General features: G+C 35.9%; 2 protein-coding genes and 1 non-coding gene across 5 annotated transcripts; 2 read left to right on the top strand and 1 right to left on the bottom strand.

Moving 5' to 3' along the window:
• Positions 1-32,877: 32,877 nt before the first annotated feature.
• On the top strand, positions 32,878-45,861 carry TTC14 (tetratricopeptide repeat domain 14). Of its 2 annotated transcripts, XM_053657797.1 has the most exons (12): positions 32,880-33,185; positions 33,636-33,760; positions 33,865-34,064; positions 34,981-35,065; positions 35,217-35,346; positions 35,672-35,827; positions 36,579-36,650; positions 36,988-37,107; positions 37,205-37,327; positions 39,210-39,327; positions 40,215-40,324; positions 41,093-45,861. In XM_053657797.1, the coding sequence occupies exons 1-12, from the start codon at positions 33,025-33,027 to the stop codon at positions 42,003-42,005; spliced, it is 2,313 nt and encodes a 770-aa protein (XP_053513772.1). In that variant the 5' UTR covers positions 32,880-33,024; the 3' UTR covers positions 42,006-45,861. The 2 variants fall into 2 exon arrangements, 1 of the variants encoding a protein (XP_053513772.1); XR_008390183.1 differs by lacking the exon at positions 41,093-45,861 and having other exon boundaries at positions 32,878-33,185; positions 39,210-39,801; positions 40,215-40,300.
• On the bottom strand, positions 45,852-93,835 carry CCDC39 (coiled-coil domain containing 39). 2 transcript variants are annotated; one of them, XM_037136906.2, is made up of 20 exons: positions 93,660-93,835; positions 85,161-85,280; positions 83,452-83,598; positions 82,120-82,278; positions 81,272-81,364; positions 81,047-81,175; positions 77,811-78,002; positions 75,128-75,231; positions 74,695-74,827; positions 72,084-72,278; positions 70,980-71,144; positions 66,454-66,591; positions 61,301-61,509; positions 55,476-55,599; positions 50,838-50,997; positions 50,358-50,464; positions 49,515-49,655; positions 49,197-49,373; positions 48,975-49,060; positions 45,852-46,887 (listed from the first exon to the last, which is right to left on the bottom strand). In XM_037136906.2, exons 1-20 carry the CDS (start codon positions 93,747-93,749, stop codon positions 46,731-46,733), a joined length of 2,826 nt encoding a protein of 941 aa, XP_036992801.2. In that variant the 5' UTR covers positions 93,750-93,835; the 3' UTR covers positions 45,852-46,730. The 2 variants fall into 2 exon arrangements, with proteins under 2 accessions (XP_036992801.2, XP_053513771.1); XM_053657796.1 differs by lacking the exons at positions 70,980-71,144; positions 72,084-72,278.
• On the top strand, positions 51,540-51,642 carry LOC119043048 (U6 spliceosomal RNA). Its single transcript, XR_005081343.2, has one exon. It is a non-coding gene; the product is annotated as a U6 spliceosomal RNA (small nuclear RNA).
• Positions 93,836-144,179: the final 50,344 nt, after the last annotated feature.

Raw genomic sequence — 144,179 nt, 5'->3', positions numbered from 1 at the left:
TTTACAAACATGCAGGTACAAGATGGAGCTCCAGGGTAATGGCCCTGTCTTAAAATCCAGGCCTAATTTGAGACATGAGAAAGACTTCCTTGGAAAATGTCAGGACCACTGATCTGTACTCAAGAGCTTCAAATACAGTTTTGGTTTAATTAACCTCAGTATTTCTAGCATTTAATCAAGAAAGATCCCGTTCTAGGGACTTTTATTTTAAACGATTTCACTAAGGTCAGCAGTAAGATAATTTAGGTAAAAAGAAAATTTAAAGAAAAAAGAATGTTAATTACTTTAGGAAAATGTGTAAATTTCCTCTTCATTGAATGCTCAATGGTTATTTGTTCTAATTGCTCTTTAGTGAGTATTTATTGTGCACATTTGCAAGCACCAGCCACTCTTTAGAACTGCTGATTCAAGATAAGAGGAAATCTGCAAGACTACCAATAAGTTCACTACATATAAAAAGTCATGAAGTCTCTTATGTTCTTAACCACTTTGGCAAACTTTTAACCTGTGAGTTTCACACAGACTGACCCAATTTGCAGAGTTGTAAGAGGTGACTAAATTGTTTCTGACACTGTAACAAGTCCTTGAAAATAGGTTATCTTGTCAAACTGTGATGTCTAGTTATCTTTAAAAAACTTAAGAAAAGGAAGCTTTTTTAAAGTGTGGAAGTGTGTATAAAGGGGTGCTTGTATTAAAACTGTCAGCTTTTTTTTTGTGAGAAAGTACATTCTATCTAGTATTAGCAAAAAAAATCTGCCCAAGTTTTGCATTCCATCTTTGGACTAATGCACGCAAGATAACCTGTCTCAGACAGCCCCTCCTTCCCTTCTCCACCCATCCAGATCCAACCTGTTCTTCAAATACCAGCTAAACTCTTTCCCTTCCAACTTCTGAGAAGCTTCCAAATGTTTCAGCCTTACAGATTCCCTTTTTCTCTAAAAGCATCCTTATCTCTGCTGTTCATTGTATCTTTTATTTCTTGGTTGCTTAGCTTTTATTGAACAGCCCTGTATAATCAGAGTATAAACTTCAGGAGGGTTAGGAAAGTGCTTTCTTTCCTTTTACACTCACTAGGAGACGGGTGTTAAAAGGAGATAGTCCTAGGGTGCTATGAGAGTACCAACACACACTGGGGGAGTCAGAGGTGATACCCCAAGGCAACATTCTGCCATTTCTCATCCTCCACTTCACCAAATGATCCATGAAAGGCTCTGGTTCTCTTTGTCTTCCTTCTTCCTATACTTACTTCTTTTTGAAAGCACATCTAACATACTGAACACTTTTGGTTCTGCATCACTGATAAGACTTCCTTCATTTCTCTCTTGTTAGGACAGAAAATGCTGAGCCAGAAACAAGTCAGCTAAAGGTTTAATGGGTACTCTGATGTATTTTTTTCTGATACTTCTTTATTACATCTGCTGTAGTGCTACTGCATATACATTGGTTCCAGGTCACTGGGTGGCAAACCTGTGCTACATTTCCGGAGCGGCATTTCAGTTGCAGATTTCACTGGCTGTTGAGCAAGTACGTTATTTGTGTCAGAACAGAACATAAATAAATAATAATGCAGTAGTCCTTCCACCAAGGGATTTTTTGTGTTCGGCAAGGAGGTACCACAGCAGCATTATACCCACTTTATGAGTTGGATGGCTCAGGATGGAAAAACTATATATATGCATCTAAAAAGCATGTTACATTAACTTCCAGCGATTTTTCTTCTCTAAATTAGAAAAGAGGTTTTCTAATTTTAACAGAGATTTACCCACGTTCATAGTAGAATTATTTACAAAAGTCAAAATTGGATACAACCCAGTGAATGGATAAACAAAATGTGACATATGCATACAATGGGATATTAACAATTCAATCTTAACAAAGAAAGGAAATTCTGACACATGCTGCAACACAGATGAACTTTGAAGATATTACACTAAGTGAGAAAAGCCTTTCACAAAAATAAAATATTGTATGAGTCCATTTATATGAGACACTTAGAGTAGTCAGATTCACAGACACAGAAAGAAGAATATTTGTTGCCGGGAGATGAAGGAAGAGAAGAACAGGGTTTTAGTGTCTAATAAGTACTGAGTTTCAGTTGGAGAAGATGAAAAGTTCTGAAGATGGATGGTGGTGATGATTATACAACATGTATATGTAACTAATACCACAGAACTGTATGCTTAAAATGGTTAAAAGAGTAAATTTTATGTTATGCATATTTTGCTACAATAAAAGGAGAAGCTTTCTTGACCAATCTCAATGATACTTCTTTTTCCCCCAAAAGTAACAAAAAGATGAGAGACTAAAAATAGGATCCTACCGATCTCTTCACTTGGCTAACTACAGCCTGGCTGTTCCACTGATGAGTTATGCAAATAAGATTGACCCCTGACTGTTTTCTACTTGGTGTTAAGGTGTTAAGAAAAAGAAAAAGAAAAGTAAGTTGCCTAGAGGAATTACATGTTTTAATACCATTTTAAAGCTTTTCTTTAAAGCACTATAACCTTCACATACCTGGAAGATTTTTATTTGCTCTGCCTCTAAATATTTCCCATACATTTTGATATCTGAAACATACAACTGTATTCCAAAATAGAAAATAGAAATTAATATGCACACATAACTTAGGAGACATGTTTTCTTAAATTCACTAAATTAGCATGGTTCACAATATGATCTTACGGCATACTGCATCTCAACAACCAGTGAACCTACTAAAATTCTTTCCTAGACCTGCTAAATCAGCATCTTTGGGACTGGTGACTTGCAACCTGCATTTTAAATTAGCTCCTGTATGTTACATTTAAGCACACTGATGTTTGAAAATCAGTAGACTAAAGCAGAAGTAAATGACACCAGTATCAGGAATATCTGTCCTAAGAGAAGCAGGAATATATGATCAGATGGGAATCTGATCAGAGGAAAGAATATGAGACTGGGTACACCAAAATCAAAATATCTTTGCTATGCCTGGCCCCTGTATTTGTTGATCCTTTACTAAGATAGACAACGTTGAAATAATGTCACAGATTTTAATAAAATGACAAAGAAGCAAAAGCTTTCAGGAGAAGATACACTGAAGGGAACAATCTGTCTTTATTAAGTGTTTTATAGAACTTGAAGGAAAAAACATAGTGTGTCATTCGTCAATAGGAAGAATGGGAACAAGGCACATTCTTTTGGTATTTTCATCTTTGCCCAGCCTGTCCAAACTCAGATATAACTTTGTATTACATAGAGCTTATGCTTTATTTGAATCACCTGAGTAACTTCTATACAGGGCCACCCAAACATCTCTGTGCTTTGCTTCCTTGTAGTTTTCTGTCTTTCATCTTTGAGAATCATGGAATGGCTTACTGTGGCCAAAAATGCCATATAGAAGATGTCAAAGCAATTAAAAGAGGCAAAAGGTGATTTTTGTCTCTCTATGAACTACCATATTTTTGCTTTGTATAATGCACAACCACATTTTTGGCCCAAACTTTCAGGAAAAAAATCTTTCATTTTAATTTTTTAATTCAATTTTTAATTTATTTATACTTACATATTTGTTTTTTGTATTATAAAGGAATTTTAGCATTTTTATTAAATACTTTTGATTTTTATTGTTCAATTAGCATTTATTTTTTAACATTCCGATATCATTATTGCTTTCTAGAATTACATGTTTAGTGCATAAGCATAGATGAAAGAATTAAAAACATTTATACAGACAAAAAATTAGTACTACCTGTGTATAATGCACATTCTTAATTTTCCCTCAAAAATTTGGGAAGAAAAAGTGTGCATTATACACAGCAAAATATGGTAATTTTCTATCCAAAAAGATGAAAGAGAAGGAAAGAGGTTTCTTAAAATCCAAAGCAACAAAATATTAACTAGTTTAAAATATTGCCAGTTATACAAAAGCCTTAGTGTTCACACAGCCTTTTTCAAAGCCCCAGTATGGGAACTTCCAGTCAAGATGGTGATGTAGGCAGACATGGTTTCCCTCTACACACAACCAGATCAAAATTACAAAATATAAAACAACCATCACTCAGAACTGTCAGAAATCAAGGTGAATGAAGGTCCAAGAACCACAGAATTAAAGAAACCGCATCCATCCAGACTGGTAGAAGGGGACCAGATGTGGAACAGGCTGGTCCCACACCCATGTGTGGTGGATGAAAATTCAAGAGGGATATCTCAGGAGCAAGAAGTCCCAGTCATACACCAGTCCTCCCAGCCCAGGGTTCTACAGCCAGGAAGATAAGTCCCTACAGCTATTGACTGCAAAAACCAGCAGGTAAATAAGTTGGTAGAAGAAATTTCTAGAGCCCCAAATAGTTCATCTTAACCCACACACGGACTCACCTACTCAGACTCACTCCCTCTGAGCTCCAGCACCAGGGTAGCAGCTGGAAAGGCACCAGTGGTACACAGGGAGAAACTAAGGTGTCTGGCATCAAGGTGAGCAGAGGCCACTGTCCCTTTTCTAAATCTACCCCACAGAGCCAGCAAGCAGGTGCCAAAAATGAGACTTCTTCAACCTGGCTAAAACTATTTGATCTGCTTAGAGATCTCCAGAGACTCTACCCCACTCAACTTATTGGTCCACCCAAACTGCTTTTCCATATGAATAACTGGTCTTGGCTCAAGTTTCACAACTTCCTAAATCCTATCAAAAAAGCAATTGCTGGCCTCAGTGAGTCCCACACCTAGTACTAGCTGCAGCCAGCCTAGATTCACAGCTTGGCTTCACCTGTGAAACTCCAAGCCCAACACCAGTAGCAGCCATCTCAGACTGCTTTATGGCTCAGGCAAGGTGGCCCCAGGCAAAATACAGGTGGGGGCTTGCCTACACCACCTGAGAACCCCAGGGCCAGTGACTCAGTGGACAGCTACATACCATATCTGAGCACCACCATGATGCCCCTGCACTGATCCTCCACGGAGGGCAATGGTTGGTGGTTAGTGGTCACAGCCAATCCTTGAAGCTGACTGGCCTCAGTAAATTTCTCCCATTGATCTGCCAAAAGCAACCAAGGCTCAAATACAAGAGGAGGGTATACTTAGACCACATGAAGGGCACACCTCCAGTACCCAGCTTGGGTGATAGGAGAGGCTTTGCCACTGAACTCTACAGGACACCTACATTAGCTCCCACTACTAAGACATGGAGTCAAAGTCGCTTCACCTAATACATAAAACAAACATAGGGAGGCTGCCAAAATAACAAAGAAACATGGCCCTAATGAAAGAACAGATCAAAACTCCAGAAAAAGAGCTAAATGAAATGGAGATAAAAAATCTATCAGATACATAGTTCAAAACACGGGTTATAAGGATACTCAAGGAACTTAGTGAGGATCTCAACCACATAAAAAAGATCCAGTCAGAAATATAAAATACATTAACCAAAACAAAGAACCATTTACAGGGAAACAACAGTAGAGTGAATGAAGCCAAGAACCAAATCAATGATTTGGAACATAAGGAAGTGAAAAACAACCAATCAGAACAACAAGAATAAAAAGAGAATCCAAAAAGTGAGGATAGTATAAGCAGCCTTGGGATAACTTTAAGAGGTTCAACATTCACATTATAGGGGTGCAAGATATAGAAGAGCAAGAAATTGGAAATTTATTTGAAAAAATAACTAAAGAAACCTAGTTTGTGGAAGAAAATAGACATGCAAGTCCAAGAAGCACAGAGAGTCACAAACAAGATGGGTACAAAGAGGCCCACTCTGAGACACATCATAATTAAAATGACAAAGGTTAAAAATAAAGGGAGAATATTAAAGGCGGCAAGAGAAAAGCAGTTAGTTCCCATAAAGGAGAGTTCTCATAAGTCTGTGAGTTGATTTCTCAAAAGAAACTGTGCAGGCTAGAAGGGACTGGCAAGAAATATTCAGTCATGAAAAGCAGAGACCTACAACTAAGATTGCTCTTCCCAGCAAAGCTATCATTTAGAATCCAAGGGCAGATAAAGAACTTCTCAAACATGAAAAAAACTAAAGGAATTCATCATCACCAAACCATTACTATGTGAAATGTTAAAGGGACTTATTTAAAAATAGGCAGATCAAAACTATGAACAATAAAATGGCAAAAAAGAGAGACAAATCTATCACCAATTTAATCTAAAAAACAAATTAAGCCAAGAAAAAGAACAGAGACAGAATCAGGGATACAGAGAGCATTTTGATCATTGACAGATGGCAGGAGGGTGTGGGAGCATGGGTGAAAAGGTGAGGGGATTATGAAGTACAAATTGGTATTTACAGAATAGACAGGGTGATGAAAACTACAGTATAGGAAATGGAGTAGCCAAAGACCTTGTACACATGCCCCATGGACATGAACAGTGGTGTGGGGATTGCCTGAGGGAGTGGGGTTGGGGAGTGCTGAGTGGAGGGGGAACCAAGGGAGAAAATCAAGACAACTGTAATAGCATAATCAATAAAATATAAATTAAAAAATGAAGTCTCAATATGTATCTTATAAAGAGAATTTCAGAACATTGTGACTACAATATATTTCACAGTCAATGTGGTTTGAGTAAGTCTCACTTCTCTTCAACTCTTCTAAATCCATACTGTGCTTTCATTATTTTTTCTGCCTGTATGTCTACATTTAACTCTTTATTTCCAAGGAAAGAGTGCTGCCTGTGAATTTATAAGAAAAATTCATCTTTTTTAATCATAGATTCATTCATGAGATAAATATGTTACCTGTTAGCCTTTTAAAATTTTTTTAAAGATTTTATTTATTTATTTTTAGACAGAGGGGAAGGGAGAGAAAAAGAGAGGGAAACGCCAATGTGTGGTTGCCTTTTGTGCACCCTCACCTGCAGACCTAGACTGAAACCCAGGCATGTGGCCTGACTGGGAACTGAACCAGCAACCCTTTAGTTCCCAGGCCTGAGTTCAATCCACTGAGCCACACCAGCCGAGGCTATTATCCTTTTTTTTAAGTAATGTGAATAAGTCACCTTGGAGCAATTATCTATGAAAAGACCATCATCAATCCCCACCCCATCCCTTGGTGTTTCATATCCAGGTCAGAGTCCCAAGTACTCTGGGTTCAGAAAGAAGCAGTTGCGTGAGCAGTATGTGAGGACATCCATCTCTGGCACCAGAGAGAAGAAATGGAAACAATGGACATTAAGGAGAAAGAATCTTAAGGTCTTCCTGAATGAAAGGATGAGAAAAAGTGTCCAGGTTAATTAAGAGATTTCAAGCTGGATGATAAAGGGAATCATGACCCCTCCAGCAGAAATAGAAAAGAGAACTGGTGTTGAAAGTAAAATAATGTGTTTCACTTTGATATGGAATTTTTAAACTAATGACAGGATGTTCAAATAGAAACCTCTGACAGATAACTGCAGATACAATAGTGCAGCTAGCAAGAGGGTGCAGGCCTGGAGATGGTGATCTAGTCATTTTCAGTTATTCAGTGGTTATGTTACTACAATGGATGAAATATCTGAAAGAGTGAAAAAAAAGATGTGAGAGGACTTTTAAAGTGTGACCAGGAAGAGAAGCCAGTGAAAGGGACAGGGCAATAGCACTAAGAGAAACTGGGTAAGAACCATAGTGGCTAAGAGTTACAGAGACCAGGAGAGAGAGACAACCAAGAAAGTGGGGATTTCAGATACATGAAGCATACAAAAAAACAGTGAAAATGGGGACCAAAAAGTTAGGTTTAGAAATTAGAAGGCAAATAATATATTTCAGGAAAGCCAGATTTTAGGATAATGAGGAAGTATAAAAGATGGGTGGAGCCAGCACTGGCCAAGAGGAATAGAATGTGCACCACATATGTAATTTCAAATGTTCTAGTAGCCACACAAAAGAAGACAAATGTGAAATTAATTTCAAAAACATACTGTTTAGCCCAAATTTTTCATTTGTAATTAATATAAAAATTGAGAATTTTACCTTCTTTTAATCTTTTGTCATCTTCAAAATTTAGTCTATATTTTACACTTATAGCACATCTCATTTTGGCTGGTACATTTCAAGTGCTCAATAGCCATACATGAATAGTGACTTCCTTATTGGACAACTCAGAGTCAGAGAATGTAAACATGAAACATGATGAAGACAGGAATGAGTCATGAAAGCCTGCAACCAATGCTGCAAGCAGAAACAAACTAGCCTAAAGGATTATCTGAACCTCGGATGAGAAGTGGGATGACAGTGGTGCAGAAAGGCTCTAAAAGTGACATTGGAGAAATGGAGCAGACGTCTGTGGCACTTCAATGTACTAGGAGAAGAATGAGAAATGAAGATGAGACCATGGTAACAGGGTTAAGGGAGAGGTTGTCCTATCTGTAAAGAGTCATGTTTTAGTTACATTGAAAAAAAATATTTGATTATGAGTAAGAACAGTGGGATAAATAAATGAAGACCAACCAAATTAAAACAAGCAAAGCCATATATTCAGAGCTTGCTGTAGCGAAGGAGTTAGCTATTATCACTTGCATTTTGGCAGAGACTCAAAGCAGGCAGACAGGATAGGAGAGCTTTGCAGTAGGAAAAAGAGAAGGCTTCAAGTATGCCTTGAATGAAGGTTATTGGCATGGGGAAGATGAAGGTTGGCTAACTAGAAGTGGTACGTGCTGTGTGACTGGTTAGGGGGTTCTTACTTGGCCTTCTCTGGCTAGTCCTAAGCTGGAAGCAGACAAAAATTAGGGACGTTGTTAGTTATTAGTAAGTCCTGGCCATTTGGGGCAGATTGTTCATTGTTTCATTTCATTGATTGTCACCAGAGATAGCAGTCTGACTTCCTATAAGTCTGATTTATAGCAAGCTGGCTTCCTCAGCTGTTTATTGTAAATAATTGGTTGGTTTCTTGGGCAAGCTGCTGCACATGATGGTAAGAGTTCTATTCATATATATGGTCTGGTCTTTGTCCATTTATATATTCAGTCACTCAGTAGCCTTGTTTCTATTATTCATTGGAAGACATTTCTTTTAAATTTAGGGTAGCTCGCAATGGTCCTGTGTTGGAAGTCAAAAGACCTGAGTCATATCTCCATTCTTTCATTAAATAGTAGTGTGAACTCAAATTCATAATTAAACTCCTCTGTAACTCAAATTTTCTCATCCAAAAATTTTAAAAAATCAAAAATTTTCAGCTGCATAGAAAGACAGAAAGCAGAGAAAACTAACATTTCAATATAAATTAAATATAATTTAAAGAGAAATTATACACATAGAAGATTTTAAAACTCAGTCTAGAAGTGAACAAGATGTGAATATGTAGTTAACCAAAGACTGGGAAAAATTGAAAAAAACAACCAAAATTATGTCAAAAAGTAAAACTAAATTATAAGCCATTTATGTATCTACCAAAACAGGCATTAGGTGAGAATCAAAGAATATCATCTGAAACTCATGACCTAAACAGACACCTAAGTAAGAAACAGAGGCACTAAGAGCATTATATTGTAAAAATTGATAGATTAGTATAACGGTAACCGTTAGAACAAAAAATACCTTCCTAAATGCAAAAAATATACACATGTTGAAAAAAGGTCAAAGGAAACATGATACATATGTACAGTTGACAGAGATCAAAACTATCAAGGATACTGATGAATTCAAATGGCCTTATTTTATATCAGTTCATTTACATTAAATGAAAAAGATATTTTCATATATATTTTATTAATATATTAAAAGAAAAAGATACTTTAGCTTACAGAGCAAAACCCAACTCTGTGCTGTACAAGAGAAACCCCTAAAACAAAATAATTCAGAAAGTTTAAATAGAAAGAGATGGGCAAAGGTATACCAAAAATAAATGCAAACAAAAAGAAGGTAGGAGTTGTGATTGTAATATTTAAGAAGTCAGAATTTAATACCTGAAGCATTAAATAAGGTAATAAATGACATGACATCAGGCAAAAGACCATGAATCACAATGGAAATAAAATAATGTTGAATATGTATACACAAAATTTCATAATGATCGCTTTGTAAAGCAGAAACTATAAGATATGCAAGAAGAAATAACTAGAATCATAAAATAATCATATGCAATTTTAATATGCCACTGGCAGTCCAAGACAGATCAAGTATATAACACAAGATATAGAGGCCCTAAATAACATAATCAAAAAAATAAGTTTATAAGTATATTTCAACTTTGCACCCCCAAAATAGAAAATATATCTTCTTTCTAATAGTACAGAAACATTCATGAAGATAGACCATATGTTATGGTCCCAAGAATATCAATGAGCTTTATAAAACAGAAATGATAAGAAACTTATTCTCTCATATTAAAACATAAATTAATAATGAAATCAAAACACAAACAGGCCGGTCTAAAGTTAAATAATTCTATTAAAGAACTCAAAACAAAGTGGAACTGAAATTTCATATTTCTAAAAGTAATGGTAATAAGAAATACATATATCAGAATCAATGAGATACAATAAAAACAAAGATAAAAGAAGCAGCCATAGCCTTACACAGTTACAAAGAATTAAAGAATGAAAATAAATATATATCCACTTGAATTAACAGAAATATATCCATGTTCTTGAATAGGATTTACTTAATATAACAAACATATCAACTCATCATGACTAATATAACATTTAAATTGAGAGCAGTTAAAAAAGAATATAATACAGAAAGAAGAAAATATTAAAGGCAAAAATAGTGAGTTACAAACAGAAAAAAAGTAGAATTAATAAATAAATAAAATTCTAATTCTTTGGAAAAAATTAACAAAATAGAGAATCCACTAGGTAATCAAGCAAAAAAAGAAAGCAGAGAAGTGCTCCACAAACTTCCTCCCAGGACCAATTTGGAACTACATATAAACTGTAGAGAAGTCCTACTGAATAACTAACTGAACACTAGCTGAGAGAAGCCTCAAAACCAATGACAAACAGAAGAAACCACTTCACCACAACAAGACTGGTAGGCAGTGCAGAGGAGGTGAGAAAAAGCTGGCTGGACTCCCATGGGCAGAAGCTGAAGTTCCAGAGGGATATTTCAGTGTTTAGGAGGGTCCCCCCTGAAATGGATGGAGTAAAAACCCCAAGCTGGGCTAACCAGCCTTCAGCACCAGGGCCCAAAAAGAATCCAGATAACATCCAGATGTGAAAAGCAGCAGGGTTTCTGTCTGCCAGGGAGTGATAGCTGGAGACTCAGAGAGCCTCTTAAAGGGCCAAATCACAAAATTTCATTTTCAGCCACTTACTCTGGGCTCCAGCAGAGGGAGGGCAATGTGGACTAGAGATGTCTGAGGATAGTCTGGGGTTGCTGGAGGAACAGCTGGCAAGATCCCTGTGCTGAATCAGTCCTAATATTGTAGAAGCCACATTTCTCAGGCAGAACACTCCTTACTGAATGGCATCAGCCTGAAGAGCAGCAATGCTCCGCCTGTAGGAATTACTCTGACTCATCCTGTCTAGCTTAAGCCAGGCTGCTGATTACTGCTGGAAGCTATATCATTCATTAGCTTAAAAACTAAGGTGGATCTCTGAGAGCTCTATGAGACTGCAGCTGACCCTCCTCAGGGCCTGGTGCTGATAAAGGCTGGCCTTGGTGCACAGCCTGGTTCTTTCTACACACAAACAGGCTTAGTGGAGGGAGTCACAAGCTTCGGATCACTGGTAGCTCCAAACAGGTTGACCAGGGCCAGTTATGAGCACCATAAGACAAAGGCCTACACCAGAATCTTTGCAGATCTATCTAATACGTAGAAACAAATACAAAGAAGCAGCCAAAATGGGAAGACAAAGAAACAGACTTGAAATGAAAGAACAAGAGAATTCTCCAGAAGAAGAGCTAGATGAAATGGAGGCAAGTAATTTATCAGATAAAGAGTTTAAAGTAATATTTATAAGGACACTCAACAGCATGAAAAAAGACATAGAAATCATAAAAAGGGGCCAGTCAGATAAAGGCAATATCTGAAATAAATACTACATGGGAGGGAATAAATAGTAGGTTAGGTGAAGGAGAGGACTGCACCAGTGAGTTTCAAAACAAGGTAGGAAAAAAAAACAGAAAAAAAGGCACAACAGAGAAAAGAGAAAAGAATGTTAAAAAATGAGGAGATCTTAAGAAGTCTTTGGATTCTATGCAGCAGAAAGAAAGAAGGAGTTCCTAACCTTTGCGCCAGCATGGATGGAACTGGAAAGGAGTATGCTAAGCAAAATAAGCCAGGCAGTGAAAGACAAATACCATATGATCTCACCTTTAACAGGAACCTAAACAACAAAACAAACAAGCAAGCAAAATATAACCAAAGACACTGAAATAGAGAACAAGCTGACAGTGACCAGAGGGGAGCAGGGAGGGAATTTCAGCAGAAAAGGGGAAGAGTTTGCAGGAATAAGTATAAAGGACACATGGACAAAAACAAGGTAGGGGTGGAAATGGGAGTGAGGTGAGGATTGCTGGGGGTGGGTGGGCTGGGCTCGGAGTAAAAGGCAGAAAACTGTACCTGAACAAAAACTAAAATAAAATGTAAAAAAAAGAAATCTTTGGGACAACATGAAGCATAACAACATTCACATCATGAGAACACCAGAAAGAGAAGAGAAAGAGCAAAGGATCGAGAAGCTATTTGAACAAATAATGACCCAAAACTCCCCTAATCTGGTGAAGGAAAAAGACATACAAGTTCAGGAAGCTCAGAGAGTCCAAAACAAATTGGACCCAAAGAGGCCTACACTGACACATAATTAAAATGATAAGGCTTAAAGACAAGGAGAGAATCCTAAAAGCCGCAAGAGAAAAGCAGGTAGTTACCTACAAGGGAGCACCAATTAGACTGTCATCTGATTGCATTTCAGGCCAGAAGGGAGTGGCACGAAATATTCAAGGTGATGAAAAGTAGTGACCTACAACCAAGGCTACTTTGCCCTGCAAGGTTATCATTTAAAAACAAAAAAGAAACAAGGAGCTTACCAGACAAGAAAGAGCTAAAGGAGTTTGTTAACACCAAACCAGTACTACTACAAATATTGAAGGGTTTGTTTTAAAGAAGAAGAAAAAGAAAAAGATAAAACAGGAAAATAGTCTAACAATAAAATAATACTACATACATATATATCAATAATCACCTAAATATAAATGGCTTAAATGCTCCAACCAAAAGATATAGGGTAGCTAAATAGATAGGAAAACAAGACCTATATATAGGCTACCTCCAAGAGACCCATCTCAGATTGAAAGATACAGACAGACCAAAAGTAAAGGTATGGAAAATATATTTAATGCAAATGGAAAAGAAAAAAAAGCTGGAGTAACAGTACTTACCACCCATAAAGTAGACATCAAAACCAAAGACATAGTAAGAGGCAAAGAAGGACGCTATTAAATGATAAAGGGAACAATCCAACAAGAAGATATAATCCTAGTAAAATGTATGCACCCAACATAGGAGTACCTGAGTAAATGAAACAAATACTGATGGACACAATGGGAGAGATCAACAGAAATACAACCATAGTCAGGGATTTTAACACACCACTTACTTCAATGGATAGATTTTCCAGACAGAAAATCAACAAGGAGTCAGAGGCTTTAATCGACTTACAATATCAAATGTATTTAATTGATATTTTTGAAACACTTCACCCCAAAGAAGCAGAACATACAATTTCTCAAGTACACATGGAACACTTGCTAGGATAGACCACATTTTAGGACACAAAACAAGTCTCAATAAATTTAAGAAGACTGAAATCATACCAAGTATCTTCTCTGACCACAATGCTGTGAAAACTTGGAATAAATCACAAGAATAACACTGAAAATATGCAAAGACATGGAAGCTAAATAACATTTTATTAAACAATGAATAAGTCCAAAACAAGATGAAGGAAGAAATCAAAAGATATCTTGAAATAAATGAAAATGAGGACACAACAATCCAAAATATGTTGGAGACTGGGAAAGCAATCCTACGAGAGAAATTCATAGCATTACAGGCCTATCACAAAAAACAAGAAAAAGCTCAAATAAACAATTGAACTCACACTTAAAGGAACCTTGAAAAACAACAAATAAAGGAGGAAATAATAAATATCAAAGCAGAAATAAAAAATAGGGTGTAAAAATGATACAGAAGATCAATGAATCCAAGAGCTGGTTCTTTGAAAAGATAAACAAGGTTAACAAACCTTTAACCAGACTCATCAAAAAAAACAAAAAGGACCCAAATAAATAAAATCAGAGATGAAAGAGGAGAAATAACAACTGACACCAAAGGACTGTAAGAAAATATTACCAACAACTATATGCCCACAAACTAGACAAACTAGACAATGTAAATGAAATGGATAAGTTCCTAGGAACATAAAATCTTTCAAAACTAAATCAGGAAGAATCAGAGAACCTGAATAGACAAATTACTCCAGTAAAACTGAAGCAGTAATCAAAAACTCCCAACAAACAAAAGCTCTGGCCTAGATGGCTTCACAGGGGAATTTTACCAAACATTCAGAAAAGAACTAACATCTCTCCTTCTCAAACTATTTCACAAAATTCAAGAGAAGGGAAGTCTCCCAAACTCATTTTATAAGGCCAACATTATCATAATTCCGAAACAAAATAAAGACACTACAAAGAAAATTATAGGCCAATATCCCTGATGAACATAGACACTATAATCCTCAACAAAATATTCCCAAACCAAATACAGCAATGCATCAAAAAGATCACACACCATGACCAACTGGGATTTATATTGGGAATGCAATGTTGGTACAACATTCACAAATCAATAAATGTGATTCACCACACAAACAAAATGAAGGATAAAAACTACATAACCCTGTCAATAGATGCAGAAAAAAACTTTTGATAAAATCCAGCATCCATTATGATCAAATCTCTCAGCAAAGTAGGATTATAGGGAACATACCTAAACATAATAAAGGCTCTACATGACAAACCCGCTGCCAGCATCATATTCAACAGATAAAAACTACAAGCATTCCCCTTAGATCAGAAACAAGACAGGAATGTCCACTCTCACCTCATATTCATCATGGTACAGTTGTCCTAGCCACATAAGTCATACAAGAAGAAATGAAAGGTGTTGCATCCGCCGTCACGAGAAACAGAGGTTCAGAGACTTTCAGAATTTTCAAGATGTTACTTTATTGGCCAAGTTTTACCTGCGCAGGGGCGAACTCTCTGAGTGTCCGAGGACACTATGCTCAGGAGAGCTGCAGATGAGAGCCGCGCCCCGGCGCTTACAGCTATGTCCTTATATAGGGGTATGCAAGCAAGCTTTGAACAGAAGCAGATGTGGCTGTTAGCTATTGGCTAGCTCTAAACAGCTGATTGCCATTGGCTTATTAGGGAAATTCAAAAGGCTCTTTGTGTAGTTGGCAGTTAGCCCTTTTAGGAAGTAAAATTTCCCTGTTCCTGGTCAGCCTAACTTTATCCGGGGCTCGTTCGGGATTGTCCCTTTTCAACATCTGTTTTGGACCTCAACAAAAGGCATCTAGATTGGAAAGGAAGAATTAAACTGTCATTATTTGCAGTGGCATGATACTGCACATAGAAAATTCCAAAGATTCCACCAAGAAACTACTAGAAATGATAAATGAATTCAGCGAAGTAGCATGATACAAAATTAATATCCAGAAATCAGTTGCATTTTTAAATAATGTTTTAAAGATTTTATGTATTTATTTTTAGAGAGAGGGGAAGGGAAGGAGAAAGAGGGAGAAAAACATTAATATGCAAGAGAAACATCCACCAGTTGCCTCTCGCATGCCCCCAAATGGGTACCTGGCTCTCAACCAAGGCATATACCCTGACTGGGAATTCAACTGGCGACCTTTCAGTTTACAAGCCAGCACTCAATCAAGTGAGCCATACCAGCCAGGGCTATCAGTCACATTTATATATGTCAATAATGAACTTACAGAAAGAGTAATTAAGAAAAGAATCCTATTCACAATTGCTCAAAAAGAATGAAATACCTAGGAACAAACCTAACCAAGGATGTGAAAGACCTATACTCAGAAAATTATAAGACACTGAAGAAAGATATAAAAGAAGATACAAATAAGTGGAAGCACATACCATGTCACGGATAGGAAGAATTAACATCATTAAAATGTTCATACTACCCAAAGCAATCTATAGATTAAACACAATTCTTAACAAGAGTCCAATGACATATTTCACAGAACTAAAATAAATATTTCAAAAATTCATACATAACCTCAAAGCCCCCACATAGCAATAGCAATCCTGAGAAAGAAGAACAAAGTTGGAAGAATCATCCTACCTAAGATCAAACTATACCATAAGAACATAGTAATCAAAACAGCATGGTTCTGGAATAAAAACGAACATAAATCAATGGAACAGCATAGAGAGCCCAGAAATAAACCCACAGCTTTATAGTGAATTTACATTTGACAGAGAAAGCAAGCACATACAATGGGCTAAAGATAGTTTATTCAATAAATGGTGTTGGGAAAATTGGACAGATACATGCAGAAAAGTGAAACTAGACCAGCTTCTTACACCATCCACAATAAATCCAAAACAGATCAAAGACTTAAAGGTTAGACCCAAAACCATAAAAACACTAGAAGAAATATAGGCAGCAAAATCTCAGACATTGCTCATAGCAATATTTTATTGGACATATCTCCTCAGGCAAGGGAAACAAAGGAAAAAATTAATAAATGGGACTACATCAAACTAAAATATTTTTGCAGAGCAAAGGACATCAACAAAATAAAAAGATAGCTCACAGATTTGGGGATCATATTTACTGATGCATTTGATAAGAGGTTAATATCCCAAATTTATAATATACTTACAAAATTCAACACCAAAAAATATCCCATAAACAAACAACCCAAATAAAAAATGGGCAAAGGACCTGAATAGACACTTCTCTAAAGAAGACATACAAATAGCAATAGACATAAAAAGATGCTCAACATCACTAATCATCAGAGGAATGCAAATTAAAACCACAATTAGATATCCTGTCACATTTGTCAGAATGGCTATCATCAATACATCAACAAACAAGTGTTGGAGAGGATATGAAGGAAGGAAAAACCCTTTTGCACTGCTGGTGGGAATGCAGACTGGTGGAGCTACCATGAAAAGCAGTTGGCATGGAAACTTCAAGAAATTAAAAATGGATCTGCCTTTTGACCCAGTGATCCTACTTCTGGGAATATAAGCAAAGAAATCCAAAACTCTAATTTGAAAGAACATAAGCATCCTTATGTTCATTGCTGTATTATTTACAATTGCCAATATATGGAAGCAACCCAAGTGTCCATCAGTAAATGATTGGATAAACAATTATGGGATATTTACACAATGGAATACTGCTCAGCCATAAATAAGAAGAAAAGAAAGTGGCCTTTTTTTACCCTTTGCAACAGTATGGTTGGACCTAGAGAACATTATGCTAAGTGAAATAAGCTGGTTGAAGAAAGGCAAATACTATATGATTTCACTCATACGTGGAATCTAATGAACAAACTAAACTAACACACAAAATGAACACAGACTTAGAGATTGAAGGCAAGATAATGGCTAGTGGGAAAGGGGAGGTGAGGGGTAGAGGGATTAAGTAAAAAAAAAAAAAAGGACCCATAGACATGGACAACAGTGTGATAATTGCTGGGGGGAGGAGCATATAAGGGGACTAAATGGTAATGGAAAAAATACAATAAAGATTAAATAAAAAAGAAGGAAGGAAAAGAGAGAAAAAGGACCACAAATATTTTTCTGTAAAAAAAAAACAGAAAAAAATTTTAAAATTTTAAAATAATGAGATTGTCAGGCACAACTCAGTGAGAATAAAATGTAAAGCCTAGATGAAGTATACTTATTCTGAAAACTGATCTCGTAAGTATAAAATGTTGAACTAAACAAATTTCCATAGACTAGAGATAGTTTTCCAAAACACAAGCTCACAAAAAGCACAAGGCAAATATCTTGTGCCATTATTATCATCAATACACATTATGTTTCAAAAAATATGACAACCATATCTTTAATATTATTTTGAACTGTTTTTCAATGTGTAAATTATGCCATAAGTGAAAATACAGGTGAGAAAATAACTTGATTGATTTAGTAATGTGTTCTCAACTTAAAGTAAAATAATATTTTGCTTCATCTTAAATATTAAATATATTCCATATTCTCAGGTTAATGTTGTATACACACCTATTATTAATCTATTACATATATTCATTATAGTTAATTTTCAAAATATTATATCATTTAAAAAACTAGTGCTCAACATACAGACTACTTGAAGGAAAGGTTAACATGGTAAAAAAATTTGAATGACAAACTATAGTAATCTTATAACAAAATATTCAGAGTAATGATATGATACTAGTTTAGTTCTTCAGAAATTGATTCAATGAATAAATTTGAAATTACAACATTTGCAGCTATGTCCCCAAGAAGTATATAAAAACCTACAGAAAGTGTATTCCCTTAAGTATTTTTAACATAATTCGACAATTATGTTAAAAACCTTTTAACGTAAATGGTACAAAAGAAAGTTTCGAGCGAGTCATCATGGAAGGTAAATTCACTGAATAAATGAGTGCTTTACTTGAATATAGGTTGCTCTCATTTAATTTATATACATTTCTAGATTATTTCTTTATGAATTTATTCACAGAAATCCAAGTAGCTCTCTTTCTAGTACCTGAAAAGTAAAAATATAAATTTGTGACAACATGGTGATGCGTACATAGAGCTACTATGGATAACAAGAAAGGATTCTACCATGGTTCCATTAAAGGGTAGTTTCTGGGAACAATACACTAAAAAGGAATCCAAATCTTGAAGTAAGTATCAGTTTATATAGATGTCAACAGCCCCAAGTTACCTTCACCAATGACCTATTAAAATTCCATGCATTTCAAATTTTTCAGGTAGCAGGGTTCCTGGGTCATATGGTAGCTCTATTCTTAATTTTTTGGAGGAATCTTTACAGTATGAAGGAAGACAGGAGGAATTTTGGAGGAATTCCATAGTGGCTGTACCAGTTTACATTCCCACCAGTCGTGAATGAGAGTTCCTTTTTTTCTCCACAACCTCTCCAACACGGTTATTACTTGTCTTATTGATAATGACCATTCTAACAGGTGTGAGGTGGTATCTCGTTGTAGTTTAGATTTGCATTTCCCTAATAACCAGTGAAGTTGAGCATCTTTTCATATATCTGTTGGCCATTTGTATGTTTTCTTTGGAGAAGTTATATTCAGGTCCTATGACCATTTTTAATTGGATTGTTTGTTTTCTTGTGTGTTGAGCTGTATGAGTTTTTTAGTTTATTTTGTATATTAACCCCTTGTGGGAGCTGTTGTTTGCAAATATCTTCTCCCATTTGGTTCATTGCCTTTTTGTTTTCTTGGCAATTTCTTTTACCGTGCAGAAACTTCAGTTTGACACAGTCCCATTCATTTATTTTTGCCTTTACTTCCTTTGCCCTGGGGCCAAATTCATAAAATCCTCTGTAATACCAAGATCCATAAATTTAGTAGCTATGTTTTCTTCTATGTAGTTTATTGTTTCAGGTCTTACTATTGAGGTCTTTGATTCATTTTTAGTTAATTGTTGTATATGGGGCCAAATATTATTCTAATTTCTTTCTTTGTCATGTGGCTTTCCTATTTTCCCAGCACCATTTATTGAAGTTTTCTTTTCTCCATTGTGTGTTTTTAGGTCCTTTGTCAAAAATTACTTGCCCATGTATGTGTGAGTTTGTTTCTGGGCTCTCAATTCTGCTCCACTGTTTTATGGGTCTCTTTTTCTGACACTACCATATTCTGTTTGATTATTGTCATTCTGTAGTCTGATTTGAAGTCAGGGAGTATAGTACTTCCAGCTTCATGCTCTTTTTCTCAGAATTGCTCTGGATATTTTGGGTCTTTTGTGGCGCTATACAAACCTTATGATTATTTTTGTTCTATTTCTTTTTTTTAAATGCCATTAGGACTTTGATGGGGATTGCATTATATCTATATTTATTTGGGTACTATGGCCATTTTAGCTATGTTGATTTTTCCAATCCATGAACATAGAATATTGTTCCATTTCTTTGTGGGGTTTTTTCAGTCTCTTTTAATAATACTTTATAGTTTTCAGGGTAAAGATCTTTCACATCCTTTGTTAAGTTTATCCCTAGATATTTTATTCTTTTTGTTGCAATTGCAAAAGAAATAGTTTTTCCATTGCTTTTTCTGAAATTTCATTGTTAATATATAAGAACGCGATGGATGTTTGCACATTGATTTTGTATTTGTTTATTGTTTCTAATAGTCTTTTTGTGGAGTCTTTAGGAGGTTCCTCAAAAAAATAAGAATATAGTAACTAAATAACCCAGCAACCCCTCTACTAGTATCTACAGGAAAATATTTAGAATATTTACTCACAAAAATATATGCACCCCTATGGACATTGCAGCAACACTCACAGTGGCTAAGACATGGAAACAACTGAAGTGTCCTTCAATAGATGACTGATAAAGGAGATGTGCTGCATATATACAGTGGAATACTACTCAGCCATAAGCGAAGATTAAATACTGCTATTTGCAACAATATGGATGGATGTTGAGAATATTATGCTAAGTGAAATAAGTCAGAAAGTAAAGAACCACATGATTTAACTCATATGTGGGATATCAAACCGAAAGCAACAAATGCACAAAGAAAAACAAACAATAACTCATAGGCACAGACAATAGTATGGTGGTTATCAGAAGGAAGGGGGATGGTAAAGGGTAAAGGAGGTCATATGAGGTCTGTCCAGAAAGTATCCAGCAATGTAATATGAAAAATGGAGACATTTGTTGAAGAAGATACAAGATACAAAAAACATTGTAATAAGACAATGACACCTTAGTCCCCCTTGAAGTAGACACCTTGGGACCTCACGCAGTTCTCCCAATCACCATCAGCTGCCCTACTGTATTTTCCTGAATCTCACCAATGGTCTGAAATCCATTCCTTTTCAAAGGTGGTTTCAGTTTTGGGAAAAAAACAGAAGTTAAAGGGTGCCAAATCTGGGCTGTAGGGGGACTGAGTCCCCTGGGTGATTTGATGTTTTGTCCAAAAAACTCTGCACAAGAAGTGATGCATGAGAAGTGAGGCATGTTGTCAGGATGAAGGTGAGGCATGTTGTCAAGAAGAAGCTGCCAATCACCAGTTGCCCATAGCTGTGGCCTTCTGAATCATTGAAATAGTTTCTGTGGACCCATGTTGAAGCTTAATGAAAAGTTTAATGCAGATTTATTTCTCTACTCACTCAATCATTTTGAATGTGAGGGCCACACAGGACACATGCTCACTCAATGGTGTCTACCACCCCCACTGGTGAATTCATCACTGTTCACACATGCACATTCCAGTCCACTCTCCAGGGCTGCCATGTTATATCAATGTCATGCAAACCATTCTTGCTATATTAATAATGGTTGGACTTTTTCCAGACAGACCTTATATATGGTTTGACTTAGGGTGGTGGGCACACTATGCAATATACAGATGATGTATCACAGATTTATACACTTGAAACCTATATAACTTTATTAACCAATGTTACCCCAATAAATGTAATTTAAATTTAATCTGTATAATGTAAAAAATCTGAAGTCCTGTGTTGATACTAATTGAACATTCAGTATCAAGCAATTAATTATTCAAATGGCAAATGTGATTATGTCTTTTAAAAGTACTGCATTTTCAGCCCTGGCTGGTGTAGCTCAGTGGATTGAGCGCAGGCCTGCAAACCAGAGGGTCGCAGTTCAATTCCCAGTCAAGGCACATGCTTGGGTTGCAAGCCAGTTCCCTGCAGGCCAGTTCCCAGCAGGGGACACATGAGAGGCAACCATACATTGATGTTTCTCTCCCTCTCTCCTTCCCTTCCCTTCTAAAGATAAATAAATAAATATTTTTTAAAAATAAAATAAAAGTACTGCATTTTCATTTTGGTCTTCAAAATGAATGAAGTATGTATTATTCAGGTCCTCCCAGGAAGGATAGCTCACTCAAACCAGATAATTGAGAATTTAATAGAAAGACTAAAAATGGGTGGAAAGGGTTACAGGAAATCAGTTAGGAATAATGCCATATCCCAGGGTTAGCACTGTGGAGAGGTATTACTCCCCAACATATGATGGCATACACCCACTGAGAGATGGCTACTCACACCTGGAGAGAGAAGGGCACTTAACAGGAACTAAAGCCTCTGCGCAGGGCTAGGAACAGCCGCCTCAATAGTACCTACCAGAAAGAATGCCTAGAAAATAAATGCCCTGACTTGACTCTGGTAACTGATTTCCAACTGCTGAACACAACCAAAAAAGCCAGAGGGAAAAAAATTTCTATGATGCAGTCCAGATAGGGTAGTCCCCTGGGATACAGCGTGGTTAGAGAACAGTAAAGAGTGACTCTGGAAAGCAAATGGAAAATACCCCATATAGTGTTCTTTTGCTGCAGGTAACAGAAAACCAAACTTAAACTTGTCTAATCAGTTAAGGGAATTTATTGACATATATATCTGGAAACTATAGGGGTACGTCTATCTTCAGGCCCAGCTTCAGCCCTACCCCCAGCATCATGTCAAAGGATGTCATTGGGATTAGGTATCTTTTCATCTGTCAGCTCTAGTCTCTTCCATTTATACTTCATTCAAAGTGGCAGGGTATCTGATAGCAGTTTCAGGTTGAAGTCCAGAAAAAAATAGTAAAAAGATAATAAAATAAACTGATAAGTAAAGTAAAAAATAGAAAGTCCTTTCCAATAGTTTATTCAGTTACTGGGTTTGACTCTCCCTGGACAAAAATAAGTCATCTGTTCATTCCTAAACCAATCAATTTAATCAGAGGAATGAAACGTGATAATTGGCCTGTACTAAATCATATGCCTATCCTTAGACTCAGTAGTTTAGGCCAGACAAAGCCAAATGACAGAGAAAGGGAAAAAGGTGGATACTGTTACCAAAATTAGGAAAAATAAATGCTAGGCAGCCAAAAGAAAACAAATGACTACTAGGGACTATTTGATCATTCAATTCACTTCTTAGCTTCAGTTATCAGGATGTTCAGGAATTTATGAAATCTACCAGTGTGGGCTGACCAAGTAATGCTAAAAAAGACATGTTAACTTCCACCTTTGTTTTAATTTCTAACTTTCATACAAAAAGGCCATGATACATTTATTTATGTGTACATATTGATATCTATGTAAGTATGTACATAAAACTTCCCAATATGAATAGTTTGATTTGTTGTGTTATTAAGCGTTTATATTAGTTTCATAGAAATATAAGCACTAAGCACAACATAAGTGCTCTTTTTTCAGGTTGCTAATTCCTAAAAAAAGAGAAGCCATTTCTGTTACTGTTGTTGGGTTAATTTTCTTTCCAAGCTATTGTCACAGGATGATATGTTCACATTAATGAGCCAATTTGATATTAATTAGAAAATTAGACTTTGGGGTATTTTTCTCTGAAAAGGAAGTATTCTTCCCAACATAAAGGGCTTTGAAACCCAAAATAACAATTGTCACAGAAGTTTAAAGCTGAAAGGCCCAGATTATTTTAGGAACTGAGAACGAACAAAGTCCAAGTGACCTAAAACTAGACAGCATTTTAAAACCAAATCTTGAAGAAATGAAAGTTTACATACCAGAGTAATTATAGTGTAATGAGTATGATAAAGTAATAGTAAATTTTATCATGTGACTAGCAAGGGACTATGAAGGCTGAGTATTTAAATCACCCTGTTTAGGGTAAATGTTGGATTCAGTTCTCTCAGCTCACATTGGAGGGTAAATGGAGTTTTGTTTTCTTTATTGCAGCTGTGTATTTGCTGATAAGGCAAAATAAAGAATACCAGTACTTAATCATCACATCTTTTCTAAGATGATACAGAAAAATACTTACTTTTAGTTGTCTACTGTGCTTCTTTACCTTTCCTCTCAATTAAGTACCTTCTCATTAGTTATTAAATTGCTTACCTACACAAAGCACATTAGCTTTTCATAGATTTGTAGTCTGGCTTCATGTTTATTCCTCCAGAGAAATGAACACATCTACAAAATTATCCAGTAATAAATATAAAGCTAGGTGCTTAGTACAGCAATTGGAGAGTAGTAAATTACTTTCTTTGAGCTTGTTGAACTAGAAGCAAACAGAGATGTACCAAAATAAAAACTCTGTACTATTTGATTGCTTTCCCTTTGTCCTCTTCCCTGGTTGTTGCTGAGCTGGGAGACTTAACCAGTAACATTAGGACATCCAAACAGAAGGATTGTCCTGTTTGAGTTTCAAATGGTCTCCCTTTTAGAAACTGGTATCCTTGGAGATCATGTTTCCCCACCGTGTTGATAATCTACTGAGATGCAGCAGCATCCTCTTCTGATCTCCCCTCATCTTACTCAGTGGTCTTCTGACCCTGCCAGAAGGCATAAACTTCCTGCAAGTCTGCTTAATCTTTCTTTCTCACCTATATTCTGGACCTTTTTGTTCTTGTTGATACAGGGAAATAAATGTTCACTGATTTTTTTATGTACCTGTTGGACCACAAAGGTCCCAGGAATGTTGGCAGGCGTTTGCTATGCTACACCAACCCTCCACATTCTCTGCCCCATGGCTCCCCAGTTGCTATGGTGGGGCACCTCAGAAAGCCTACCCAAGTCCCAGAGAGAAAGGGTGATTCACAGAGAGTAACCCGCCAGAAGAAGAGAAGGAAAAGGGACTTATCACCACTCTCTCCTCTCCCCATACTTGCAGAATTAATTCCAGGGGAGAAGTTTACATAGAAAATGCTGAAATTCTATTTACTTGCCTATATTTCCATTCTCACTCTAAATCTTTGTACATCATCTCTATCATTTTTAGGTCTGTTTCTCTGCATGTCTAGTAATTTTTGATGGATATTACATAATGAATTTATTGTTGAGTGATTGTCATATATTTCATTAGAAGGAATTAAGATTTGTTCTGGCAGGCAATTAATTTCCTTGGAGATTAACTTGATCATTTTGAAGCTTCTTTTTCAACTTTGTTAAGGTGAGTCTACAGTGGACTTCACTCAAGGGCTAGTTTTAGCCTTCCTTTTAAGGACTAAAACTGTAAGTATAGACTTTGGGGGAGCCTCTTTGAACTCCCTCAGTGTCAATAGGCCTTTACACCCTAGCTGGTCATGATTCAAACATTCCCCAACCCGGTAAAACTCTGATGGTTGTTCAGCAAACAGCTTCCCCATAGTTGGTCTTTATCTGGCCTTGTAGAGTCTCACCCTATACATGTATAGCTGAGTAGTCCATCAAATACCCAAAGGCTCATCTATTCAAATTATGGAGTTGTTTTTCTGCTTAGCTCCTTCTTCTTTGGTCTTCTGCTCCACAAATTCCAGTTGCTTAACCCTCCCTGAACTCTCATATCTGTCTTCTTGGCTCAGTGAGGCAGCCATGCTCTGTCTGGGTTCCACTTCCGTGCACCATTGCTCAGCCAAAAAACAAAGCAATTGTAGTACATACTTAGCTTAACACCCTTCTCTCAGGCACTCCAGCTTTCCATCACCTGGTGTAAAATGTCTGAAAATATTTGTTTCATATATTTTTTCCAGTTTTTGGTGGAGGTCAGGAGTGTTTATTATGGAAGGGTTAGTAAAGCACCAGTTTAATCAGTCATAGCTGCAAGAGTCAAGGCTTTTGATTTTCTCCATTTCTACCATTATTGACAACCACTAACATAATGAATATCCTTCTCATGTGCTCAACTGAGAAGTTCATCATTTAATCATTTGGGCCAGAAAAAATTAATAATTAATAAATCATACTGTCATCCATATCCCCAATTGCCATAGATATATAAGCTAGATTGTAGAGTCAAATTTCATTACTACTGTAATGACTATAATCTAGATATGCAATGTAGAGAGAGAGGGCTAGAAGACTGATTCACAAAATAAGACAAAAGAGAACTTATGGAAGAGAGAAAGAAGATGGGGTCTAAAAATTACTAGAGAACAAAAGAAAAGCAACTTTCTGGAGAACAAAGAAGAGGTTAACTTTTTTTTAATAATAAAATTGAAGAGCTTCAGAATTTAACAATATAGGAAACCACAGTCAAAGACAAAATAGGAGTTTGTACACAGAATGGCCTTGAAAAAAACCCAACATAATGCACTACAAGAGGGCAAAAAGAGGTCAAGTAAGGAAGAAAGACCTAATAGAATTTTCATGGTTTCCTCCAAGACTTGAGATGGGACGTGGTGATGCTAGACTTAGAAAAAAAGTATGTCACATGCCCCAGGTGAATACGGGTCTTTCATGGAACTAGCAGAAACTAAAATAAACATTTATGAGAGTTTCAGGAACATTTAAAGGGCATGAGACTTAGATGGGCAGGCATGCCAAAAAGCCTCATGTATGAATTCTAAAACAAGGTAGGGCATCAATGTTTGAAAAAATATATATAGGTAAATAGTAAATACTGTGATTGCCTAGAAAATTTCAGCAGCAATATGTTATCAATCCACTTAATATTTCTTATATAAAACATATTACTGTTTGATATTCTTATCTATTATATGAACACTTACAATTCAATTCTGTCCCTAAACACTGGAAAAGGGCACTATATCATTTCAAAATATTCCATAAAACAAATTTCCAAGGAAATGATGTAAACATTTCATTGATTCAGTTCTATGCTACTAATTCCAAGGGTCCTACAGGGAGGGACTCTTTTGTTCAGGAAAAAATGAGTTATCCTTAATTTGGCCAGAAAGAAGAGACAATGGGAGAGGCTTGGAAAATCTTAATTGTACAGAGATAATCAATGAGAAGTTATTTGATTGTGATATTATATTATACTACAGTGAATTTTATTATTCTCTAAATCTTTACATTTTAACAAGGGTGGTAGTTCTTTTATCTGTGGAACTGATAAAACCTATAAAAACAATCCAGTTTTCTTTCATATTTAAGTCCATAGATATAGATTTAAGGAAGATTCATCATGATGAAAACAAAACACCAGCAATAACCATTCATGCTACCTTTTTTCAATTAGGTTGTTCATATGCTTCTTTCATCACTGGACTCCCAGCATCTACAGGTGCTTGGCACAAATGGATTATTCAATAAACAAGCAAATGAATTCATTACAATTTTCATATTCATCTAGTCACCATCATGGCAATGAAAATGAACACAATAAATTATGATCATCAGCCAATGAAAGATCTAATTGTCACAGAAAAGGGGAGGGGAAGAATGGGGGGGAGGTACAGGGAATAAGAAGCATAATTGGTAGGCATAAAATTGATGGGGTGGGGAGGTTAAGAATACTATAGGAAACAGAGAAGCCAGAGAACTTACATGTATAATCCATGGACATGAACTAAGGTTGGGGGGGCGAGGGAATAGGGAAGGGAAGAGAGGGGTGCAAAAAAAAAAACAAGAGTAAAAGCCAATTTCCAATAGACTACAAACTCTGCACTTCTGTGCTTACTCTGTTTCTGCCAGTCTTTTTTGTTATTCCTCAATACATCAAGTACCTTTCTGCCTTAGGACCTCTGTACTGACTTTTCGCTCTGCCAAGAACCCTTTTCTCCAAAATAGGCTGAATGATTAATTCCTTCATCTCCTTCAAGTTTTTGCCCACATCTCAATAAGATGGTCCCTGAGCATTCTGTTTTAAAACTACTGTACCCAACTTCTGTACTTCCAATACCCCTTACCCAGATCTACCTCTTTTCCTATAGGATTTATCACCTTCTAATATACTATGTCATTTGCTTACTATGTTTATTGTTTAAGTCGGTCTCCACCCACCAGAATGTAAGGTTCCTGAAGGCAATAATCTTGGTGCATTTTTTTTTTACTATTTTATCCCTAACATCTGAACCAATGCCTAGCCCTCAACAAATAATTGCTGAATAAATTAATTAATTAAATCAATTGCATTTGGAAACTTGACAACTTTGTGTCTACCATTAATTGAATGTCATACCTAGAGTGAATAAGACCAAAGTTCAATCTTTACCCAGATTTTCTGAATTTTCCAGTGGAGAAGGGCTATATACTAAACAAATAATAAATTTCTAGTCTCTGAAATTCTCCTTCGGTTCTGTCATCAATAAAATTAAAAAGTTACTGTTTAATAATAAACAGATAATCAATCACTCTTTTTTCAAAGAAATGTCCAAACTGCATTAAAAATGAGTATTAGACCAATCCAGATTGTAGTGACAAGAAATACGATTTATTTAGCATCAATTAAAGTGTCGATTTTTCTTGGTTATAATGGTGACATGTTCCCTGACAATAGTATTCTGGGACATGGCCACAAAATGGGAATCTAAGAAGCATCTATATTTAAATCTTTCTAAGCAATCATGACAAAGCACTTGAAATAAGTACACTGACCTATTTCATGTCAGCATCACACATATCTTTAAACTGTATTTTTCAACAATCATAATGGATTTGTTCCAAAATATCCTCCTTCTATGTCCAAGTCCTTTATTGAAACAAAGAAAAACATGGGGAAAATGGCTGGCTGAGAACAGCACTGCAGGTGGCCAGAGCATACAGTCAAGCATTGCACATCTCTGGGAGTGCCAGGTACACTATATTGTACATGCGTTATGATGTAAATGCACCAACAACCCCACACATGCTCTGCCTTATGGTTTTGCAGCATTCACCTCTGGGTCTGTTCAGCATTAACTGGCCTCAGTTAGAACTGAAATCAGTGATCTTTCCTCTTGGAAAAAATAATTCAAAATTCCTGAGCTAATCAATCCTAAACAATGAAAATGAACTGATTTATATTAAAATAATATCCTCAAAACATTTTACATGTAACTAAAAATAATACAGGTGTAAGAGAGACACAATTATCTTAATATGACTCTATATGATAGGTTACTTGAACCCTTGAATCCTTGTTTAGTTGGCAGTAGGTTTAAAAAGTTGAAAATTTGATACCCACATGATCTTATAGCACCCTCAAGTGGATATATATTAAATTGACAATGCTTTTCTCTTGAGAATTTGGTCTTAGATATAAAAAATAAAATGAGAAGCTGATGGAATCCCTTAAACAAAGACTACTGAATGAATATACACCAATTCTTATCAGAAGAACTCACAGTTTAAATTATTTCTTTAATAATGAGGATGGATTTTTGGCTGATCTAGCCACATTTTCCATTCAGTATTCTTTATTTGCCTCGAGTCAACTCAGAGGACTCTGAATGAGCTTTGAACAGAACAAAACTACCTACCTTAGATGGTAGCAAATCTATAATCTAAACTTCTCGCACCATGTGCTTATGAATGAAATCAAGAGTACCCATTTTCGGAAAATGGTTCAAGGATATCTTTAGGTGTTAACATAATAATAGATATTTTAAAAATATGTCCCATATATATTTACAAACTACATCCTTAAAGAACATGGTTTCAGCCTGCCCTCCCTAAGCCATATGGCATAGAGAAAGAGTACTAGACACATAGTAAAATTATGTGGCTTCTAAACTTAGTTTTTGAACAAATTATAAGCCTCCCCATATCTGTTTGTTCATCTTTTAAATAGAAGGAGCAGAGACAATAGTTGGTGGCTTGTTAATGTACTAGTTAAGATGTTTTTGGTTCCAAACCACAAATTTAGTCAATCTGACTTAAGCAACAAGAGGATTTTTTTCAAGAAAAATAAAAGGGGGAGTATGAATATATCCCTAGGTTCTTAATCAGTTCTATTCACACTTTCCTGATATACACAACCATCCTTTATTCTAGATACAAAGGAGGTGAGGTTTTGTTGAAATTGCTTATATCATATATATAGTCATAGATTATCTGTGTAAATCCTTCCCAAATGATAATATGCAAGTTTCTGAGGTCCAGATAGACTTTATCTTTTGCATTATGATGTCATTGGCAGCTGTATGTGTTATTTTGGGAAACTTGGGGGATCCAAGAAAAGCTATTTTGAGCCATGTTCTGTCCCTGCTTTATGTGACTATATTGCTTCAGCTAAGTTTTTGTGTTCTTTGCTAAATAAATCAGGCATTTCATCTCTCTCTCTCTGTATATACTCTTACAGAGGAGACAGAGGGGTCTCTTCCAACCCATCTATAACCTACCTGAAATGACATGCTTACATAATTCATACATCCATAACTAAAATACTCCTGTCTACCTGCCTTTAACACTTGCGGTCTCTAGAATGCAGCTTGTTTTTCATATCTCTACTTCTTTAATTATATTGCTCCATTTTCCTAAAGTGCACATACTTGCCTCCTCTTCTCCTCTTATTCCCATCAACCTCCACTACACCTCATCTCTCATTTTTTCTTAAAAAAGGAATCTAGGCAGAGCTTAGTGTCTACAACAATTGTCTTACCACTGTGCCCTATGTGTTTCTTCTTATGTCTGCTTCTCTATTGGACTCATGTTGCTCAAGAGTCAGGTAGGGTTTTCTTCATCTTTATATGTCCAGGTCCTGAAAAGTATTTTAAAAGGATGTACATGTGTTTATTTAGAAGTGAAATTTGACATCATAATAAAAATAGTCCCAAGACCCAGACACCAAAGATCTGACTTCTTGAGTATCCTGCCCTTTCTTCCCTCACATATATTCACTTAATTACTAATGCTGCTTAATCTAGAAAAGTTATTTAGGAAAGATTTTTTAAAAGTCAAACTAGTAAACAAAAATTATGGCAAGAAGAAAAAAAAGTGTTTTCTTTCTATCTTCACTTTGAGAACTCCCATAGGTAGGACTGGTTTCTCTGAGAAGCAAAACTAGTCCCCTCACTTTCTCTCATCACTCCCTGTGGTCCTCCCTCAAAGATCCAATGCTCTGTCCCCTTCAAAGCCAACGGGTATCTTTCCCAGCAGAAAATAAACTCTAATCCACCTGTGGGTGTAAAAGGTGTAATCCTCTCATGTGGAATTTGTATTTGGGTAATGAAGAACAAAGTTGCCTCTGGTACTTAATTACTGTTACTACTTCCATTTAAGGAAAACAATAACCGCAGATTTAAAAAATAGCCTGTGTTTTTATTACACTTGTTTGAAGGGTTTTTTCTTTGTAATAACTATGTATTAAGCAAACATTCAACAAATGTCACTCTTGATGAGTGCTGCTTACCCTCTAGGAGCAGCTACTTTCTCCTACTTTCATGGCCGTATCACAGCAATTTTAGATGGTCAAGATATGGGCCATGGTTGAATGTTAATCTGGTGTTGGAATTAGAGAAAGACCAGACATATCCCATAGTAGTGAAGGCATGAACTCAAGAATGGCCTCACAAGGTAGCATTCTCAGGGCAGGTAAATGCTACCATCTGCCATCTGGTTCTGAGATACTGAGCTCAGTCCCTCGAGAGATAAAGATCAACTTAGTAAAAGATCATCTCTACTAAAATTACGTATCTTATTTACCAGTACTTACTGGTAAATAAGTTGGTAGCAATTAATCTGCCCCGACTCCAAAAGGGCAAAAAGTAAGGAGGGTCAATAACATTCGTTAAGCACTGGAATTGTGTTCTCCATCCATATCCCCGCTCTTAGTAACTGACCTTCCCTGTCAACGATAGCACCTTCCTTCCTAAGAACAGCCATCCTCCGTAGCTACAGTCTAACGCAAATCAGTCTGTACCACTGATTAAACTTTTCTGATGAGCCCATAACAGCTTATTATCTTCTAAACTTGCATTCTTCTTTGTTGTATCTTCTCAAGTCTTATTTATGTTTACCTATTAGCCAGGATGTTTCACAAAATGGTGTAGCAGCATGCACTACATTCTGGGCTGGTCCTCTATCCAAGTGCTGAAACAGTGAAAGGCTGATTGATCTCCCCAAACACATGGAGCTGGAGTTGGGGCAGATTAATTGTTACCATTTATTTTTGTTCAAGAGGACTATACTAAATTATACATAGTTCATGGTACAGATTTTAATATATTAAAATAAAACTTGTTCTCAAAATTGAAGTTAGTCCTTCTATATGATAAATATACTCTCTCCAGTCACTCTGGTGAGGAGTCTACTAAGGCCAAGTTGAAATGCTAACTCTACCTTTTACCAGCATAAGACTGATCAATGTACTGAGATTATCTGGGCCTGTTTCCTCAATCTCTTACATGAGAGTATATGAAATACAGTGGTTAGGTTCTCCAGTCAATACATAACAGAAAAAAAAAGCCTACGTGACAACTACCTTGGAAAAATGACTTGAATTACCCATATGTATGGAATATTGACTTCAATGTACACAACACCATTCAGTAAATCTCATGGCCACTGAATTTTGAGAACCCACCTAGATAAAGGAAAAAAGAAAGCATATATCCAGGTATTAAAGCCATTCTAGTTTTAAGTTAATGCCAAAATAACTAATAGTGAGTGGGGTTATGGGTGGAGAACACAATTCCAGTGCTTAACGAATGTTACTCACCCTCCTTACTTTTGCCGTCTAGCCTACCAAGCAGCCGTTCTGGTGTGGTTACGACTGAGACATAGCCAGTGATTTTCCAGTAAGTACTTTGAGGGAAGAGCCTTTGTAACTCGTATGGAGTTCTTGCCTGTTTGCGGCACTGATGCTTACATGCGTCTCCATAAAATAAAGGATGAGTTATTTTTCCTATATTAAAGCTCGGGCTACTGCAATGTAAGAATAACACCAGAGGATTTTTTTTTTAAGTAATCTTACACACACCACCACCTAGAAGCCGTAACCAGCCCTTAACTCAGGAAATGCTTGGCGCAATCCTTCAGGCTTCCGTAGTCTCACTCTCTTTCGCGAGACCGACACAAAAGCGCCGGAGCTCCGGCACCATCGGAATACTTCCGGGAGGCCACGCTACGCGTCCTTGACGTGTGCTTCCGGCGGCTTTCACGCTGGTTGCTCAGTCTCTGGGATCACGGGGCTACTGTAGTGGGCACTGAACCGGTGGGTCACGGACCCAGGGAGCTAGAAGTCCACCTATTTGAGCCTTGCAATCTCTAACCATGGACCGGGACCTTCTGCGGCAGTCACTGAATTACCACGGGCCGTCACTGCTGTCCCTGCTTCGTACCGAACAGCTGGACAATTCGCACTTCCGGAGCCTCCTGGGTTCGGCAGCCGAGTGTGCCAGGGGCCCGCCGCAGCCGCAGCCGTTACAGGGCAGGTAATGGGACGGCAGGATTGCTGCAAGACGGGGGAGGGGACCCATCTCGGGGCTCCACTACTGCAGCCGGGCGGATGCGTCCAGAAGAAGCGGAGCTGGGGGTTTGAGCACGTTACGACGCGCTCCTGCGGAGGGCTAGATAGAATAGGGTCCGCACTTCTTCAGGGCAGTGACGGGTTCGGGCTAAACTTTTTCTCTATTGGATAGCAAAGGCAATTCTTTAGCCAGAACTCTCTTGGGCTTTCGTATGTGGTGCTGCGAGGGTCACCTTTTAACAACTACAGGCTGGCGAGTGAGGGAATCCCTGGTTAAACTTTTTCTTGGAGAATGTATGGGCTGGCGCTTAGGATGGACCCGATTGGAAGATGAAAGCAGAAGCTTGGATAAACAAAAAGGTTTTGCAAGTAAAACAGTTTTCGTAAACTTTGGTTTTGTTTTGTTTTTTTAAAGAAAAGAGAAAAGAGTCGACAACGTTGAAATACAGAAATTCATTTCCAAAAAAGCGGATCTGCTCTTTGCACTTTCGTGGAAATCAGATGCACCTGCAACATCTGAAGTTAATGAAGACAATGAAGGTGAGTTAAGTCTTAAAATATTTTCATTGCGGTTAGTTGAACAGTACTTAAGATAAAGCAGAACCCAAAACTATGGTTAGTAATTTTGTTAACTGTTTTTTCAGATTCTTATGCAGTTATGCCACCTTTAGAGCAATTCATGGAAATACCTAGTATGGATCGGAGAGAGCTGTTTTTTCGAGATATAGAGCGTGGAGATATAGTGATTGGAAGAATAAGTTCCATTCGGGAATTTGGGTTTTTCATGGTGTTGATTTGTTTAGGCAGTGGCATCATGAGAGATATATCTCACTTAGAAATCACAGTAAGTTACTTTTCTGTTATTTAATTGCTTCTGTTTTGGATAGTCATCTCAGTGCAAGAGTTAGTCTTTGCATCCAGTTGGGCTTAAGTGTATCCTACTGACAGTTTGGAGAATTAAATATTTTAATTGAAGAAAAATAGGGTAATTTTTTCTTTTTTAAAAAAATCATTAGCGGTGATAGAGTTACTCCTCCATTTCTGGGTTGTTGTTGTTTTTTGTCCCCTTGGTTGGCAGGGGTGGGGTTCTTCGTCAAATGTTAAGGAGATCTCAGTTGGTATGGTGAGATTGATTGGTAATGGGGCTTATTTTTTCCTAGCTGAACGTGTTTTTAATTATTTAGCACTTGGCATTAGATAGTTCCATATGGATAATTTAGAAACAAATTTATTTACTTATGTATTTACAGTGATCAGATGTGATTTGTACATAAGATACTTTGCCTGAGATGACTAGTCCTGATTTTGAAATACGTTACTTTAAAAGGTTTGGTATTTGCTGTCTATCAAGGCAGATGAAAAGGAAGAAAAGCAGAAGGTTATCACAGACTGGGTAACATATAAAATTTGCAGAATTCACATTTTATTGTCATTGGAATTCTTATACTTGACAAATTTTTGTTTCATTTTTAATAAGTGCAAAATATCTTTTCCCCATCATCCATATTTACAGTATATTTGGTTTCTAAATTAATTGCAAGTTTCATGAGATTTTGGGTTTTGAACTAAATCAGAAAACTTGTTTGTGTTTGAGCACAGAAATTTTTTACAATTAAAATCCTTACTTAAATTTAGGGTGCTAGTTGATTTTTTAAGATTATGTCAGCTATTAGCTGTTTATGCTGAACAACTAGGATATAAGAAGACCCTTATCCCCCAAAAATGGAATGCCCGTTGTTTTAAAATGCTTCTCATTGCAGGCTCTTTGTCCGTTAAGAGATGTGCCTTCTCACAGTAACCATGGGGACCCTTTATCATATTACCAGACTGGTGATATCATTCGAGGTGATTAATTTCATTATTAATAAAAAAAGTAACGGTTGTTAACAATTTTTGTTTTTATTTTGAAAATGTAGTTAAATAAGAATAGTGTTTGAAATAAGAATTGGGGGCTACATTATCTTTTTAATCAGCTTAGTTTTCTTATTTTTTTAAGCTGGAATCAAGGATATTGACAGATACCATGAAAAGCTTGCAGTATCTCTCTATAACTCGTCTCTTCCACCACACCTATCTGGTATTAAATTAGGTGTAATTAGTTCTGAAGAGCTTCCTTTGTACTACAGGTAATTTATCCACATTATTTCAACAGCAATTAATTGCAAAACAGTTTCTTGACTTAAAAAATAGCAAATTTTGTCCAACTTCTAACAGCAAAGTAGAATTTTAATTTCTCTTATTTCCCAGTATGCTCACTGTATTTTTTAACCCTTAAATTTTTCAAACTTGATAAAAGGAACTAAGGCGTGATATTGCCACACCTTCATGTATAAAAATAATATGAATATTTAAACTTCATGTGATAATATTATTTAACAGAAATGGGACATGCTAATTATAATCATTTTTATATTTTTATTGTGTGTGTGTTTTTGTTCATTTGTTTTTAAGGAGGAGCATTGAACTAAATAGCAATTCTTTGGAATCCTATGATAATATCATGCAGAGTTCCTTGGGATTTGTTAATCCAGGAGTAGTTGAATTCCTTCTAGGAAAACTAGGAATAGATGAATCTAATCCACCATCTTTAATGAGAGGCCTACAAAGGTATAGTAAATCAGTGTTACTCTTAATAAAGTGGTAAGATGAGTGGGGTGAGCTCAAAAGTTACATAACTGAGGGACATATTTGACTATACTGTGCCTAGTGGCAGCAGTGTGACAAAGGTGGAATGAACTAGGTGATTTGTCTCCTGAAATTAAGTCTCTTGTCAGTGATAGAAGTGTACCATGTAAACAGGGAAATATTTAGAAAATTTACAGGAATTTCATGTGTATACTAAAAATAATAATGTTTAAGAATAATAATTATTCCTCCCCTGGCTGGTGTGGCTCAGTGGATTGAATGCTGGCCTGCAAACCAAAGGGTTGCCAGTTGGATTCCCAGCCATGGCACATGCCTGTGCCACACATTGATGTTTCTTTCTCTCCCTCTTTCTCCCTCCCTTCCCTCTCTAAAAATAAAGAAATAATATCTTTTTTAAAAAAGTGTAAGTTGAAGTATATAGGACAAAAATAGCAGTGCAGAGGATTTAAACAATATGATATATATGGAAAATGATTAGTGGTTGGGTACTAAAGTATAACTAAAAAATAAAAGGATAATAGTTATTCCTGAGAGTTCAAGAGGGTGTGTGTGTGTGTGTGTGTGTGTGTGTGTGTGTATATGTATATGTACACATGGTATACAGATTTCTTTCTGGGGATTCACTTTTTCAGTGTTGAGTTTTTATTATCTGTCAGATTGAACTCTAGTTACAAAAATGTATTTATACAGTTTGACTTATTTTCTTTAATAGCAAAAATTTCTCTGAAGATGACTTTGCTTCTGCATTAAGAAAGAAACAGTCTGCATCTTGGGCTTTAAAATGGTATGAAGGTTTTGTCTTCTAACAATTACATTATCTAACCTAAAAGGTTAGGGTAAGGCAAGAATTTTCATGTGATCAAGACCAAATTTGTTTATAAATGAATTAAAGTGAGTTTTTTACATTAGCTTTCTTATAGGTATAAATGCTGTTATGTTGTAAACTTAACATACTTAAGTTTTAGCCAACATTAAATTTTGTTTTCAAAAGAAATCAGTATATCGATATCTGGATTTCATAAAATTTGTTATAAAAAATTTGCTTTAAAATTTTATCCATGCTAACATTTTGTTTGGATATTCTCTGAAATGTTTGTGATGCTTTACAAATACCTTTTTAGTGTGAAGATTGGAGTTGATTATTTTAAGGTTGGGCGCCATGTAGATGCCATGAATGAATACAATAAGGCTCTGGAAATAGACAAACAAAATGTGGAAGCTTTGGTAGCCCGTGGAGCATTGTAAGTGGATCATGGATTTTAATAATTTACAGGGTAAATGTACAAGATTTATGAATGGCACACAAGATAAATGCCTCTAATTGTTCCATATCTTTAGATATGCAACAAAAGGAAGTCTGAACAAAGCAATAGAAGATTTTGAGCTTGCATTGGAAAACTGTCCAACTCACAGGAATGCAAGAAAATACCTCTGCCAGACGCTTGTAGAAAGAGGAGGGCAGTAAGTGTCAAATTTTGTTTGATCGCAGAGATCTAATGTCCAACCAGCTACTGTAAAATCTTGAACTTAAGGAAATAGCATCTTTAACTCACTTAATTCAGAATGGTGTTAGTTTTGATCTTGGTTGAAAATGTTTTTTAAATGCGGTCCTTTAAATTGTCTAGGTTTTTTTTTGTGCTTATTACTAGGGCTCTTTTTAATTGGAGATATTTTAGTGACTTGAGTTTATTGTTCTGAATATTGGTTCTCATTACATAGAACTATAAACATAAAAGTACAAAAAATTAGGTAAATATCGTTTTCCAGGACACATACTAGAAGTTTTAATAGAGAGGAATTTCTAATTCATTTCATCATTTTGGTAGAAGAATGCCAGAAATATGAATTGAGAGCTCCTGTTAATAATGAGTAAAATTTCACTGTTATATTCAGTTTATTGCTGTACTCTATCCAGAAGAATCCACAAACTCATTAAATGGAAGATCAAATCTTTGAGAACAAACCCTGTAACTTTTGTTACTCTCCTGAAATGCTGGCATAATACCTTGCCTAGTAGTTGTACCATAAATGTTTAATGAATAATTGACTAGTCTAATTTATAAACTATTTTTGAAGAAATATATTACTTATAAATAATTTGCTAACAGCCTGATTAATCATTAAAAACCAGATCTTTTTACGATTACTTTTTTAAAAATAGAATTATCTTTTTCATGAATTTGCCTGATCATTCCAGTTTGTATGATTATACTGTATTCATGTCTTTTACTAAGTGAATGACACCACCACCTCCCAGGCCATAAATGTTGATCATCTTTGACTGGTCCTTTATTCCCTGTCCCATCTGACACAAAAGTTGTCCTACTGAAGCCATTGGGGTTTTCGTAGTTTGTTTTACAGTAATTACTTTTTCTTACTTTTTAAAAACAAAATATTTTGCAAAATCCTTTCCCTGCTCTATATCCTAATATTCTAATTCTGACTTTTCATAGCATGGACTTTTCAGTATCAACTAATAATGATCTTATCTGCAGACTAGTTGTGATTCACAGGTTATATGTTGGTATTTTCAACTTAACAGTAAATAAGCTGGGAAAATATTTCTATTGAAAAGAAAATTCTTCATAAAATACTAGGAAAAGCCAGCCTATTCAATTTTGTGCTAAAGCTCAAGATGATACTGTAATTACAGAGGATATTAGTTGATGTGTGTTCAAATGCATTAGAGTAAAATGCCAGTGCTGGACCCGCAGCGTGGCTTTAGTTACAGGAATAGAGTCCTGTTCGGTTTTTTTATTTTGGAGTTGATTTTGTTCAAGTCAAGATGTAATTGACATATTACTTTCAAGTGTACAGTAGAATTGTTTAATATCCTATGTATGTTTTGCAAAGTGATGTCACCGCAAGTCTGGTTAACATCCATCACCACACACAGTTGCAAATTATTTTCTTTATTGTGGTAAGAACTGTTAAGATTACTTTTAGCAGCTTTTAAATATACAGTACAGTATTATCAACTAAGTCACCATGCTTTATATCCCTAAGACTTACTTATTTTTAAAACTGAAAGTTTGTACTTTTTGACCATTTTCATGACCCCTTTCATTCACCACCTACCCCTGCCTCTGGGAACCACCAATTTGTTCCCTATATCTGTGAGTTTGGTTTTATTTTATTATATTTTATGTGGTTTTACATGGTCTTTTTATCAAAGAAATAGCAATTAAAAGCTTATGACCAAGTATTGTTCAATTTGGAAAATAATTAGCTAAACACAGTTTTTTCCTATTAAGTTTTCTTATAAAGCCTTTGACTTATATACTTGTTGGAGTACTTCTCTTCTGCTTTTGCAAAAAAGGCTAAATCTTCCTCTCAAATGTAGGTTAGAAGAAGAAGAAAAATTTTTAAATGCTGAAAGTTACTATAAGAAAGCTTTGGATTTGGATGGCACTTTTAAAGATGCAGAGGATGCTTTACAGAAGCTTCATAAATATATGCAGGTGATTCTTTATTTCCTCTTAGAAATTTAGTAATACTTGAAATTAGTGCCAAAACTTAACTTTCTTCTGTGGAAAACTGTCTTAGATTACTTAAGGCATTATGAAGGGTTTCTTTTTAGATAAAGATTTTTCACATTGCCTCATAATGCCTCTTTTTATTTGTTAGTACTCAAAAGTAAAAATAACCCTATGGGAAAATTCTGATTACCTAAATTTGGTATGTGAGCTTTCCTGGTGATTACAAAATTCAGTGATGTTACTGTAATTGAGCTAATTCTAAAAATCTTTTTGAGAGATATTTTAAACTGTCTTTTCCTGTAATACTGATGATGATGTTTTCTCATGCATTTTCTTCTGAATTGGACCGTTGCTGCTGTGTCTGTGACATCTGGTGCTGCTCATCCCCATCCTCACACTGGAAAATGATATCTTATGTAATCATGCGTCCAACTGGGCTGTGCTATTTTTTAAATGGTTTGTATTTGAACATGGTGATTTCCCCTCAATTCACCTTAATGGAATTTATTTAAATTTTATTTATAAAAATCTGTCTACTGTTTAAATTTTTGAATTTTTTAAAACAATTTTTACTTATTTTTTTCTTGCACTCTGGGTTATGGGTACCAATGCAATGGCTTCTTCCCCTTTTTTATGGAATACCAACTGCAATATGGTCCTCAAAACTGTTCTGGCTATTCCAATGATTAATGCCAAACACCTGTATGATTAATTTTTCTATGTTAAAAATACTTGTTTAATGCTGGATAAATGGTTATTTGGGCATACCACATTTGGTTTCTGGTCGGGGGATGGTTTTTTGAAAACTGGGTTTTATATATTATGCTATTTTTAACGTGTGGTTTTTTCCGATATCTGGGTTCTAAAAGAAATCTTTGGAATTAAGAGAAAAACAAGCTGAAAAGGAAGAAAAGCAGAAAACAAAGAAAATAGAAACAAGTGCAGAAAAGTTGCGTAAGCTTTTAAAAGAGGAGAAAAGGTAAACCATAATATTTAGTATTTTTTTAATTTAAAGCAACTACTGAGTTGAAACACAGTGCCATATGGAGGTAAAGTAAGTAAAAATATACAAAAGTATTTCAAATTATAACCAGTTACTATGAAAATTGCAGGTACCATAAACTTGTCTATGAGAGATTAAGGAAAAGGGAATTCTAAAGCTGGAAATCTTGGGTTGGGGTGAGAATTAACCTTAAGTTTAAAATACATAATGTTACTTTGTCTGTATTTTAGGGAGAAAAGTTTTAGAAATAGAGCAGTGGGTCTCAAGTGGGGGCAGTTTTGTCCCCTGGGGACTTGCTGGTTGGAGTGCTGTCTAGTGGGCAGAGGTCAGGGGTGCTGCTAGAGGTCCTGCAGTGATTTTGTGGGGCCTCCTGCCACCCTGTAGGCCAACACAGTGTTAGTAGTGCTGAGGTGGGGAGACCATCTACGCTCTAGAGTAGCCAAGTGTAAAATTTTAATTCTCTTTTATGGGTGCAGGTGGTCTTGTTTTTAAGGTAATGTTGGAAATGTCACTGTGTCTCGTAGAAGTGGATTTACTTAGAGTGACAACTGTCCACGCAAGTATTTTTCTCCAAAAGCAGTGCTTCATGGTAAAAGTGGATCTTATAATAAGATTATTACAATTGCTCATCTAAGCCACAGCTTTTATGAAATCTTTATGAGGAACAAAACAGAACTAAAATATATATGGATAATTAGGAAACATTTGTGTGCTTAACATTTGATGAATTAACTACTTTTTTAGGCTAAAGAAGAAAAGAAGGAAATCATCATCTTCTTCAAGTGTTTCTTCTGATGATGAATCAGTTTCTTCTTCATCATCATCTTCCTCTTCTGGTCATAAACGGCATAAGAAACATAAAAGGAACCGTTCAGAGTCTTCTCGAAGTTCCAAAAGGCATTCAGCTAAGGCATCCTCACATCACATAGATGAGACTAGGAAAGATGAGTACTTCCCAGTTCCAGCCAATACATCAGCATCTTTTCTTAACCAAAGACAAGAAATGGAAAAACTACTGGAAAAGCAAGATAGGGTACCATCTGAAAAGAAACAGGCAAAAGAGAAAGATAGATGTCCTGTCTCTTCCTCATCAGTTGAAATTCCGGATGATTTTGGAGGTAGGTCCGAAGATCCAAGAGATTTTTATAATACCGATAAAACTCAGGCAAGTAGTAGCAAAACAGAAAAACCATATAAATATGAAAGACATTTTTCTAGTAGAAGAGATTCCTCAGATTCCTTCTCTAAGAATCCAGAAGACAAGTTAAAAATTTATGGTTATAGAAAATGTGAAAAAGATACAGAGGGAAGAAAAGAGCACTATAGAAAATGGGAGCCAGGCTCCGTGAGGTATTCCACTTCACCAGCAAGCTCAGACCACTCTTCAAAGTCCGTTGAAAAATATAAAAAATATTACGGATCACGTGATTTCAGTAGACATGAACAAAGATACCAGTTAAGTAAAAATCATAGAGAATATGAAAGAGAGGATAATTATGAGGAGGATATTAAAACTGAGGTTCCTGAAAAAGATGAGCTAAATAGCAAAGAGCATTCAGACAGTGGAGTTAGAAAAAATTTACCTCAGAATTTACTTAATATATTTAATCAGATAGCTGCATTTGAGAAAGAAAAAGGAAATAAGCAAAAAAGTTAATATGCCAAGGGAGTCAGCACTATTATTTAAAGGCTATTAATACAAGTTTTGGGTCTTTTAGTTATAACAGTCCAGTGCAGAAATCTTCTAAAGTTATTCGTAGATACTAAAGAAAGCAAATAATTTTTAGCTATTGTCATATAGTTGTTTTAGTTGTTGGTCCCCTTTCACAGCTTGATTTGTAGGCTTTAATATATATATTTATGTATAGTATTTCTTACTTTGGTGACTTAAACTTCAAGATAATTCTCTGAGTGTTTCTTAATTGTATTATGGTATATGAGAATTCCTTGAATCGACCTTATCCTGCTGTTTGAGAAAAAATTAAATTTGTGCACTGAACATTTGGGTTGTTGTCATCAAAAATGATTTCATTCTCTTCTCTGTTAAGAGCCCCCAACTTTGAAAGATACATTTAAATATTCTTTAAGTAATACTCTATATTAATTTTTTACTAACTTTTAAAATGGTACATAGATTATCTTGTCTAATTGGCTTCTAAAGCCAAATTCAATTTAAAAAAGACTATACCAGCTTAACAAATATCTTAGGAATAAAGCATGAAAATTGAATAGGAGTCCATTTCTATTTTTCTTTATTCCTTTCTTTTTGTTTCTTCCTCTCCCCCTCCCTCTTCTCTTCCTCCTCCTACTCTCCCCCTCTCTTTCTATTTATTTACTTACCTACTTTATTGCTTAGCAGTATAGCCCTAAGAAAAAATTTTAAATATTGGCAAGACTTTAGAGACTACATTCTGGGCAAGAATGGATCAGAATAGAAAAACAGTACTTTAGCAAAAGCAGTTAGCAGTAGCAAGAAAAGCACACTATAAATCTGGTTTTCTCTAGCAAGAAAGAAAACTAGGAACTCCTAGTATTGCACATGTCCGTCCAGTTTGGAGCCCACTGGTCATGTTTTTAAATAGCCTAGAGCTGGCCTGCACTTTGGCTTTTCTTCCTTGACACCTGCTTCCCCCGATGCCTCTTCTCTCAGAGTCTGAATAAATGACTAGGCCAACAAAGGCTGGATTTATTCAGAAGAAATTCCCAGCAACTGGTGCTGAAGAAAGGATGGGTTGTATGGATCGTCCCCAAATTATTGAAAGCAATATAGTTTATTATTTGGGAGATACAGATAGGAGTGATAGGTATTGTGTTTATGGTGGCTTTTAGAATCTTTCGAATTAATGGGCCTTTAAGATTATCATTCATGATACTGGATGGATAGGTTGGGGGATAGGTGAGTATCCATCTACAGAGGTCTAAGTATGATTGAGGAGGAAGACACTTTCAGTCATTGTTTTGTCTGACTATTCTTGCCAATAGTAAAATACCAAAACTTTCGAGTATAACTGGGTATGTACTATTTGTGACCTTTGGACTTCAGTGATGGGAGCTTAATGATTTAGCTAAAGTTTTTGCAATGCAACAGGAAGAAACTGGTCAAAGACAGTCAGTAGTAGCAAGAGGAATTAGTCACTCAGACATCAGTCTTTGTACCAAGAAACTCACATTAAAAAAATTTTTTTATTGTAGTTTTTCCATTACCATTTAGTGCCCTTATACCAACTTTCCCCTCCCCACCAAAATCAACACACTGTTGTCCATGTCCATGAGTCATTTTTCCTCAATCCTTCCACCCTCTCATCTCTCCCACCCCCTTTTAGCTGTCATCCCGCTGTCCATCTATATATGGGTCAATCTCTATTTTGCTTGTTAGTTCCATTTGTTCGCTAGAGTCCACATATGAGTGAAATCATACAGTATTGGTCTTTCTCTGGCTGGGTCATGTTCTGCAGGTCCCTCTACACTGTTGCGAAGGGTAAAATTTTTTTTACAGTCAAGAAGTATTCTGTTGTGTAAATGTCCCATAGTTTTATCTATTCGTATACAGAGGGACACTTGGGCTGCTTCCATATCTTGGTGATTGTAAATAATGCTGCAGTGAACATACAGGTGGTTACATTCTTTCAAATTGGTGTTTTCGGTGCCTTCGGATATATTCCCAGAAGTGGGATTGCCTGGTCAAAAGGAAGATCCATTTTTAATTTTTTGAGGTTATCTCTATATTGGTTTTCATACTGGCTACACCAGTCTGTATTCCCATAACAGTGCAAAAGGATTGCCCTTTCTCCACACCCTCGCCAGCACTTCTTTGTTGGAGTATTGACAATAGACATTCTGACAGGTGTGAGATGGTGTATCCTTGTGGTTTTAATTTACATTCTCTGATAATTAGTGATGTTGAGCATTTTTTCATATGTCTATTGTCCATCTGTATGTCCTCTTTGAAGAATTGTCTACTCAGGTCTTTTGCCCTTTTTTTTTAATTGGGTTGTTTTTTGGTATTGAGTTTTATAAGTCCTTTATAAATTTTGTATATTAACCCTTTTTCAGATGTATTGGAGAATATGTTCTCCCATTCTTTGTGTTGTCTTTTTATTTTGTTGATGTTTTCCTTTGTTTTGCAAAAACTTTTTTAGTTTGATGTAGTCCTATTTATTTTTTTTTTGTTTCTGTTGCCTGAGGAGATATATCAGAAAAAATATTGCTATGAGCAGTGTCCAAGATTTTGCTTGCCTATGTTTTCTATGATTTTTATGCTTTCGGGTCTAACATTTAAGTCTTTGATCCATTTTTAATTTATTCTTGTGTGTGGTATAAGAAGGTCATCTAGTTTCATTTTGCTGCACATATTTGTCCAACTTCCCCAACACCATTTATTGAATAAGCTATCTTTAACCCATTGTATGTGCTTGCTTCCTCTGTGGAATAATAATTGACTATAAACAGAAAGAAACTGGTCAAAAACAATAGGTAGTATCAGGAGGAGGTAGTCACTTGGATATTCGTCTTTGCACCAAGAAATTCATCTTAAAAGAGTCCTCAGTTTCTGTGTATTGAGAGCTACACAGTGGCTCTACATAGTGTTATCACTACATAGTGGTGCGTCTAAGAGCCCTTGGCCCTTAGGAATTCCTAGTACAACTTCAGAATTTTACATACATGATTTTTACTTAATTTATTCAAGCATCACTATCAACCAGCACTGTAATTTCCCAGAGCATCTTTGTGGGTGGCTTACTGTTACATTTGGATACCAAAAACATCAGGATAGTACCTTATACAATAGCTGGTATGAACTCCATCTAGCCTGGAGCTGCTTTCCTGGGACATAGTAAACTTAAGCAGAGTACACACACCACCTCAGCAAAAAAATAGTTTGGGATGTATACTTGTCAAGAATACCTAATGATACCTTCAATTTTTTCCCTTACCATCATTATGTCTCTAGTTTATATATACCCAGGCTGTGTCCTGGTTTCCATAAGAAAGCTTTAGCTAAACCTTTGGTAACTGTTACTCCCTATAAGGAAAGAAGCACAGAGAACTAACTTTCCCAAGGTCACAGAGCTAGTAAGATACAATCCCTGTCTTCAACAGTATGTAATATTATTTTAAGTTTGAAGTAATTTACAAAGAAATATAGGCAGAAAATAACTTCCAACATGACTATCAGATTACTCAGTTTTTAGATCTTACAAAATAAAATCCCATGCATTAGAATGATATTTCAGCCAAAAACTTGTTAACCAGCTTTTTTACCCATCTTATTCATGTGACCTAGAAATACCATTGCTGGTTATTTCTGAAATTAGTAATATTTTCAAATAATGATCAAACAGATTTAATGCCACTACTACCTTTCAAAAGAGACTACAAATAACAGTTCTAAACAGTGACAATTATAAATATTTTTCCCACAGTTTGAAGGAGACAGTACGCAAGTATTTAGATTCTAATACATTTATTTGAAAACTAGTAACATTGTACTCATACTCCACAGTATTACAAGAGTTCAGTGTTGGGGACTTGTTATGAAGTATTAACTAGAATAACTAATTCTATATCCATTGGTCTACCTCTCTAAAAACTTACAGAATTCCTGTTGCAAATCAAATCATACTAGTTTTCTTTGTATTTATTAAATTGAGAAATTTTTGAAAATACATTTTTATTCTTTATGTTTGGTTGGTTGTATTTTGATAGCAAAATTTTTAATGTTTTTGATTCCTAAAGACTTTTTTTTATTGATGCATATCACATCTCTTTCCTATCACTTGTTTTCTTGGTGGAAAGGTGAGAGGTAATGCTATTTTTTGCCTAAAAATTGTTAAAATATACCAAAGAAGAAACTAACAGATTTCTTCGCCACAAGTCTGTGAAGTATATTTCTTTGAATAAAGAAAACTTAATTTCAGGATCTTCTAGGGTAAATGAGAATTTTAGTAGTGGTATAAACTCTATGAATCTTTAAGGATTTCCACCCGAAAGATTCTAAGTGAATGTAGTTGTATGGCTAGCCTGAAATAATGAAGAAGTGAAGTATTTTCTAGCATAAAAGACCAAAATGACAGGAAAAAACACCATTTTCCCTGTGCTTGTATGACATGTAGTCTTATTAAAACTAGCTATTACTGCTTTCCTTCCATGTGAAGAAGGTAGTAGGAAAAATGGTAAGAAAATTAAACATTTCTTTGGCTAAACATTTCTTCTTCAACTACTAGTTTCTACTGGTAAAACTTGTCATCTCATTTTCTAACACTATTTCAGCAAGACTCTATATTATTATACCACACCCAAAAGCATAGAGTGGAATTTTCTATTTTAAAAGTGAAATTGTTGTTTTTTGTGTTTATAGTTTGTTCAATAAAGATTAAAATGTTTACTCGCTGCCCTTTTTGCTTTTACCATTGCTGGACCTGCTGCTAGCACTAGTTGGCCTCGAAGGGCTGCCAGTTAGTGAAGAGGAGGCTGGGAAGCTCAGCTCTAAGACTTTAATTGAAGTCTGAGAAGCAGAAGTACTTGTACTCCTAGAGGAACTAGAAGAAAAAAACACAATTATAAATTTAATTCAAAAATTTGTGTTTCAATAGAGACCCCCTCATTAATAGTGAAAGATACCATAATCCCACAATTAAAGAGAGCAAAAAGTACCTAATACTAGTAGTGCTAATAAGAATTTTTTAAAGCATGACCATTAATACAACAAATTAGTTCTTTTTAAAAAAGGAAAAGGGTAATGAACATGAGTTTTAAACCAGGAAGAAAATTGTTTAACAGATGTGTCTATAAGGAAAATGTTTTCAACTCTAATTAATTTAGAGATGAAATCATTAAGCATTACAGGTTTGCAAAATTCTTTAAGCATAAAAGGTGACAAAAAGAGCATAGGAATTTGGGTGCTGGCAAAAGTAATTAAAATTATAGTTTATATAAAAAGAAAGTAATTACTGACATTGAGCATCTTTTCATATGTCTTGGCCATCTCTATGTCCTCTTTTGAGAAGTCTGTTCAGGTCCTTTGCCTATTTTTTAATTGGATTGTGGCGGGGGGTGGTGTTGATTTTAAGTTCTTTATAAATTTTGGGTATCAACCCTTTGTCAGGTGTGTCTTTGGCGAATATGTTTCACATTCAGTGAACTGTCTTTTCATTTTGTTGGTCTTTGCTGTGCAAAAACTTTAGTTTGATGTAGTCCTATTTGTTTTTCGTTTGTTTTCTTTGCCCAGAGATATATCAGAAAAAAATATTGCTATGAGAAATATCTGAGATTTTATTGCCCATATTATAGGATTTTTATGGTTTCAAGTTTTAACATTTAAGTTTTTAATCCATTTTGAGTTTATTCTTGTATGTGGTGTAAGAAGGTAGGTAGTCTAGTTTCATTTTTCTCCATGTATCCGTCCAGCTTCCCCACCACCAATTATTGAATAGACTATCTTTAACCCCTTGTATATTTTTGTCTCCTCTGTCAAATATTGACTACAAAAGGGTGGGTTTATTTCTGGGTGCTCTATTCTGTTGATGTATATGTGTTTTTCTGCCAGTACCATGCTGTTTTGATTCCTACGGCCTTGTAGTAAGGTTTGATATTAGATAGTGTGATGGATCTGGAGATCATTATGCTGCGTGAAATAAGCCAGTCAGAAAAAAACAAGTACCGTACAATCTCACTCATACACAGAATCTAATGAACAAACTGATCGAACAAGTAAAATAGAATAGAGACAGACTCATAGAGAGCAGGCTCACAGCTCCAGATGGGGAAGCTTTTGGTTAGAGACTGGGCAAAAGAAGAAAAAAAAGAACTCATGGACATGTGCGATAGCGTTTTGATGGCAGGTGGGAGAGGAGTGAGTGGAGGTAGAAGAGGGTATGGGGTAATAAGTGGTGATGGAAAAAAAGTGAGACACCTGTTTACAGAAGAAAAAAATGGGGTCATCTGAAAATGTTAGCTATGCAATTCTGAAATGCTAAGTTTAAAAACTGTATGTTTTCTGATAGTATAGGGATGGTCAAGTGACTGCCCACCATGTTTATGTAGCAAGAGTTCTTTTTACCTAAAACCCGTCTTTCAGGATATCCCTCTGTCTTTGTGAAATCCCTATATGGACTAAGACTAACTGACCACTGAATGTAGGAGATGGGGTCTTTTTATTCTATCACCAAATCACAAGAGGGTTGATTTAACATCCCTGATAATGGAATTCTGAATTAACACTAAACTGCAAAAGAACAATCCTTTTTCGTGCATTAAAGTCGCATCAATAAAATCAAATTCCAACTGTTTACACGTTTCTACATCTTAGTTGCCCTCTTACAGTTAAAAATTTCCCCCCTGCCCTCCACTCAGGGTTGATCATGCCAGATGCAACCTCCAAAATTTCACCTTGCTTTGCCCTCCCTGGTAGTCACAGAACATTCTGTGCCACAATGAAAATGGTGCACCAGACACAGGTTGGAGAGAAAGTTGCTCTGCTGGCTGATTCTGCGTCCGTGACACTGACATAGGCAGGTGGATAAGGATGAGGAGAACACAGGCAGATGCAACCACTGTGGCAATAGGGAAGTGGCTGGCTTGACTAAGGGTAGCGGTTAAGGAAATGGTTTCTGAACATTCCACTTACCTTGCTGATGACAGTGAAGTCTGTGAAGATGATCTAGAACTCTGACGACTGCCTTTAGTACTAGCCGTAGGTAGTTCTAAACCATTCTGGAAGAATATTCAATAGCAGTCGTTAGTACCACTGCATTTTAGAAAGAATATTTTTCATTAGATTTCACTTAGATGAATGCCATAAATTATTTTCATGAAGTGTTTAAGAAATTCTAGAAGGTACAGTTACTACCTGTTGAAAGTATGTATGAAGGATAATATAGATCTCAGCATTTTCTGTGACATTAACCAACATTCCATCAATGGTCTTGTGAAACTCTTTCAGTTCACGAAGGTTGATGTCTTCTTCTTCTAGTGTTTCATCTTTTGTGTCTTTCAAAAGACGGATTTCCTTGGTGAGTTTTGCACACTGTTGGTCAACAGTAGTTAGTTATTATATAACCCGTTTTTCAGAACTTAATATTAAATGGACAAAGGAGGATTTGGGCTTACCATATGGGACTCCAAAAATGTAAATATGATAGGTCAGTTTTTTTTACAATATCAATACCTGTTTAGTTACTCTCTCTAACTTTGGCTTCTGATCCTCAATTTCTTTATTCAGTTGAAGTGAATGAGCCTGCTTCTCTAATAATTTTTCTTTGACATTATTTGTTAACTGTCCTACAACTTCTGAAGTATTTTCCATGGTCTGCAGAAAATGAAGTATTAAAATATCAGAATCAAAATAAGTTTTATAACTTGCCATTTGTCAAGTATCCATTTAATTTTAATCTGTTTACTTTTGTATATATTATACATTCTATTGATACGTAATCTATATAATGGTTTTTTGGATTAAGTTTTGTATATAGTTCTAGAAAGTCTTGTTATGGTACTTGGAAAAATAACTCAAAAACTATTGAACACATGCAGTTTTCAGAAATTCACAATTTATCTGTTCCTTCAACTTTATTGGCAAAAAGAATCTAAATTTTATGTAGAGTCTGCTGCCAGGCCCCTTGTTTTGTCTTTCAGTGACGTGCTTTAGTAACTTTGTACTAGATTATTCTTATCTTTCAGTTCCTTTTTGTTTTGTGGAGTGATTTTTAAGGTGATTTTTAAGGAATAAAGTGAAAAGTACATTAAATAAAATAGGAATACACTATAAGTAACTAGCAGTGATTCATCAGTTAACAGGTGACGATCAGGAGTCCACCTTGTGCTTTCCACTGGGATTTTAACTATTTAATGCTTTAATCACTTATTTCTTCCTCATTTAAATGAGACATCTCTTACTATTTCGTTTTTTAAAAAATTGTCCTTGTACAAGATAACAAGAAAATAGACGTAATAAATAGTACCAGGTGACTTCTGTAGGGCTTATTACTAAACTAAGGCTTATAGAATTTACCTGGATGTCTTCCTGTAGCTCTCTGAGTTGTCTTTGTTTGTATCTGTACTTTTCATCAGCAGCTCTTTTCTGTTCTTCTAGTTGGATTTTTAGTTCATACTCATCACCTAGAATTTACAGAATTTTTAGTTTAAATTTTTACTGTGTAGAAAGTGGTCAGAGTCTTACATATATTAATTAAAGGTCTAACACTTTTGTCTAATGAAAGTTTAAATTCCTATGTCTATTTATTGAAAAGCAGCATGGGAGTATCTAGTAGAGCCACTGTTGTTGAGTCAACACAAAGCAGCTAACATGCTGCTCTTCTCTGCATGTTGGAAGTGAATCCCCTAAAGAAATGGTACCCTGTATCATTAGCACTAATAATGGAAATTATACCTGAGCACTTATTTTGGGGGGAGGGTGGGTTCTAACTCAGTCAAACATAACTATACAGCTTTCGTTGCATATATTCATTTACAAATGTTAACTCCTACATACTAGATGGAGTCACTTTTTTAAAAGATTGTTTGTAGTTGTTGTTGCAACTGTTCAACACTTGCAAGGTGTTTTCTAGAGCATAGATTTCTTTTTCAGCCTTGTTGATCTTAGCATCCAAACTGTCACCTTCCCTTTGAAGTTCTTCTTTTTCTTGAGCAGCCTATAAAATACAGAATAAAATGATTAAATAAAAGTATTTCTCATTGGGGAAAATGTCTGTTTTCGGGGCAGGAAATAGTTAACTCACAATAATACCAAGTTGCCTTGAGGTCCACATAAAGCACCATTTCTTCCTTTCACTTGATTCACAGTAGAAGATCAAATCCTCAAGGCCATCAAAATACAGCATATAGGACACAAAACCTATGGAAATGTAGTAACTAACCAAAGCCTACATAAAACTCTCCAACACAAATTACCAAAAAGTTAAGCAGGTATAAACTTCACTGAGAAAGGAAATAGAGTTAACTAGATAGAGGCTTCAGAGGGAGGGGGTATCAAATAAAATGTATTATTTCTGGCCTAAAAGAGGTTTGGGAACACTTTCTCGTTTTATATCTTAGAAAGGAGTAAAAGAGATGAGGCAAGGTACACCCAGGAAAGTAAAGCTTATCATTTCCAACCCAGTTAAGTGTGTGTGTGCGTGTGTTATTAAAAGTATTTCAACATGTTTTGAGTAATTAGTAATGCTAAAATTAGAGAACTTACTACAGCAGCACAGACTAAAACTGGAACAATACAGAGAAAGTTAGCATGGCATTTAGACAGGAATGACATACAAATTTGAGAAGCGTTAGATATTTTTAAAAGGAAAAATACTTCACAGTTCAACTTGAATGAAGTACTCAAGTAGTCAAAATCATGGAAACAGTACTGTGCCGGAGGGGTGTGGGGAGCTGTTGTTAAATGGGTTCGCTTTCAGTTTTACAAGGTGAAACAGTCCTGGAGGTTGGTGCTGATGATACACCACATGAATATACTTAATACCACTGAACTGCACACTTAAAATTGTTAAAAGAAATATTTTATATATATTTTATCACACTTTAATTTATTTTTAATTAGAGAAAGATAAATGTGGCTAGAAAAAAAAGGAAGTTTTGTAAATTACTGAAACCAGAAATTCCCCCGTGAGTGGACATACCCCATCTCACCGTTATCACTGCGCTGGGCTCTTGTAGAGTGGTACCCAAACAACCCCAGAGAACTCCAGTAGGGGCTACTGGGGATAGCATGCATGTGTACTTAAAAGTGCCCCAAACTCATGGTTAGTCAAAATCAGCTAATAATTTCATTTGTTAATATACTCAAATTCTAGTTGTGTGTATTTAAGCCAGAATATTGTCACTGAAAAGAGAAATATTGGTAATGTTTCACTTCTTGAAGTTTTCACTGTTTGAACTGTTTCCTTACAAAGACTAAGAGGAAACTGAAAATGGAATTTGCGAAAGACGCCAGTCCTTCATTGGTTACCGATCATATTTTTCAGTCAGGCTCTTACGAGTCAAATACTAAAAGGTACAAGGGTGGGAAAAGGGAAAACAAAGCAATGTGTGCCCCATAGACATAAACCTATTGTAGGACCAAAAAAGGAGGGCTTTTAAAATCCTAAGCCCCAACACTTCAGTATGTGACCTTATTTGGAAATGGGATCTTTGCTAATGTAAAGTTATCACGAGATCGTTAGGGTGGGCCCTAATTCCATATGACTGGTGTCCTAATAAAAATGGGGTATTTAGACAGACATTAACAGGGAGGACTGAAAAGACGGGAAAGCACCATGTGAAAATGAAGGCAGAGATCATGGGAAGGCTTCCAGAAGCCAATGAACACCAACATCACCAGCAAACCACCAGAAGCGTAAAACAGATTTTCCCTCAATAGCCTGCAGGAGGAACCAACCCTGTTGACACCTTCATCTCTGACTTCTAGCCTCCAGGACTGAGACAATGAACTTCTACAGTTTAAACTGCCTGGTTTGTAGTAATTTGTTTTGGCAGCTCTAGCAAACCAATACACGGGATCAGCAAACTGTATGTGAAAGATGAGATAATACATATTTTAGGCTTTATGAACCGTTACATCTTTGTCAAAACTACTCGTACCAAATACACTGCTGCTTAGCATAAACAGCCATAGCTAATACATAATTGGATGAGGTGTTATACTGGGTGTCTAAAAAAGCGGGCAGCATTTGGCCCAGAATTCATACTTTGTGTACCCCTGAAATACAACATGCAGGACACAGAACAGTGGTTAGCATTGTGACTAAATTTCTCTTCCTCAGTGATTATATATATAATCTCCATCAGGAAAGATCAACTTGGGGGGAATGTAGGATATAAGGAAGGGAAGGAATCTTGATCTAATTAAATTTATAACAAATCTATACCACATTCAAAAACAAAAGTGACAGTTAACTTCTAATGGCAAGTTTTAAGTTTTTTCCCCGGTGAACTGCTGAACTATTTTCAAAGAGTCAAAAATTATGCTTGTACTAATATAAAGTCAGCATGTGTCAAGGATTTTACTCAACTCATAAGGAACCAGTAAGATATTCAGGCAAGTTCAGAAGGAGAATTGAACAGATTTAATATAGAGTCAGAAATGCTGAAATAAACTTGCTTACAGATGTGAAACATACATTCTTATGGCAATAAAATATAATGCTTGCATTACCTTTCCTACAGAGTATAAGTCAATTGTACTACTACTAGCCAAAATTCATTTGCATTGTGGACAAGAATCATGCTTTTAGAATCAGTTTTCTACAAGTTAACATCTATCCCTACAGAGTTATAAAATAAATCAGTAGAAACACTGTCTAAGCTGTACCTTCCTGCAGAATCAGATAATCCTTGGAGGGTCCACAAGAAAGGCCAAGTCTGCAGTCGCCGTGCAGTGGCATCACTGCATACCCACTGAGTGCCGTTCCCAAGTTTCAGGCCATGGATAATTTTTCTCAACATAAGATACAGTGAGTTCAGTTATAAAGAAAGCTTCATTTTTACCTATCTGACACATGTGTTACATAAAAATGTCTTAAGTAATACACAACAAAAAATGTGAATAACCAGTAAGCTGTAGACCCTGGGAAGGTGAAGTGTGGTGTCAGGAAATAGAGAAGTGTAGGATAGCCTTGATTCATTTAACATACTGGCATTTATTCAGCACCTTCACTGTGAGCAAGAGGAATACTCTTTTCATAAAATGTGCCTGTTTTCCTGAGAATTGGATTATTATTACTAATCATAACTATGATAGCAAACATTGAGGGCTCATTTTGTCTCAAGCACTGTATTAAGAGCTTATATATTTTTTCTCATTCTTACAACAAAAGTAATTGTTATCCTCATTTTGCAAGTGAGGCAACTAAGGCTCCAAGCGGTTAAATAACTTACTCAGGGTCACCTACCTAGTCAGTGATAGAATCAAAATATGGACACAGATTACTCTAACACTAGTGCTCTTAGGTAACTCATGGCAGCCCTTGCTAGAGAAACTTAGCAGGACCTGCAACATCTAACTTCCCAATTCTTTACAAACTAGAGCCTACCTCTTACCCCTGGGGAACCCTCAGACCCTGGAAAGAGGAAAGTCCTGTTAATATTGGGCAGAACCCTGAGGTACTACAGGCTGATGAGCTATAAAAAGGGTTTGACAGCTGGGACTCATTTCTCATATGGGTCAAGTCGAACTTCCTGAGGCAAAGTGGCAGGGTGTCTCACTTAGCATATGTTAGGAGCACCTCAAGTACTACAGTAAGAAACTTGGCAGATCATGTGATACAAGTCAAAAGGGAGGGAACATCCCCAAGGGTGAGTCTGTAAAGGTGAAAATTGGGAGATCTGCCTGCTCCTATGCATGTATGAGACAGGAAGACTGAGTTAAAGTCACCATTTCCACTCCTCCTTCATGGTGTTTTGAATAACTTCCTTCTCTGTAAAGGAAAGCACACCTGTTCAGGGTATTTTTTACATGAAGAGAGAAATATACTCAGGAAGGGAGTCACATCCAATCCCTAACCACTTCTAAATTTTCCTTATGGGTTCCTAGGTGAAGACAACCATGAGATAGCAGGCAATTCCCAAATACCAGAAAGAATGGGACAGATTCACCTGCTTAGTTGCCTCCCACATAATATGAAGGCAAAGGGACTGCCTCTCTTCCTCTCTCAGTACCTGCCACGCCAGGACTGCAATGGAGTACGAGATTTCAGACGTGGTGTGACTGCAGGTGGTGATAAGGTCGAGGGGGTGTCTATAGTGAAGTAGAAGCTCTGAGCCTGAGGTGTTGAAGAGATGTGACGTGTCGGCTGAAGACACCCTGAGTGGTAGTGCGTCTCAGGGTAAAAGAGATTATGAATCTTGAATAAATGAGAGGCGATGACAGGGCACAAAGATGGTCAAAAAAAGTGTCAATGGGCAGTGCAGACCTCTCCGACCTCACAGACCAGAGGCATATAACACTAACAGTGCTTTACTATTTCCATTAGCAGCTCATGTTTTGTGGCCCTAGTGAAGTGCAATAGCTATGAAAGTGCTATAAAGTTTGAAATTTCATGGCAAAAAAAAATGCTATTTTGGTTGTTAATGAAGAAAGGATACTTTATCACAACAGTAAATCGATTAAAAGTACCTTTATCACATAATAGGTCTGTGTGTTCTCCTCTTCTCCTTCAGGGGGCAGCATAACAACAGTAAGAATTTCATATCTATTCTTCAGTTTATCAATTTTACTTAGCCGCTCATGAAACTCAGCACTAATATGGGAAGAAAAAGAAAACAAATACTTTTTTTAAAGGAGTATAATGTTCTTATAGGAGACATTTGTGTTTGTGTTACTACTGTATTGAGATGAAATATGTTCTCACTTTTCAGTTTTATAATTCAGTGTAAAGGCCTCAGATTTCACCCTGTTTGAAAGGTGACTAGTTAGCCTGCCACACTTTTGTGGATGCTGGATGAAGACACAAGTTTCCTGGGTCAGAGGAAAAGAGCTTCCTGTTTACATTGGTTCTCCTTGCTCCCAAATTACCATGCTGGTGCGGAGGGGCTCAAAGGAATGCTGCACAACTGAGCAACCTCAAGCTTAGGCAATCTAAATATTTTATTATAGAAAATAAGCAAGCATGCCTAACTTTTGCTCCAGAGGGAGATAATCGCTACCTCTGGATTCTGAGGCTGTTCACTATGCAAAGATCTTTTAAATGATAATCTAATTTTAATGCAAATCAAAACCACAATGAGATACCACCTCAACCCATTAGGAAGGTTACTATCAAGGAAACAAAAAATAAGGTATTAGCAAGAATGTGAAAAAGTGAAACCCCTAAGCACTGCTGGTGGGATTGTAAAATGGTGCAGCCACGATGGAAAACAAAAAATTAAAAATAGAATGACTGTATGATCTAGCAGTTGCACTTCTGGGTATATACCCAAGAGAACTGAAAGAGGTTCTCGAAGAGATGTCTGCACAGCGGTGTTCACAGCAGCATTATTCACAATAGTCAGGTGAAGGCAACCCAAATGTCCATAGACAGATGAACAGATAAACAAAACGTGGTATATACATACAATGAAATATTATTCAGCCTTGTAAATATTACATATTACATGAATGAACCTTGAGGACATTATGCTAAGTAAAATAAGCCAGTCACAAAAAAAGACAAATATTGTATAATTCCACTGATATGAGGTATCTAAAGTCGTCCAATTCATACAAACAGAAAGAGTGGTGATTACTGAGGGCTGCAGGGAGGGAAAAAGGGGGACTTATTTAATGTTATGTGCTTTTCTACAATCAAAAAAATAGTCTAGAACAGGACAGTTAGTGTCTCTCCTTGCCAGGCATGAAGAAACACGAGAAACTCATAGTTTACATTCTTAAATCTGCTGGTGAAGTTTTTCTCTTTATTCCAGTAAATTTATATTTTATGAACTCTTTTTTAACTTATTTTATAACAACACTAATAATGCCAGTATATTCATGGCAACACGGAGGCGGATGCATTTGCCTGCTACAACTGCATGAAAGTGAGCCCTCCAACCACGGTGAAAAGGAATCTTCAACCTACCAGTTTTCCCACAGCTAAAGAAAGTTGATGCTAAAACATATTAATAACAAAAGTTACAGTTTTGCTTGTTTTTAAGTAGCGCTGTTGTTTCATCAGAAAATATTTATACATCCTTTATGTGATTATAAAAGACAATGTTTGTTCCGCCAGCTTAAGATGGTTAGCTGAGCAAAATATATTTCTTTTCCTTCCTAAAATGGAAAAGAGCACAAATATATTTCTCCTTCTTCCTAAAACTGAGAAGACTAAAAGAAAAAAAAACCACATCACAGCTCTGGGAATAAGAAAGATAAAATTTTTTCGTGAATTCATGAAAAAACAGAAAACAAACTGGGTACTAGATTCTACTGACAGGCAGAACAGAGATACACACAGATTAATGCAGAAACAGGAGCCATTTTTCAGCAAAGAAGTCTGGAGGAAATCTAAACTCAGAAATAAATAAAAAAAGGAAAAGTGATCTCTGAAGCTATTATCAAGGTAATTCAGAAAAGAACTGCCCAGAGAAAGTATAAAGAAATGTTGTCAGGAATTATCTGTGATCTAATAACTGACACCCCCCCCTCCCGGCCCTGGACTACCAGAGTGCTAGCGTTGTATGTAGGAGCTGGAAGGAAAAAAAAGAGCATGATGTCATTCTAGGCCTCCACAAGACTGGAGGTTAATTAAGAAAAAAAAGGCAGTTCTATGCAGGAATGAAATAATGTGTTCACTGCCCCAAATGAGCCTCTTTAGCAACAGACTAGCCCAGAGCCTACAGGCAGCCTCCCATTTAGAGTAGAAACCTGCTGGAGGAAGAGATCTTCCTAAATGCAGAAGAAACTGATACCAGATCACTAACTCCATCACTGTGATTATTAACTAAGCAATTTTAAGTACATATAACAGAAAGCCTAGGACCATCAGACATTTATGGAAAGTAAACAGCATGAATAAAAAGAGCAAAATGAACAATGACAGAATAGACACTGAGAAACAAAGATAATGCATTGGACAGAAGAGAACTTTCAGAGTGTTCTAATTAGTATCCTCTGAAAGATGAGAGGATATTGCATCCAAAAATACCCATTAAACAAGAATGGACTAGAAGTGAAGGCCGACCTAAGAAAACCAATATCCACTAAAAATAAGCAACAAAAAGTTGAATAGCATAAGATGTGAGGAAAAAAATTAAAGAAGTAATAGCAAAGGCCCTGGCTGGTGTGGTTCAGTGGATTGGGCACGGGCCCGTGAACCAAACAAAGGGTTGCTGGTTTGATTCCCAGTCAGGGCATATGCCTGGGTTGCAGGCCAGGTCCCCAGTGGGGGCCATGGTGAGAGGTAACCACACATTGATGTTTCCCTCTCTTTCTCCCTCTCTACCCCTCTCTGAAAAGAAATATAATATTTTTTAAAGAAGTAAAAGCAAAGTATTTCCCTGACCTAAAGAAAGACTTCAAAGAAGTAATTGAAAGAGCTCACAAAGGGTCAAAAAAGAAAAATGAAAAAGATCAAACACCCAGATACATAAGGAAAACTCTCAAACCCCAAGATAAAAAGATTGTCCCATGTTTCCAGAAAGAAAACAAAAACCAGGTTCCCTACAAAATTAGATAAATTAGCCTGAAATCAAACCTCTTGTAAACAACACTATAATCTAGAAGGATATGAAACAATGCTTTCAAAGTTCAACTAATTCAAATAAGGAGTAGAACATATTTATTCTACTGTATGCTATAAACTTGCAAGGACTCAAATTTCAGAAAACAGCATAATGGAATACAAATTCAGAACAAAATCCAGAGAAATTAAATGGAAATCCAAGAAAATAGGATGACAAAGGATACACAAAAGAATATTCAACCAAGAAACAAAGTAAAATATATAGCTAGATTGAAATTATTGGGGGGCAATTGGCTGAACAGTTCAAAGCAAGTTGTAATAAAATGCCTCTTTTAAAAGTAGAGACATAACATAAAGAGCAATACCTGAAGTGATAATCAGTGATTTCAACAATGCATGAAAAATGGAGATAGGAAAGGCAGCAATAAAAAATGCTAAAAATCTTAACCTATTTTGGGAAGGGAAAAATAAAAGAGTCAAATTAATCTGCAAGCATTCACAGAAATATAGGAAGATTAAAGTTTTTAAAAGAATAACCAACAAAACAGTTAGTAATGTATGCTCCAAACAATAAAAGAGAAAAACGAAACTGAGTGAAATCAATGAAAATAATGGAAAGACAAAAATACCCACCATATGACCCATATATTCCACGTCTAGATATTTACCCAAGAGAAAAGAAACCAGATGCTCATACCATGAACACAAATGTTCATAGCAGCTTTATCTGTAATAGCCAAACACTGGAAACAATTCAAATGTTTGACACAGGTGAATGTGCAAATCAGTTGGGACTGATGCACACAGTGGAATATTATTGCTTCACAATAAAGAGCTGGGTGTCTGCCTGCCTCCTGTTTGTATACAGCTCATGGACAAGCAATGGGTTGTACATTTTAAAATGCAAAATGGTTGGAAAAGTTTTAAAAAATTATACTTGATGAAAAATGAAAATTGTATGAAATTCAAATTCCAGTGTCCGTAAAGTTTTGGAACACAGCCATCAATCAGTGCTTATTTATTTGCATATCGTCTATGCCTGCTTTTCCTCTACAATGGCAGAATTAAGTTGTTGCAACAGGGACCATATGGCCTGCAAAACCTACAACATTTAGTATCTGGCCTTTATAGAAAATTGTGTGGGATGCAGCTAAGTAATAAAGGGGATTGTTTTAGCCTTCAAATTTGAAAATTAATTAGCTAAGCATCTATCTTAAGAAGTTAGAAAAAGGAAATCAAAATAAGCCCATAAAAATAGAAGAAAAAATAATAGATGTGAGAGTAACAATTGATAAAATAGAAAATAAATTCAAAATAGGAAAAAAAATCAAGATTTGATTTTTTTAAAGAGCAATAAAATTCATTATTTGCAAGACATCCCACTCAAAAACAGATATAACTGAAATTAGGAATGAAATACTAGAAATATTACAGCTATGAAACAACTTCATCACAAACAACTTTATGGCAGTAACTTTGAAAATTAGAGGAAATGGAAAAATTTTCCTAGGGAAATATATAATTTACCAAAACTGACGCAAGAAGAAGTACAAAATCAGCAACAACAAATAAAATGAACCAACAGTTGAAAATCCTCCTCACAAGGCTCCAAGCCTCCAGTGGCTTAATTGATGAGATCTTTGAAAAAAAATCCTATTACAAACTTGTCCAGAGCACAGAAAAATAAGAAATACAGAAAAATCATCTTACAGAAATAGGCATAACTGTAATAGCCTTATAACTTGCAAGGGCTGTAGAAAAAGAGCTGTAAGCATAGATGAAAAACTACAAGAAACATTGCCCCCCAAAACCCGATGTATACAAAATACAATATGTGACAGACAAGCTGCATTTTTTCCAGAAACATAAGGTTGTTTAACTTCGAAAAATCAATCAGTACATTTAATTATATTAACTAATCGATGGAGCTATATATCAATGAATGCAGAAAAAGCATATAATAAAATTCAACATCGACTTCAGATAAGACAATATCTAGACAAAGAATGAAAATATGTGGGAGTGCCCTTAATATTATAAAGAGCAGCTCAAAAAAGTTTACCACAGTAAACTTCATACCTAATGATAAAGCAGTGAAACCTTTCCCGCTGATTCCAGGAACCAGACAAGGGCGCCTGCAGTCACCACTGCTAGTCAGCAGTGAACTGGAGGCTAGACAACAAGGGCAGTGGTGCAAGGGAAAGCAATGTTACACAGATTGAAAAGGAAGACAAAAAACTGTTATTTGCAAATGACTGAGTAAAATACATGGAAATTACCATCTAGATCAATTACTAGAATTAATATGAGTTTAAGCAAGGTTGCTGAATACTTAATATACAGGAATCAACTGTATTTTTACATACCAGCAAGATAACACTGACAGTATATTAAAAATTTTAACATGTAGACAGAATAAATCTTATAAAAGATATGCAAAATCTCTAGGGAAAATTTACTTAAATAAACAGTTATTCGGTATCCATAAGGGAAAACACGTTAATGAACCCTTACATAAACTATAGAAAAAAATCAATTCCAAGGGAATTAATGGTCTTAATGTAAAAGGAAGAATCTAAAGAATGAGGAGCTAGCCAAAGGAAAGAGAGGAAAAAGCATAGATTTATGGCTAAAATACATCCCATGTATTATAGTAAATGGCTTTTCAGATGATTAAGTAAAAGATGGACATCCAAAGTGGTAGAGGGAGGAGTCAGTTCTTCTGACATCACCCTAATCTTTTCAAAATTCATTAGCAGTATGTGAAAATTCTACTTATTACCTTATGTTTTGCCGTTCTTGATCAGCAAATCTTATTTGTGATGTAAGCATTGTTTTGTGAACCTTAATTTCTTCAGTTCGTTCCTCCATTGCTGTGTGTAATTGCTGTTTTCTTTTTTCCAGAGAAAGAACTTCTTCTGCTTTACTATGAAGCATTTCACGAGTACGTTTAACTTGAAGTTTTAAAAGATTGTCTTCTATCATTAAATCCTGTCAACATAACAACATTGTTTGATACCTAAACAAAATATTTTTCTTTATTATTGCTACATAAGTCATACTTGAAAATACAACAATTTCTAATTTGACCATTGACCAAGATAAAATAACTAGGGTTAAATTTAGATTGCTGAGTCATGACTCTGGTTTTTCTTTTCCGTTCTTTCCTTTTCATTTATTTGAAAACAAAAAAACAATTTGTGGCTATTCTAAGTCTTTTATTATAATCCAATATTAAATTCAAGTTTTGCTTTAAAAAAAGTGAAAACTTAAGATATCCTGAAAATGTATAAGTCCCTATAAATGAGCATTTTTATATTCTAGCTAAATCTCATAAAATAATGTGTATATAAATTATTTAAAGCAATTCTATCATGAGTAGAAAACTAGTAAAGATTACACAGATAATTTTCAGAATAAAAGTTCCAGAAACAAACACTCCAGAATACAAAATTTTACTATACAAGATTTTACTAGTTCAAAAATATAGTCTTTCACAGCTGCAGAAAACATTGTATCCCTACATTTCATATGCATCGAAAATAAATTCAGGATGAATGAAAAAAACAATGCAAGAGAAAAAAAACAATGTAGCTACTAGAAAGAGTAAACACTTGTTTGATTTTTAGTGTGACAAAGAACTTTCTAAGCACTGAAATTAGGGGAAAAGCACTTAAATGTTTGATGTTTTAAAAGTTTTTATTGTCAAGTATTTTAAAAAATTTAAGAGGAGGGAAGACTCCCAAGTTCATTTTATGAGGCCAGCATTATCCTAATTCCAAAACCAGATAAAGACACTACAAAAAATGAAAATTGTAGGCCAATATCCCTGATGGACATAGATGCTAAAATCCTCAACAAAATATTAGTAAACCACATACAGCAATACATCAGAAAGATCATACATCAGGATCAAGTGGGATTTACTCTGGGAATGCAAAGTTGGTACAACATTCACAAATCAATAAATGTAATATACCACATAAACAAAATGAAAGATAAGGACCACATAATCCAATCAGTAGATGCATAAAAAGCAGTGATAAAATCCAGCATCTGCTTATGATAAAAACTCTCAGTAAAGTGGGAATAGGGGGAACGCACCTAAATATTATATTTATTATATTATATTTGTAATATATGATGTATCACACCATATATTATATTTGTAAATATTATATTTATAATACATGGTATAACACACCATACGTTACAAATATATACAAATATATACAATATACATATATACAAATATAACACACCATATATTACAAACCTACTACCAGCATCGTACTCAATGGGCAAACACTATGAGTGTTCCCCTTAAGACTGGGAATAAGACAGGGATGTCCACTTTCACCTCTCATAGTACTAGAAGTCCAAACTATAGCAATCAGATAAGAAGAAGAAATAAAAGGTATCCAAATTGGAAAGAAAGAAGTTAAACTGTCTTTATTTGCAGATGACATTATACTGTACATAGAGAACTTTAAAGATGTCACCAATAAACTACTAGAACTGAGAAATAAATTCAGTAAAGTAGCAGGATACAAAAGAGATATCCAGAAATCTGTTGCATTTTTATATGCAAATAATGAACCATCACAAAGGGAAATTAAGAAAAAAAAAAGCCCCATTCACAATTGCTTCAAAAAGAATAAAATACCACCCTGGCTGATGTGACTCAGTGGATTGAGCACTGGCCTGCGAACCAAAGGGTTACTGGTTCAATACCCAGTCAGGGCACATAGCTGGATTGCAGGCCAGATCCCCCGTAGGCGGTACACAAGAGGAAACCACACACTGATGTTTCTCTCCCTCTCTTTCTCCCTTCTCCTTGCTCTAAAAATAAATAAAATCTGAAAAAAAATACCTAGGAATAAATCTAACCAAGGATGTAAAAGACCTGCACTTGGAAAATTATAAGACACTGAAGAAAGAAGTTGAGGAAGATACAAATAAGTGGAAGCACATATCATGTTCATGAATAAGAATTGATATCATTAAAATGTTCATGCCACCCAAAGCAATCTAGATTCAACACAATTCCTAGCAAGATATCAATGATGTATTTCACAGAACTAGAACAAATTTTTCAAAAAATTATATGGAACCACAAAAGGCCCCACAAAGCAATAGCCATCCTGAGAAAGAAGAACAAAGTTGGAGGAATCACACTACCTGACATCAAACTGTACTATAAGGCCATAGTAATTAAATAGCATGGTCCTGGCATAAGCAGACACCTGTATCAATGGAACAGAATAGAGAATCCAGAAATAAACTCACATCTTTGTAGTCAATTAATATTGGACAGACAAAGCAAGTACATACAATGGGCAAAAGATAATTTATTCAATAAGTGGCTTGAGGAAAATTGGATAGATATGTGCAGAAAAATGAAACCAGACTACCTTCTTAGACCACACACAAGAATAAATTCTAGAGGAATAAAAGACTTAAATGTTAGACCCAGAACCATGAAACTTCTGGAAGAAAATATAGGCAATCACATCTCAGACACTGTAACAGTATTTTTTCTGTGCTATATCTCCTTAGGCAAGGGAAACTAAAGAAAAAATTAACAAATGTAACTATATCAAACTAAAAAGTTGTTGCACAGCAAAGGAAACCATCAACAAAATAAAAAGACAACCCACTGAATGTGAGAACATATTTCTCCTATACATCTGATAAGGGGTTAGTATACACATTTATAATGAACTTAAAAATCAAGACCAAAAAAGGCAAGCAATCCGCATAAAAAGTTGGCAAAGGATCTGAATAGACACTTCTCCAAGGAGGACACACGGATGGCCAATAGACATATGAAAAGATGCTCACTGTCACTAATCATCAGAGAAATGCAAATTAAAACCACAATGAGACGTCATCTCACACCTATCAGAACGGCTCTCATCAATACATCAACAAACAACAAGTGATGATGAGGATGTGGAGAAGGTGGAACTCCTTTGCACTTCTGGTGGGAATGCAGATTGATGCAGCCACTGTGGAAAGCAGTATAGAGATACCTCAAAAAATTAAAAACGTGACTGCCTTGTGACCCAGTGATTCCACTTCTGGGAATACATTAAAAAAAACCCACTAATTTGAAAGTACATAAGCACCCCTATGTTCACTCCAATGTTATTTACAATCACCAAGATATGGAAGCAGCCCAACTGTCCATCAGTAGATCAGTAGGTAAAACAACTACGGCACCTTTACACAATAGATAACTACTTGGCCATAAAAAAAAATTTTACCCTTTGTGACAGCATGAATGGACCTAGAGAACATTATGCTAAGTGAAAGAAGCCCGTCTGAGAAAGACAAATACCATATGATTTCACTCAGATGTGGAATCTAATGAACAAACTGAACTAACAAGCAAAATAGAGACAGACTCATAGAGAGCAGGATTATAGCTATGGGGGTGGGGGTTAAGGGGTAGATGGATGGAGGAAAAAGGACTCATGGACACAGACAACAGTATGCTGGTTGCAGGGTTGAGGGAAGAATAAGGGGGATAAATGGTAGTAGAAAAAACACATTAATTGAAAAAAAGCACATTAATTCACAAAATTGAAATTTTATATACAGGATCTGGCAGAAGTAAGGCTTGCTTCAGTATGGTTGGTAGGGTACATGAATATCTCACACAAGATAAACAGCAATTTGAACATTTCACTAAAAATTTCATATGGTGTGCTTGAGTGCAATATTATTATGTTACAAAATTACATGCTCATGATTTTGTAATAAAAGATTCTGGACCTGGCTGGTGTGGCTCAGTGAATTGAGTGCCTGCCTGAAAACCAAAGAGTCACCATTCCCAGTCAGGGTACATGCCTGGGTTACAGGCCAGGGTCCCAGTAAGGGATGTATAAGAGGCAAGCACACATTGATGTTTCTCTCCCTCTCTTTCTCCCTTACCATCTGTCTAAAAATAAATAGAATCTTTTAAAAAACATTTTGTAATAAAAAAGGGCTGTTATTTGTGTCAGACCCTGTATTAAAAGACTGAATGAAAATTTATAGATAAATGGAAAAATATTGGCACTATTTATGATAACAGTTAATATTTTTACATATGAAGATCTTTTGCCAAGCAATTTAAAAATATAAACCTCCTAATGGAAATATGGGCCAAGAACATAAACTAGAAATCCAAAAAGAAAAATTATGGAACATAGTATAATCAAAATGTTTTAAACATTTTTATTTAAACATAAATATTTAAAATTTTATGTAATATTTAAACATAAAATATTTCAAAATGTCACCAATTTTTAAAATGAAGACTGAAACAGTGAGATGCCATGTTGGACCATAAAATTAACAACAGTTTTATAAACTAAAAGATCTAGCTTTGGGGTGGTGAGTAAAATAAAATGCCTACACACTGATACTGGAAGCTTTGATTTAACTGTCTCGAAGACAATTTGGCTTAAAAATGGTTTTAAGACACTGAAAATATTTATTTTTTTGAACTTTAATTATAGAGTTAGAGATTTATTTTAAGGAAATAATTGAACAACTGTGCAATGATGTATGTGCATAGAACATAATACTATTGGAATTGTCAAACACTGGAAACAAACACAAATCCAAAAAATAGGAGGTAGCTGAATAAATTATAGTGACTTCATGCAACAGACTGTAGGAAAACTCCAAAAATATTTTAAGGGTATGTAATATTTTGAAAATGTACAATATATTAATCAATTTTAAATATTATATATATAGCCAATATACTTTAAGACTCAAAAGAAATAATATACTTTTATACTGTTTATCTTGTGTACAGTAACTTCAGTGACTTCTTGTGTTCTTTATAATTTGCTATAAATTTAATATTTAAAATTTTTCCATAATTAGCAATGAAAACATGAGGTTTTTAACATTGTATAGAATAGGATTTTACTGCACCTGTTTAGAAGCTCTAACTTTATTGAGTTCTTTTTCAGATCTATCATTGAAAAGATTTAGTTCATTCATTTTGTTCATGAGAGACTGTTTTTCATCACCGTTTTTACTGTTTGACTTCTTGATAAAGTAAAGATCATTCTGTAAAAAGGAAAAAAGGTATATAAATATAATTTGAAATAACAATATTAAACATATACTATTAAACATCTTACATTAAGTTACTTGCTCCATTAAATATAATAATTAGATTTTAAAAACCTTATTCTTCATGCTCTAACATCTCTAATATAATATACATGGATATTCACATAATTTTTTTCATTTTTATCATCAACTGATGTTTGGGATTTAGTTTAAGTATATATGTTTATTGTTCAACCTGATTTTTTAGGTGATCACCATTTATGGGGAAAAATGAGAGGAGGGAGCCCAAGCTTTGGTTAAATACATGGTTCACCTCCTAGAGTTCATTGTTTGAATTCAACCCAAGTCCCAGAAACTGAAAACATTAACTGTATGAAAAAGAATATGGTCTTGGCTAACAGTGCAAGCTCTGGAATCAGACGATAACAATACCTGCTTCCTTAGGGTGTTGTGAGGAACAAAGAAGCTACGGGCAAAGAGTGTGCACAACAGTATTTGAAAGCTCATGTATCGTTCACTATTATTAAATCATATATTGCTGATCAGAAAAATGCAAGATCTAACTCCACAGGATGCATAAATGGGTCGTACATATACAAATAACAGTTTTCCAGCTTTATACCAGTTTGTAACCACCCTGAACCCAGGACAAGGTTTGTGCTCTTAGCCCCTCTGGGTACCTAAAGCAAAAACTTCCTAGTTTTAAGATCTGGCACTCTTATGTGCACTCGTTCCTCCTCTCTCTCTCCCTCCCTCCCTCTCTCTCTCTCTTTCTCCCCACCTCTCTGTCTCCCTTTTTCTTTCTCACTTTCACTCCACCCTCTTCCTTCCCTCCTCTGTCTGTCTCATTGCCTGCATGTCTCTGAAGTATCAAGACCCAGGACTGCATCAAGACAGCAAGAAGAGGAATTTTGCATAAACATGTGATTTTATAAAACTAACTTTAAGAATAAAAAAATAAAATTTAAGGGGAATTTCAACCAGAAAAATTAATTTCTGTTATGCAAAATAGGACATGGAGTGGCACGGGAGAGGGAATGAAGAATGACTTTGTAATCTGATACTGCTGTTGAGAGCAGCCTTCATTAGAAGGGTGATTCGCTTCAATATCTTTTAAAAATTCACTTGTATTTCTGTTTATCTCTCTTAAACCCAGAGTTAGGATAGGCATAGTACTAACCCACTATGTAATGGACAGAGCCCCAGGAGAGATAAAGGGGGACCAGCAGATGGTCCCACAGCAATGCAGACACAAGGGTCAAAAAACACGTTCAGGCACCAGCTCACCTTCTTCTGTTTCTGTAGTATTAGTATTCTCATACTCTGTATAATTAAAACAATACCATGTACTGGTACCCGCTAAAAAGCACTGTATTAAGATATAAATTGCTTCTAATTCTCCCAAATTCCCTAAAATAATATTAATTTTTTCCCATTTAATAGATGAGTAAACTACAGCTCAGAAAAGTTAAAACAGGAGTTGTATAACCTTAACATTCAGAACTAATTCATGCTGTTTCCAAAACATGTACTCTTTTCTATTAAACCAAGGAAACCATTACAAATATATTTCATCAGGCTACTACAAACCAAAATTTTGTCATCATAAAAAAATCTATTTTGATGTTAAAAAATTACCAACTCTCTCCTTTGTTGGCACCTAAAGGAGTTCAGGGCAATTCTTCTCACAGCCACTAGAGGACACTCATCACTAGTCCTTCCCAGCTATTTAAGAAAACATTTAAACTATTCTGAATATTCATTCATTCAAGCCCATGTTCTCACTCCTTCACTCTTACTCTTCAGTTAAACTTTAACATAGGTATTATATTAGATAGGTTCCCTGACATGGGTTTTTATATTGCCATAAATATTTAATATACCTAAATATTAAGAATAGTTTCACCTTGAGAATAATGTTTGAGACTTCCAGCCAAGATGGAGGCTTAGATAGACATCTGTGCCTCCTCTCACAACCAAAAAAAGAACAACAAATTTAAAGACAGAAAACAACCAGAACTGCCAGAAAATTGAACTGTATGGAAGTCCGACAACCAAGGAGTTAAAGAAGAAACATCCATCCAGACCTGTAGGAAGGGCAGAGGCAGGCAGCTGGGAAGAGAGGACTTGCGGCAAGGTGGCGGCTGGCGGACCGATGAGGCAGCAGATTGTGGAGCGGGCAGTCCCACATTCATGTGCTCATAAACCGGAGGAACAACTGGGAAGCAGGAGGGACTGTACAACCCAGGGTTCCAGTGCCAGGAAATAAAGCCTCAAACCTCTGATTGAACACACCTGTGGGGGTTGAGGCACCAGCAGGAGGAGAAACTCCCAGCCTCACAGGAGAGTTTACAGGAGAGCCCCACAGGGTGCTAGAACGTACACAAGCCCACCCACCCAGGAATCAGCACCAGAATGACCCACTTTGCGTGTGGGAAGCAGGGGAAGTGACTGAAATCTGTCAGAGAGCATAGAGTGTCACAACACAGCCACTGGGTTGCCCTGCCATGGTGAACACCTAAAGCTCCACCTCTTACTACTTAACAGATATGTCCAGACCAAAAATTTTTTTAAATGGCCAACCAAAAGAACAGATCAAAGTTCCAGAAAAAATACAACTAAGCAATGAAGAGATAGCCAACCTACCAGCTGCACAGTTCAAAACACTGGTAATCAGGATGTTCACAGAATGGGTTGAATTTGGTCACAAATTAGATTAAAAAATGAAGGCTACACTAAGTGAAATGAATGAAAATGCCAGGGAACCAATAGCGATTGGAAGAAAAGTGGGACTTAAATCAATGGAATGGACCAGAAGAAAGAAAGAAACATTCAACCAGAACAGAATGAAGAAACAAGAATTCCCAAAAATGAGGAGTTGCTTAGGAGCCTCCAGGACATCTTTAAATGCTGAAACATCTGAATTATAGGGGTGCCAGAAGGAGAAGAGAATAAGCAACAAATTGAAAAATTATTTGAACAAATAATAAAGAGTACTTCCCCAATCCGGCAAAGGAAATAGACTTCCAGGAAGTCCAGGAAGCTCAGAGAGTCCTAAAGTTGGACCCAAGGAGGAACACCCTAAGGCACATCATAATTACATTATTCAAGATGAAAGATAAGGTGAGAATCTTAAAAGCAGCAAGAGAAAAGGAGACAGTTACCTACAAAGTTGTTCCCATAAGACTGTCAGCTGATTTCTCAAAAGAAATCTTGCAGGCAAGAAGGGGCTGGAAAGAAGTATTCCAAGTCATGAGAGGCAAGGGCCTATATCCAATATTACTCTATCCAGAAAAGCTATCATTTAGAATGGAAGGGCAGATAAAGTGCTTCTCAGATAAGGTCAAGTTAAAGGAGTTCATCGTCACCAAGTTTTATTATATGAAATGTTAAAGGGATTTATCTAAGAAAAAGAAGATAAAAAAATATAAACAGTAAAATGACAGAAAACTCACAGTTATTAACAACCACACCTAAAACAAAAACAAAAGCAAACTCAGCAAACAACTAGAACAGGAACAGAATCACAGAAATGGAGATCATATGGAGGGTTATCAACAAGGCAGTGGGAGTGGGAGAGAGGGGGAGAAGGTACAGAGAATAAGTAGCATAGATGGTAGATAGAAAATAGACAGGGGGAGGTTAAGAATAGTATGGAAAATGAAGAAGCAAAAAAACTTATATGTATGACCCACGGACATGAACTAAAGTGGGGGAGTATGGGTGGGAGGGGGTATGCAGGACAGAGGGAAATAAAGGGAGGGGGTAATGAGACAACTGTAATAGCATAATCAATAAAATATATTTTAAAAAGAATATATTTACCTTATTAACAAAATCAAGTCATATGAAATTTGTTACTAAGTAAATATTTGAATAACAACAATAGATGACCCATAAAAGAGCATCTTCTTTTAAAGATTATTTCATACATAAAGTGTAATCAAGTTATTATGGCAGATGCATAATAGAAAACTGGGATTTATCAATGTTTTAAATCACTAACAGTATTTTGAAGTTACTTGAACCAGGGATCAAATCCTAGCTCCCCATGTACTGTACTAGCCACGTAACCATGTCAAGTTTCTTAATCTGTAAAACAAGTAATAATATCTTCCTCACAAAATATTTATAAGGATTAAATAAAATAAAATACTGAAGGAATATGATATATATAGCGTATTGTAAATGCATAATCAATGGTAATGTTACATTTTCACAATGAGGATAGAAATGTATATGTATCAGTTCATACATTTGTTATATACGTGGGTAGCTTGGCAAGCAGCTATCCAAAGTAAAGTCTTAGGAATATGTTCTCTTAAAATAGGATGACTAATGACTAGCATATCTTAAACATAAGAATGTTTTGGATAAGTTACATGAAGCTTCTTGATCTGTGTTTCCAAAAGGCCAAATGTAGATTTTTTCTCTTCCAACATCTTTTTAAGCTCAACAATTTTTGCTTCAAGAGCTTGTTTTTCTTCTGAATTAATTTCTCCCTTTAACCGTGACATTCGGCGTTCCACTTGTTGAATGTGAAAATCCTGTTACAGTTTTTAAAAATAAGTTAGTAAGGAGAAACAAACGGTGCAAACCATTTCTATAAATATAGACACAGTAAAGAGTTTCTCATGAGTTGGCCTCAGTGTTACCACACACTAAAGTCCCTTTAAACCTTCAAAAATTTAGGACAAAAATCCTCCTTACCCTAAAGGGAGAAAGAGCAACCTATTCTTCAACAACCAGGGTACAGGATAGTGACATAATAACCAATTTGAAAATATAACAAAGTCGTATAGGGAGCTATTGATCATACTACCATGATGGAGCCTCAGTAAATCCACTGGATATATGTGGACATGAATATTTTAGGGGTCATTTTTAAGGGTTACAAAAAATGATAATAGTCTTAAATTGTTAGCAAAACAAGTCTCAAAACTTCTAATGAATTATTTTTCAAATTATACTGTAGCATCTGTAATTTTGAGAAACCAAAATTGTAATAGATGAGAAGATTAAGATGTGGAGAGGGAGAACATTAAGAAATTAATGAGTCAGATCATATAAATAGAAGAAATAAGGAAAAACTGAAAAAAATACTTGTTAACCTATTAGTCTAAGGATGGGGGATGGGAAGCCTAAATCTGCACTTAGAACCAAGAACCAACACATAGTTTTTCTAGGCTTCAGGTGTCGAACTTTTTTTGTTTTACTCTGCATTCTGCGTTCAGTTGGCCCAGGTTCCTTTAAGGCGTGCTTCTCCCTCACTAGAGTTGTCATCCTCTTACTTGTTTATTTCAGATCAAGAAAAAATAGTGTTTAAGGCTCCCTCACCCTACTATTGACATAATGGGATATCTCATCTTCAATATCTATCTATCCCAAGAGTGCTTAGAAATCTTTGTTTTCTCAGAACACTGCAATATCTTATGTCACAACTATAACAAGTCGGGATGAAAGATATTCATAACAGTAACATCTACCTGACTGTACATAATTTCTTGCTGCTTCAAGGTTTCGAAATCCAGTTTATGTAACTGACGGTTGAGGTTCTTTAGAGAGTTACGGGTTCCTTCAATTTCTGATATGACAGCTCTTTCTTTTGTTGCCTCAGTTTGTAATTCTTGAACTTTCTTAAATAGCACGTCTTTCACTAAGTTCAATTGAACTCCCACTTCCTGATGATAAGGATAATAGTGATTAGTGAAGTTATAACTCCTTAAAATGTTTCAATAAACAATATAATTTAGGGGCTCCTAATGAACCTCCAACATTTTAGCCCTTGAGATATAAAGGCCTCCCCACAATTTCAACAAATCGCCAACATTTTCTGTAGTTTATTCTAGTAGACTGGAATAGTAGTTTTCTATTCCTGTATCATGTTCCTTAATCTGTTATCTTATTTCTACCCCACCTTGGATTTAGAGCTTGGCCATTCCACTGGTTTCCTTAGAAAGGAAAATATACTGGAGATACACAGCCTATAGGTTCACAAAGTTTACTGAAGTCTTAAGGGTGTTACTGGAAAGAAATCAATCACCAATCTCTACCTTCTTTAGGTCACTATCCAGTGGTGAGCAGGTAAGTGTTTAACCACCAGCTTTCCACTGGATGAGAGATTAGCAGGGAGAGGTTGATTTTAATAGTGTAAATCCTCCCACTATACCCAATTTTATGCTACTAAAATGGTTCCACTACATGTAGAGTTAGGAAGAAAAACACAGTAGTAGACCATTATGCAGCATTTCCATTTTACAGCATAATCTTAAGTAACATTAAAAGCATAGGTAGTAGTAAAATAATTTGGAAGTGATGAGTGCTGAGTATTTATTACTTTTGTGTTTAATATAATTTAGTGAATTGTGTCTATATAATTTAATGTTTAATAGTAGCTATGTTTAGCAGCTAACTTGCAAAATTCTAGAAAATCTATCGTTTCTTGTGACACACCACGGCACCACGTCATACCCCCGTGCACTTCCAGCTGCCTGGTTCCTCCTGCAGCCCTACAGGAAGTAGAAACCAGTGCCCACTCCCACTGCTCCTTTCTTAGCAGGCAGCTCTGTCTTGACCCCGAACCTTCACAACGAATGAATTCTAGGCTTCACATAAATCTACCATGACAAGATGTATTGAAAGTTATAATTTTAAAAAGTTGAAACAATTTCCCTCTGTGTTCTTATACCCAAATTAGAACACTTTCCCTTAGCAACCAATGAACATCAATATAAAGCAACAGACATCTGTGACTGGCACATTTAAAAGTTCACAAATCAAGAAATATAATCTGATATAATCAAATGAAATGCATTATTTTCATATAATAGACAATTTGCATTGGGTTTAATACCTTCTCAACGAGTGCCTAGCAGAGTTTTCAAGTCAGTGCTTAGTGGTGAGTAACAGCACACCTCAAAATATATAGGGTTGTTTTTTCCAAACAAACAAGTAAAATCCAGCAGGTACAAAAAATCAGGATTATGAATACAACCCTGCTAGAGCACATTTAATACAAATACTGCAATCTTATTTTTTAATTCATCTAATTTTTTCAGAAATGTTATTAGTTTTTCATTCTGTCACCAAAAAATCTATTTCACATGAACTTCAGTTTTTACAGATTTCTCATAAGTTCTAAAACTGACCTATCTCATATACTACAGAAACTCACGCTCTTAAAGGGAAAAAATAACTTAAAAAAATAATATTGGACTCAAATACCACCAAAGTCAAGACTGCAGCATGAGTTCATCACCTAGAAATTTTAAACATATAGCAAGACACTGTGGAAGCTGATTCCATCCAAATAGAGGTGAAACCCCCTCGAAATAAGCCACAGAGAAGGGGGACTTCGCCACCATCTCTAGCTGCCCCTCTGCTTCCCCCACAACAATAACCGCAAAACGGTTAAAAGCAAGAAGTAGTGCTGACAGTGTCAGGTCACACAAGTTACTCTGAAGTTTTTAAAGAAGAAATGGTGACCCAATCTTCTCCAGTTTCCCAGCACTGGTTTCAATGCTACCAATATACCAAGGAGATTAAGGTAGAAGGGAGGGCGTTGCTAGCAGAGTTAGGAAAGTGATAGCATTTAGGAGCCTGATTACTGATAAATTATGCCAGACTTTAAGCGATAGTAGTAGCAGATGATGAAAAAATACAGGTAGTGAATGTAGAACATTGGGAGGAATTTGATCACAAAAAAATGATAATTATATAGACATCAGTAGTAAAACAAGGGCACCTTTTCAAGGTACATTTTCAATATAAGAACATACATATATTGATGACAAGCAGGGACACGGATGCAGTAGGCATCGAGAGGGCATGGACTCTAAGGTACAGGGGCTACCCTGACGAGACAACATCAGATTTAATGCTGAAAGCAGAGCAAATGGAGAATTAGGGGCTTGAGAGAGCAGGTCACCAAGAGCCTCGGAGACCATACAAAGAGGACCAAGGATACTGATTACAAATGTGATCATACCAAAAAGCAGAGCCTCTTAAAAGACTGTCTGCTTCTCGGATCTCAAGAGTCTAACTAAGTCACTGCTGCTAAATTCAATGTGATGTCTTTTAACTGAAACTAAACTTTACCTTGACACTTTTGTCTTCCTCCTTTAGTATGTCTTCCAAACTGGTAGCTTTCTCTTCTGCTGACATAGTTTTCTCAGTTATCTCCTTTAATTTTTTTTTGGCAATCTCATTATAATTTTTAATTTTGTGTAACCTAGAGAGGGTTTATGAGGAAGAGACAGAAAACATGTCTAAAGGTATTTAACGCAAACAAATTAGAAATAGTTTGTCCAATGTTTTCTACATATAACTTGAAGGTTTCTTTTACCATAAACCTTTTTATTACCAATACGTATTTAATAAGCCATAAAAATACTGCACCAAAGCTTGTGTGATGAAAAGCCTGGGATATTTTTTAATTTAGTAACTATAATTTTATAGTTATTTAACAAAAAAATTCATTTTTCTAGATGTAGCCAAAAACTATAAAAATATTTAAATATCTCATTCTTACCTTGTTGTTTCTTCATGAATATCCTTCTTTAGTTGGGAAGTATTTTTCCTCAGAGCTTCTAAATCACTGGCACTTCTATTTACAGTGGCTTTTAAAGAATCCAGCTATTTATTAGTTAACAGACAGAAATTATAGATTTATTCTATATTTTATAAATTAACTTCATTTCCAAAAAGTTTTATTTAGAACACTTTATTTTCTAACATTCATCATTCCCATAAACATAGTAGCCATACTGTTATTAAAACATATTAACAGTTTTTTTCTTTTTGGCCTAATATTAAGTTTTAAATGACTTGTATAATACTGGCAAATTATACAGATCTACATATATGTATTTAAAAGACATTAGAGCAAAACTTTACAACATTGGATTTGACAATGATTTCTTGGATGTGACACCAAAGGCACAGGGAACAATAAAAACTAGACAAACTGGACTTTATCAAAATTAAAAACTCTATGGATCAAAAGATAGTATCAACACAGTGAAAAGGCAACCAACAGAATGGGAGAAAATTTGCAAATCACTATGTGATAAAGGATTAATATCCAGAACGTATGGAGATCTCCTAAAACTCAATGACAACAACAACAAAATAATTCAAAACTGGGCAAAAGGTCTCTCTCAATAGGCATTTCTCCAAAGATATACAAATGACCAATAAGCACAAAAAATGCTCCACATCATTAACCACGAGGAAAACACAAATCAAAACTACAATCAAATTCCACCTCACACACACCAGGGTGGCTACTATTGAAAGAAGGAAGGAAGGAGGAGAGGGAGGGAGGGAGGAATAGGAAAGGGGAAGGGAAAGGGGAAAGGAACGAGAAAAGAAAAAAGAAAACAAATATTGGTGAGGATGTGGAGAAATTAACTCTGTTGGTACGGCCACTGTGGAAAATAGTATGGCAGCTCCTCAAAATTAAAAACTACTGCATGACCCAGCAATTCTGAGGTACTACATATCCATGTCCACAGCAGCATTATTCACCATAGCTAACACATGGAAGCAACCAAAATGTCCACAGGTAGATGAACAGATAAAATGTGGTATACACATAAAATGGAATAGTATCCAGCCTTTAAAAAGGAAGGAAATTTTAACATATGCTGCAACGTGGATGAATCTTGAGGATATTATACTAAGTGAAATAAATGAAATAAGCCAGTCACAAAATACTGTATGATTCTGTCCACATACAGTACTGAGGGTGGCCAAAACCACAGAAATAAAGTAGAATGGTAGTTACCAGAGGCTGGCAGGAGTGAGAAATGTGGAGTTATTATTTGATGGGTACAGAATTTCAGTTTTACAAGACAAAAAAAGAGTTATGAAGATGGATGGTGGTGATAGTAGCCCAACATTGCGAATGTATTTAACACCAGTGAACTTAAAATGATTAAAATATAATTTGTGTGTTATGTATATTTTACCAGAATAAAAAAATTGGAGAAAAGAATGTGTTACAACATGGATGAACCTTGAAAATGTTATGTAAGTAAATGAATCCAGATATAAATCCTATATTATATAACTTCATTTATATGAAATATCTAAAATAGGCAAATCCACATGCTATAAAGTAGATTAGCAGTTGCCAGGGACTGGATGGAGAGAGGGAAGGAGTGTGATTGCTAATGGGTGCAGGGTTCTTTATAGAGACACAAAAATATTCTAAAATTAGATGGTGGTGATATTTGCACAGTTCTGTGAATATACTAAAACCACTGAATTGTATACTTTAAAGAGGTGAATTATGATATATGGGTTTATATCTCAATGAATAAAACATGAATGAATGCATGCATAAATGAATGAATAAAGAAATCCATGTATTCTTTTCTGCAATTTGCTTAAACTTTTAAATGTTTAAAAATGAGTTATTAGCAGTGACATTTAACTTAGGCAAGAAATTCATTTATTTTACTTTTTTAGGATCTTCTGTATTGTTTTCTTTGTGCAGAAGAAAAATCTTTCCTTCTTTATCAGAAATTAAAAGCATAACAACTGATAGAATAAAATGCCCTGCAATATTTCAATGTCCCACCTAAGCAATGTTAATTTCAGATAAGACACAAATTTCATAAAGATCTTTTTATTGCTAACCAAGGGGATTGCGACCTCTCCCTACGGAATAACCTAGTTATTAGCATGAATGCCACAAAAGAAGAAAAGAACAAAACAGGAGTTTTTCTTTCTCATACTCTGTTTCTTCTCTTTTAGTTTGACCACTACATTGACCTACCAGCAGACCGAAATTTATTCCTGAACAAGATGAGAAACTGAATTTAAACAAGTAGCTCCACCTAGAATTTCAGAGTTAAAACCACCACACATAACTCACTGGAAAGACACTTCAAGGTATCAGCGATATCAATACTGAGTTTCACATTTCCCATTTGTCCGTTATCTTATCATTATGATTTCCAGTCTAGACCCTTCAGGCGCCTTTTGCCTCAGCTCACTAACAAAATGTGTGATCCGCAAGCTGGGCACCGTACTGCTCCAGGGGGCCATTCACACCGCCTGTGATGTGGATGTCCCCCCTCTGATGCCTTCAGCCAGGGGCTCAATCAGAGTCCCTAAAATTTCCACAACATGAAGAAATGAAACAAAAAGAACTAAAAGGCGGTTCCTTAAAGGAAAGGCTTTGTGCTTATTTTTAGTTGACATACCTCATCCTTCAGCTGATTTCTATTAGCTTCATGATGCTGATATTCCATTCTACATTTCAAAACTTTTCGATCAGCAACAGAAATTCTTTTCTCATACTCTGCATTATTTCCAGTCTCACTTTCCAAAAATTTGATCTTTTCCTTAACCAAACTTTCTTTTTCTCTTATTTCCTGCTTTATCTTCGCTAATGCCTAGGATTTAAGAAAAAAGTTAAATATATGTTTAATATGATGAACAGAACAAAAACTAAAAAGAATTTAGTTTTATTTTTATATTATCACATTTAATATTTATTTTATCAAAACTTCTTAAGAGAATGTTTTTGAGAGAGACTATTTATATGAACTAAAACAAAATATTAATATACTACATACCAAAAATACTAAGTTCATATTTTTAAAGGTCTCTATATTTCCTTTCATCTACTTGGTACTTTACTAAAGAGAAGGAAAATATCAACTGTTTATAAATGAAAGGTGACATCTAAAAGGTATAATAACAGTGTTAAAATGAAAGGTGACATCTAAAAGGTATAATAACAGTGTTAAATATTTTTTCACATTGAAAGCAGAATTTCAGTGAACTTTTCCAAATGCTTCACAAGACCAGTTTTTTTTCTTCATGTTTTACGAGTAGCACTTTACCTATTGGCTTCAATAGGAATGGCTTCACTCGGGCTTTTTGCTGCTCTTGACTGTGCAAAATTAATAGAATATACAAACTAGTAAATGAGATGTAAACAAAGTACTATAGAAACAAAGAATAAACTCTACCCAAGAGCTATTATTAAAAGGCATTATCTAAAGGTTTAAGTTAGGTCAGGCCTAAACAGATAAACGGAAATGCATAAAGACTCCAGTGTGGTTAAAGGGCAGGGTGGGAGGGCAGGGACGGAATGGGGAGACACTGAGAGAGCGGGTGTGCAGATGAAAGGGATGAGACTGGAAAGGTAGAAGTTGGAGCCAAACAGTGAAGAAATTCAATTTTTTAATCGTCATGTTAAAGAGGGTCAGCTTTTGAGCAATGTGGGACAAAGATGATTGTACAGCTGGGGAATAAAAAGATCAATGCAATATTTTAGAGAAGAAAAATGTATCCTAAAATACATTTCTTTCAAGTTTTCCAAAATGGGGTTCTACCCAACAACTTATCCTAAAAGATGGGGTTGGGGCAGGTATGGAATCTGAAATCAGTAAGTCTTAGAAATGCTCCATATCATAGTGTACATATTAGCATATTCAATGGATATACATTTGAGATGCACAGCATTTAAAAATAATTTATTTTTAGTATTTCTGTATAATAATTAACATACTATAATTGTAACATTCTATATATCTGCTGTGTTCATTCAACCAAATGACAGGTCAAAAGTTATATATAAAATTCTAGAATTTCCTGCCTTCTATAGATTTTTCTACTACTCAATCAGATGCCTTAATATCTATGTTAATGCTCACATTATTTAACAGTGCTGCCTATTCACATTTAATTTTCCATATAGGTAATGCTTATAAGCAATATCTCAAAACTTTTATACTGGAATAAAAGCATAATAGAAAAAATATTCCTAAATAATGTAACAGTTTCTTCTGAGAAGCCAATTCCAGGATCTGTGGTCAGACACTCCTGCCAAGAAGACACTGAGCAGGCAGGTACTATTCTGCAGGAAAAGGAAGAAAAGGGTCCAGTCTCTGATCTGTCCTCCAGTGATGTGAGCTGGTCTCCCTGGCTCGCCACTGCTGACTTGCACGTCTCTCCTCAGTGCTGTGTTCAGTGCAGTCCTGTTGGTACGGAAGCTGCTTCACCACGGAAATCAGAAATGTTACATATCTGGAGCCAGTTGTTCAACACTAAGCATACCTCTACCTAAGGAGCTGCTTCTTAGCACCCTCCCTATGCTCCTACAACAGACAGCCAGGAGATATCAACCTGTAAGTAAGGAACCACTGTGAATATGACAAGTTACGTATGCTCGCAAATCAGCAGGCTGCGTCAATTCAGCTGTGGGGCTGTATGAGAATTCAGTTGTGAGAATTCAGTTGTGGATGTGCAGTCTTAGATTGGACATATTTTATTAATGCAGAGGAAGTAGTCAGGAATCACTGTTTGAAAGCAGTAAGAAGTCAAGAAAGAGTAACCAACAACAGCATTAAGAATTAAGGGGAACTTATAGTTAAGATTGGTTCTCCGTTGTCTCTCTCAAGGAGGTATATACCATTTTGTTGATAAAATTGTTGGTCACTTACAGAAATTTAAAACAACTGAATAACACACTTGCAAATAACAAGTTGCATATAACAAGTAAACTGCATCCAGATATCAAATTTCCAAGCTCACTGATCTGAGCTGCTTGCCAAATAAGTGTCTTTTCGTGGACTAGATGCAGAATGTTAATATGTCTTCTCATCTACATTCCTCCCTTCTCAATTCCTTCTCCTTCCCAAATTTCCCTAGTTTTCTCATTTTTACTCACCACTATTTGACCTTTTAAAAAATATTTTATTTATTTATTTTTAGAGAGAGGAGAAGGGAAGGAGAAAGAGAGGGAGAGAAACATCAATGTGTGGTTGCACTCCGTTCTGGGGATCTGGCCGGCAACACAGGCATGTGCCCTGATTGGGAATCGAAACAGCAATGCTTTGGTTGGCAGGCCCACGCTCAATCCACTGAGTTACACCAGCCAGGGCTATTTAACCTTTTAATGAATTCCAAAAAAATAGTTACAAATTTTTGGAAAGTAGCAAAAGATAACACTAGCTCTGCATTTAATCAGTATGGTATTCCTCCCCTTCCGAGCTTCTACCCCATCATTGGTGTCTCAGCCTCAAAAGTGAAACTTGATTGCCATTCCGGTCTCTTTCCTGACTCTCCCTCCTTCTCGTGGCTCCATAAGTCCCTTCCCCTGCACCCAACTATGTGCACCAAGAGCACACACGTTAGATCCGAGGTACCTTAAACAGCCCTGTGCAAGTAGGGCATTGATTATCCACTAGCTTTTTCTTGTTCCACATTTCAGAGATAGCAGGATTTAGTTTTTGTCATAATGTCATAAATAATACATATAAAATCACATTTCTAAATGTATATAGAGTCAGCTCTGAACAACATTTACCAAAACTACTAAGTCTACAAAAGTGACTTTCAAATAACAATGTGATTTACATTTGAAATGAGTTAAATACAAAAGAGATAAATACAGCTGAACTTTGCAAGGACCAAATAACTACTTTACCAAGGCACAGTCATCAATGTCTTGATCCCTCTTCTGCATCTGTTCTATTGTGTTTTCCCACTGTTTAATGAGTTCTTGCCTTTCGTTATGAATCTTACGAAAATCTTGGGCTGCTTTCTCCAATTCTAACTGTCAAACAGAGAGCAAATAACATTTCTGTGAATGTAAGTGCTTTTGCAAACATCGCTTTGACAATTATGAAATAAAAATCTTCACTACACCAACCTGTGCACTCAGAGTCTCTGTAAGTTCGTTGTCAAGTAATTTTTTTCTTCGATTACCTTCCAAAGTCAGTTTCTCTAACTGCAGAGTCAGTGCCTATGAGCAACATGCAAAAATAAGTTGTGGTTTGTACTGATTAACTCAAAAGCCATTAGCACATCTCACATTGAGTATTATATTATATATATATGATATCTAAAACACCTACAAAATACATGTACTTTATCTTTTAACATCAAAGTGCTGCAGTTAAAACTCAATTGTTTTTTAAAAGACTTGTAACACATGTTTAAGTATGGTAGGAAAAAAGACTAAACAATTTACCACTTAAAATAACACATTTGGTATTAAGTCTATTAGAAAGTAGCATGTTTCATAATACTAAATTATTACCAGATTTCACTACAAGTAGATTTTAAATAATGATTATAATAACATATTAAATAATTAATAGCACTAAGGTCTCAAATTAGCAAAAACTATATGTAACAGTCAAGTTATGATTTAGACCAAACAAGTTAAAATACTTATACATAGTTCAAGCATAAAACTTCTCTGAAATGCTTTTGAGAACCCTTCTCAGTCAGGATTCTTAACCTGGAGTCCAAAGATCCCTAAATGGTCAACGGGCTTCAAAGGATATAAACAACTTTCAGCAAAATTTGTAAGTATTTGTATATAATCATTTTTATAGATAGAGGATACTTGGCTTTATTAGATTCTGAAAGGAAACTCTGACCCAAAAAAAGTTTAAGAACTACTACTTTAAAATTCTAACTCTGACTTACATAAAAAGGTTAACACACTACAGATTCAGAGAAAACCTAACATTACAATTTCTAATTTCTCACCCTAATTTTATTGTCATCTCGTTGTGCGTACTTCTGAAGAGTGAGGGCATCGCTGTCTTTGTGAGCGGATTCTTCTAACCAGGCCTCCAGTGCTTGCTGGTCCCAGTTCATTTGACATTTCAAACCATCCAATTTATGAGTCAATTTAAATATGTTATTCTAATATCCAAAGAGAGGGGATGGAGAGATTACAAAACATCATTTACCATATAAACTAAAATAAAACATAGTATTTCATATTGTACAGAACTTATAAAAAAAGAAAGAAATCTTGTGCCTGTATCTGACCTCCAGATGAATATACCATAATTATATAACTATTACACTTTTATTTTACTTCTTTAGTTGTAAAATAGAGAAGAAATGATTATACAAGTTGAGAACAGTAGTTGAGCCAAAGTTTGCTTGAATGGCTTTATGGTAGCTCCCCCAAAGCAATTTCGCTTTCATTCCACCACTGCCACCCCAGGTGAATATGCAATCTTAGTAAAAATAATGCACTCGATATGCTAACTAAGGCCTAACACAAATCCCCTTCAGCTCCATTTCCAACTAGATCATTGCCTCAAAGAGCCTGCTTATACAGAAATTACAGAAGCACTTTTAATTGAAATAAATATAGCAGTTAAGAAGATAAAAATATTTCTGTACCTGTATTCATTTAATAAATCAGAGTTCATAAAAGAAAACTGATGAATATACAAATACAAATTAACAAAATATACATGTGTACCCTCTCTTTCCCTTCCTTTCTCCCTAAAATCAATAAGCATATCTTTGGTTAAGGATTACAAAAATATATATGTGTGTATGTATACATATACATGTATGTGTGCATTTCATATTCATATGCATATGTAAAGAGAAGAATCAAATTTTGGAAGAGTGCTCAAATCACATAACTACGAACTAAGGGAAAAAATAGGTACAGTAGTTTAATACTATTCACAAGCTGAGAAGTTAATATGAAAGGTAAAAATTTTGAGTAAAGAATGAAATTCAAAATTAAGTGATTTTTTGTAAATGAAGCTTTTAAAATCACTTATGATAAATTATGGCTAGTATTGTATAACAAGCAACCAACATGGCATTTTGCACATAGTAAGGCTCAGTGAGTACTTGGTAAATGAATGCTGGAAAAATAAGTGTAACATTCTGTCACTGTTCCATTCAGATCACAGCTCCATGTACCTTTTATTGTCCAAGAAAACAATATAAGTAAATGTCAGGAAACTAATGAGTGCCTTTCCCATACAGAAAACAAATTCTGTTTGTTTGGTGAGGGAAGAAGGAACAATGACCCAGAATTTTAAATGACATTTCAACACATACTTCCTTATCACTTTTCTTCTCCCGCACTGAAGCCATCTCACTTTCTAGCCGCTGGATTTCAGACTTCATTCTACTCAGTTCTCTTTCAGCAATGATCTTAAAATGCTCTTCACTTTCGATCTCATGTTCTCTTGCTTTGCAAAGAGACTGCGGAAAGACATAAAAGACAGAAAGACTTTTTAAATTTTAATATTAAAAATATTTATAATAATCCATTAGGCAAAAACATAACAGTTACCACAAAATGCTTAAATTAAGTATTATTAATTCTACTTCTCTTAAACATGCACTATAATAGACTCTTTGATTCAGTGTAGTCAGTGTTGCCTATTAGTTTTAAGAAAGTTAGTTCCTAGAATGTGCTGAGAGAAAATATTGTTGTTAGTGATTTCCAGATACTATGTTGGTCTAGAAAAATTGCAGAAGACCAAGGTTTAGCCCTGGGTGGTGTGACTCAGTGGATTGAGTGCTGGCCTGTGAATCAAAGGGTTGCGGGTTCAATTCCCAGTCAGGACACATGCCTGCATTGTGGGCCAGATCCTCAGTATGGGGCATGAGTATGGGCATGTGAAATGCACATTGATGTTTCTCTCCCTCTCTTCCCCTCTGTCTGAAAATAAATGAAATCTTAAAAAAAAAAAGAAAACCACAGCTCATATTGTCTCTATTATCCTAGTTAACTGAGGTTTGACTATAATAAAATATACCTACAAATAGTCTCTCTCAAATACCCAACTCAGTAGTTTAATAACTTGAGGAAAAGATGTTGTTTCTAGTAATTTATTAATTACTCAGTCATATCAGGATTCAAAAATCTTGAGTATTGTTTAAAAGTATATTAAATGTTTAACTTTCTAATAAGACTTGTTAAAGCATGAAATTGTTACTTATCTATACTAATTACAAATTGGCATTAAAAATGACTTTGTTCATTTTTAAGAATCATATAATTTTTCAAAGAAAGGTAGATGCACTTAAAAAGATAGTTTGAAATGGAAGTTAGTAAACTCTCCAATGCTGACGTGCTGAGCTGACCAATTTGCTGGGCATCATTAGGGAATGAGGGTCTACTAATGTGTAGACTGGCCATAAAACAGACGCTCTAATTACTCACCCTAAGTTTTAACTTGTATTATTTGTATTAATTTTTCTAAATTGCATTATATTTTCCCCAGTTATCCTAAATTGTCTCCTAAATTGAACTTAACTTTTCTTTTATCTCAGGAATGTCATTATAAATTTCAGTTCTTAAACTATGCTAAAAGACTGTGGTGCCCTAAGGCCTATGGAAGTACGTGGTGTTTGCTCCCACTCCAAATGGTCCCAGTGGGCTGGCCGTGCTGAATAAGTAAAAGCAGACAGAAACTCTATTATGTGTTATATTAGGTCTGTTTCTGCTTCAAGTCATCATTTCTCACTGCATTCCTATACCGTTTCTCAGATAATCTGCTGCCTAACATTGTATTAGACTGTTTGAATGATGATTTCTCTTTTCAAATGAATTAATTATTCCTTGAACTTAGGGGTTCTAGTGACTTCCTCAAAGACTTTTCTACCTACTTTCAAATTCAAGGTTATGTTCACAATAGTTTAGTTATGCTAAATTTTCCCATTATATCTGTAGAATAACATCACAGATGTAAATGCAATGGGAGATATCCCATGACTGCATGTGATATAATTAACATGAATGTGTCAACATTATGTACCTGTGTGAATGAGAACTCTTGCTTAACATTTTTGAGGTGAGAAGTCAAAGCATTGATTCGCTCTTCATAGTCACGCAGCTGATCTTGCAAGCACGCCTTTTCATCCTGCAGCTTTGATAACTGTCAATAACAAACACAGTGATTATCTGAAGTCTACAAAATGTTTATCATGTTAAAGGATGTGAACTCAAAAGGAAATTAAAAATTCATTTACTCTGCTTTTCAAGATATCCACTTGAACTTCAAAAATCTATTGCCTTTTCAGTTATAAAATAATGCCGTGAATTAGATATTACTGTGGAAAAGTTAGCACCATATTAAAACAGAATTGAAATATCTCTCAGATCTGCAACATTAGCAGCTTCCATAGCTAAAATGCATTTTAAAGAGAAAAAATGAGATTATGTTCCATAATTAAATGGCAAGATCTCTAACTCAAACGAGAGCATAGTAATAATAGCCAAACACAACAACAACAAAAACAGATTATAAACCATAAATTTGAAAAGTAGCTAGACACCAGGCATAATATCTCTTGCATGAACAGCTATTCAAAACCAGTAGATTTAAGGCTAAGCTTAACAGAACAGAATTAACTCTCATGTGCTTAGAACCTGTTTCTTGATGTATTTTATGTCTTTGAATGATAACACCAAATAGAAACAAAACAATGTTAATACAAAAAAACTTTAGAAAAATACAAGATAGATTCTCAGGATTATTAGAGTATGTCATCCCTCAAAGCAATATAAAAGCTCAACAAAACAAAAATATGCTTCTTTATAGTCTTGAGCTATCGTCCCATAAATGGGGCTACAGACTAGGAGATGCACAACACAATTCACTGAAGTGCATGAGAAAAATATTTGAATTTTAAACTACGGAAGAAAGAAAAAAATACTGACATACCCAATTGTTATGACCTATATTTTATTAAACTTACTACATAATATTAAATGTATTTTTGCTTTATATTTCATTATTTTCCATTTTTAATTCCCTCTGTTACTTTGTTGTCCTTTTCTTTTTAATCTATTAAAAGGAGTTCTTAGTTTCTTATTTTTCATCTTACTGATGGTTAGGAGCTGAATGTGTCACCCCCAAACTCTTACGTTGAAGCCAAAATATTCGGTGCGATAGTATCAGGGAGGGATGCCTTTGGGAGGTAAGGAGTTTTACATCAGGACATGAGGGTAGGACACTCACAATGAAACTGGTGTCCTTATAATAAGAGAAACCAATGGGGCGCTCTCTCTGCCCTGTGAAAACACAGCAAGAAGACAGACATCTACGAGCCAGGAAGCCTGCTCTCACCAGAACCCAACCATGCTGACACCCTCAGAACTGTGAGAAACAAATATCTGTTTTTTAAAATCTCTCAGTCTACAGAATTGTATCAAGCAACCCAGGCCAATTAACACACTAATTCAAAATGAAGGCACTGAAGGCTATGTTTTTTTGAAGTATGAGTTGTGCTATTTCTCATGGATGTGGGTATGAAGCAGTCTCCTTTTATAGTTTTCGAACTGGTGACTTTTCCTTTTCAGGTGTTGTTTTATATGAGTGTGATCCAGGAATATATTTCTGAGAAACTTGCCTAAGGATTTATTAGTCAGCTCAGACAGCCAAAACAAAATACCACAGACTCATGGCTTAAACAACAGTAATTTATTCTCATAGTTCTGGAAACTGGGAAGTCCAAGATCAAGATGCCAATCGGTTTGGTTGTGGTGAAATCTCCCTTCCTGATTTGCAGCCTGCCACCCAGTCTTCACACCCAGTATTGAGCTCTGCTCTCTCTTTCTCTCCTCATAAGGACATTAACCCCCATCGTGAGGACCCCACCCACATGACCTCCTCTAAACCAAATTACCTCCCAAAGGCCCCACCTGCAAATATGATCACATTAAGGTTTAGGGCTTCAACATATGTAAGGTTTGGTGGGCAGGTGGTCACAAACATTCAGTCTCTAACAACAGAGAGTCATTTTTTAAATTAACACAAATTCTATTGGTTTATAATCAGAGAATGTGACCTGCAGAATTTCTATCAATAATTTCTAAACCATATTTCAAATGGTTTAACCATTTTAACCATTTCGCAAAGTACATTAAGTAGTGGCATTAAGTGCATCACATTGTTGTACAACAATCACCACCATCTATCTCCAGAAATTTTTGATCTTCCCAAATGGAAACTATGTACCATTACACACTAAGTCTCCATTCTCCTTCCTCCCTGGATATCACTATCCTATTCTGTGTCTCTATGGACCTGAGTACTCTAACTATCGCATATAAGTGGAATGGTACACTAGTTGAACTTTTGTGTCCAGTTTATTTTACTTAGCACAGTGTCTTTAAGGTTTAGCATTCATCTTCAATGCACTAAAGTTTTCATTTTGGCAAGAACATGATCTACCTTTGTAAATGTCTTAGGGACATATTTTTAATATATATATTTTCTATTTAAAGGATATATGCTGTCTCTGTTTTTATTTTTATTTCATTATTTATATCCTTTATATTCTATTTTTGCCTATTAGAATTATCCAATTCTGAGGCATTCGATATTGAATTATCTCACTATAACTGTATTTTTGTTGAGTTTACTTGTGTTTATGTGCTGGCTGCTGTGTTGTTTGGTGCATACAGCTTTATAACTTTTATTTTCTTCATCAATTAAGACTTTTATCGTTTCATAATGAACCCCCAAAAAGCAACTATTTTTAATGAAAGCATGATTAACACCCCCAATTGATCATTTCTTACCCATAGAGTTCCATAACCTCTTTCTTACATAAAAAAGTACATGCAAGACCACCAGATATTTATTGAAAACTTACATCATCTGAGAAATATCTAGATAAGCAAACAAAAAGATCCCAGAAGAAACAGATAATTAAAGACGCAAGAGAAAAGAACTAAACACACACAAACACACACTCAGAGAGATTGGAAATGATACTGTACTCCTAAAACAAGACCATGTGGTACAATAAAGCAACAAGAAAATAACTTGAAAATTAAAGAGAGGCTTGATGTACTACCAAAATAAAAACTACATTGTAAAGATGAAAAACAACTCTACACACTTCCAGAGGTTAAAAAAAAGTAACCTAAAAAGAAATGAAATTCATTGCAGGGACTTCAGCAAAGATGGAGGCATAGGTGGATACACTGTGCCTCCTCCCACAACCAAAAGAAGGACAACCAATTTAAGAGAAAAACCAACCAGAACTGCCAGAAAATTGAACTGTATGGAAGTCTAACAACCCAGGAGTTAAAGAAGAAACATTCATCCAGACTTGTAGGAGGGGTGGAAACAGGCAGCCAGGGCAGAGAGGATTTGTGGCAAGGTGGTTGGAGGACCCGGGCAGGCAAGGCAGCAGCTCATGGACTGGGCGAGGTGGCAGCTGGCAGAGCAGACAGTCCCATATTTGCATGCGGTTAAACCAGGAGAAACAACTTGGGAGCGAGGCTGACCATGCAACCCAGGGTTCCAGTGAAAGGAAATAAAGCCTCAAAATCTCAGACTGAAAAATCCCGTGGGGGTTGAGGCAGCAGCAGGAGAAACTCCCAGCCTCACAGGAGAGCTCACTGCAGAGACCCACAGGGTCCTAGAATGTACACAAACCCACCCACCCTGGAATCAACACCAGGAGGGCCTACTTTGCTTGTGGGCAACAGAGGAAGTGACTGACAGCCTGCTGAAAGCTGAGCAAATGCCATTTTTCCCTCTCAGACCCCTCCCCCACATACAGAGTCACAGCGCAATGATGTGAGTTGCCCCACCCTGGTGAACACCTAAGGTTCAGCTCCTCACTACATAACAGACCTGGGGAGACAAAAAAAATGGCCCAAATGAAAGAACAGATCAAAGACCCAGAAAAAATACAACTAAGCAACTATGAGATAGCCAACCTATCAGATGCAAAGTTCGAAACACTGGTAATCAGGATGCTCACAGAATTGGTTGTGTGTGGTCACAAAATAGAGAAAAGAGTGAAGACTTGGAAAAGTGAATTAAAGAAAAATGCACAGGGAATCAACAGTGAAGGGAAGGAAACTGGGACTCAAATGAATGCTGTGGTCCAGAAGGAAGAAAGAAACATTCAACCAGAACAGAATGAAGAAACAAGAATTCAAAAATATGAGGAGAGTCTGAGGAACCTCCAGGACATCTTTAAATGTTCCAACATCTGAATCATAGGGGTGCTAGAAGGAGAAAAGGAACAGCAAGAAATTGAAAAAAAACTTATTTGAAATGATAATGAAGGAGAACTTTCCCAATCTGGCAAAGGAAATAGACTTCCAGGAAGTCCAGGGAGCTCAGAGAGTCCCAAAGAAGCACACGCCAAGGCACATTATAATTACATTACCCAAGATTAAAGATTAGGTGAGAATCTTAAAAGAAGAGAAAAGAAGACAGTTACCTACAAAGGAGTTCCTGTAAGACTGTCAGCTAACTTCTCAAAAGAGACCTTGCAGGCAAGAAGGGGCTGGAAAGAAGTATTCCAAGTCATGAAAGGCAAGGGCCTATATCCAAGATTGCTCTATCCAGCAAAGCTTTCATTTAAAATGGAAGGGCAGATAAAGTGCTTCCCAGATAGAGTCAAGTTAAAAGAGTTCATTATCACCAAGCCCTTATTATATGAAATGTTAAAGGGACTTAACCAAGGAAAAGAAGAAGAAACAGTCTGAATAGTTTCAAACTGTTCAAACTATGAACAGTTTGAAATGACAAAAAAACTCACAACTATCAACAACCAAACCTAAAAAAAACAAAAACTAAGGAAACAACTAGAATAGGAACGGAATCACAGAAATGGAGATCACATGGAGGGTTATCAGAGGAAAGGGGGAGGGGAAAGAATAGGGGAAAATATACATGGAAGAAGCAGCATAAATAGTAGGTACGAAATAGGGGGAAATTAAGAATAGTATGGGAAATGTAGAAGCCAAAGAATTTATATGTACCCACGGACATGAACTAGGGGTGGGGGAATGTAGGTGAGGGGGAGGGCAGAGGGGAGTGAAGGGGGGAAAATGGGGACAACTGTGATAGCATAATCAATAAATATATTTTTAAAAAGAATAAAAAGCATTCTAACATTACAATACATACTACTGGAATAGGGCAATATTTTCCAAATTCTACTAATTATTTTTAATGTGGAATTTTTTACCCAAATAACTATCAAATGTTAGAGCAAATAAAAACATTTTATTGTTTTTATTTCAACTGTTTACCTCCCATATACCCTTCTTAGGGAGACACAAGAAAGTATTCCATCAAAAAAAAGAGAATAAGCCCAAAAAGAAGAAGAAACATGACCTGGGAAATAGAGCGACAGGCCAGTTGGCGGGGAGGGGGGTGCGGGGGGAGAGAATTCCCAAGTTAACAGTTTGGACTTAGGTCTGCAGGAAAACTCTCCATATTGGAAAACATAGGACTGCAAAAGGAAGGAGCAGGAGAGAAAGTATCTTGAAGATCTGATATAAGTTTCAAGCAAGCAATGCAAGCAATCAGACTGGTGACTGAGGATGCAAGGAATTGAAAACGTAGTACAATGGGCCCTTCTTTTGAGGGTAGAACACAACCAGTCAAAGAATGAGTCCAAAAGAAATAGTGAAGAAAAGATAAACTGAGTAAAAGTGGCTACATTAAGGACAGTGAAATCATTTTAAATATAAAACTAATACTAAACACTTGCAATAAATTAAAGGCATTAATAGAATGAAAAAAATAAGCTTTGATAATAAAAAATAATAAAACCCATCTTTTAATGGGATAAAAATGTGGCAAGAAATAAAAGAGATAAGAGAGCTAATGTCTTCATTTAAAAGATGAAGGAGCAAATAGTCAACCCGTACTGTCTAAAACTGGGACAAAATTTTTTTAAAACAACAATTTAACCATTTCATTTTTCTCTTGTGTAGTTTTTCTTAATGTTAAAGAAATTTTTTAGCAATCACTATCTCTTGCAATCAAGCAATATCTGAAATTGAACAATTCCTTTTTTTCCTCTCTTAAATGTAACTAAACTTAAATTTAAATTTTTGTGTTAAAAATAGCATATATAGCCCTGGTCAGTGTGGCTCAATTGGTTGGAGCATCAGCTAGTAAATCAGATGGTCGCAGGTTTGATTACTGGTCGGGGCACATGCCTAAATTGTGGGTTTGGTCCCCAGTCTGGCGGCGCATAAGAGGCAACCCATCAATGCTTCTCTCCTTTTTCCCTCCCTTCCCCTCTCTCTAAAAACAATAATATTGTTTGTTTTGTTGACTAGGTTCCACTTATAGGTGAGATCATTTGTCTTTTACCGCCTGGCTTATTTCACTTGGAATAATGCTTTCCAGTTCCATTCATGCTGTTGCCAAGGGCAGGAGTTCCTTCTTTCTTTCCGCTGCATAGAATTCCATTGTGTAAATGTACCATAGTTTTCTGATCCACTCATTTACTGGTGGGCATTTAGGTTGCTTCCAACACTTGGGTATTGTAAATTGTGCTGCTATGAACATTAGGGTGCATAGGTTCTTTTGAATTGGTGTTTAAGGATTCTTAAGGTATAACCCCAGCTGTGGTATTGCTGGGTCAAAAGGCAGACAAACAAGCAAGCAACATATAACCAGAAACAATGAAATAAAGGACAAACAGACAATAACCAGAGGAAAGGGAGGACACAGTTAATGGGGGAAAATAAGGGGAGGTCCATCAAAGAACATGTATAAAGGACACATGGACAAAGCCAAAGGGGATAGGTTCAAGGGTGGGAGACAGGGATGGATAGGGTGGGGGGCCATGGTGGGGTGAAAATGGAGACAACTGTACTTGAACAACAATAATAATTTAAAAAAAATAATTAAAATAAAAACAATAAGCATGCCCTGGGTAAGGATAAGAAAAAAACCCAGGATGCATAGTAGTATTCCATTTTTTAAATATTCCTGATTGACTTTCAATCTATATATTGTAGACCATGATGTCTAGAATATTTGTTTATGCCATGATAGTCACTTCTAGGTCAACAGTACATACTTTTGGGAGGCAACATTTTATATTTTTTATTTTATACACTTCTATCTGAATATCTTCAATGTATAGGAGTTGCTTTTTCAATATCAGAATTTATTCAGATGAAGTAATTATGGCTCCTCATGCTGCTTCTTTTTTATTGCTCTGTAATATTTTTAAATAGCTAATACAAGTGATACGTACATAATATCCTGTGAGGCAAGTATTATGGCACTAATGCCCAAAACTAATGTTTGAATGGAACTTTAGCCTATTAATACATTAACAGGTTAAACAACCTATTAGTGGACCAATAAAAGACCTATTAATGTATAGGTTGATTACCTATAGAGCTGCATAACAACCCTATCTTCGGTTTACAGAAAATGATACAGGCTCGGTGCTGGTAAGTAGGATCTAAACCCAGGGCTGGATACTTCTTAATCTTACTATGCCTCAGTACTTAATGCTAGATCTCTTAACATTCCCAAATGTTGCCCTTCATTGAAAACAAAAACTGAAGCCATCTAAATTAAGCATGAGTAAACAGGTCAGGATATTTTGAAAAAAGAGCAATAGATTTTTATTTTCATTTTTATTGTATCTTTTCCATTACCATTTATCCCCCCATACCCTCTTCCACCTCCACTCATCAGTCCCCCACCCACAATCACCACATCATTTTCATTTTTCAGAGGACAGAAAACCTGTCCCATTCCTTAAGTAGAGTAAACATCATCTGTGCTTGGATCCTCTTCCACCCAACACGTTGTCATGTGATGGAACTTTAGACTGGCTGCCGAAGGTTTTTTCAAGTTTCCTAGCTGGGCGCAATTTTATTTTGAACAACTATTATGCACTGGTTACAAGCTGATGTAAAATATTCCCTACAACTAAAATATTTTACGATGTTCTGTGACAACTTAATCCCCCATTTGAAAAGCTGCACATTTTACATTCTTACGGGAACGTCCCTCTTAAAAACATTTCGAGTCACTTTCAACTCGAAACATCATAGGCAGAACTCAAAGAGAAATGTCACCAAAAGAGTTTTGTTTATACACATCCGCAAATAACTGTTGCTACGCAAACCATAGAAGCCCCATTGCAAAACGCGCTTAATTCTGAGGAAAGAGAAAGTGCGCGCGGGAACCAGACTTTCTTCTTCCGTCCAAGAGTCTGGAAATGAATACATGAAGGAGAAGAGGAGGAGGGAGTAAAGATTCAGGTTTTATAATCCTGAATATCAATGATCGTTTCAATACATTTGTAATGCTTAGCAAGTACAGAAAAGGGCAGACAGGTGAGGGGGAAAGTTGAGGTGGTGCCGAAGAGCGTTAAAAGAGAAGAGGTGGGACTAGGGAAGGAAAGGAGAGACGTAAAAAGAGGGGGGTATTACTGCCAATTAGAAAATGCACCTCTGCTCCCCCCCCCAAAAAGACCCCCCCCTTCTTCCCCAACCCTCTTCACCTGATCCTCACCTGATTTTCCAGTAACTTGTTCTCCTTGTTCGCAACTGGGATAGCAAACCCATCCTCCCAGTGCAGCTCTGCCAGAAATTCGCTACTCATGACGGCAAACGGTACAGGTGTAGCGAAAAGATCCTCCTTTTTGTGAGGCCCATCAGCAGCGTCCAAAGCAACCCGCCACGCCCGCAAAGCTTCTTCGTGGTTGCTAAGGGCTTTTGTTCGCGCCCTTAGTTACCAAGCAGGAAGCGCTCAAACCTGGAGGCGAAACTTCCGGTTGGGAATTCCTTCGCAGAAGCCTCGCAACCCTTTTCTAATTAAGGACCTAGGGAAGCAAAGCAATTTACTCTTCCAGGGCTTTGCAGGGGTAGCCAGGCGCCAGCATAACTTCCCCTGAAAGTGCAGCTCCGCATAGTTCCCCCGGCGCAGTCGCCAGGGGTCCACAGGTACCAGAATGGCATTGAGCTACGCGACTGCAGGATCGACGGTGGAAAATGAGAGATACCGAAAATAATAACCGGGGCTTTCTTTGCAAGTGGTGTCTGTTGAGTTGAGTTTCATCCATAGATGAAATCTCGCAGGCTGAAAAAGACTTGTGTTTTGAAGCAGAATTCTATTCCCAGAATCATTGCTGGGAGTTGTGATCTGCTTTAATCTAACGCTGTTCCTTACCTGCTTCCCTGGAGTGTCCTCGCTGGCCGTAGAGATGGCAAATTTATAGCGAAGAGTTTGTTGGTTTTCCTGCGCCACTCTATACTTTTGTTTTTCCTTACGGTTTTGTTTGTTAACATTTACAGATCTTTAATTTTGCATAAAAACCTGTATTTCTTCCTAATCTCAAAAAAGGCTAGGAAACACAGAGCCCACAATATCTGCTGAAGAGGCGCCCCCTTTAGACTGCAAGGGCGATTTAAATTACCCGCTTGGTTGGCACTCAGGCATTTGAGTTTATAGCCTCTGTTGTGTATAACACCTCAGAACTGGAAAGGACAGCACAGTCAACTAATGTAATCCTTTCATTTTTAAAAATAAATAAACTGAGGTTCTCCAAGAGGAAGTCATTAAAGTAGATATTCTTGGCTGGAATACCCCCTACCACTGCAACGTGAGCATAAATTAATTTTGCGTATTCAGTAAACTGTTATGTGTGTGTGTGGGGCAGATGCCCTTTTGAATTTTATTTCACTTTGTATTTTATTCATCGTCTTGACTTAGCATTCATATTTTGCCATGTTACCTTTCTCTCTATCTTTTGGTGAAGTATTTAAAGTAAATCACAAATATCATGACATTTCACCCCTAATAACGAGCATGCATCACTGTTTAAGGTTTTCTAACATAAATATAGTATTACTATCACATCTGGCAAAAATACTAACAAGATTAAAATTCTTCAATATCATCTAATAACCATTTCATATTCATATTTCCTCAATTATCCTGAGAATCTTTTTACTGTTGATTTGTAACTGTACTGTTGAAACTCTCTTGTAGTAGTTTTGTCTTTGTGCTTACATGGTTTTCCATATATTTAATCTTATGAATTTAGAAATGTCTTCAAAGACTAGAATTAGCAAGGCATTTTTATTGCTACAATACCTAAATTCCCAAGGTGGTGGGGGGAGAAAGACTCAGCTTATAGAGGGAATTTGACCTGTGTGGAATAATGGCATTTTAGATCTTCAATAACCTTATGGAAGATCATCTTTTATTTTATAAGAGTTTAGTCATTCCTTCTAATGAAAATGTTAGTATTCAGTTCCTCGTGTGAACACCAAGGCAGCTGGCTTGGCCTGTACAGACCTCAATGTCAGCCCTAGCTGTCAAAGGCATGACTGCAGCTGTTTTTGCTGTGGGCCCTCTAGGCCCCAAAGACCTAAGAGTCTGGCAGCCAACTCCCCACAAAGAGTCCTATCTCCCATATCTCAAGGACTCTATTTCCTGAGTTTCAGGATGACAGTTACACAATGTTGAATTTTAGACAAAATTTCTATGCATTCTCCAAATTCTACGTTTCTTTCTTAAAACAATAGTCCTGCTTCTCCACTTTATCACCATAGCTTTCTATATCAATGTCCCACTTATAATTTTACAGCTTCTAGATACCAATTCTATTTGAATTTATTTTTATCTAGATTTGGAAATAAAACCCAAAGTTTTACAACTTTGTCGCTGACCATGAGATATTCAATTTAATCCCAAAATGCTCCGGTAGATGTTAGCCTTCCACTGACTTATTCTCAAGTAGATAACCTTATGCAAATCAGGTTGTTCAGGCTAAAACATAAAGAGATCTTTGTTCTGCAAAAACAATGTGATTTTAATTGAAATATATATACATATGTACATCTATGAAAGAAAAGGTAGCCTTCACTTCTATGCCAATCTCATTTGCAAGAGGCTGTCGCTGTTTTGTGTTTCTGCTACCAGAATATTTTAAATGAAGCTATAACTATATACTATTAATATATATAACTATATATATTAACTTTCCTATAGAAATGGAGTCATATTACAAATATTCTTTTGCCAATTTATTTTCCACTTAACAATAGTGGCTATGTTTCCATGTCAGTACATTAGATCTTTGGTCTTTCACTAGCAGCTTAAAATCCAGTATTATTAACTTTGTAAACAATGCTGCAAGGAACGTATTTATAGTACTGAATTAATCATTTCTAGTGTATACTTATCTTCACATTGTAATATCTCTGAATATCACCTTTCCAATCTGTGGTATCTTAGGTTTGATGAATAAGATATCATCTTACACACTTATATATGCATTTCTGCTGAACATATTCTAGAAGTCAAATTAATGGAAAAAATGTCTAAACAATTTTATACATACCACTAAATTATCCTTCAAGACATCTTTACCAACAGAATATTATAGTATCTTTGCATATTCTGGAGATTATGAAGCATTAAATATTTTACAACCCAAAAATAAAAATGATATTTCTTTGTTGTGTATTAACAATTTTATAATTATGAGTGAGATTTAGCATCATCTTATTCTGCTAAGAATTCCTTTATCATATCCTTTGTTCATTTTTTCCCCATTAGGTGGTTTCTTCTTATTGAATTATTGCAGTACTTTATATGTGATAGATAGTATTCCTTCTCTGTGCATGTGTATGTATAATATTTTTACCCCAATCTGGGTTGTTTTTTGGTTTCTTCAACTTGGTTTTTAATACATTCTGCCATCCACACCTGGGAAACTGCTCTTGTTGTCCTTAGTGTGCTTCATAGTCCAATGAATATGTTCATCATCAATCAACTCACCCAATCTATGAGCTGCATTCAGTTCAGCTCTTCCTTCCCTATTAAAACATGTCATTCTCTTGGCTTTTATGACTCTTTCTCTGTCAGTTTCCCATTAAACTTTTCAATCTCCTTTGCTGCTTTCTCTTATCCTGGTTGGTCTTCTAATATTGCTGTTCCTCAAGACCCAAAGCTGGTCCCTCTCTCTACTCTTCTTTTCACAGTTGCTTCCTCAGTATCATATTTGTTTTCACTGCTTTAAATCCTATGGCTGTTATTTTTTAATGGCCCCTGTTAATACTTCTCTAGCCTAGGTGTCTCTTCTGTACGCCAACCTTGTATCCAACTGCCTACCCGACAATAGGACAATTCCATTGAAAAAGTTTCTAGATATCTCTTCCCTGGCACTCTATCTCAGCTTTAAAGATAGTGACTGCCCCTTTTATCTGCTATTTCTACGTTCTTTAGAGTTTTCTTTATTTCTTAACAGCCAATCCCTTATTACTCTAACCCTCTGTTACAGTTAACAATTATTTATATTAAACTTTCCCTTTTAAATTATCACAGGGTTTCTCTCTCCTGTGTGGACTCAGACTGATCCAAGTCTATACTTTTTTATGTCATGCTGTTTTTCCCTCAGCTTAATGTTTTTGATATTCACTCATACTGTGGTATGTATCAATGGTTTATGTATTTTTATTACTGAATACTATTCTCTTCCATAGATATAACACACTTTGTTTACATACTCCCTTAATCCTGAACACCTAGGTTATTTTAGGGTTTTGGAAATATGAGTAAAGCTGTTATAAACATCTTTGTACAAGTCTTTTTAAAAATACCTTTTATTTTAGAGTAATTTTTTTAAATAAATTTATTTATTTATTTTGAATTAATTATGCTGTTACAGTTGTTCTATTCCCCCCTTCATTCCCCTCCACCCTGCCCTCCCAACCCCACCATTACCCCCCTTTAGTTTATGTCCATGTGTCTCAAGTCCTTTAGGTTCTATATTTCCCATACTATTCTTGCCCCCCCCCATCTATTTTCTATCTACTGTCTATGCTACTTGTTTTCTGTACCTTCTCCCCCCGTCTCCTCCTCCCACTCCCCTGTTGCTAACCCTCCTTGAGATCTTCATTTCTATGTTTCCACTCCTGATCTAGCTGTCCTTTTAGTTTGCTTTCGTTTTAGGTGTGGTTGTTAATAACTGTGAGTTTGTTGTCCTTTCACTGTTCATGTTTCTTTAACTTCTTTTTCTTAGATAAGTCCCTTTAACATTTCATATAATAAGGGCTTGGTGATGATGAACTCCTTGAATTTGGTCTTATCTGAGAAGCACCTTATCTGTCCTTCCGTTCTAAATGAAAGTTTTGCTGGGTAGAGCAAACTTGGTTGTAGGTCTTTAGATTTCATGACTTGGAATATTTCTTTCCAGCCCCTTCTTGCCTGTAAGGTCTCTTTTGAGAAATCTGCTGACAGCCTGATGGGGACTCCTTTGTAGGTGATTGTCCCCTTAGCTCTTGCTGCTTCCAGGATTCTTTCCTTCATTTTAATTTTGGCTAATGTAATTATGATATGCCTTGGTGTGTTTCTTCTTGAGTCCAACTTTTTTGGTACTCTCTGAGCTTCTTGGATTTCTTGGAAGTCTATTTCCTTTGCCAGATTGGGGAAATTTTCTTTTATTATTTGTTCAAATAGTTTTTCCACTGGTGGTTGTGTCTTTCCCCCTTCTGGTACCCCTATAATTCGGATATTGGAGCGTTTAAAGATGTCCTGGAGGTTCCTAAGCTTCTCCTCATTTTTCTGAATTCTTATTTCTTCATTCCTTTCTGTTTGATGATTTTTTTCTTCTTCCTTCTGGTCCACTCCATTGATTTGAGTCCCAGTTTTTTTTTCATCTCTATGGTTTTCCTGTGGAATTCCATTCATTTCCCTTAATTTAGCCTTCATATGTTTCTCTAATTTGTGGCTATAGTCCACCAGATCTGTGAGGAAGCTGATGACCAGTGTTTTAAACTGTGCGTCTGAGAGATTTGCTATTTCTTCGTCACTTAGATTTATCTGTGGGGCTTTGAGGTCTTCCTGCGACATTTTTGGTCTGTTCTGGCCCTTTAAGTGGGAGGAGCGGCGCCTTGGACTCCAAGGTCGCTGGGTTGTGACGCTGTATGTGGGGGCGTGGTCAGAGCGGGGAAATGGCAATGGCGCCACCGCCGCCGCGGCCGCCGCCTCACTAGGTCCAATCCTGGGTTTGGAACCCGTGCGACTGGATTCGCGCGTCTGGATTCCGCGCCCGGGTCGACTCCTTTGTAACTCCTCACCCGACGCCGGTTTCGCCCCTTACCGGTCGGGCCGAAGAATTTGTTGTTAGCGGACTTCCGAAAAGTTCAGTTTTCCGTGTTCTGGTTGTGTTTTCTGATGCTAATATTTAGTTGTCCCTAAACTTGGTTGTGTGAGGAGGCAGGCACATCCACCTTAAACCTCCATCTTGGCGGAAGTCCCTTTTTTAGAGTAATTTTTGATTTGCAAAAAAAAATTGCAAAGATAATACAGGGTCCCCATATATCCCTCATCCAATTCAGTTTCCTCTAATATTATAATTATGCATTACCAAAGTACATTTAGCAAATCAAAGATGCAAACAGTGGTGCATTACTTTAAACTAAACTCCAGATTATCCAGTCCTTCCCTTTACATGCTTTTCTTGTTCCAGGATGCTATCCAGCACACCACACTGTGTTTGGTTGTACCTCCTCCATTTTCCCTGTCCTGTGACAAGGTATCAGCTTTTTCTTTTTCCTTCCTGGTTTTTCTTCCCCCATGATCTGGACAGTATTGAGAAGTACCAGTCAGGTACTTTGTAGACCAGCTCTAGATTTGGTTTATCTGATGGTTTTCTAATAATTAGCCTGGAGTTATGGTTTTGGGGAAGAAAACTGTAGAAGCAAAGTGTACTTCTTATTCCATCATATTGGGGGCTCATGATGTCCTCATAACATTACTAGTGATTTTAATATTGATCATTTTGTTAAGTGAGCATTTGCCAGATTTCTTTATTATAAAGTTACTATTTCCCTCTCATACTCTATAAATAATTCACTAAATTCTACCTGACCTCAAGGAAGGAGATTATACTCTACCTCTTAAAGGGAGAGTATCTTCATGTGTTATTTGAAATGTTCAGTAAGAGTATCTCTTTCCCACTTATTAATGTGTTTGATTATTTACTTGATCACTATAGATTTATATATATATATATATTATCCTTTGTATTATAATCTAAACCACACTATTTTCTTGCTAAATTTATTCCAGCTTTGTACATCGGCCCTTATGTCTTTCTGACCTGTCTTTATCCTTTGGATTTTTGAGCACCTCCCTACTTTCTGGCACTGCAAATGCTCCAGGCTCATCTTGTTACGTTCTCCTACCCAGTCTGAGAATTAACCAATTTTTCCAGCAGTCCTGGTTCCTTTTATCATAGAATGGTATTTAGAAATGGAGCTCTGGGCTCTAGGTATGTTGGCTGTTACTAGGTTATTATTTCTGGGTCCTCTCAGCAGACAGAACTAGGTAATGTATGTATGCATATAGCCCAAGAATTCATACATATCTGTGATTGTCTTTGTATCTCTCTACCTGTATAAGCTAAACATTAATACATACTGATATCTCTGACTCCAATCTGATACCATTGATTTGTTTTAGTCTTCTCTTTTTACATTGAGAAACTTTGCTCCCACCATCCATCATTCATTTACTTATTTGTTCAACTCTAAAAATGCATTTAAAGTAGTTTTTAAATTATTAACGCATACCCTCACTACAAGCCTTTTAAAATGACATGTGTTTTGGTTTTTTTTAATATAAATGCCAAGGAGTATAACTGTGGACTATAGAGAGTTTGAGTGTGTTTAGTTTTGTAAAAACATCTCAGACCTTTCTCAAAATAGCTGTACAATTCTAAGACTATCTTTTTAAAAATGTTTTTAAAATCAGATTCTTTCAGGTTAAAACTCTTCAGTGGATTCCAAGCTTAATTAGAATTAAATCTAAACTCCTTAACCCAGTCTACAAAGTCCTATGTTGTCTGATCCCTGTGTATTTTTTAACCTTATTTCTTGCCATTTTTCTCCTCATTCACTTTCAGCCACCTTGGCTTTTAAACACTGTTTTGTCAGAGCCTCAGAAAACCAAGGAGTGTTTCAGCCTTGAGGTCTTCACATATGCCGATCCTTCTACCTGGAATATTTTCCTCCTGTATAGCTAGTTTTAGAGTATTTGTCAGACTTCTGTATTCTTTAGTTTATATATAACATCTTTAGAAAGGCCTTTCTTGCCCATTTAATCCAGTATAGCATTTTCCTGTTATTCACTTTTATAGCAAATTCTTCATGTTTAGTAGTTACCTTCACAGAATTTGCTACAATTAATACTTACATTTTTATTTGCTTGTCCACTTATTTTCTCTCTTTGCCACTAGCCTACAATATGCATGACAATAGAAGTCAGGTATTTTGTCCACCCTAGATTCAGAAATTATAAAAACACCTGTACATGGTAATGTTCAATAAAAATCTGCTGAGAGAATAAATATATAAATAAAAAGAAGAGTTTTAAATTTTTATGTAGTTAACTCTGTCAGTCTTTCGCTTGGTAACTTTTGTCTGCTGCCACACTAAGGAAAACCTTTACCAGAAAACTATAAAAATGATCCTCAACATGTTTCCTAGTACTTTTATAATTATATATTCTACATTAACATTTTAATTTACATAAGTTTTACACTTGTATGTGAAAGTAGATTCATAGTTCTTTTTCAAAACAAATAGTAATTTGCCGAGCACCATTTATTAAGTAGCATATCTTGCTGCTTTGACTTGAAATGTGTCCTTTTTGTATACTACATTCTCATATATACAAATATATATTTCTGGATATCTGATATTTCATTTATTTATTTATCTGTCTCTACGGAAGTGCCACACAGTTTGGAGTAGCATAGCTTCTTAGTATGGTAGGGCCAAACACACCATCTGTCACCACATCACAGCTGTTCTTGTCTGTTCTCAAACGCTTCCTTGGAATCAAGCAGTCCAGTTCAAAACAATCCCCAAAACCCTAAGGATTTTCACTGAATTTCCTTGAATATGCATACTAATTTAAGAAAAGCTGGATCTTTCATTGCACTATCTTCCTATCCAGAAATGTGATAAATGTCTCCATTCTCAGATTTTGTTGCATGCAATTCATTCTTAATACAGTTGCATGTGACTAGATTCAGAGCATTCATCTAACTTCAGAATTAGAAGAAACTTCCAAGATTTCCCCTGGCCATAACAGGCACTTCAGCAACATGCAGTGCTTTTACACTTCCACTGCTTAGGTGCTCACTTCCTCCTACAAAAATCCATTTGAATATGAAAAAGATAATGGCTTGGATAATGATATAAGAATTTCATTGGAAGACTGACAAAGGAGTCTCATAACTGTCCCGTTCCCCAATGCCCATACCTATACAAAACATGTTTTCAGTGTAAGTGTCTTGACTGGTGTCTATAACATTTTGCAGACTTGTACATTTCACAAGGCTGGACAAGATATTTGGCTGCCTGTTGGGGTCTGTCAGTGAAAAAATGAATATGTCTTTACAAAGGAACATTTTCCTCACAACCAAATATTGTGCAATATTTCTGAAATCACTGTTTCTTTGGTATTTTGATCATTGGTGCTAAAACATAGCAATCCCTTGATTAATACTTGCTGGATTAGTGAGTGGATAATGCATAAGGATTTATTTGTCCTGGTAACTGGGAGCATAACTAAATTTAAATAAAACATTTTTTACTACAGAAAAACAGTAAAAAAAAAAAAAAAGAAGAAGACCTCCCTAATTACAGACTGTCTAATGTCAATTTCTGGGAAATACACATTCACAAAATTTATTTGCCCATGGCAATCACTGCCTTGTAAAAAAACTGAGTTTGGTACAAGGAAATGGGTTTGTGTGTATGTATACATAACCAATGGCTGCAGGTGGCTGCATTTAAATGACAGCTAAAGATTTTCTGTGACTATTTTCTGGATGTAAGGACAAAGGGGAAAAGAAGACCACTTTTATCAAAGTATTCTTATCTATTAGTAGAACAATCCTCAAAATCAAAAGAATTGGCTAAGCCAGTACTATAAGGAGTCTTGCTACTCATAGTTTCATGTTTTTGGATGTGGAATGCATAGTTTACCGATTTTACTCATTGACTATAATCCAGTAGGTGGTGCTACATGTCTGTGTATGTAATATTCCACAAATGTCTTTTTCCCCCTTTTTTATTTAAAAAGTCTTTTCTTTCTTTTTTAGCCATAACTCTCATCAAGGTCTACTATTATAATGAAGCTCATTATTCCTGACATCTGGGCGAAATCTCTGGATGCGGCATTAAAAACGTGCTTAAAGAGAAAAAAAAAAACAGAAATCATTGTGGACCAAACAGTAACCTAACAATCTATTAACAGTTTTTTTTCTCCTTAGCTCATGCTCACTCTAAAATGATAAAATCTTTGGTGTCACACAGAACTCTGTATCAGTCCATTAAAAACATCCAGATGCAGAAATCATAGTTTCTCTTGTTCTTCTAAACACTGCTAGTTGCTATTATTGGGAAGCAACCATAACAATAATGATAATTAACAATAAAAGTTTAAATTTAGCCTGTAATGGATAGGTCAACCTGTAAGTCAACCATTTAAGAAGATAACATGTGCTAAAAATCTTAGGCATGTGGAATTTTATAAACAAAGTTGGTTGTTGAATCATTGACTAAGATAAAAATATGAATAATGTTTCTTTGTGAATCTGAAAGCTTTAGGAAAGTAGGGACTCTAAGTATCAGCACAAATCATCCATATCACCCAGGAACCTATGAACAGTTAATTTATGTTACTTATTTATTATAAACACAACTACACTTGACATATAATCTGAATCAGAAGTTATCAGTTTTTGTCTCCTTTTACCTTGCAGATTTGTAATATGTTATTAGCCCATACATGCAGAATGCTTTGAAAGTGCCATTGAATTATAAATCAAAGATAAGGAGATATCAACTACTAATAAAAAATTAGAACATTTTTATTACTGTACTAGTTTATTGTATTAAATTTTGATTTAGTGAAATCTGATGCAATTTTATAGAGTCCTTTCACATACTTTGAAAATTCTTTCACTCTTTTTATTGTATCAGAAGTAAAATGAGAGCTACAGTCACTAATTTTAGATGAGTTCTGTACATAATATAGGTGTTAACAATCTGCTGAGCAAAGGCTTAATAAAACCATTTTATTCAGTGAATAATATTGCTTTAAGGACTAGGTTCTAATACAAATACAAGGAAGTCAGAAGTAATCTTTTAGATGATTATTTTGTCATGTATGTTTTTCTTCATTCACATCTTCATTAACTCTTTCCCAGTCCTTGAGCAAACTCAAAAAAGCAGGACTAAGTTGGTTATTCCTCAATAGGTCACACAACATGGAAAAGTCACAATCTTAATCCAGGAATGACATCTTTATGAAAAAGACCCCAAAAATACAGTTCAAATGTTAGTTATAATAAGCAAGGTAAGAAAACACAAATCAGTTTATCGATCTGTTGTGAGCAAAGCTGGGGTGGAGTGTCATTAAATCTCCTTTATGTGACCAGCTTCCCCGGAGGCAGTGGCACTGGTCTGTAACTGGAGGGGCCACAGGGAATACAACTTCTTAAAGGAAGCAACTTTTTGCTTTTCTGAGGGATGACAACCGATATATGTAGAGTTCTTCATTCATAAAAGAAACATTGCATTTGACCTAAACCCTTCTGTTATAAAACTTAAAGTTATTATTTCTTCTCTCAAAGAGTTGGCTGTCAAGTGGAGAAACTGTCCACAGAAGCTGCCTCTTAATGGGTAACTTCCTCCAAAATTGATCTAATATCACTTCCACATATCAGCCCAAATGATCTTTCTAAACCTCAAACCTCGACATCACCCCGCCCCATAAAAACCTCTCCCTCTCCCTGGCTCTCACAGGCATCCCTGACGTGGCTTACAAAGTCCTCGTGAATTGGAGCTGCTTCCTCCCTAGTCTCATCTCTCACTGTCCTTCACCTTGAGCGAATTTCTTTTTTTTCAAGTTCTCTCTCACTTAAAGCCTTAGTACATCTCTGTTCCTTCTGCCTGGGCACTTTTGCAATATTTGCTCAATGCTCCCTGACCTATATGTGCTATCTTTAGCGTCATATTTTCACTTTCATGGCACTGACATGTTTTACTCCTCCAAGTTCCCTACTACACTGTAAGCAACGTAAGTCAGAGGGTGCCTGCTTTATTTAACACATGCTCCCAGCACTGAGCACACAGTAAACATTCACTCATTCATTCATTTTTAGTCATTGAGCACCTAAAGTGTCACATGCTTTCTGTAGTAAGTGATAGGAACATATATCAGTGCGTAAAGAGACTAGGATGCTGCTGTTGAGAACTTTTGTTAAATTAACTCAAGTGGGCAGTGCACAGAGTATGGCACAACTACCAGAACTCATCAGGGAAAGCCTGCCTGTCCCCAGGTAGGAGGGAATGAAGGCCAGAGGAGTCACCCCATTAAACTAGGGTCTTAGCTGAAGATTCAGAGATGAGGATACAAAAGCTCCTGGTAAAAAGTTGAGGTGAAAGTACACTCTAGGGAGAGAAAATAACAATAAAAAGTCAATAATGTGGAAAATCTTGAGCCTGGCGGGTGAAGGAAAGCAGGGAATTACAAATAGTTTAATACTACTGAATGGGGAATGGGGTGACCTTGTAGGGTAGCATTTGCCTGGGAGAGTACCACAAGATACAGCAGAAAAAGTCAAAAGGTACCGGGTCACAAAGATATTTCCTTGCAGACAATAAGAATGCACTGAATAATTTGTAAATGGGGAAGGTGAGTAGAAAAAATGTGAGTAATAAGGATCTGAAATAGGGGAGGAGAAAAGAAGCAGAAGGGAAGACTGTGACTCTTTAGAGGTGGGACCAACAAAGAGTATGGTCTTCTCCTTCTGTGGGAAATACTGGGGACTAGCGTGAGCTTGGGATGACAACAGCTAGCTCCGTCATCTGCCAGACATATTGTGCCACAAAGAGTAAAGATTTCAAAACCTCTTTAAGATTATCTTGTCAACATGTGTGTTTTTGCCTAACTTTCCAAACCTCCTCTATTTTGCCATGTGCTTGAAGTCATCGGAGTGTGCAGAAACACCTGCCAGTGCCCAAATGTTTCTGTCTGTCCTCAGAGTGTCCTTATTTTCCAAGGTCATTGGTAAACATGGAAGGATAAAGAATGAAAAAGGCAGAAAGTATATATTTTGTCTTCCTATGTCCTAGCAGTTAGAAATATTGGTAATGGCTTTCAGTATTACTCTTTAAGACATTACAAAAATTCTTTCATTTCCCTTTTTGTTCTTTTCTAGACTTTTCTTATTTTATTCATGAATTACTTTTAACAATAATAATAACCCCACAAACTTTGGGGGGACTAATGGGGAGCAATGAAAACAGCAAAAAAAAAAACCATACCCAGCATACAACTGCTACATAGAAAAATGTAGGATAAAGATACAAGAAAACGTGTGTTTGTCATGATAACATACACACCATCCATGCAAGCCGAGCATAGAAATAAAGCTAGTGAGGGGCTGCAGCTTGAACCTTCCATGCTGTTATACAGAAAAAAAAACACCACTCCCCTGAGCTAAGTAACTTGGCTTTTTTTTAAATAATTAAGGCTTTAAGAGACACTGCAGAGAGGTGGCCTGCTTTTATTCAATGAGCTACAGCTCTCCACATAATATGAGGGTAAGTTTACTCAAAGCACTTTTATCAACTGTCAATCTGTTTCTTAGCCTGCATTTGGCTACATTTCAGGTAGCAAAGGAGAAAACAGGGATTATTCCATGTTTTTTGCCCTAGCGGGACTAATTGTTACCTATTACTTCAGTGAATTGTGTCTGGAACTAATTGTTGTTCCTCTGCTATGTTCTGTGGTGTTAATTCACATAGCTCCTATGTAAAGCTGGAGCTGTGTACAGTTGGTTCAGTTCAGTCTAAAGTAGATGATGTCTGTACACATGTACCTAGATAGTGTGAAGTAGCTGTTTAAAAAACTGTCAGATGTTACCCTATATTGACATCCATGAAGGTATATTGAGTTTTTTCTTTCGGAATCTATTCATCATGTCTCCCACATTCTACTGTGGACTAAGAATTTCATGCTCTCCACTGTTTTTCTTCTCTATATATTGAATGCTTATTTCTTATTAATCCTGTGTCATTATCTTACTTCAAACTCCTTTGTGAATGAGTTTCTTAAGTTTCAGTGAGGATTTCTGAAAAAAACAAATGATTCTACCTTCTTTCTTACTTTCTTTTAACTCTGTCACTGAGGTTCATCGTGTAAGGGTGGCCCGTAATGGAAAGAGAGAGAGAAAGGGAAGAGAAGAGGGAGAGAAAGACATTAACCAACAGTTTTCTTTTATGAACACGAAAATTGGCCGTTTTCCTATTAGCATATGAGGAACCTAAGAATGTCCCTTGTTGTCAAGGCAACAGCTGTTCCTTGGGTAGCTGCAATAGAAAAGAAGCCAGAGCAATCTTTATAGGATCAAGTCTTTTTTATCATCAAATCAGAAAGGAAACTTGAGAGTCTACCCAGCCTATTCTCCTGCCTTTAGTTAAGACCCACTAAAATAATTTGAAACCAATACCAAAATATCCTATTTTAAATAATTCTGAAGAAATTGCATAGATTTTCTTAGTAATCAGTTGCAATGTTTCACAGTTCATACTAATAATACATTTTTTCAATCATTCCAACTTAAATCTTTCATGCTGCAGTGTGAAATTCACTATAGCTCTATTTTCAGTGGAAATAAAGAACTGTATACTTCTCTCTCTAAAAGAGTCTTGCCTATACTTGAAAAAACAGCAAAGTTGTCTGACTTAAATTTCTCAGAGTGAATAATGCTAGATCCTTTTATCTTTCCAGCCCTGGGGTATTTTACCAATACCCCAATTGGTATTGTAGGTTTCCTCTGATGACACCCTACATTCGGTAAGACCATCTCTAATTAGGGGACTCAGCCCTGACTTGTTACTTCTTTAGAAAGCTGACCAATGGTGTTCGAAAAGAGCAGGATGCCACCCACTTCTCAGTCTACCTACTCAAGTCTCCTAAATTAATGTAATCTGTAGAGTTACAGCCACCCTGCTGTTTTGCACAGACTGGCTAACACGTACTTTTGCTGCCTGGTTCGAGAATAATCACTCATTCCCTACCTGGTACTTGGGCAACTAATTTTTCTCTGCAAGTAGACAACTATCTCTTTTCCTTGTACAATTGTAAATTCTTGTTTTTTTCTTTTAAAATGTTCGCTCCCTCCTTCACACTGGTGGGTTTAGTGAGCATGCTTTCTGTCCCACTGTTCATGGTATTAATTAATATATGCTAAGCACTAGCCACACAGGAAGGCATCCTGAAAATATTTTTTCAAAATATATCTATATTGATCTGCCAGGCACAAAAATGTATCACCTAGAACCAGATATTCCTCTTTTCTCACTGGATTTCCTGTGGTTCATCCATACTTTCTGGTCCTAAATTTTTTTAGCTTTAAAACAGAGGGACTGCAAACACTGACTAATAGTTATCACTTACTTGATCTGTTTCTCTGTGCTAGACACTATACTAAGCACTTACTTTACATCATTTCTGTTCAGCTTCAAAACAATTCTATTAAATATATATATATATATAGTCATTTTCATTTTACAGAAAAGGAAAGTGGAACTTGGCATGGTCAGTAACTTTCCAAGATGACATGCCTACTGGATAATGGAGCCCAATGAGGTGACCTGTTCTTCTACACCCTTAACCACTGCACCGCGGGGGCAGAAAAATGGGTGTCCCACATTCATGCTGCTATATAAGGAGTATAAACAGATATAATCTTTCTGGAAGACAATTTGATAATTTGATTAATATGATAATTCAGGATTCTTAAAAAGATACAAATCTTTTTTTCCAGTTTTTTTTTTCATTTAACAAACATCTGTGTAGCATCTACTATGTGCCAGGCACTGCTCTAAGCATTTTTCAAATATTGAAAATGAACCTTTACAAAACCATCATAAGGTACTAATATCTCTATTTTTCAGAAAAAAACTGGTGTCTTTAGAAATGAAGCAATTTTCCCAAAGTTTCACAATCCATTAGATGTGAAGCTTGGTTGTGGCTGCACTTAAGTATATTGTTACACTTAGAAGAAGAGACGGTGATTAAATAATAGTACGTATATCTAATTTTTATTTTACAAATAGAAATTTGAAGATGAGCACAAAAAACAGACTAGAACAATGCAAGAACTATGTAAACAATGTCTCAGTGATAAGATTATGGATGAGTGATTATTTTTTCTTAAATATATCTCTATTTTCCTTTCTTTTTAAATTAAGGTATACTTATTTTCTGAACAGTCATTTTTAATTTAAAAGAAACCTAAGGAGATGAGTACTGTCAGGTACCCACATTCCCATCAGATACTCATGCTATTTTGTTGGACTACTGCCAGTTTCCGTGGGAAAGGGATGTTGCATTGGATTGTATGTTTTATGGACAAGAAAAATGTCAATGAGATCACTTACTCTCATAACACTCTATTGTTGTTTTCAAGAGAGATTTCTTCCATGTTTCCATGCCAGTGCAGGGAGTAATGTAGTGGGGTATCTTAGGGTATCTTGGGAGTCTTTTTCACAGAGGGATGGTGTGTACATTATATGTTCCTATGAACACCTATGATTGATACAAACTTCAGCTGGAAATCTGGTCTCCCTGGTCCATTCTTTATTGATATCAGGCTAGCATGTGAGAGTTTGCTTTAATGAAGATTTTGTGTGATCTAGTGAACAACTCCTAATTTGTGAATTTGGAAAACTTCACCATAATTTCATCAGTATGACAAGCAGTTTAACTCCTCTTGGTACACCTCTGGGTTATGTTGAAGGTGTGAGTCTAGGTTAGCGAGTTGGTAAAGAGGCAACTCCCAGGACTCAGGGCTTTATAGGTTTCATTCCTAAATCCATCACCTATTTTAGCTGTGTGACCTTGAAAACTTTAGGGTTTATTTTCCTCACCAGTAAAAAGGGGATACTGCTAACACTAAGTACACAGAGTTTTTGAGAGAATTTGTTGAAATAATGTGTGTAAAAAACACTATGTCGGATAGCTAGTAGTTACTCAGTATGTGGTAGCTGTTTTTATTATTACTATTTATTGTTGTTTAATATCCATTTAAAAAGCATATTTGAGGTTCACCAGTAAAAAATACTGTGCACTTCCTAAATGGTATTTTCACCTGAAGAATTTAAAACTTTCTTTAATAGGGAAATAAGAAAAAGCAGAACATCATCTAGGATCAGATCTATTTAAACTTGTTAAACTATCAGTATTTTAAATGAACCCTGTGGTTTTCTAAGGCCAGTTTTCATAATCAATATGATTACTACACCTATATTAATTAATAATAATTTTAACTATATTCCATAACTAGGATCCATAGTCAATCTATATATTGATTGTTTGACTCTGCCATAGACTGTTTGCTTTTGCATATACAGTTTCAAATCAAGATGTGGACCTTTAAACACCATAATCCTCATCAGACACCATGCTACATTATTTGACCATTGCCAGTTTCCATGGGAAAAGGATATCAGATTAAATTCTGTGTCTTGTAGAGAAGAAAAATGTCAGTGAGATCACTTTATCCCATAGTACTCTGTGGCTATTTTCAACAGCGACTTTATTCGTTTCCATGCCAGTGTAGGAAGTAATGAATGAGTGAACACACTGGGCATACACACACTCTTAAAACTTTTTCCAGAATGCAATGGTATTTACATCCTTTAACACTGTTTCCTCTGAATTCAAAAGAAACAGCTTTGAGAAACCTTTTGCAGTCTTTTCCAATAGAGCTGTTGTACCAAAATCAGAACTGGCTTTTAGGCTAGATTTGGTCGTATGAGTCAAAGCAGTGATTGTGTTATCACATGTCTCCCTGTCTCTCCCCACTCCCCACAGTAGTTGAGCCTCATTGCTCTTCACCATAATCCTCCTGGGCCCACTCTTCACGTTTTCCGGGCCTCACTGCTCCAGCCAGTGATGCACTTCTGACACAATGGAGGACAGCGGGGCAGTGTGGGGAGAATCAGATAATGCAGACACAAGCCAGACAGACTTGCTGCCTCTCGAGTGCCACATTATGAACTGGCCAAATCAAACATGAAGGCATTATCCTGTCTTCTCTGGTGGTAGAAAGGGGTGCAGCCTCCTTAATGGTAAGGTTTTTGGCTTGTTGCCAAAAGACTCTCACCTTAGCTATTTCACATGTTCACCCAGAGTGCTGTCTCCTCAACTCTGTTAGCTGTTCCGACTTGAACATGCTCCGGGATGAGAGATCATAACCTGTCAAGACCAGGTGATGTCTCTGCCAAATGGGTTCCATGAAGAGCAGGTTAATTCAGAAGCCAAGTTATAAATGTCTGCTTCTGGAGAGTGAGTTTAGGGACACCACATTTTGTGGGGTTTCCCACACTCATGCACCTGCACAGCACTGGCTTTAGTCTTTCCCTGGGAAACTTGTCATTCTTAGATCATTGACTTCCCATCTCAGAGAGGAGAGTGTAAACACATCCCACACACATTCTTCAGATACAGACTCTACATGAAATGGATCCAAGGCTGTTGTTTGCTTCACAAATGAATCTGATGCCTAATCTGTAGTTTGAGAATGACTTCCCACAAATGTCCCACCTATAGTCTCCTCTAGAAACAAACTCAAGGGCTAACTTTTTAGATTTATGAGCCACTCTGATAGAACAAAAACACTCAAAGTTTAAAGTTCCCTTTATTGCTGATAATAATTAATAATAAAATGCATAGTACTACTTTTGAAAAGATACCCAAAATGGATGCCTAGTTTTTATTAAGTGTTGTAAGTAAATGGCTTAGTATGCCAGAACCAAAAACATAGCTTTTTTACATCATAATTAATTCTACAGACACCAGCACACGAACCATATTCCAATTGTCATTTGTGTGACCCTGAAGAAAATTACTTAAGATATGTGAGCTTAAGTTTCGTTGTAAGTAAAATGTATTCTGTCTATATCATATAATTTTTCTAAGTATTAAAGATCGGTGAAGAGCCTGGCCCAACACCCAACTGGTGCAGAATAGGCACCCAGTTCAGGTCAGCCTTCTTCCCTTCCCAGTTTCTGTGCCTCCTTCACAAACCACTAGACTTTGCTTTCCCCTGAACAAGAGACCTTGATTTACCTTTTTGCTTGTGATGCTAAACAGCCACTATATTTAAAGGCTCCAGATAGTAATGCATACCATCGTAGGAATTCAAAGGTGTTTATAGTTAATATTTAATTAAACCACATAAAAGTCTCATGTTGAAGAAAGCAAAGATCCTCATCCTCATTTCACAGGCACTTGAATTTTTTGAGGCTGTGTGCTTCCAAGAAAACAACCAATCTGTGACCACGATGTAATTAAGACCCATGAATTCTAAATCCCAAGCTTTGACTCCAACCTCTGAAAATGCTTCAATTCAATGCAACTAATGGCACTTTGGTCTCTGGAATTAGATCCTGTTATCAATGACTTCCACATGGAAAGATGATTCCAAAATGTGTAATTAACCAAGAAAATGCAAATAAACCAATTTGTACCTGCTATTTAGAGGTAAGACATAGAAATGGCTTGAGTTAATTATTTGAAAATGTAACCATTTTCTTCCCCAAATGTAGTTCATGTTCTCCTGTTGTTCACATATTTTTTCAAAAATTACATTTTCAGTGAATTGTGTTAGATTATTTGTGATTCTATTACCAGTGCAGAGCTTAGAAAGAGAGAGAAATATATATCACAGGCACAATGGATAGAAAACCCCTTTTCAATGACCTTTGGCAATTCAATTTAATAAGTACTTTTTGAAACTCCGCTGTGTGCCAGGTCTTGTGCTGAATGGGGTAGAAGTCAAGCTCACAGTTTAGCAGAATCAGAAACACAGTAAAACTTGGCCACTGTTACTAAATGAATGAACCTAAAGGAGTAGGCAAATCCTTAACTATACCTTCCAAAAAGCAGACAGCATTTGTGTAATAAAATATGTCTGTAAGGATACAAGGTAGAAAGGCTGCCAGGGGAAGAAATATTTAAGGTGGAGCTTAGTTCAAAGTAGTTTAAGGAAAAAGAGATTCTGGCTTCTCACTATCAGAACTAGGAATGGAACACCCTGACTCTCTTGGTCTCTCCACCTTTCTTATCGGATTCTTTCTGCCTGTTGACCTCATTGTCTCCTACTGCATGCGGGCTTTCTCCTTGTATTAGGAAACATGGTCTCTTGCAGTTTGGGGCCAAACACCATTCCAAATTAATGACTCAGAAGGAAAGAGTATCTCTTGCCTGCCTTCAGTTTAGATAGGACTCCAATTGGCTTCATTTGAGTTGCTTGTTCATTCTTGAACCAATCATTGTGGCCACAGGCACAATGGTTTGTCCGGCCTGGGTCATGTAGCCAGAATTGGGGCACTACTGTGATTAGCAAGGCTTTTAGAAACACATCGTTGCAGTGGAAAAGAAGCAGATTCTTCTAGGAAGACAATTTCTATGCAGACCAAAAGAGTGAATTCTATTGCAGTCTAAAAAGACAAATGGGCCACCCTGAAACTAATATGGAAAAGAGTATCTATCATTCCAAGCAGCAGAGTCTGAGCAAAGGCAAGAAGAGGAGAAAATCGCTGTGTGTTGAGGAAGTAGATTGTATTGGTGGTACACGGAGATAAATAGTGGAAGATTGGTTGAGGTCGGACAGTGTACATATTTAAAGCCGTATAAAGAAGTCTGTGCTATATTCTCTAGGAAGACACAGGTTTTTGAGGTTTTGAGAGTTAAATAATACATTCAACATTTTAGAAAAATAATTATCTTATATCATGGAAGCTATACAGAAGAGAAATGCTGGAGACATGGAGACTGGGTAGGAAAGGTGGTGTGCGTGTTGCTTTCGTCTGAAGGTATTCATTACCTCATGAGAATTTCCTCTCCATTCTGCGGGGTTTTGGTGGGGCGGTCAATCACAGTGTCTACAGAGCCACCAGGTTGGGTCAATGTTAATGCTGCATTTTCTGGGATACACAATTGGCTCATGGGTAAACACAGTGCTCCAGCAGAGCCAGTCTGAGTTCTTTCCTCAGGTTTAACCCATGTGTCTTTTTTGACAACATACTCTGAGAATGTAGGCTGAGAGTTCCCAGCAGTCATCCTGCTAGTACATAGAATCTGTGTGAAACAGAAGCCAACACATGAGAAAAATATAAGTAAAAGGGAAAAGTTCAATGGAGATTGTGTCCGCCCTGAATTGACAGTGTCAATACCATTCTTTTTTGCTTGTCCTTTAATTGCATTTATTTTACTCTACAACTGAATATGAAAGGCACCTGACATTTAAGATTTTATTTATTTATTTCCAGAGAAAGAGGAAAGAATGAAAAAAGAGAGGGAAATATCGATGTGCAAGAGATACATTGTCCCACAACCCAAGCATGTGCCCTGACCAGGAATCAAACCAGCAATCCATTGGTTGACAGGCTGACATTCAATCCACTGAGCAATACCAACCGGGGAAGTACCTGGCATTTACTGAAAACCTGCTTATTGAATACCAGGCCTGGTGCTGGGTTCTTGGTGCACAATACCATATTAAATCTTTACAATAACCTTGAAAAATAGGTATTGTGATTTCCCATTTTACAGAGGGAAAATCATAACTCAAATAATTTAAATAATTTCTAAAAGTTTATTTAGCTATTAAGAGTTAGAAATGAGCCCTGGCTGGTGTAGCTCAGTGGATTGAGCACAGGCCTGTGAACCGAAGTATCGTGGTTTGATTCCCAGTCAGGGCACATGCCTGGGTTGCAGGCCAACTCCCAGCAGGGGACACAAGAGAGGCAAACATATATTGATATTTCTCTCCCTCTCTCCTTCCCTTCCCTTCTAAAGATAAATAAATAAAAATCTTTAAGAAATATTTTTAAAAGAGTTGCAAATGATATTTTAAAGGTTTAATCAAGTCTAAAAGCAGATCTTCCTTTCACTTGACCATGTCTATGCTGCAGTGCTTCTGCACCATTAAAAAGCAATAATCTCGCTTGGATAAAAGACTTAAATGTAAGCGGTGACACCATTAAAGTCCTAGAGGAGAACATCGGCAAGAAAATCTCAGATATTTCACGCAGCAACTTTTTTACTGATATGTCCCCAGAGCAAGGAATGTAAAGGAAAGAATAAACAAATGGGATCTCATCAAAATAAAAAGCTTCTGTGTGGCTAAAGAAAACAGTATTAAATTAGCAAGACAACCAACTGTATGGGAAAACATATTTGCCAATGATACCTCAGACAAAGGTTTAATCTCCAAAATATACAAAGAACTTACACAGCTCCACTCTAAGAAGACACCCAACCCAATTAAAAAATGGGAAAAGGACTTGAACAAACACTTCTCCAAGGAGGACATACAGAACATTCAGAGACACATGAAGAGATGCTCAATATCGTTAGCTATCAGAGAGATGCAAATTAAAACCACAATGAGATACCACTTTACACCAGTCAGGATGGCTATCATAAACAAAGCAACAAACAACAAATGTTGGAGAGGTTGTGAGGAAAAGGGGTCCTTAGTCCACTGTTGGTGGGATTGCAGACTGGTACAACCATTATGGAAAACAATATGGAATTTTCTCAGAAAAATAAAAATCGACCTGCCTTTTGACCCAGCAATTCCACTGCTGGGATTATATCCTAAGAATCCTAAAACATCAATTTCAAAGAACCTATGCACCACAATGTTCATAGCAGCACAATGTACAATAGCCAAGAGTTGGAAGCAACCTAGGTGGCCATCAGTAAATGAATGGATCAAAAAATTGTGGTACATATACACAATGGAATTCTATGCTGCAGAGAGAAAGAAGGAGCTACTACCTTTTGCAACAACATGGATGGAACTGGAAAGCATTATGCTGAGTGAAATAGGCCAGGTGTTGAAAGACAAATACCATATGATCTCACCTTTAACAGGAAGCTAAACAACAAAACAAACAAGCAAGCAGAAAAAAAAAAAACAAAGACACTGAAATAGAGAACGAGGGGACAGTGACCAGAGGGGAGAAGGAAAGGAAGTTAAGGGGAAAAAGGGGGAGGGATTTGGAGGAACAAATAGGAAGGACACAAAGATGAGAACTAAAGGGGGTGGAAATGGGAGGAGGTGGAGAGCAAGGGGCAGGGGAGGCTGGGATGGAAAAAATAGACAAAAAACTGTACTTGAAAAATAAATAAAATTAATTTTTAAAAAAAGCAATAATCTTTGTAAAAAATTATTAAAGCCTGAACTGAGGTGGTAGCGGTAAGCATAGAAGAAAAAGCCACACTCAAAAGATATTTAAGAGAGAGAAACAATTGTTCCCAATGATTTTTTTCAAAAAATTTTAGATGTTGAGGAACAGTTAGAAGTCTAAGATGATTCTGAAATCAAGTTAACCTAAGTATATATAGAAAGAAAAATCATGTTTTATTTAAAGTGCTTGTTGACTTGCAACTCATATAGTAAAGTATTATATTAGTTGCAGATCAACTGTGATTGAAAAATAAAATTAAAATAAGTCAAGGGCTTGTTGAATATTCATGTGGAGCTGTCCAGTGAGTTAAGAATGTCATGCTGGTGGCTTAGAGGAAGGTCACACTGGATACACAGGCTCGAGGCTACTACAGCTACCCCAGTGTGTACAACCTCTGGAGTGAATGAAATCGTTCGCAGACAGCCAATAAAGTGAGAAATTTTTTTTAAATGGTAGAAAATTAACCTGGATTTGAAAACACTGTCATTTAAAAAGTAGGCATTTCTTCATGTTTCCTCTCTCTGGAGTGCTTTTTCCCTTTTGTCCACTTTACGAATGAATATTCATCTGTAAAACAAAACATGATCATGCTATCTCTTCAAGGTTTTGTTGGATCTTTCATACTTCAACCTCTAATAGAACTGAATGCTTCGATACTTGGGCCAGGCCCTGCAACTTTATTCAATAATATTTTTATTATAGTTCTTATAATACTTGCCCCCTGTGGCTTTGGAGACAAAAGCACAGACTTCAGATCTGGACAAACCTGAGCTGAATTTCCACTTTATGATTCAACATTTGTTGTTTTTTTCTTTTTCTTTTTTAAGTCTTGTTTTTTTATTGTTGTTCAAGGATAGTTGTCTCATTTATCTCCTCTCCACTATCCCCCATCCCAGCCATCCCACCTCCCACCTTCAATCCTACCCACTTTGGCTTTGTCCATTTGTGTGGCCTTTGGCAAATCATCTAACCTTTTTTGAGTCATGATTTTCTCCTGTGTGAAAAAGAGAGGAGGAAAAATATCTTCCTCACAAGGTTTTTTGAGAATAAGGGAGAGATTTGTAAACCTCTGCTACAGTGACTGGCACATAGAAAACACTAAACTAATCACACATATTATTTGTTTATAGATCCATTTCTACTTTCCAGACTTCTCACTCACGTTTGCATCTCTGTTCGCTTACAAAGTATCTGGCACCTGACAGCCACTCAGGTCGTGTTTGCTGAATTCACATGAGTAGATAAGAAGTCAAAGAAGTAAAAAGGTAATTGGGAGAGAACAGGGACGTGGAGAGAAGGGAGAAGAGCATTTCAGGAGATGTGGAGTGGTGAATAGTGCCAAATGCTCTAGAGAGATCTAATAAGGCAAGGTTTGCAAATATGGTATGAGATTGGGCAGATAAGACTTTGCTTATTTCTGTAATAACAATTATAGTGAAATGTTGGTACTCAGAGAAGATCACAGTGATTGTTGCATGGATGAGATGGTGGAATATGAAGGCCAAAAGACTATTCAACATTTGCAAGAAGTTGACTGATAAAGGGAAAGAAAAAAAGGTGGAGGTAACTTAAAGATGAAAGTAAAAGAAGAAAAAGGACAGTTTTTTTACAACAGGAAAAAGTGAAAAATTTATATAACCAAAAAGAGGACATGGTTGTGTCAGGAAGAATACGTGAGACTTGGAAATGAACAAAACCACTACTGAATGTCCTATTGGGACCTTCCAGGATGTGTCTGATTTTTTAGGTATGTGTATCTTTGATTAATTTTCTGTTGGCCAAGCTATTTTACAGCTCTGTAGAGATGGAAGTTTACTTGTTAAGAAAAAACTTGATAGTAATGCAAATTATTCTTGGCAATAGCAATACAAAGAAATTTTGTCCAGTAGAGATATAATAGCTTTTCCCTGTAGAAAAGGTAACCTCAAGCATGCCATTTTATTACCCTAAATGACAGTAACTATCTAATACAAAGTTTATTTCAGCATTTCTGACTACTCGTACATACCTCTCCTTTTGAAATTCTCCTTCGATATAATTACTTCAATAGCAGTTTTTCACTGATTAATGAGCTGAATATACTTTTGCCAAGTACTCATTTTATACTTATATGAGAATCATTTTATGAAAGTATGAGATTCATGTTTTTAACATTTTGAAAATTGTAAGTTAGCAGTGGAAGGGTGCTATTGAAGGAAGAACAGAGAAGAGACCTAGCTGTCTGCTCAAGACCCTGGAAAAGAATTCAGTTAAGGAGTAGGTCTGGAGGAAGCATTGCTTCTCTGGGAGGAAGGGAGGTAGGCAAAAACTCTCTTGTTTTTCTTGAGGAAGTATGTAAGTGTAACATTTGATTATGTATTGGGTTATTCTCCACTGACTATACAATGAAATGATAAGCTCATTTGATACTACATCTCTGTCATCGTCCCCACCTTTGTCGGGCCATGATAAAGGCTGTGTACAGAGCAGTGTGGAGAGACGCTAAGCACTTGTTTATTATGGCAGGCATATCCACTGTCCCTTTTCAAATGAATAAAAAAGCAAAGGGTCACATTTGCCCTTAACTCTAATATCTGTTATGTATTTCTGATGTAAAGACATTATCTGAAACATTTCTGTTTTCTGGGAACACAGGTAACACTCAAAATATTGATATAAAGAAACCTTCAAAACATTGAAATAAAGTATTGGTATAAAGTCAATTTGGCATTATTTATTAAGAAACTTCAAGATGTAAGTAACTTTTGGTTTGGCAATTTCACTTCTAGGAATTTATCCTAAGAAAACAACAAAAAGTTAATATCATATTTTGAAATGTTTGTTGCCACAATGTTTATTATGAGGAAAAATAAAAATAATCTTAATGTTCCTCAATAGGGAAATGGTTCAGTAAATTGCAGGACAGTGGCCATGTCCTCTCGGTGCAATCATGTTTTCAGAGATTATATGATAATGTAGGGAAATGTATAAAACATAATATTAAATTAAAAACCAGGCACAGTTGCATGCACAATATGAAGAATATGAATAAAAAGATTGGAAGAAAGTACAAATATTCCATGCTATCAAAATTCAGTTCCTGAATTCAAACAATATGCATTCAGAAAAAAATATCTACATATTAAAACAGGAAAAGTAGCTATCCATAAGTAAGAGATGATATTATTTTCTTCTACTTTTGCAGGTTACACACATTTGCTAAATTAAAATGCTTCATTTATAGTTAAAAAGTTAGTCAGGTACTTACTTTCATTACAAAACTAATTCTTTTTTTATGATGAAATTAGTTTTCCTTTTAATCTCAGCTTTATATCATTTCAGATGTCTGTTAAGGAACTTTTTCTGCCTTGCTGTCAGGTGGTTAGAGAAAAACTAAACCAAATATAACTAAGTAAAGTAACCTACCAATGCCCCAACCACGGGAGACATCTAGAGTCTTCTCTCTTCCCAGTCCACACAAGTCATCCATCACTAAGAACTGTATATGTTGCCTCCTTGATATTCTTCAAACTGTCCACTTCTTTTCATCACCACCTCTACTATCTTCAGTTTACCACCATCTTTCTCTTGGGTTATGTTACAGCCTTTTAACTTGACTATGTACTTTCAGCCTTGCTCCCTCCCCTTTAGTCCATATAGCAAGCCTAAAGTACAAATCTGACAAGGTAAAATTCTTCAGAAGCATCCCATATTCATTGTTTAATGGATAAAGTCTCAACTCCGTATCATAGTTCATGAGCCTCATCTTTTGGTACCTACTCACTTCTCCAGCCCTTCTTCTTCTAACCTGTCCTACTTTATGCCCCAGCCATGGAAAACACCAACACCAGGGCCCCTCCAGCATGCCATGTTCTCACTCACTTGTTGGTCTTTGTACATTCTAGTCCCTATGTCCACATTGCTTTTCCTTTAAAAAAATATTTTATTGCTTATGCTAATACAGTTGTCCCAATTTTCCCCCTTTGTCTCTCTCCACCTGGTACCCCCTTCCCTCCCCTTAGTTCATGCAATCCCCACCTTAGTTCATGTCAATGGGTCTGCATATAAGTTCTTTGGCTCCTCCATTTCCTATACTATTCTTAACCTCCCTTCTATTTTGTATCTACTAATTATGTTTCTTAATCTCTGCATCTCTTCCCCCATTCTCTCCCTTCCCCCTGCCAGCTGATAACCCTCCAAATAAAGGAGTTCATCATTACCAAGCCATTATTATATGAAATGTTAAAGGGACTTATTTAAGAAAAAGAAGACTAAAACTATGAACATTAAAATGGGAACAAATTCACAGCTATCAACAACTGAATCTAAAAAAAAGAAACTAAGCAAACAACCAGAACAGGAACAGAATCATAGATAGAACGCTTTTTCTATCTCCCTTTCCCATTGTGCCAAACAATGGTTGATATTCTGTTATCCTTCAGGTCTTAGCTGAGATAGCTCTTTCTGCAGAAGCCTTTTCTTGACCTTTTGTCATTGTAATATACCCTTGCACTTATTTCTATGGCATCCTATCATACGTATTTTTTGTATATTATGGTATCAGAAAGTATGATGTGATAAGATATGATATGAAATACAGTGTAATGCATTTTATTGTAACTACTCATTTTTTCTTATGTTTGTTTACTTGTTTAGATTTATTTGTTGGTTGGTTGGTTCTCCTTAACTAGACTGTAAGCTCCTTGAAGAGAAGTGCACTATCTTATTCCCTAAGACTTATTTCTTAGTCTCAATGCTTAGTGTGGTGTCTGATGTGTAGTAGGCACTCAATCCTATCATAGAGCGATTAAGTGGACAAATGAGTGAAAGCATTACAAAGCCAGACGAAAGTGCCTCTTGGATTACCCACTAGACTGTGGGTTAGCATAGGTGCCACCATTCCACTATCAACATAGAGGGATGAGCACACTATTGTACATAAAACTATTTAAGGAAAGAAATAAATGAAAGTTAAGTAATAAAATCATGTCTAGCCATCTTTAAAAATATCACTTTTTAAAATTAAACTGAATACCTTTAAGATTTTTATCTTTAACCAAATTTGAAATGATCCATGTGGTTTTTCCCTGTGGTTTCTTACATTTGTCCATTGTCTTCTCATTGTAGAGGCGATGCAGCCCTCCTCTGCTGCAACGCCCTGAAGGGCATCTACGCAACCAGGGGCGCTGGTACAGACTGTGGACAGAGAGGGTCTGGGCCAAGTAACTTGTGGAAATGCTGCTCATTACTTCCGTCCCTTGGAAAGTGCAGCACAGATGGCACATCCTAAAGGCTGAAAAATATTTCTTAGTTTAACTTATTGGGATCTTGAATTATCAAATCTGTTTGAGCTTGTAGCCCATGTAAACCATTTTAGAAAATATTGATATATGGATAGAGCATTGGATTCAAGGTTAGGAGACTGGACTCCTGTCTGTACCACTCCCTATAAATCATTTTTGCCTCAGAGCCTCGGGTTCCTGATTTATAAAATGATGAGTTTGGACTAGAAAGTGTTAAAGATCCCTTTCAGACCTAAAATTCAATTTTAATCATGCCAAATAATTTGTCAATCTACTTCGCATGGGAGATACTTTAAAAATATATGTCAGAGTATTTAATGTAATCACAGAGAACTGAATTTTATTACACTTACATTCAGCTTTTTAATTTTTCATCATCATCTAGACCTCTTGATGGACATTCAGATAACTAAAACCTATTTGATCCTTATTCATGAAAATAAAAAATAGTTAATTTACTCCTCTATGCAATGGTCCTCTTAAATACCTAGTGCCATTTTCTTCTTTTCCTCCCTGATAAGTAACTGAAATAAAACTAATGGATATACAAGTACAAAGATATCATAAGGTTGGGACCTCTGAGTCTAACAAACAAAAAGCCGATTCTGCGTCTGCAGCTTGCTGTAGACACATCTGGCTTACTTTAGCTCACAATGGAGTAATATGAATTGTGCTAAAAAGCACTATTTGTGCAAATGCAAATAATATTCCATCTGCTCAGGATTTTTTTTTCTTATATGGCTTTTGTTCCAGTGTGGTAAAAGCCTACTTCTTTACCCTGAAGTGCTCCTGCTGATGAAGAGTGAAGTACATGACAATGAACTAAAATCCATTATCAAACAAATACAGTGAGCTTTTCAGCAAGTCATCACAGGGAATGTTGTCTTTTTCTCTGGCATTGAGTTGAAAGCGATTTGTGCTCATGCAAATAAGACAAAGTAGTGGGGTTTTAAAAATCAAATATATGAGACACACATATATACATATATATATGTAATACACTGTAGTTTGCTTTGTACATCTTCCATTTTTATCTCTCTCTGCATGGGGGAGGGCAGCAGAGAAGCACTTTGGCAGCCTTCATTAGATTTCCTTATGGGTTGAGTCGTGATAAGTTCTCAACAGAAAAATTTGAGCTCTGCCTTATGCTGTCTTGAATAACTTACTTGGGAATTGGGAGAAATGCCTTCCCAACTCCTAAGAAGAGGGCAAGTTGGAAGGAGACTTAACCCCTGTGCTGCTGAAACCAAACAAAGTAAGTTGCAAGAGATCCAACTTCCGGATTCGCTGATGATGACAATCAAAGGTAAATCATCCAAGTTCAATCTTAAACATTTCTGAGTGCTCATACATTCCTTTCAGTTACTGGGGTCTTAATCTGGGGGCTTTGTAAAAAGTACACTCTACCTAAAATTAATAGCCCATTTCTTAATTTTGACGAAGAATATAGATAGGAGTGAGGATTACACTACTACTACTAGACATTGATAAACCAATCCAGAGAACAGTTGGATTTCAAAAAATATATTCAGCCTTTTTATAGTCCACTGCGCCCTCAGCTTCGCCTTTTGTTTCATCTCCTGGTTTCCCACTCCTAAGATCTATGATTTCTTTTTCAACAAAACAGAGAAAAAAGCAAAAGAACTTGATCCTTTCTTCCTAAGATCAGAGAAGTGAGACAGAAGAAGATTATAAGCTTGTATAAGCATGAAAGCACTTTCATTTTACACAAAAGTTGAACACTTATTTTGTAATATTTCTGGCTGTTTTGTTTATGCCTGATGATTTTATGCAATATATTTGTCTTTCTGAAATTTAAAGAATAATTTTTATGGAAAAAGCATTTTTGGAGGTTTGTTTTTTTATAATTTTTATACTTTATAGTTTTACACTATGCAAATCTCTTTTAGAGTTAAGTTTTATAATGCTGTTCTCAATAAACATTTATTTGTGAATTTAAAATATAATGAAACACATATTGATGGTAAGATACAATGAAATAATATATATAAAAGCACTTGAATTATTAGAGAAAAAGTATTATAGATATCTGAGATGTTAATGTTGTTAATGCATATAATTTATAATTCTGAGAGAAAAAAATGATTGTCAGGAAATAAACAGTATTTTTTTCTTGAGTACATTGTAAACATCAACAGATAATTATTTTCTCACAGCTTACTTTGTAGGATATATACTACCAGGATCATTTCTATAGTTTGTTACTAAACTATTTTTCACAGCCCAACTGAAACCTGAAATTAAGTACTTGGAAACATAATTGTGTTATAACAACAGTTCTACCTACAGCTAAGTTACCTGCAAATATTAAACAGTATTCCTCAAAGAGTTCAACTTAACAGCTAAAAATGCTATCTAAAATGAATTAGTAAAAGCTACAAAACTATAGCAGTTATCTTGGTATAGTATCTATAATTATATTTACAATCTTGTGGTATATATTAGAGCTACTAAGAATTGTGAAGGGATAAAAATAATATCTGTCCTAATAAGGCTGCTTTTATCAAAGGTGATTTCCTTTCATGTTAAGGCAAGATAACTTTTCACTCTTACTGACTTCAAAGGACAAAGCATTATCCCAAATATGTTTTAAACTTTTAACATAAAATCCTTACACATTAAACCATTAATATACGGTTGGTCAGGAAAATGTCTCATTCCACTCACAATAATGTCTTAGTTTAATTAGATCCTGAGAAGTAAAGGATTTAAATTCAAATCCTGGCCAACATTAATTACAGAATTCTTAATATTGTAGCATGCCCTTTACTAGTTCCTAGGGTATGTCCCGTGCTACATGAAAAAGGAAATTAGCTTCTGGGGATCAAGCACTGGTATTGTAAAACACTGTATGTATCGATATGTGGCTCATCATCCTACAGTCATCTCCCAAGACTCAGAGAAACAACAGAACTTTTAAGTTCTGAAACTTGGAACTTTGTTTCAGCTTTCCTTCCCCACGTGGCTAGGGGACCAAAGAGCAGCTGTTTCTAACAGCCTTGCATCTTGAACATTTCTTCGGCCTGTTTAGCAGGGAGATGACTCCCTTTGTCACTTTTCAATGGTCCTCCCTAATCTTTGTTAAATGCAGAGCTTATCCACAGAGCACAGCTACAGCCATGACCAGGGCAGGAGTATCCCGGAGCCGTTCCATGGACAGCGGCAACAGGACCTAGCAGTGAGCAGAGAACATTGTGTGGGCACCAGGGCAGGTCCTCTCCAAGCCTGTTCTGAGATCCTCGGCAACCTCTTCTCTCTTCAGTTAGAGCTGATTTGCTTCCTTATTGATCAATCCATCAACAGGTTTTTATGAAGCATTTATTTTCATATCAGAAGGTCTATGAACTATACCCTCAGCCAGCACACTGAAGGGCAAAATGTGCCGACTAGATTCAGCACTCACATCCCAGTTCTGCCAATTATAAGCGAACTATGTGACTTTGGAGGGTCCCTTGGTTGCAATCTTACTGTGGCTCAGTTTTCTCATCTGTAAAATAGTTATCACACCTGCCCACTCTGTCTGACACCTGAGAAAGTTAAAAGACACTTAACTCTTGCCACTGAGAACTTAAAGCAAATTAGGTCATGGAGAGAATGCTATGTTCTTTCCATGTATATTATATACTACAATTTCCATACGTTCTATGGAAATAGTAATATACAAAGCATGCAGAAAGTAGCAGTATTATTGGACCTCATTCTGCATGATTGATAAATTTCTGTAACTTCTCAAAGTAAGTCTTAAATAATTTAAAAATTATTTTAAAAATCTATTATGAATGCACTTCAAACATCAAGTCAGCACTACCTACTCCAACTTTTGTAAATGGTCAAATAAGCACTCACATCCCCATTACCATAGGACAAACAATAAGGTAAAAATTATTGTTGTAGGACAAACAATAAATACATTTAATTTTATTTATTTTATATTTCATTTAGTTATTTCTTATTTTATTTCAGCCAAAAATTTAGGCAATGACTCTGAGTTTCTAGGAGTCAAAAGAAACAATTCATGGTGAATTAATATATTGTTATTTGGTGTTAAAGGAATCAGAAAAATTCAGGCAGCTGTCACTAGTGTTCAGTGCAGGATTCTTCCCTGGCAGTTCTGAAGATGTTTTTCCAAATTTCATATTCTGAGGGAAAAAGCTATTTAAGTTGGGATAACAGAAAATGCATTATAATTATCCTTCCTGATTCAAGGCTTAACAAACAACACAGAGATGTGACAGGTCTGAAGGAATCCTAATGCCATTAAGCAACAGCAGCACGTGCCCTGTGCCTGGGCAGCAGTTTGCCCATCCTGCAGTATCGCCTGTGCTCTGCCCACCAGTCCCAGAGCCAAATCAACGACTAGTGGAAACCCAAACGTATATTGTAACACCCAGGCAAAAAAATGTACACACACTACTCATAATAAAGGCCTTATGTCAGTAATCAAAACCAATGTAGTCTTTAATGGACATTTCTAACTTACTTCAAAGCAGAAACTGAAGGAGAAAATTAGGCAGGGAGAGAAGGGCTATAGAATATGTCCTACCTCAGCACATTAACAAGTGGAGATATAGAAGAAAAAAATAGAAACATCATATAAAACAAAGCAAGAATTCAAAAAGGGGAGCAGTGTGGAGCTGTTTAAGGATATGGCAATACATACTTCAAAGGAGCTTCCTATAACAATCTATGAAAGACTTTTAGAAATGTTTGCTTAGTTAGTATATAAATGATTGAAACTCACACTAGCAAAATTAAAATATAATAGGAAAGAGGTTGATTGTTGAGGGTGTAACCCTCAGGAAGCAGTACAGTTTTGCTTCATAGCACAGCTCGCTTGCACGAGTCCAGAATACCCAGAAGTAACCATATTTTTACCTTATATGAAAACCAGGTGAATTTTACTACAAATAAATGATATTATTGACCTGCTATTGATATGAAAAGCATTTAAGATAATACTTCATATGGTTTTGTTACACCATGCATTAAGATGGCTGAGTTTTATCTGGATAAAATTGTTTCATGAGTGCTAGAAGACAAATAATGCCATATGTCCAAGCAGTAACCCTCTGCTAATAGAGCTGTGAGGCTGAGTCCTAACAGCAACTTGAAGACAGGTGGTCATTTGCCCGATGGCTCCTGGCAGAGCTGGAGGAAAAACTCAGGATTTGTTGCAGAGCCTCGTCATCCAAAGTATAGTCCATAGCTGAGCTGAAGCAACATTCCTAGTTCTAGCCCTTAAATAGCAAAAAATGATCTCATTGATTTAATATTGCTTTCCTCAATTTCCACGTTAACACCGACTACTCTTGTTTTGTGCTTATAGCTATGATTACAAAGTTTGTAATCAATACAGTAGCCAGAATAACAAGAGCCACTGCATTCATAACAGTTTATCAACTGGAAAAGGCCATTGCTTAGGATCTGTTTTATAATTGTCTCGACATGTTATTTCATGATGATTGTTCTTGGGAAAAAATAAATTTGTATATAGGCTTTAATTTTTTTTAACAGCTCACAATGGTATCTAACCAGTAAATTCAATTAGGGCACTCTCAAGTCAAGAAGAGATAAGACAATCAATTGACATATGGGAAGAAATAATGAATTTATATTTATCTAGATCTTTAAAAGAAATAAAATAAACCCTATTAGTATTTAAGATACAGTTGACACTGACACCATAAGTTGGTCAACCTGTCATAAAAGGTTGTCACTGTGGCTGAGAGAAGTGTGTGATTTTAGCAGTGCACCGTGGTAAGTGGAAAGCCCGTCATCCATCAACGAGCTTTCATCAGAGTATGGCTTCCTGCAGTCTCTGTGTGAGGCTACCTACACATACAGATATTACTTTAACGAGTAGAATCTTTACAGTATCAGAAGCTAGGCTAGGAGTGAGCATGAGAAGCATGCTATGTTAAAGATGTTTGCTGGTGGTTTTTTCAAAAAGTACTTAAAAGAGCAGTTGAAGTTAAAGGAGAGCTGTAACATTGTTTGAAAGACAACTTTTCGTGGTTTGTTGGCCTATCCTGACATAATAAATGTTTAGCAATGGGGTGTTATCCCGCAGATATTTTTCTAAAATAAATAAATTTAATGATGATGCTGTTTAATGGAGAAGAGGGGTTTTCTGTAACAAATGAGTGGAAAAAAATAATTATTTTTAAATTAGTTATTATATCTTTATCTTTTCCTAGTTCCTTTCTAAGCTTTTGAATTTTTATAATGTATATAATAATAAACAATGTTGCACATGGTATATCTAATATACATTTTATCTATACATCCCATTTATATGTACAATAATACATCTAATACATAAGTATATTGAAGCTACATGCTCAAGCACTTCTTGCTAATAGAGATGTGTGAATGACTAACTCATGCATAACGACAATAATTTCATGCCTAATGACATCTTAATGATGACGGCCACGTTTTGCCACATTTCTGGTGATATTTTAAAGTAGCGATTTTCAACCAGTGTGCTGCAAGAATTTTAAAACATGCAATATTTGTCTATTTAGTCAGGAGCACTGACTTCTTTTCCCTTAGATTGTCAAATAAAAAAATGGCAAGGAACAGTAACATGCTAGAAGTAGTGTGGGTTTCAAAGGGAAACAAGGGCTCCAGGCTCCACTTCATTTATTGTCTCTGCTTTTCCCTTCTCTCTGAGTCAGCTTTAGTCCTCAGGCTGGTTTACCCCAGGACCTCAACAGGACTGCTGGTAGTAAACAGAGAAACAGAATTCCATGTTCATGTTTAGGAGAAGTGTGTGTGTGTGTGTGTGTGTGTGTGTGTGTGTGACAGAGAAAGAGACCAACAGAAACTACTCCTGCCCATCTGTAGGAGGCAGGAAGCTTCTTTCCCAGACACCCTGAGTAAGACTTTTCTGAAGTTTTATTATTGGCCTGACTTGGCTTAGAAAAAGGAGTCCTTATGTTAACCAATCTCTGTTAAGCATGGTAAAGCCATCATAAGTAGCCACTAAAGAGTTCGCGTGGATGCCTGCTGAGGAGTCAACCTTAATGGTCACCAGGTGCTCGTCTCCCACGCTACAGATCCTCTACACTTCAGTGCCACCAGTGGGGTCAGTGCTCGCCTGAGGTTACCTAGCTAATAAGTCAGTGACTTGATTGAAGTGATCATTCTTACCTTCATCATATTTATCATTTATTGTAATTACTATTCCATTATTGTCAAAATAGTGACAAAATAACTTAGATTTGTACTGCATAAAATAGCGCAATATAAGGGAGAAAGTACCTACAGGTAAGTAGATCTGATAAATAGTGGGAAGTCAGAAAGTGTCATAAGTCCATGAGACTTATCCAGTACAAGAGGCTGGGAAAAGTGGCCACTATATGGAACAAGTAAAACTAATACTTTGTTTCTTAATAAATAGAAAAATAAATTTCAGATGGTTTGTGTAAGATGAAAAATAAAACTATTAAAATAAATTTAATTTTAAGCAATATTTTTTCTGTTCTCAGGAGTGAAATATTTGGAAGTAATATTTCTAAAAATATTGAAATTTATAACTATAAGCAAATAAAATGATTTATTAAAAACATAAAACTATATAAATTTTAACATTAATATTAAAAGGCCAAAAATTAATGCAGCAGTTCTTATAAGTCAATAAGAAAAAGGCAAACACACTAATAGATACATGATAAAAGACTGATAAAAATGACCTATCAAGAAAGACAACTAAAACTTTAATGAACATAGAAAAACTGTTTAAGCCCACTAGCAATAAAAATTTCTAGTAAAAACAATGTAACTTTCATTAAAAAAATTAGTCAAAACAAATAAAATGACTTGTTTTGTTGTCAGTGTTGATGAGGTCTTCAGGAAACTGGTACTTATACATTTTTGGTAGAAATTAAAATTTTCAACTATTAAATTCACAAAAGTTTTATAAATGACATGCTCAACTTACACAAAGGGGATTTGAGAAGGATATTCTTGCATTTTACTTGTTGGAGTACAAAGTCCTACAGTGCTTCTGGGGTTTGGCATTAAATCTCACATACTTCAAAGATGTTTATATTTGTTGACAACTGTCTCACCTAAGAAAATAACAAGAAATGCAGGCAAGAATTTATGTTAATTTAAAAATTTATATGGTAGCCCTAAATTAGAAATAACTGAAACATCCAAAAATAGTAAATTGTTAGAGAGACTATTGTAAGATCATTTAATTAAATGTTTTGAAGTCATTAAAAATTATGCTTATAAGAATATTTAAGTTATGAGGAAGCACTCATGTTAATAAATGAAATGTGTATCAAATCTTAGCAAATATAATTTTAATTTAAAAATATTGATATATGTGTAGAAATAAGCTGAAAGGACAATATAACTCAAATGCCTTTGAAATATGGAAATAGATTTTTATTTTTCCATTTCTATTGTTCTGTAATTCCCAAATATTCTACAATGAGCATCTCAAGTGTTTTCCAGTTTAAGAATGTGTTGTAACCCTGTGTATCTTCTAAATCCTTGTCCCCCTTTTTTGGAATTTTACCCTTAAAAACATTAACAGTTTATTGAGGTAAAAATTACATATGATAAAAGGCACCCATTTTAAATATACAGTCCAGTGAGTTTTCAAAAATGCATAACTTGAGGTACAAAATGTTTTCTTTTTTAAAAATTCAATGTAACTTTTTCCTATCACCATTTGTCCCCCTAATACCCTCCTCCACCTCTTCCCACCTCCTCACAAAATAAGTCCTTCTCCACTTCATTCATGGTTGAGCATACTGCGGAGTTATAGTTATATATGGATATCAAACCAGTATAGTCCAAAACATGTATCAGATCTAAAGTAAAACCAAGTATCTTTACATACCTACAACTGAGTAAAGGGAAATAAAGAACAGATGTGCATGACTCATAAACACAGAGAGTAGTGTAGTGACAGCCAGCAGGTCGGGGCCAGGGCCTGGGTAGAGGTGGCAAAGGGTGGTGGGACATGGAGACACCTGTAACAGTGTCTACAATAAAGATAAAGAAAAAAAGAAGTTATGTATGTAAGTCATACCTATAATACCACAAAAGAATGTATGAGATCTGAAGCACATTTTTAAAAGTCTTTCATAAGTATAGCTAATTAAATGTACAAAAGAAAGCCTAATGTTTATTGAGCACACACATACCCATAGTCAATCATTTTCAAACACAATCTGATTCAATCCTCCCGACAATCTATGAGTAAGGTATTATCTCATTTTTATAAATTAGGAAATTAAATTTAAACTAGCCACAATAATATAGTGAGGTAACGCTGTAGCCATGTTTCAATTCTAAATCAGTTAGATTCAGAAGTTCCTAGCTTTCTGCAACCCCATGTATGCTTCCTTTCAAGAAATTTACAGAAAAAAAAAGCACTGATCAATTAAATGAAAATTTAATTTAAAGCAAAGGGTCTGGCAGGAAAAGCAAACTACTATTTTTGAGGGATAGCACATAATTGGTTTATTTGCAAAACTTTGTTTTGGCTTTGGCCTGAATTATCCTGATCATTTATTTTCTATTTTCACTTTAAATTTCTTCCCTGTCTACAACCCTTAGCACTGACAGGAAGCTGTGTTTACACAATGCCAACCATGCTGATGCCTTTGAACCATCTGAAGGAATAGATGTTTTTGTTTTCATGCAGGTGCTAGTCTTTATGCAGATGTCTGGGGAATAATGACACTTTGATTATTTGTCTTTCCTGGGATTTCTTGGCTGAACCACCATTGCCAAGGTAAAAACAAGACACCTGAGAAGCTTCAGCTAGTTAAGTATTTTATAAACAGAGGATTAACTTCTCATGGTTCAAGTAGTTGACTGATCTCAAATTCTGTATGCTGTCTTTTTGAGACATTCGATGAAACTCTATTGCTAGGGAATTTCACTGCAAATTTCAGAATAGATTTATTTCATAAATCATCATAAGTCATTATAAGACCATCAAATTACACACTGAATTTTAGAATGAATAATGCTTAATACAGGAATAGTATTTTTCATCCAATTCTCTCAAGGAACAAACACTGTCACTAAACTTCGCCTGGAGGAGAGATGACCAACACTATTTGGAAATTGCTATGGACAGACCTGAAAATGATATTTTCCTCTGGTATCTTACAGCAGCAGATTTCTAAAGTCATTTGTATGCCTTTTAGTTGTGTTGCTAGGTTTTGTTTGTTTAGTATTCTGTTTGAGGATCAGTATTTTTGTTACATCGGTTTGAAAGATTTCTCCTAAAGAGGAAGAAAAATACCTGGTTTGGGTTCAGAGCAGAGATGAGGGGAAAAAACCAAAACAAAGAAACGAGGTATATCTCTCCTGTCCCATTGCACCATGGAATGAGTCTTTTCTAAGGCTGCTCCACCCTCAGCCCCCCATACCACACATTCTCACTTGTAATTCTTTTGTATTGAATATTTATACCATCATTTTTTTTAAAACTTCATTTAGTTATATACAAAGCTTATATCAAAACATTGTGAAAATCTTAAAAACAGAAACCGATGAGCATATTTTATATTCTAGAATTAGGTTAAAATGCTGTTGGAATAAAGTAACCATCCTCCCACATACAGAATGCAATTGTCTTAAAAATTTACCTGTTTATATTGTAATTTTATGAAATGGCTTGAAGTGTTCTTTATTTTATCTGTTTCCAATATGAGCTGGAGTTGAAGTTGCTTTTCAAACTAGTGCTTTGATAACTCTTTTAACACTGTGGCATTGAAAAAGTAGAGCTTGGTCAGTGTTTATTCAACCTTCAAAGACATGGTCACCTGATACTTTCTAAGACACTTGTGATCACAATTGAACAAAAAAAAAATAATTAACGAAACTCAGTCTTAAGTGATTGGTAATTCTGGACTTCAAAATCCTCTAGCCATATAAACTTTTCACCTGTGCTTAACACCAGGAGGTCAAGTATTCACTGACCAATAAAAACCCTCCTCATCAGCTAGAAAACTCCCTTTGAAATCCAATTAACTCTTTCAGAAGCCCTCATTTTCCATTTTATCAGAAAGTTAAATTTGCCATTCTATGCTCCAATAAAAGTTAAGTTGTTTTGATCTGATAATTGTAAGATGTACTGTATGTATCTTAATTTGTAAGTTTTTAATGCTGAAGCTCAAAGCTGTTCAGATATAACAGGAGTGCTGGAAATGAGGTACAAAATGCTGGAATTCAAATTAACCAATAAATATATTTTAATATATATCAGCAGGACTCTAGAGGATTCCATTAATGTTGAAAAATAGAAAGGATTTAGGTTAATTTGGTAAGAAGGCAGGTCAGAACGTTTACAACAGTGGTATAGAATTGTATAGAGATGCAAAATTTTTCAAGAGAGCAGAATTTTTTCAAAAACGCTGACTCTAGCTGTCACAGCCCTGCCTTGGCTAAATCCAGTGGAGAGATAGGAGGACTTTCTAATTTGCTTTCCCTCTATTTTAATAATAGCTGTGCATAAGTAATTTATGAAAGGCCAACCAGGCAGTGGGCAACAGAAAATTAAACTCATTTTATCTGAAAGCAGGTGGATTTCTATATATCATTAGCATGCATAGAATTCTCACAATGTTATTTCTCATACTGATGGAATGTAACCAAATAATATATGAGTTTTTTGCTTATGCACGAGTGAAATTTTTAGATAAAAGTGCCAGCCCCAATGGCAATTTTCTACAAAACGAAAACTAATTCTGCGAAGCTTCTTATTACTGGAAAGACTCATTTGGCTTGCATTAGAGACTGACATAAGTGACTTTAGGATTTTACTAACAGATTAGATGAGATGTGCCACATACTGTAATATCATTAGAGAATGTAACAGCCCTGGAACACTTTGGGGCACTTATTAAGGGTACCGGCACAAGTAAATTGTTTTCCTTTATGACACAAGCTTGACTTTTTTTTCTCTGATTAGACTGCTTTATTTTTATTAAATTTTTTCTGACATTTAAAATAACTTTTATTTTACAGTCCCCCAAATTGCACACAAATTATGTTCTGCATGATTCAGCTCAGTGTTACTAAATGCATTATCTATGCCTTATTTCAGGAATATCACCTAGGCAGAGGGTAGATATGTATTAAGAAAACAGCTTACACAATACTAAAATCAGAACTCTTCTAGCAGAATATTATCAAAACTTAAAGCAAAGACTAATCTTCATGGCTCTGAGGAATTTTTGCTATTAGTACCTTTCAATCACTCAGTGTTTTGTATGGGTTCTACTCTCAGCTGCTAACAAAATCTTAAAATTGGATCATTAAAAATGGTTATTACAATATGAATACTCCCATTGTTCTATTTAACTTCCATCCTAAAATTCATTCAAGTATTTGAAATATTATAGTTATTTATTCCGATGAATCTTCCCTTATCAAAAATTATGTATCAAGCAAATATTTTTTGCTAAAGTAGGCAAAAATGTAGGGTGAAAATGGAAATGCTTGTCACTTTGTAACAAAAGCTAAGGGAAAAGCAGTGGGGGTATTTGGGAATAATTTTATGCTCAATATTTTTTTCCTTTCTGAGTTTTCTTTCCCTGCTATAGATTTTTACCCCTTCCTGGATATAGAGAGGTTGTTTGTTTTAACCTTAAAATTCCTTTTACACTTCATCATCAGAGAAGGAAATTAATGAGAAAAAGTACACACAAAGTTACCTAGAGAAGTGCACTGCAGGAGTGCACTAGGGAATGAGCTATTCAGTGCCCCAGTCTAGGGAGGAGTGAGGTTAGGGGGCTGTGGAGTCAGGCAGAAGGGAGACTGAATCCCAGCTCTGCCATTTTATTACCCACCTGAATTTAGGCAAATACCTACCTTTCTCTGAGTTTTTATTTCCTCACCTGTGTAATGGTAGCATGACAGAACTGACCTCACAGGGCAGCTGTGAAGAGCACATGGACTTTGCTGTTCATGTTCCATCTTTACTGTGGAAAGGGAGGAGCCTGGAAACAGCGCATGGCCTCATGGGTTGAAAATTAAGTCAGACAAATTCTGGCAGATGCTCCAGATTTCTATAAGAATAACTCAAAATTGTGTTAGTAAAGAAATAGAATGTGAAAATAATCAATGAGACAATTCCCCATGAAGTATTCTGAGCTAGGGACTCTTCAACCTAGAAATTACTGGTCAGTCATCGCTGTGCTTCACAGTCACCTCTTCAAGAGCTGGGCTGGACCAAGTTAGTCACCGTCATCTGTATCTTCCTAATGCTATTTTTATTAGTGCACTTATCACACTGCATGGGTATGGTTTACTTAAATATTTTCCACACATCTTGAATTCTTTGAGGGACTCTGTCTTTTCAACTTTGTAACTCCAGTTGCCAGCACTTTGCTTGATATGCCGAAGTCACCAATAAGAGTTTCCATGAGCTTTCTGTAAACACTTAAAAATATTTGAGACATGAAAAAACATTTGTAAAAGATACAAAAAAACTTTAAATCAATAAGTACTTAAATTTCTACAAACTGTCATGTTAATGTCTTCTTTATTGTCTGTGAATCTTAATATTCATAAAAACTTCATTATATCAAAAAGTAAGGTATATCTTCTCATTACAAAAATTTCTGAGAATGCACAATGGGTACCAAGAAATGTAATCAATCTTAAACTAACCAAGATATATATAGCTAAGTAATTTGGCATGTAAAATTATTACAATCTTTTCAAATTATATTTACAGAAAAATACTTATAGAGTATTTCGATGTCAGCGCATTTTGATGTGATATGATGTGAGGGAAGGCCTGTAAGGGTGGGAGGGCCTAGGCCCTGGGTTGTCTCAACAGCCTTATAACAATGGAGGAGTGGCATTTAAACAGGCTGGCTGAGGCATGGTGAAACTAATCAACAAAAGCTCCTTAGTGGAGGTTTCCTGATCTCCAGTAGAAAGGGTGGGGAGAGAGAGATGGTTTGGAGAAGAGTTATACCACACCAGAACTAATCTTGCAAGTAAGTAAATTAAGAGACTGCAAGTATTTTCTGATGAGCTAGCCAAGACCCCTTGACTCACCTGCACCCTATCCCCCCCAAAATATTTTCCAGTGTCTTTTGAGACCTAAAATTCTACCAGTGAAGAATAATTCTATTATTTAAAACTTATGAGAGCTAGTAAATGTAGATGTTCTTCAGACATATAACCCTTTAAATATAATATAATTGATTTAGACCATATTGAGTTTAAAAAGTTCTGTCTTGGGGTTAGATTTGGTAGGAAAAAAGGTCATGAGAATACTGAATGACCAGGCAGGGGTGCAACTGGAGAGGAGTGGTAAATCCAGCTGTCAGGGACTGCAGGTTCAAGCAGTCTACTCCGGACTACATATGACAGCTTGCATCTCTGAGCAGAACCTGAGATTATCACAAATTGTACTGAACCACTTGTCGGTGAAATTGTGAATGGTATTTGATTTGAGAACCACTGAGGGCTCATGAGTTGTGGAGCAACCTGGCCAAACAAGAATAGAGAATTATCTGAGCCAGAGAAAGGAACAGGGAACTCATATAACCAACCAGAAACAGCCACATTTTGTAGAGCCACTGCAAGAGAAAAACACAGATTCATCTTATAAAAATGCTAAGAACCAGACAACCAATCTTCACATCACCAGAGGTAGTTTTTTAATTTTTTATTTTCTGAGTCAAAGATATTTATTTATCATATGGCCTACATCAGGGATACAGGTTTCATTTCAATATCTCTTTTTAAACAAATAGGGGTGATGTAATAAAGAGTGATGATAGTGGGCATAGAAATAAAATATTTGGAAATGGGAGCAATATTTGGAGGGGCATAAAAATTAAATATAATTAACTTTTAGTAGTCACACAATATGTGTTGGTTAATGAAATAATGAATGAAAACAAAAATATTTTCAATGAAGTGAGCCAATAGTATAAAACAACAGAAAATTTTTTGGAAAAATCTAAATTATATTGCTTGCCATCATTGCTAATTATTCTCTTTCATTAAAAAATTTCATAATATTATATTAGCTTCATGTGTACATCCCAGTGTTTAGACATTATATGACTTACTAAGTGATAAATCTCCTGATAAATCTTGTACCCGTCTGACACCATACATAGTTATTAGAATGTTATTGACTATATTTTCTATGCTGTGCTTTATATCCCTGTGACTAATATGTAAAAACCAGTTTATACTTTTAATCCCTCCACCTTTTTCACCTATCATCCCAAACCCCCTCCCATCTAGCAACCATCAAAATGTTCTCTGTGTCTGTGAGTCTGCTTCTATTCTGCTTGTTCATTTATTTTGTTTTTTAGATTTAATTGTTGATTGATATGTATTGATTGCCATTTTGTTGTTTATTTTTTCCTTCTTCTTAGAGAAGACCCATTAACATCTCATGTAATACTAATTTGGTGGTGATGAACTTCTTTTGCTTTTTTTTGTTCAGAAAGTTTTTATATATCCTTTGATTCTAAATGATAATTTTGCTGGATAGAGTAGTCTTGGTTGTAGGTCCTTGCTTTTCATCACTTTGAATTTTTATTGCTACTTCATTCTGGCCTGTAAAGTCTGTTGAGAAATCACCTGAGAGTCTTACGTAGGTAACTAAGTGCTTTTCTCTTGCTGCTTTTAAAATTCTCTCTTTTTAACCTTTTGCACTTTAATTATGATGTGTCTTGGTGTGGGCTTCTTTGGGTTCATCTTATTTGGGATTCTCTGCACTTTCTGGACTTGAATGTCTATTTCCTTCAACAGGTTAAGGAAGTTTTCTGTCATTTTTTCATATAGATTCTCAATTTCTTTGCTCTGTTTCTTCTCCTTATAAAATGAAACACAGATTCATCTTATAAGGATACTAAAGACAGGATAATCAATCTTAACATCTCTAGAGCTAGTTGTTTTATATATTTAACTCTCAGGGTTTACCCATATGTCCCGATTAAATAAGTAGACTAAAGTGGTCTTTTGGAAAAACTTAGCAATGTTTAATGACCACTCTGAAGTTGAATACATGTGTAATTTTTAAAGTTAGTAACATCTGCAAAAGCACCATACTAAGGCATCACATTTTGACAAAACATTTAGTTCAAGTTAACAAATAGACAGTGAAATGCCAGGAGACCAGCAGACAAAAGGTAATAATAAGAGCATTTGTAAGTCTTCATGTGTCTCAGACAATTCCAGGAGGCATGGAAATATTCAGACCTCACTGTCAGGGTTGAGTAGACAAGGAATTCATGGCAAGTCTTTGAGTTCACAACGATATTTCTTATTAATACTTAAATTTATTTTATTCTTACTCTTAAAATGGAAATTGGTGCAAGTAGTTGAAAGAAGAGTAGCTATTTTTACATCACTGTATTTTTATCCTGTATTTTCTGTGGATAAAATGTTTGATACAAGGTAGTATCAATGAGTTCCCCTATTCTTCCAACAACATTTTATTTCTTAATCTCCTTTCTCTGGTCTCACTGTAAAATGCTAAATCATATATCTTGTCATATTTAAACAATTTCATCTTAATCATATCAAGGGAAGCATATTAATTGTGCTACAGTTGGTGTCTAATCTACTAATTTGGGGGATCTCTTATTATCGATCTTCAAAGGACCATTAGTAATGCTATGAAACATGTTAGCATTTATTTTAGAAGGACTCAGCAATGATGTTATTTAAAATAAACAACTTTCTCTTTTCAAAAGCAGAGAATAAAAAAATAAACAGGATATTTTTATCCAAGTATGCCAAAAAGTTTCTCACATTGATTCATTGCTTATAGATAAAAACAACTGAAGCTGATTTTTGTTGTTTATAGAGTGAGTGTAAAATGTTCCACCAAAATAAGTAATGACATTTTTGTGCCCATAAATGTGCATATAAATCCAATTATGTATTTGTTGTCATTTAAACATCACCACCATTATTGAAACAGAAGTGGCAGTACTAATTCTTGCTGTCACATTTTTCAAAAATGAAAATAAGGCTTTTACGTAAAATGCTAAGGTTTTCAATATGAATTACTCATTCTTTGAATGGCCTTATCAGAACACCCCCAGCAAAACAGCTAAACAAAAGCCTACTAGGGTTCTGGTTTCTAATCTAGTTAAGAAATACATTATAGGATTTTTTTCTTAACTTCACAGCTAATGGAAAAGTTTTCCTTTCCTGAAACTCAGCAAAATGTTCAAGAAAGCTTCTCTAACTGCCATAGATTCCATCTAATTGAAGCACCATGAGGAGACCTTGAAAACAGTGGCATTAGTCACACAGCTAAACAAACTGCCTTTTATGGCACCAGTCAACCAATTAAAACCACTCCCCAGATGATCTTTGTGGGAATAGCAATCCATTAATAATAACTGAAGCAGTGATCTTTCAGGCACCTTTCTTTCAGGCAAGACCACTCCAGTGGTCATCTCTTAGGGGAACTATTAGCTACTTCAGCGTCCTTTATGGAAAGTACTCTGCTATTCCGACATTTATTTCCACTGCAACATTTCTTCTCTGTCTCACACAGAAGTGCCTTTTAGAAACCAAATAATTCTCACTATGGCTCTTTCAGGTAGATAGATGGTAAAGAAAAGAAGAAATGGATGGCAGAATAAATTAGTTAAAAAGAAAAATATCCTTCCCCTCATACCTAGCTGTGAATTTCAAAATTATTAAAGAAAAGTAATGCACTAAATTATAATATCCAATAGCAGCTCATCTTCCTACACTTTGCAGTTAAGGAGAATAAATCTATGTTTATCTAAATGACTCAAACTAATTACGAAGTTTTGCAGCATTTCCTTATCCCTGATCTTAATACATATAAGCTGGTAAAGCGAGGAAACGAGAGGGTAATCAGAAGCAGCACCCCCAGCTGCCGACCCGACCACACGCTCTACATAACATCTGTGCATTGAATGTTTTCTCATGTCCAGTGCATTGCACAGCACAGGGACACAATGAAGTTTTTTATAAATAAATTCTCTGTTGTAAGGAGATGAATCAAGGATGAAATCGGCCACCATTGCTAAATATTCTATATCCTTTGCAGTAGTTGCCTTTGTCATCTTTGATATCGGCATGAATATTACCACTACTTTTAATGCTTACTGCTTTACACTTACCAACTTCTTTCACTGAAGGAGCTTGTTACATTTTCAAGAGTGTGTTTAGGTCAATTTCCACAAATTCTCAGCAATAGAGGCCATAATTTAGTAGACATTCCCCACTAGCTAAACTGTGTAGAATAACTCACATTGTGAAATCTCTACCCACACCATTACTCCCAAATCTGCTGGCAAACTGATTGATTTAAAAAAAAAAACAACTTCCTCCAAAAGAAAAAACTCCTCAAGCCTCCAAAATATTTGAACAGTTCTAAATCTTCTTCATCAACTTTGTACATCTAACATAGTGAATAAATAACCCAAGGATATTAGGGAAGTATCAATGATTCATATTTTAGGTATTTTAACAAGAACTCCCTCTTCTGAGAATATTATTTTATTGAGACTTCTCTCACTTGGTCAGAACTATCCAAAGAAGGAGGGAATGACCTAAAAGAATACAGAGTACAGAAACATTCAGTTCTCGTTTTATGACTGTTATAACAGGCTTTTAGAACTCGCAGCTTTTTAAAAAACATTCCATTGTGGAAATTCTTAAACAAATAACAAAAGCAGAGAGACTAATGTAATGAACTCTTATGTCAGTACCACCTACTTTCAACCATTATCAACTCAAGACTAATACTGATTTATTCATACCTTTACCCACTCCACTCTGCCCTGAAGTTTTGGAAGCATATTCTAGACATCATACAATTTTACTCACAATAATCAGTACATATCTCCCAAAGATAAAGACTTCTTTGTAATTCCTCTTTTCATACCAGTGTCTTTATTGTACAAGATGTATTATCTGGAAGAGACTCACTTTTAAAAATTATATAACCATGATATTGTTATCACACCTTAAATTTAAGCGTTGTCTTTAATATCATTAAGTATCTACTCAGTCATATTTTTGATAGCTGCTTAAAAGAAATACCAAGCTTAAGCTCAAAATCCTGACTTCTGAAGGATTCAGAACGTAAAGCTTATCCATTAAATAACATGGGAGGAGACTAGGTGGAAAAACACACCATCTCACCCCAAAGGTTAAATAGAGGTCTTCCGCACTGGAGGGAAGTAGAGGAGGGAGTGGCTAGAAACAGAAAGCAATAGTGTTAGATGTTTGAAGCGGACAGAGAAAGGGTCTTGCACCCAACTCTTCAAGCTAAGCCCCAGAAACTCTTGGTGAGTTAAGCAAGTGCCAGGTAAACCCTGCAGGATTCAGATGCAAACTTGAACTAAATGGAAATTGAATTTCTGCCTCTTAGTGAAATAAGAGCTAGAGACAGATGTTAACTGAACCTATAGCCAAATAAATAAGGTGCTTGTTGACTCCTCTTGGTGTGTAGCCTATAAATCTATTCTCAATCCATTGTATTTTTTCTGTAGGCCAAGAACTGGTAGTATAAGTTTGACTGGCTCTACATGGCTGGCCGGCCTCTTGGTGCACACAAGCATAACATCCAGGTACATAGCTTTGCTGGAAAAGTTCTGTCTTACCTGAGCCCCCACAATAAAAGTACTATCACCCTGAAAATGGTTCTTTGGAGCTCTACGTAAAAAGTAAGTTTCCTGGGCTTCGTTGGTTTCCTGGTTTTATATCCCATGGCAAATATAGACAACGAAAACAAAAATAGTAAAATTATAATAGTAATAGCTACCTTGATAGGTTTAAGACACTGCTAAGCACTTTATGTGGATTATCTCATTTAATTTTTATAAATTCCCTTTGAGATAGCTGCTATTATCCCCAATTTGTAAACGAGAACACCAAAAGTCAAACAGCTAATGAGTAGAAGAGTCAAAAGATCAACTCAGGTTTGTCACTCATGGAGCCTGCAGATCTGAGCACTACACTACCCTGCATTCCCCTCTTGGTAATTAATTTTTTTAATCTTCTTAAGAATATGGCCTCCAGAAGTTACATTTTGTTACTCTTTTTTAAAAAGATTTTCTTTATTTACTTTTACAGAGAGGGGCAGGGAGGGAGAAAGAAAGGGAGAAAAACATTGATGCATGCTTGTCTCTCATACGCTCCCTACTGGGGACCTGGCCCACAAACCCAGGCAAGTGCCCTGACTGGGGATTGAACAAGTGACTCTTTGGTTCACAGACTGGCTCAGTCTACTGAGCCACACCAGCCAGCGTGACATTTTGTTGAACTCTAACCATTGATATTTGTATTTTGAATTCTCAGTTTAAAGCTGAAAATACAAAATGAGAACAAAATTTAAAAGCTAAATTCTTTGGAATCCTAACCCATACTAATGCTTCACTATTTTTTTAAACTACAATAGGCTTTGTATCTATTATCAACCTTCTTTTTCAAGCTACAAGTATAGAATTTGACCTGGTATTCATGACCAGGGTTTCTGTAATTCCAAGTCAGAGTTATGAAAGAAAATTATGAGACAATGGTTGATAATATTGAAAAAATCCATATTTACAGGAGATTTTTTTCAAGTGACTTACTATGATGTCTATTCATGAGAAAGAAAGCCTTTGAAAAGACAAGTGTATAAAAAAGTTATCCTACAGTGAAGAGAACAAAGCCCATTAATGACAATGATGTGAACATTCAAGGAATTATTAAAAGAACCTTTCACTTTGAAGGAAAATTAATTTACCCAGAATTTAGTGCAATTGTTGAAATAAGAAAATCAGGGAGGCAGGGCAGCAGCAGACCCTGTGGGCAAAGTTTTCCCTAAAGCTATTGCAGTTGTGAAGGCGACAGTGTCTGCTTTTCTATTTTACATTTTGTCAAAAAGTGCTGGAGGCATATATTTTACATGGCTCTTAACATTCTTAAATTTTTAACAGCATAGTTTTTTCTCTTGTTATAACTTAATAAGTACATAGACTTTTATCTCTACAGATTTTAAAACTACTTCCTGCAGCTTAGGGGACCACAGCTTTATTTCATAAAATCCCAGTTTTTATTTTTAAGAATATTTAAGTACATAGAGACTTGTGGGACAGAAATAGATGTTTACCACGTACACCTGCTTTGTGGCAGGGATGGCTTTTCTGTCTAGTCGCCCTCACGTTGAGGAGCCATTTTTATCCAGGAAAGTAGCTTCGTAATTCTATACAGATGCTCCTCTCCCCAAAGTGACCAACAAAAGAACAAAAACAATACTGAAACCAGGAAGGATACAAAGAAAGGACAGATACAAGTTGTTGACTTCAAATACCATGTTGTCTCCCTCAGTTAGGGAAAAATTCCCATTTTCTCTGCCAGTCAATCGTTAAACTGAAACCTTGGACTCTGCTGCTCCAGGAAAGAGAGGACACAGTCAAAAAATTAGCAAAGCAAAAATACTAGCTAATTTTTGTTTTGGGGGAGTTTAGAGTACTCAGACCCTATCCATTTAAATGTCAATTTTAAAAAATTTAAAGGATAATTTTTCTATAAGAGTCAACTCTACTAAATGACTTGAGTTATATGCCTAATGTTCAATTTAGACCATAAATACTTCATAAGTTCAGAAAGAGATGGCACTATAGAATACAGTGGTTTGGGAAAGTTTTAACTGGGTAGGCCTGAAACAAACTTTCATTAGAGGGTGAATTAATGTCAGATGAAACTAGAGAGGCAACTTGACTGCAAAAGCACTCCAAGCAGAGAGCATAGATGATACACTCAAGACCCAGCAGTGACCATGTGGGTCACTTCTTGGGTTCCAAGAAGACCCGCCTGGAAAGAGTCCATCAGGGCGACCATAAATCCCATTAGATTCCTCCATCTATAGCGTGCTGAACACTGACTTCTTTCATAAATGTCACTGTGTCATAGATGGAAAACAGCTCTTAATTACAGGGTGACTTCAGTAGCAGTTTAAAGAATTTATTCCCAGTTCTTTACACCGGCGGTCCCCAACATTTTTGGCACCAGGGACCGGTTTCATTTCCTGGAAGATGTGAGGGGCGATGGGGGGAGGGGGGTGGAGAGCGGAGAACCTGGAGCAGAAGCTCAGGCTAGCTCTGCTGGCTCTCCGACCTGCTGTGGCCCTTCTGCTGTGGAGGCAGGTGGGGAGGAGACAGCACACCAGTGCTAGCCCGGGGCTCAGGGCTGGGGACCCCTGCTTAACACCACAAAAGGGCCACATGCTCCGATCAAATCTGTGTGCTCCCTTCTTACAGCTGAAAATCTGGCCTCTAAAACGCTTATCCTTCATGCTTCTAAGCCTTTGCATTTCAGGCAATCCTTATTTCTTCAAGAACTAGCTCAACCATAACTTAACACCTGAAATTTTCCTGATACCTCCAATTCCTAAAACACTGCCTCTCATTCACTGTAAGTGGTAT

The sequence above is a fragment of the Artibeus jamaicensis genome, unplaced genomic scaffold, assembly GCF_021234435.1.
Source record: "Artibeus jamaicensis isolate MK-2021 breed Jamaican fruit bat unplaced genomic scaffold, CSHL_Jam_final scaffold_474, whole genome shotgun sequence".
In the NCBI taxonomy this organism is placed as follows: Eukaryota; Metazoa; Chordata; class Mammalia; order Chiroptera; family Phyllostomidae; genus Artibeus; species Artibeus jamaicensis.
The sequence above is the reverse complement of the archived record's forward strand: the minus strand, read 5'-3'. Positions and strand labels throughout refer to the sequence as shown.

Bases quoted from the DNA above. Each gene is read 5' to 3' on its own strand.
- CCDC39 (XM_037136906.2), bottom strand. From the start codon at position 93,749: ATGAGTAGCGAATTTCTGGCAGAGCTGCACTGGGAGGATGGGTTTGCT. The intron at 85,281-93,659 runs GTGAGGATCAGG...TGTTATTGACAG, and splicing joins ACAAGTTACTGGAAAATCAG to TTATCAAAGCTGCAGGATGA. The intron at 49,374-49,514 runs GTATTGATATTG...GTTGACCAACAG, and splicing joins TAGAGAGAGTAACTAAACAG to TGTGCAAAACTCACCAAGGA.
- TTC14 (XM_053657797.1), top strand. From the start codon at position 33,025: ATGGACCGGGACCTTCTGCGGCAGTCACTGAATTACCACGGGCCGTCA. The intron at 36,651-36,987 runs GTATGAAGGTTT...ATACCTTTTTAG, and splicing joins GCATCTTGGGCTTTAAAATG to TGTGAAGATTGGAGTTGATT. The intron at 37,108-37,204 runs GTAAGTGGATCA...CCATATCTTTAG, and splicing joins TTGGTAGCCCGTGGAGCATT to ATATGCAACAAAAGGAAGTC.